Raw genomic sequence first — 141,583 nt, 5'->3', positions numbered from 1 at the left:
GGCATTCAGGAAGCACAGTCCCCAGCTCTCCAGGAGCTTACGGTTCTGACGATATTTTTCACTTAAAGAATCCTTCGAGACCTTCATATTTTTTGCATTTTGGGGGTCCTGAGGCTAAGGAGTTCATGGTATGAACAGCTTTTTGGGAGGCAAAGGAGCCTTGGAATCTTGCATGGAACCTGTTCCACACACCTGAAGAACAGCATTCATTCTAATAATTATGCTGTGTATGCTACAGAGTTTGAAAGCACGCTGAGATTGCAAATAACATGTATTTTTATTATCTAATAAACATGCTTGAAGTGGCTTACATTACAGGTTATATTTTTGTTCATGTCATGCCTGAAGTTTTATTGTCGGAAATTATTTGCCTATCCTAAACCCAAACCATTTTCAAAGTTGCAAATATGTTACTTTTCTTTGTCAGCGTCGAATGTGACAGATCTTTAAAATCTCAGGGGACATTGTGCTTCCTTAATTTAATATTGCAGAACCTCTTCTAACCAGTCGCTTACCTATTTAAACACCCACACACCACAGAACAGCTGATCATGTAACACAGATGGCTGTGAGAGCAGCATTCTCTCTGCCAGATTCAGAACTTGGAAACTGGAAAACAATTGCACGGCAATGAAACGCTTAAGGAGTAGTGGTGCCAGCAGCTCACTCTCATTAATACAAGCTTGCTTTAGTTTCTTCAGCAGTCTTCTTCAGACACCCTTCCCTTAGGAGGTTTCAGCTCAGCAGCTCCTACTCAAGGGAAACAGCACCTACTTTCTGCAACTGTGGCCTCAAGATCTGATTCGTGACACCCGGAGCTGTTTCCATTTCTGCTCTTAAATATGGGAAGTAATCTTGTAGTGTGGTAAGAAAAATACTTTTCAAGTCTGTAGAAAAAAGTTGATTAGTAATGCTACTGATGTGATTTTGTTTTTGAGTGTCTGAAGCCTGTCGAAGAAGTAAACTGTAAAAGTGAATTGTTAAGAAAAACCCACCCTTTTCTCAAGGGTTTTGGTTAATTTCACCAAAAATGTGAATGTACTCCTGAGTTTCATTTCCCTTGTTCTAAAAAGTCAGTTGAGAGACAGCCAACAACAGAAAAAACTTGTGGATTCTCTTGTATTTTGAATCATAGCCATTGGAACTAGTTATTCCAAAGGAGGTGACAGTATTTCCTCGCTGGGACCTCTTGGGTCTTGTGCTATGGTTTTAGGTATGATGTTTTTCTCAGCTGTTGTCATCATTTCAGACAGCACTGGAATTTACTTCGATAGAGGTGAGCTGGTGTTGCAGTTAGTGACTTTAGCTGAAAGAAGATCAGGAAGACAGTTCTTTGGAGCCAGGCAGAGAACTAGGTTTGAATCCCAGCTCCACCATTTATTGGCTTTATGGGCTTGGGTAAGTCATCTTGACCTCTCCGTTCTCAGTTTCCTCGTCAGCAGAATGGGATTTGTTATGAGGATTAGGGATAATACCTGCAAGCTTCTAGCACAGTTCCTGGCACATGGATGTATTAAGGACTCAATAAATGCTAAGACATGGGTGATGCGGGAGTGAAACTACGGATCATTTTGGCTTGTAAGATTTAGAAGTTTGGCGCTGTGATCTGCATGCTTTCATTTGTGCAGATTTGGGCTGAAAAAATTGCAAATGTTTGACTTGGAGCATACCTAAGTCTTGCAGGTACAGTGTGCTTATTGGAACTTTGATTTGTTGCTCTATGGCTGGCTGAACTTGGTGGAGACAATAAAACTTAGCTCCAAATTCTACAGTGTTACCCACAGGCTGTGCTTGTTTTAAGCCTATTCAGAGCTTATGTGGTGAAAGGGGTGTTTTAGTACATTAACATATCTCAATGAGTTCTGTGTCCAGAGATGAATCACGTGCAAAGCCTTGTATAAATTTTCATGGTTAATGCAATCCGTAAAGTGCTTGGTAGAATCAGTGAAGACATCAGATGCTTATTTTAGTTAATCTGTTTGTTTACATAGCAGTTATTTTTGATTTTTAAAAACTCTGGTGAACGTTTTCTCTTCAAGAATTCCCATTGCTCCTCTGAGGTTAGATCATAAACTGTTACTAGGGCTATAGGTTTGAGTGCCTTAGACATTTTCGCTTTGGTAGGTAAAGGAGAGAAAAATAAGGTCCCTTTACCTGTCAGATTTTATCGACTCTCCACTTTAGACCTATGCTTATGGATTGTGTGTGTAGTTCCTAGCCTTGTTTTTAGCCAAAAAGGCAGTTTTAAGGTAAAATATGACATTATCTACTTCCTTTTTAAACAGAGTTTAAGAGATCGATTTCTTTGAAAAGTAGATTCAAGGGCATGAATATAGTTTTATTCAGTGCATAGAGTTTTTAAAGTAGGATTTCTTGAGTTCTATAGAATTAAACTCTTCTGTCATTTTTGCAGGATATCGCTGTGATAAGTCTGTGAACCCACTAGAGTTACCTAGAGACTTTTCAGATAAGGGAGACACATGAGTAATGCACTGGGGTTTACTTCAAGGGAATCTGCTAATCCTTATTTTCTTTTATTATTGAGCCACCTACGGGCTTGCCCATCATTGGAATCAGTCGCTAGTATTGGGTTGCTGATAAAGAGGGATTGGCAAATAATGTTCTTAGACTCGCCTTAGATTTCTGCAGGACTCTTGAAAAAACGTAATCTTGGCCAGAATATAGAATAATAGCAGCACTTATTCTATGTGGACCCAGGCTGACTAAACAAAACTTAGATGATTGAGTTATCTGTTTTTTTCTTGACTATAGTACATTTTGCTAAGTAAACTTTTTCTTGATGGGGGGGGTGAGTGCTATTTTTTTTTAACTATTATTTTTTCTGATTAAATGGTCTAGCAGATAGCTAGTTGCTTCTGTCAGTTTCTTGATAACCCAGTCAGTGCGTGGTCAGAAGGGATCATTGGAAGAGAACAGAAATGGAAATGATGCGGAGAACGGCTCCCGAGTCTGATTTCTTGTCTTTACTGTGCATGTGGCACCACGGGGTTATGACTCTTAGCTGGGTTTCCCAAAGATGCATGGCGTTTGCACGGCATTGGGTGATTCCTTTCATCTTTGATGCTAGTGGGGAGTATAGTCTGTAACACATTTATGCTTTTCAGCTTTGGAATTTTGATTGAGTTTGGGATGCGATGGAACGTAACTTCCTAATTAGACCGTGTGACCTACAAAATGAGATTGATAACTAGACCCTTAGGAACTGTTTTGAATGTATCATTTTAGTATATCTGAAGTAATATTAGTGGCCTATGAGTATTGAAACACATGGTAAAGTGTTTCTGTTTGTTTTTTTTTAAGGGGGTGGCAACGAGTGTTTGAGCTCAATTTTGTGGATAAATCTGTATTTTTTCCCAATTCCTCTTAAGACTGTGACTCAGATGCCCAGGGATCTTTCCTGTGTTGGTACACTACCAGAGCTGGGGTTTGACATTACTGTGCCTGAGGGAGCCTCCTGGGAGAGAGCCCTACAGTTTTCTTTTTAGGATAGATTCATTTAAGTTAACTCAGCAAAACCTAAATGTGCATCAATGTAGAAGTGGTTAAATAAATTAGAGTATATTCATACAATAGAATACATTTTATATAGGTACAAAAAGAATGAGGGAAACTCTTGATGGATTGCTATGGAAACTCTCTAAGCGACATGTACGTGGAATACAGTATATACTCATTCGTGTGTGCTTCCTTAGCTCAAAACTATAAGATTCACCCATCTTGTTGGTGTAACAATAATTACTTTTATTCTCATATAATATTCCATTATATGCGTATGTCATACTTTATTTTTCATTCTACCATTGATGGACATTTAGGTTGTTTCTGGCTTGGGCTATTGTGAGTAATGCTGCTCTAGTCACTATGTTCTCTTCCGTACTTAACATTTTTGATCCATGTGAATGTATACCTATTAAATAATTTTTTTTAATTTGAAAAGTATCCCCTAGCTGATCTATAGGAAAATTATAGTGTCCTATTCTAAAGAAAATATTGAAATATTTAGTGGGGCAAAATAACTTCAAACCTTTTTTTAGTACATTCTCAAAGATCTAGCTGGAATTTTCACAGTATTAAGAGAATTCCCCAGTCAACCTAAGAGCAAACTCCATATTCTTTTATCCTTCGATTAAAGAGGGGTTAAAAATGATGGAAAATGTGTTAAAAATAATTACAACTCTTGAAAGATTTGTTTTTGTAACTGCTGAGTATTTCTTTTACTGACTCATTTCGTAAGATTGAAATCACAATCCTTCTTGCATTGCTAATTATTAAAAATTTTTATTTAATGTACTTTTTATAATGGCTGTATATTCAAACTTTTTGAAACCCAAAGTTTTAAACAAATAGCAACATGAAGAACTTACTTAAATATAGTGAACCTTGTTTTGCGTACTTTGAAATTTGTTAGACTTGTCAACCGGTTGGTTGGTGGTACGTAATTGTGTGTACCCCTGCACTTTAACAACTGCTAAGGCATTGTCGTTTCTATTAAAAACTGCATTTGATCACATCTTTTGCTTTAATTGCAGTAATGTCATTTCCCCCCTCTTTTTGCCCAAACATGGAAATAATGACTAAAGTATAAACCTGTAAAGCAGTGGTTCTCAACCACGGGTGATTTTGCCTCCAGGGGACATTAGGCAATGTCTGGAGATATCTTTAATTGTCACGAGTGGGGCCAGGGTGTGCTGCTGGCATCTAGTGGGTAGAGCCCAGGATGCTGCTAAACATCCTCCAGTGCACAGAACTGTGCCCCACAGTGAGAAGTATCTGGTCTAAAATGCCAGCTGTGCTGAGGCTGAGAGCCCCTGCTATAAAGCAGCTTGCCTAAACTGATGCTACTGGACAGGTAGCAATTTTAGCGTTGACTTAGTTAGATTTAGCACATGAAACTCAGTTTATCTAGTCTGGAGAAGAAATAAGCTACGTAATTTTCTAAATAGTAGTGGATTTTAAATATGAAGACTGATTTTGGTATAGTTTTAGTGGAGGAGTCATCTTTTTAAAAATAGGCTATTTATAGTCTCCTAGTGAGTAAAGCCAGATTATCTTGGAATATAACTCTTATCTAAAAGGCTATTCACAAAGAGAAAGTCTTTATATATATTATCAAAGCAAAGACTTTTAGGGGTGTAGTTTTTTCAAAAGCAGATACATTTTTACTTTTATGATCCTAATGTGTATCTTACTCTGCTCTAAAGGAAAATATTTGGTTGTTTGACATAAAATATGTCTAAATCTTGTATAATATGGTAAGTTAAAAAAACCCTTAATATTGCTAAGTGAGAAAATATTTAAATTAAATTTGGAAAATATATGCATAGTAGAAAAACTATTTTCTAATTTCAAAAGGCTAGTTTCTTCCTTCCAGGTAGTAGTAAAGAAGGTATGGTCTTCTGCATCTATTCCAACTTGTCAGATATCACAGCAGTATTCAACAGAGAGTTTGTTCTGCCTTCCAGCCTCTCCTCAACCTTTTGGTCACCTCAAATGGAAAGTCAGATTTTTCTTTTCCTTTAGAGATGACTTACGTCTCTGAAGTCAGGTGGTGCGGCGAGCAGTACGAGACGTGTCCACAGAGGCCAGCTGTTGCAGGGTCAGACTGTTCTAGCTCGAGCCCTGTTGTTTATTTAATTCCCCACAGCACTGTTTCTCAGACTTTCTGACCATGATCCACAGTAAGAAGCAGTGTGTGTGTGCCCGAGGGTGTCACTCACGTTCATACCCCCACCCCCACCCGAAACACAAGCTTCGTGAGGCAGTACTGACCCTTACTATCTGTGAGGCAGTCTCTTATTTTTCATTCTTCTGTTTCATTTTTAAAGATTGGACTGGGACAGGCAGTTTGAAAATCACTGCCTTATATAGTGCTTAACAAAAAACGTTTTCTTGAAGTAGGTGCTAAGCAAATGCTTACTGGGTTAAATGGGGGTGGGGGAAGTGATAAAATTAAAAGCTATGCTTAGAGGTATGAGTTTGAGGTAGAGAGCAAAGAAATGTGGCATGAAGGAAATCAATATATATATGACCTTACTTGCTCCATATAGACGGGTAAGTCTTAACTACCCGAACCTCTGGAAGGATTGAGGTTGGATCCTCCTTCTGCCCAGCATTTAAGCTATGGTCTTCTAATAGGTGGTACACCTACTATTGCTTCATAAACATACACATGCACGCACGCATACACTGTCTACCTGTTTATTCATTAAGTTAGGTAGAACTGAGAGGATTAATGAATATATAGACAGACTTTTCTATAGTCTAACCTTCTTTAACACAGAGCCTGGTTTAAACAATAATTTACTTGTGTAGAGTGGTTACAGAATAAAAATACAGCAAGGACTCTGTAGTGAATGTAGTTTACCCCTGTGTGAAAATCAGACTCTGGGCTGGGCTGTATTTCAGAGACAGCTCTATCAGGAAAGCAGTCTCCAGAGACGAACTTTAGAAGTTATTTGATTGGAGGTGTCTTTCGTTTCTATACCCAAAGTTAGATATAGTGTATATGTCTATTTGTTTATTAACAAACCCTTACATAGCATTTACCATTTAATCCTCATATAACCCTTTGAAGTAGGTATTATTACCCCATTTTACCAACAGGGAAATAGAGACAAAGTAAGGTTATGTAACCTGCCAAGTTGAATGTATTCTTTTCTTGGCATTGGGATTTTGTAAGAAAAGACCCATTAGATCATTTTATTTTGCTAATTGAAAATTAATTTTAAAAAATAGAATTTAAAAATTCATAAATATTTCTGGGTTTAGAAACCAGAGACTAAGTCAGTTTTAATTTTTTTTTTCCTCCCCAAAGCCCCAGTACATAGTTGTATATCCTAGTTGTAAGTGATTCTAGTTCTTCTATGTGGGATGCCACCACAGCATGGCTTGATGAGTGGTGTGTAGGTCTGTGCCCAGGATCTGAACTGATGAACCCGGGCTGCTGAAGCACAGCGCACAAACTTAACCACTCGGTCAAGGGGCTGGCCCCCATTTGTTTTAATTTTAAAATTAACGTTCAGTAAAACTGACGTTTTCGTGTGTGTACATTTCTAAGAATATGAGTACATGTATAGATTCATGTAACCACCACCACAATCAGGATACAGAACAGTTCCATCACCCCAGAACACTCCCTCTTACCATCCCTTTGCATTCATACCCTTCCCCATCCTCTGCCCTGGCAACCGTTCATCTGTTGTCCATTACTCCAGTATTGTCTTTGGAGAAAGTTATATAAGAGGGATCATAAAGTATGTAACCTTTTGAGACTGGCTTTTTTCACTGGGTATAATGCCTTTGAGATTCATGCAAGTTTTTGTGTGTATCAACAGTTGTTCCTTTTTATTTCCAAGTAATATTCCATCGTGTGCATGTATCACAGATTATCACCAGTTGGAGGACATTTGGATTGTTTCCAGGTTTTGATGATTAGGAACAGAAGCCACTATAAACATTCATGGACAGGTTTTTGGGTGAATATAAGTTTTCTTTTCTCTAGAGTAAATACCTAGGAGTGGGGTTGCTGGGTCATGCGGCGTGTATATTTAACTTTAGAGGAAACTGCCAAACTGTTTTCCAGAGTGACTCTGCTCTTTTGCACCCCCACCAGAAACATATGAAAGTTCCAGTAGTTGTTCTGCATCTTTGTCAGCACTTGATATTGTCAATATTTTTTATTTTAGCCATTCTCATAGGTATGTAGAAATAATTTATTTTGAGACTTATGACCAGAATCTGGTGCTAGACCCAGTTCTGCCATCAGCTAACTGTTGACCTTAGAGAAGCCATTTAACTTTTCTGAGCCTCTTGTTTTCTCATCTCTCATATAATAGACAATATTGAATGCATTATAAGTTCTCTTACAGCTCCCGAGTTCTTTGGTAGGGAAAGAGACACCCTTGGCAAGAGGACAGATTAGTGTTTGTGCAAAAAAATCTATTGACTCATCTGGTCAGCTAAAGTGCAAACATTGTAAGCAGTATACATATTTATAAACAGAATCCATATGAAATAACTAGATATTTATAACTATAATTTATCCTTTGGAGCTAAACATAATAATACTGTGATGGTGTGTATCATGTCTATGTGCTAAAATTGTGTAGCTAACGTTGCAGTTAACATCGACAACCTAGAGTCTTTTTGGCTAATGTCTGATGTTTTTACCTTTCTAGGGTTATAGTTTACAGTAAGTTTAATAACTATTTTGCCATTTTCTGTCATAATAGGGGTCAATTTTTTTTTTTTTGATTGCACATTTAGGTACTTCTCCTTAGTGTCTCATTTGAGTGAGAAACAAATTGTTTCTATATAGCATTAAAAAGAATAGCTTTATTATTTTTCTAAAAATTTACATGCTTATTTAAAACTATTTAAAGATTACAGAAAAATATAAAGAAAAAAATAGCAGTGTCTCCTTCCCCACCCTGAGCCCTGTTCTGAGATAGCTCTCAACATGCATGTACATGTGCATATACGTGCAAGCATGGCTTTACCTAATGAGATTGCGTGATCTCCTTCCCACATGTTCTTTAGTCTTTTTGTTTCATCTGGACATATTTCTGTGTCAGTTAATATAAACCTGTATCATGATTTGGATGGCTACATGGTATGCCAGTAAGTCTGTGTGTTATTTATGTTTCCAGTTTTTTGTTATATTAAATAGTGCTGTAATCAATGCCCTTGTATACATATCTTTTTATGTTTCTGCTAATATGTTCTAATGCTGAATTCTTGATAACGAGATCCAAAAATGTGTACATTTCACACTTAGGAAAATAGTACTGAACTGCTCCAAGGAAGGTTATTCCATATTCACATAGCATTACAAGCTCTAGTTGGCCATGCCAGTTAGTGTCAGAAGTCAGTTAGCTTATCTTGGCATTAGCCAGTTGGGGATTTAAGCCAGAAAACATATCTACACATGTTTGTATGTGGATCCTGCTGAAAAAACCCAGCCCATTTGCTAATTGATAGTCCTTACCACGTAAACCTGAGAAAACTTCAAAGCTTAAAAAAAGTCAGTTTAAAAACAATGCCTTGAGAAAAATAAACTGATAAAGCAACTTTTTAAATTCAAATAAAATGTTTTGATTAAAGTGGTTATAACTTAATTTGTGTTATCCCAGTAGGTTCTCTTCTTAAAAAATTTCAAATTTTAAATTTTGGAATAGTTTTAGATTTACAAAAAAGTTGCAAAGAGAATACGTGTATACCCCTCATCCAGTTCCCCTTATTGTAAAGTCTTATGTAAACTAAGAGACTAACACTGGTATATTACCAATATATTACAACATTGCTATATCAGCTTAACCCCAAATTTAACTCAGATTTCAGTAGTTTTTCAACTAATATCCTTTTCCTGTTTGGAAATGTCCTAAATCAATGTTTTATTTATTTATTTATTTGTTTGTTTGTTTATTCATTCATTCATTCATTCATTTTTGCTAAGGAAGATTTGCCCTGAGCTAACATCTGTTGCCAGTCCTCCTATATTTTGCATGTGAGCTGCTGCCACAGCGTGGCCACTGATGGAGCAGTGGTGCAGGTCCATGCCCTGGTGCAGGTCCGTATCTGGGAACCAAACCTTGGCTGCTGAAGCAGAGTGCACTAAACTCAACTGCCAGACCACCAGGGCTGGCCCCTAAATCAGGCTTTTAAATTCTGTACTTAAATAAGACTGAATATCTGTTCATAGATAAATTTTAGTCATGCATTGTACATATGTATATACTGTTTATAATATATCAAGATCTCTGTATTTGTTTAAACAAATTTAAGTTACCTTTGAAAGTTATCTTTTGACATTCACAGACAGTTCTGCCCAAGGCCCTTTTGGGGTAGGGTTGAAGATCTTTTTCCCCACCCTTCTTGTGCTCTGTGCAAAAGCATTTATAACATTGATGAGTGTAGCTCTTCGCCAGTGGTACCCTTTTCAGCACAGTTACGAATCCCTGTCTCCAGGAGCATGTGGAAAATAGCCACCTTTTGTTTACTAGGGAATGAACTGGACTGTTAATCTTAAGTAATGGTCACGAGTCTAGTATGCCGATGGTTTCTCTGTCCATAATTTCTTGCTCTGAGGGACTTTAAGTATTATATGGTTCTTGAAGGAGGAAGATTCTGGCCTTGAGGCAGAATACTGTTAAGGATAGAGTCGTACGTGGGTATTTTTCACTCAACACTCGCTACTGTAAAGAACCCCTCCTGGGGCAAACGATGGCATCCAAACCCACTATGTGCATTTGAATCATTCCTTGAAACAGTTTAGTTTATGGAAGAGGAGGAAGAAATTGGCAACATCAAGTAGGTATGGATTTTTAAAAATCACTTTCCTCCCAGCCTAAATGGAATTCTTAAGTATTCCTTCCATTAGCATACCATACTTTTTAAAAAGAAAAGAAATCCTTAAGCATTCTAGGAAACAAAAATGGTGATCAAGAAACGCTTCAAGAAGAAGGTGCGTTTGAGCTGGCTCTTGAAAGATGTCTAGGACTTTATAATTGTGTCTGCGGGGTTGGAGGGGGTGTTCCAGGTAGAAGGAACGAATGGCATAGTCAAAGATTTAGAGGTAGAAAAAGCCAAGGATGTGCGGTGGGAGAGGAGGACGTGGGAGCCACGTCAGTTGGCTGTTGAAGAAGTCAGTTGGGCTCAGATGGGGGGGCGTTTTTGAATGCTTTGCTAATAAGGAGTTGTACTTTATTCCAAGGCTCCAGAGACCAATAAAGGTTTTGTAGCTAGAGAGTTACGTGATCCAGATTCTTTAGGAAAATGTAGTTCAGAAGATCACTGTGTAAAGTGGTTTGAAAGAGGGAGTCAGAAAGGTTAGAATCTGTGTATAAGGTGATGAGCGCCTGGTATTGGGAGGTTACGTTAGCAGTTGGAACAGGGAGGGCGGGGCAGTTTTTGAAAACAGGGCTTGGTTCATCAGATACTGGGGTAAGGTAGAGGGAACAGCCAGAAGTGAACGTGAGATTCGGTGCCTCAGTCAGAGGCTGTAGCTGCTTTCTTTGGATCTTCCACAGACTTGGCCATAAAATAAGAACTTCAAATCAATACCATCCTAGAACTGAGGAGAAGAATGTAGCATTCTTGTTTTAGAAAAAAACGTGCAGTTTAGAATTGAGGATACATGATATTTGCTGACTCAGGATGGAGGGAACAAACCAGGGAAGGAGGAAGATGGTTTTCGTTTAACGGTGAGAGCTGTGGTTGTGGCCTGTGCGTGCGTCTGAGTTTTATTCAGTGAAATGCCTCAGACCATTGTGCTTACGGTAACACCACCACCACAACGCTGGCTGAGGAGGAAGAGAGACCTGGGTACTCCATGGTACAGCAAATTCAGAAAACCATCTAAAATGGTCTTCGGCTCACTCTGAACTCTCTCTCTCTCTAAACATATTCTTTGGATAATGGTCTCTTAGTTGGACCTGTGTATATGAGGGTGGTGGAACGTGATGTGTAGTATTTTAGCTGGAGAGCACATAGAAAGCAGCTTTTATACCAGAGCCTACTGAAACATTAGCTATGCGCTCGAGCAATACAGATCTAACACCTTACCTGTAGCCAGATCTACATAGTGAGTTCCACATGAAAACCAAAGAAGTTTTGGTTTGGTTTTATTGTTCCATCCTTGAAAAATTAAAGGTTGAATTTGTGTCTGGGATACAGTAGTGGCTACTGTCCAGAAGGTTGGACTCTAATCTTGACTGAGTGATGGTCTTACTAGGCAAATTGTTTTACTTCTAACATGTTTAATTTTTCTTTTATACTTTTGATCATTATGTGATAGCATAATTGGGATTAAAGTTTTATTAAATCATAAGTATACCATATTGCTTACATTATAGTTTTAGAGATATGAAATGTAAGCTGCATAAAGAGAAAATTAAATATAGTCATAATACGGAAGGATTTTTCACTGTTTTACTTTGTCTGTAATTCCTTAGTCATATCAAAAAGTTAACTTAGATTTAGTTGTAGTTGTTATAAAATACTTTTTCTCTTCATTGTTATCAGGTTATAATGTCCTGTATGTTTCTAAACTATGATATTATTTCTGATCTTTCCAAAGAGGTAATACTGCTTTTGAAAAAAATCTTTTTATATTATAGAAATACTCAAATACAAAAAAAAAGAAAGTATGATGAACCTAGTATACTCGTCTCCCAGCTTCAACAATTATCAATACGTGGCCAATCTTGTTTCCTATATATCCATCCTCACTACACTCCCCTCCTTCCAATTACTTTGAAGCAATTAGACATCATATTATATATACATATATACATATATATTTTTATAAATATAAGAATTCTTTTTTAAAAAGACAACAATGCCATTGTTACTCTAAAAGTCTTACCGAATGTCATTAAGTATTCATCTGGTGTTTATGTTTCCCAGCTGACTCATAATTGTTTTTTGTTTGTTTTTTTAACATTCAGACATATGCTAGAAGGTTGAATTAGGATCCAAAGAAGGGTAGTTGGTGAATGTGTTTGTTAAGTCTCTTTAAATCCATGGGTTCTCCTTCCTTTCCTCTCTTTTTTTTTTTTTCCTTGCAGTTTTTGTTGACGAATCCAGATTACTTGTTGTATAGTTTCCCATGGTCTGGATTTTGCTAATTGCATCCATGTGGTGTCATTTAATATGTTCCTCAACCCCTTTTATTTCCTGTAAATTGGGCTTTAGATCTACTGATTTGATCAGATTAAGGTTCAGTTTTTCTTGTGGGTGTAGGGTAGAACTATTTAATAGGTGGTGGCATGTAATTCCACCAGGAGACATACAGTGCTGGTGGTTTCTTTTTTGGTACTGTTATCAGCCATTAATGATCTTTGCCTATGTCTGTTAATTCATTCGGGCTTTCAAAATGATGTCTAATACTGTAATTTCTTCTTCAGTTATTACCTGGAATGCTTACTACAGAAAGAAATTTCCCCTCAACAAGTATTTTCCTTAAGGTACAGAACTGATAGGAATGGCAGACCAAATGCTTGATTCTTGCCCTGCACTTAGCAGTTTTCGAGAGACTGAGTTGGTTCTCTTAGCGTCCTCTAAAAATGACCAGGGGATTTAAGTGTATTTGATGTGTTTCATTCCACCACTGTTACTAATCCTTGTTGATACTCAGTTGTCCTACCTTTGTCCATTAGGAGCTTATCAGGCTGGCTTCTGAGTCTCTTTGACACAACCCTGGTAGTCTTTGATGGCTTCCTTGCTTTCCATTGTGACAAGATGTTCCAGATTCACCTCGTACATTTCCTTTTGGTGGGAAAATATCTGGAAACCACAATATGTTCTCAGTACTGAGCTAGACACAGGCTAGAATGTTAAAGTACTATTTTAGAAAAAGCTGCCTGCCCTCAAAGGGCTTGTATTCTTTAAGGTTTTTACTTTTTACTTATTTGATTTATTTCTGCATTGTGATGTGCTAAAATCAGGTTTTGGGGGCTGGCCCCGGGGCTGAGTGGTTAAGTTCGTGCTCTCTGCTTTGGCGGCCCAGGGTTTCGCCAGTTCGGATCCTGGGCATGGACATGGCACCGTTCATCAGATCTCAGGTCGTGCTGAGGTGGCATCCCACATTGCACAACCAGAAGAACCTACAACTAGAATATACAACTACATACTGGGGGGCTTTGGGGAGAAGAAGAAGAAGAAGAAAACAAGATTGGAAACAGATGTTAGCTCAGGTGCCAATCTTCAAAAAAAAATCAGATTTTGATTTCCTCTTATTTGATTAAGGCAGATCTTTCATTTCATTGTATAAAAGGTATATATCAAAGTGAGATGGGGGCCGGCCCCATGGCCAAGTGGTGAAGTTCGAGTGCTGCACTTCGGCGGCCCAGGGTTTTGCTGGTTCAGATCCTGGGCGCGGACTTGGCACTGGTCATCAGGCCACGCTGAGGCGGCGTCCCACATAGCACAACTGGAAGGACCCACAACTAAAAATACACAACTATGTACCGGGGGGCTTTGGGGAGAAAAAGGAAAAATAAAATCTTAAAAAAAGAAAGTGAGATGAATGTCTAAAATGAGTTGTTTTTAATAATTTAAGAAAATTTAATGTGTAATAAGAATAAAATGAATAAAGAAAGGAATACATTTACAGACATGTAGCCCCGTAGGAACAGTAGTTTGTTTGTTTTCACCTAAATAGGTAACCATATAATTTATTGTCCAGACTGGGAGACGCGTGGTAGGGACATTATTAGTAACTGCTCTGGGAGAAACAGGTATAAACCAGGACTTTGCCTAGCAAAGTAGGACATATGGTCACCCTATTTATAAACTACTTTGCAGTATTGTAAGCCTCCTGAGACCAGGGATCGTATCTGTCATGTTCACAGTTATGTCTGTGGCACCCCACACATAGTAGGTGTTCAATAAATATTTGTTGAATGTTACCAAAAGTCTGCTGATATTTTGAGGCTTGGTGTAGACTTTAAGTGTTTTTTATGCTTACATTATGCTTGTACTTTTTTTTCAACTTTTTTTCATCAACACTTGCATCTAAATGATCTTTTTACGTTGAAAATGAATTTGATGAGTTCATTTATTCTTTACGTTTAGGACTGGTTGTTTTGCTTATTACAGAAATAACACATGTTCATTGTAAAAACATTAGAATATCTAGATACTACCACCAACCTTCACCTCCACTTCCAAAAAAAGTCGCCTATCCTCTGGTCGGATTTCATTTTACAGGAGAAAAGAGCACAGCAGTTATATACCCAGCTAGTTCTTGCTCTCTCAGAGTCCCTCTGACTCACATTTTAACTAGTGGGCCGTAGTTTTGTCCATTTATAAAAGACTACTACTTATTTGACAGAACTTTGGGATTCTTAGGTAAATTTGTTTTTTTAGTGGGGAGGAGCTGAGGGAGGAGGGAGAAACTACTTGAACAACGTTTCTGTGATCAGAACTATCTTTGGTTGCCGTAGCCGTGTTTCTTAAAGATATTGCTGAAAGTGGTGATAGAAAATTTGCATTGATGTAAACTAGTGTGAAAATTCTTTGGTTTTGGTAAAGGAAGTATATTTAAAGATATGACATAAAAATCCACGTTACTAATTAAAATCTTTTCTTCAGCATAAATGGGTGAAGGGACTTAGACTTAGTCATGTGTCCCCAGGCTTCTGACTGGGCCACCTGCTGGGTCATGTTGGCTTGATTATCTTGGCTACTCATTGGATTTGGGTTATGTCAAAAGTTATTGAAAACAAAACAGAAAGCAAGCAAGCAAACAAGTATTTATTCAGGTTTTTGACCTGTTGCATCTGTTTATAGCACATACATTGTGAAGAGCTGTGGTTTTCTTTAGATTAAGAAAAGCATTGTATAAAAATCATCCTCCCCACATAAATGTTTCCTCCACCTACTCATCTGTCTACAAGCCAAGGAGTCTGTTCACTTCTTCTTGGGCTCAGTGCCCTTGCTGTTCATAGGTTCGTTTTTTAAACATTCCAGTGCCGTTAAAATATACGTCTAAAGTGTGTATTGTTACTAATTAATTTATTTTATACCCTAAAAGTAACTTCTCTGGAGTTTATGGGGAGATAACGTCTTGAAACAGGTTGTTCATTCAGAAAGTGCATGTTTGGGATTTTTGTCTTACTGAAATATGCGGTCACTCAATTCAATATAGAGAACCATATTTTGGGAGAAGGTAATTTAGAATTCTATGTGGAAAAAACCTTTATATGTTTGAACATCTTCCATCAGCTTTCCCTGCTAGGGTTACTACTGACCAGTTGTCAGGCCAGGGAGCAAATAGAAATAATTTTGTGTGATTCTAAGGGGTTTTTCCTTCTCACAAGCAGATTGTTAAATTGCCGTATGTTCCATAGTTTAGCCTTGAGTTAAAATTTTAGTGTTATGTCACCAATAACTAACAGAGGCTTGTCGGTATGATACATCTATGTGTGTGTGTGTGTGTGTGTGTGTGTGTGTGTGTGCGCGCGCGCGCGTGTGTGTTGTTCATAAGGACCGTGGTTTTCTTCCTTTAATCTGAAGAGTTGAGCTGTGTTGTAGCATGAAGATGTATTGATTTCTTTTCCCCCCTCTGCTTTACCTGTTATCTGGCGTTTAATGAAAAAATCTTTCTCGAAAGTTGCAGATCCCTTGAGGGCAACAAACACTACACTCAAAATGAAACTAGGTTACTGTTTCTGCAGCCTAAAGTGGTTTGTATCAAAAGCTGTTTTGGTCTTAACTTTGAAATTATCCCTTCTTCTTTGAAGTGGTCGTATTTTAATTTGGAGTGGTTTTAAGTTTTAGAATTTCCTGAAGTGAACATAAAAATGTTTTAATATTTTCTTATGTGGTTCTTGTACCCAAGTTTATAGAGAGCTTATCTCCAGACAACATATTTCTTCAATAAGACCAAAGGGAAAAAATACTTCAGATTTGAGAAAGTATTGAAGACTGAAAGGACGTGTTTTAGGAGGATGTTCCAAATGGTTTTAGGTAGCTGTGTTATAGATTTCCTTTTAAAATATCTGGGCTTTTGTGGCTTAGCGCTTTGAATCTGTGTTGTAGTATTGGTATCATCTTTATAGTATAGACGAGAAAATTAGGCACTTTTCATTTACCGTTTGCTATTACTACATGTTGTAATGTATCATCTTTTTTCTTTTGGTTGATAATGTTCTGAAATGAGGTGGAGCTTAAGATTGTGGCTTTATCATACTTTTCTTCTGTATATAATTTTTAAAAGCTTAATGAACTAACCTCCTAGTACAATGAATTCCAGAATGTTTTCTTGTGATGGAGTTCTTTGTGGTAAGAGGTGTTCCCTCCCATCAGCAGTTAAACATGACTCAAGTCTCTCCCATCTTTAAAAACCAAACTCAGACCTTTTCTCTATTTCGAGTGCCATTCCAGCTTGTGTTCCTCAGCCTCCATTCCCTCCCCTTCACACTACGGCTGGCTGGTTGCGTAGGCCCCGCAGCTAGTGAGTGGGAGCTCCAGAACTCAGCCCAGGTCGGAGCCCTTAGCCATTATACTAACTCAAGACCCATGTTTTTCCAGGAAGGAGGCTGCTGGAAGGACAAGGGGGGCTTCCTGTCAAGGAATTACTCAGTCACTAAATTCAGTGGTCACATTTCTCTGTCTTACTCAGTGTTTTAGCAGCATTTGATACAGGTGACCAGTTCTTTCTTGAAAAGTGTTTAGTTTCTTGGCTTCTGTGCACTGCAGTTTAGTGCTTCCCTTACCTTACTGTCAGTTTCGTCTCTCTTCTTTGTTGGATCTTCCTTCTCTGCCCTTAGAGTACCCTAAAGCTTTCTTCTCTCTATTGATCCTGTCTTCCCAGGCCCCAAATTTAAATTCTTTCTATATGCTGATGTCTCCCAAATATGTAGCTTCGGTCCTCCCCTGATCTCCACATTCTTCTATCCAGTTGACTACTTGACATCTCTACTTACATGTCTAATTTGCATCTCAAACATGACAGTATAAATTAGGATGCTTTGAGCTTCAAATGATAGCCGTCTAATTTAAAATAATTTGAAAATAAGGAAAATGTATCATTACAAGTAACAAGATGCCTCAGTCCAGGATTGGTTTAAATCTGTGGTTTAGCGACACCATCAAGGACCCCTGTTCTTTCCACCTGTCTGTTCCGCCATCTTGGACATGTCTGCTTTATCCTTTGGTCAGTTCTCATCATGGATGCAAGATGGGTACCACAGTTCCAGGCATCGTATCCAGACAAGATGACATCCAGCAGAAGGTGGTGGTTATTGTTTTCTTATGCTTTTTAAGAGTGGAAATCTTTCTCAGAAGACTTCCAGCAGACTTGCACTTCAATTTCACTGTCCAGAACTTAGTCATGGGCCCACCTCCAAACCCATCACTGGCAATGGGAATGTGAACATAAAGCAGTTTTTATACAAAATAGAATGAAATAAGTATAATAGAGGTAGGAGTAGAGCAGAAATACACACAGGAGAAGTGAAAGAGGCTGGGGAATTTCAGAAAGAGGCAACTGGTGTTTGAACTGAATATTGAAAGATTAGTGAGATTCAGTTGTTCAGGAGGGAGATGAGGGCATTCTCTGCTAAAATGGCAGAATACACTAATGACTCGCATAGAGAAATTATATGGCGTGCCCAGGGAACATTGAGTAGACCCTAAAGCTGGTGCATAGGGTTTGTGGAGGGAAATGAGGTTAGAAAGATAAGGTGAGGAGTCTAATCTTGAAGGAGGTTTAGATTTAAGGTTTTGGCAGTAGTTGTCATTGTAAAGAAGTTTTAGCAATATTTAGCCAAAACCTTATCTAGTCACTGTGCAAAAGATAGAATTAGATACTATCTTTGAATTTGAGGCTGATTATCTTAACAGTAATAAAAAATATGTTCCTTCTCATCTCTCCCACCTGTGTTTTCTTAGTAGATACAGGAACGGAAATTCAGATTGTCTAAATCATCTTTGATCCTTTTCTTTGTCCTTCACATCTAATGAACAAATTCTGTTGATTTCCCCTTTTTTTTGGCTCTCTCTGCCACCTTCAGTGCTGCTCATATTTCTTAGCCCTCCAATCAAACCCCTCCATTTTCTGTCCGTATTCTGTGTTTATAGCCTTATCACCTACTAATCCCAGTAAGATTCCTTTGGTTAGGCCTGCGTCTTCATCCCCTCCTGGGTATACTGTGCTTATTCATGATGATGGCTTTACTCACATAGCCTTCTCCTCAACATGTCTTTTAACTTCCTCTCTGTCTTTTCAGATCCCTCCCATTCTTCGGGACCTAGCTCAGATCTCATGCTCTTCACAGGGGCTTCCGTAGCCTATCCATTCTACATCTTTCTTGCCCTTTTAAATAATTATATGGCACCTTTTTAAAAAAGATGCCATGTGTTTTATTTGGCAATTGTTACATTTTTTTGTAGAGTTCTTGCTCCCCAAACAAATTTTTAAGTTTGTGAAGGTTAGAGCCAATACAATAATTATTTGAAGGAATGAATAAGTAAGTATCTTCTCCTTACATTAGACTCTTGGTACTTTATATGTAGGTGCTAGTCAAAGCTTGTGAATGAAGAGTAGAGTATAGGAATTGGACCGAAGTGCTTAGTATATAAACCCTTTTGACCTATAGACTTCACCTTTATGGACAGAAAAAATTAAAAAGGTGTTTGGAGGGAAAAAGGAGATCTGGGCATTCACAAATAAACTCCACGTTTGAGTACAGCAGTTTCAGTAAACAGAGTCCCATCACTTCCAAGACTAGGGTATACTGGATGTCTCACGAAGATTCATTAACCGTAACTCAGTGTGGTTAACAGCTTGAGTAACAACCCAAACTCCAGTAACCAACCTCTTCTCTATAGAGTTCACCTGTGCTTCCCAAAAGGGAGGGAGGATGCACTGGGTCAGTTTGCCAGCATCCAAGGTAGCACGTCTCTGCTGAGTAAAGTTGTGCTCTATGCAACAACTTTAAGATTAGGTGGGCACTTCTGCCTTTCATGTTGACACAGTTGTGGCGTTGTTACCTGGTATTGTTTCACTTAGCCTACACTTATGTTTTAAAAGAAAGGACCATTAAAAAAAGTAAGATAGCAATAGATATGGCAGGTATCTGAGGCTTCCTGGATTTCTTCTACGTCCCACTTGGCGTATTGCCTTGAATGCTTTCTCTGCTTATGCCAGAAGATTGAATAGATTCATTCAAGGAATGGTGTTAAGTGTAGTTGTGTCTCTCTCCGCCCTGAGAAAGTATGGTGGACCCGGCGTTGTTTTTGGAAAAACTTACCTATATCATGGTTAAAGTTGTGGGCTCAATCCCTTATTTCAAAACTGTAGATAATATGTTCCGTTAACCCAGGTGTCCCCAACCTGAGATTTATAAGCTAATTTTAGTGTTCAAAAAGTCAAATAGAAATTATGGTAAAGCTGGACAGTCTAACCAAAAAAGTTATGATAGCCTGTTTTTTATATTTGGTTAGTAAAAATTAAAAAATATGACCTAAATGCAAATTCTTACAGTTTTTTAAAGACGGTGCTCCATGGGAACATGGCAGGGGATTGGACAGGAGGAGAGGGGAGTATATGATAGCCCTTCATGTCGGACAGTTTGGGAGTTACTGTGTGGCGGGAGGTGACCAGATGAATTAGGCAAGAGAGTGGAAACAATCACCACACACAGCAAACATCAGTGGTGTTAAGTGTGTGGTTGAGAAAATAGAGGAAAAGAAGCATGGAAGAGCCCCAAAGAGAGCCCGTCCAGATCCTCGGACTCCCAGCACTGCAGGTGTTTCTACTTTCCACCCAGGCTCATGGCATCCCTGCTGTTAGAGCCCCGTTCGCGGTTCATGTCCTAGCCAGTGAATCAATAATGCCATTTTGTATAAAATATCATAATTCTCAGATAATCTTATTGCTTCAGACCACCTTTGGACTATTATGTCCAGAGAGCCTGTTTCATTTTATTATTTTTGTTTTAAGATATAATTCATCTACCATATAATTCACGATTTTAAAGGGTACAGGTCAGTGGTTTTTAGTATATTCACCAGTATCTAATTCCAAAACATTTTCATCACCCCGAAAAGAAACATGGAATCCAGTAGCAGTCACTCCCTGCTCGTTCCTACCCCCAGCTCCTGTCAGTCACTAATTTACTTTCTATCTCCATGCATTTGCTTATTCTGACCATTTCGTGTAAATAGGATCATGCAATTGTAGCCTTTTGTGTCTGACTTCTTTCACTTAGCATAGTGTTTTCAGGATTCATCCGTGTTGTGCCACATATCAGTACTTCATCCCTTTTTTCAACCGATAATCTTCCATTGTATAGATATACATTTTATTTATGTACTCATCAGTTGATGTATATTTGCATTCTTTCCACTTTTTGGCTATTATGAATAATGCTGCTCTGAACATTTATGTACAAGTTTTTGTATGAGCTTATATTTTCAGTTCTCCTGAGTGTATACCCAGGAGTGGAATTGCTGGGTCTTATGGTAACTCTATGCTTGACTTTTTGAGGAACTGCCAAGCTATTTGCCGAAGTGGCTGTACCAGTTTATCTTCCCACCGGTAATGTATGAGGCTACCAATTTCTCCCCATCCTGGCCAACACTTACTGTTTTCCAATTTTTGATGATAGCCATCCTAGCAGGTGTGAAGTGGTATCTTACTGTGGCTTTGATTTACATTTCTCTAGTGACTAAAGAGATTGGGCGTCTTTTCCTGTCCATATTGGCCATTTGTATATCTTGCTTGGAGAAGTGTTGTCTGTTCAATTGCTTTGTGCGTTTTAAAATTGGGTTATTTGTCTTTCTTTGTTCTTAGTGTTTGGATACTAGGCGCTTCATGAGGTCTATGATTTGCAAACATTTTTCCCATTCTGTGGGTTGTCTTTTCACTTTCTTGATAGTGTCCTTTGATGCACAGAAGTTTTTAATTTCGATAAAGTTCAATTTATATTCTTTCTTTGGTTGCTTATAGCCTATTTCACTTTTTTTTTTTTAATGTTTTTAAAGATTTTATTTTTCTCCTTTTTCTCCCCAAAGCCCCCCGGTACATAGTTGTATATTTCGTTGTGGGTCCTTCTAGTTGTGGCATGTGGGACGCCGCCTCAGCGTGGTCTGATGAGCAGTGCCATGTCCGCGTCCAGGATTCGAACCAACGAAACACTGGGCCGCCTGCAGCGGAGCGCGCGAACTTAACCACTCGGCCACGGGGCCAGCCCCCTATTTCACTTTTTAAACGTACATTCCATTCCCAATCTTTTCCTTTCCCTCATCTTCATTACCTCCTGTTCACTACAGAAAAATGTGTGCAACAAACTCTAAAATTACATAAATCTCTGCTCTCCCACCCATAATTTATAACTTCTTTAAGAAAGAGTTTCTCAAATAGATAGGAGAAAGGAGCTAGCACTGGAAGCCCCTTATGTGCTGGGAACGTTGCCTGCGTTATCAGATGAAATCAGTGTAGGTGCTGCCGTTCTGGTTGCACAGGGGGTGCATCAAGGTTGGGGGAGAGTCACTGGCTTGTCCAAGATCATACACCTGGTGAAGTAGCATATTGGGATTCATACTTAGATCTTTTATTTGACATTTAATAGTGTTACTCATCGCTGTTCTTCCATTCAGCTGTCATTTCACTTATGACCATAGATATGCCGGAGAGATTGAGAGAAAAGCATAGGGAGAGGAAGGAGGGAGGGAGAGAAAAATTTAATTTAGGAGCCTAATCTAAAGGTACATTAGGAATCAGGAGAAGTACAATCTGCCCTCCCACAGGAGCTCTTCGCCTGGGGTTTGGACCCCTACGGGATGCATGGATGGATTTCTGGAAAAGGGCAGACCCCTTGAAATTGCATGTAAACTTTTGTGTGTTCATTTTTCTGGGAGAGAAGATCTGTAGTTTTCCAAAAATTCTCAAAAGTTTAAGAATTGCTGCTAAGAAGAGGCATATACAGACTTCTGGGAGGGAACAGGCAGGGGGTGTGTTGGCATTTTTTCTTCTTCCACTGGCCGTGTTTTGGGTGTGTTATGGTTTGGGTTAAATCTGCCCATCTGGTCTCAAGTCTTTTTGTTTTAGACGATTTTTTTTTATACCTGTTGGTTTAAGACTAGTTCAGTTAAACTTTTTTCCCCCAATTGTTAATTTTTGAAGTATCCAAATTTTTTTTGTTAATGAGAAAACAATAAATCCTGTCTTTTGGTAGATCAAATAGATAAACTAAATTCCAGCATTCCCTGATACCGTTCATACATCTAAAGCATTTGTGATTTTTATTTTTGTAAAATATAGGAATGTAATGAGGGCATTTCTCAATTATTTTCATTTTCTAAATGGGTTTTTAATTCAAGGTCACAATGATCTAGTCAAATTGACACAGGCCTCTTGTATGGTTTACATTATGGGTAGCCACAGCGTGAATGTCCGTACCCGCTAAGTATTTCCAAGTTCTAACCTAAGGTGTTACTTTTAGGAGATTAGGAAAGGGAACATTCAGAAACCCTTTTAAGTCGCTTTTTTTTTTTGATAAAGCTAATTGGCAGGATATCAATTAATAATGACATTCTGAAAGTGAACTAACACATTAAATAATTGGATTCCATAAAACCGCCTTTGGTCCAGGCTGGACAGACCTTCCAAGATGATGTACCTTGTAGATATCTTCTAGTTGTTTTTATAAGGCACTCAATTTTATTTAAGCATTCATGAAGCCTAGACTTTAACTGTCAGATTTCAGCGGAAAAGATAACTAATTCAAAACTCTTACCCTTCTTTTAAAATTAACTACTTTAGGGGGTCGGCCCCGTGGCCGAGTGGTTAAGTTCGCGCGCTCTGCTTTGGCGGTCCAGGGTTTGGCCGATTTGAATCCTGGGCGCGGACATGGCACCGCTCATCAAACCACGCTGAGGCGGCGTCCCACATGCCACAACTAGAAGGACCCACAGCTAAAAATACACAACTATGTACCGGGGGGCTTTGGGGAGAAAAAGTGAAAATAAAATCTTTAAAATTAACTACTTTAAATTATTTTCTCCCGTCTGTAGATGATTTTGGTGAATTGCATTGAATAATAGAAAGATGTTTTGAATGTACATTGTGATCATCCAGGTCCTACAGTGTAGCCTACTTAGTATTCGATTTCTTCTTTGGCCCCAGGAGATTATTGGTGAAAGTTAAGCTTGCTTAAGCCAACTGTGTGATGAGTAATGCACGTTAGTTTTTATTGTCTTATGTGGAAATGTGGAGACTGCTGATGCTTGAAGGTAATTAGGTAGTACTAGGAGGAGGACCTCTCCTTTGTCCTCTTCTACTAGCTTCACTTGCATGTTATTGAAGAAACACAATGACAGTCTCATTTAAATGCATGTGTAAAAAACTACAGTGAAATTTTATTTTTATAAAAGCTTTGTCTAAAACTGAAGGTGACAGGCATTTCTCACAGATAATAGATTAGATGGACTGCTTAAAGAAGAATTGTTTGACATATTAACTTTTATTAGATGATAGTGTGTTAAATCTCATGTTTTTTCAACTATATACAATATAGGCCTCTGAGAACACTTTATAATGTTTATCTAAAATATGGCCCAGCGGTATATGTCATTTGAGGCTTTGTTTGTTGAAAAGGTGACTTTTACATGTTGTTTTTGGTAGCTTTTCTAGTGCGTCCCCGGTGGATTTTGGGAGCACCTTTGGCACTGAAGGATATTTCTAAGTATGTTGCTGATCCTGGGATGTAGAACGTTTTTCACTGTAAATTTTCTATCTATAGCTTCCATATTACACACCAAGTTTAAAGTCCACAAATTTATTTAGATTTCATCCACTGGAAAGTTAACAGTTTTGTTGCAAGAAAATGAACTAAAAGATAAACTAAAACAATTAAAATTTTTAGTCTTTAGTGTGTCAGAAGTGGTTACTGTGAAAGGCAAACTTCAGGTGGATCAAATTGAAGATTGAAATATATCTATTTGAATCAATCTGACATTCAGGGCATCTTGAAGGGAGATGTGGATTTCACTAGCTAAGGATAAAACTTAGACCCTTGAATACTAACTAGTCTGGAATTTTATTTTTTTACTTTGTATCATATAGGTATTCTTTGTTCAAGGCCTAAGTGCCTCTTTTGAGATAATTGTTGTTTACCATTTAGCTCAATCAGAGACAGTGGGTAAACTGGGACTAGGAGTGAGAAAACCAGAATTCTAGCTCTTGCTCCATCACCGTCACCCAGCAATGACAATGGGAAAGGGGAAAGGTTTTCTTTTTTTCCTTTGTTTATTCCTCTCCAAAGCCCCATTGCATAGTTGCACATCCTAGTTTTAAGCTGTTCTGGTTCTTCTATGTGGGATGCCGCCTCAGCGTGACTTGATGAGCAGTGCACAGGTACGCGCTCGGGATCTGAACTGGTGAACCCCGGGCCGCGGAAGCGGAGCGCGCGAGCTTAACCACTCGGCAACAGGGCTGCCCCTGGGAAAGTTTTTAAACTGAGCCTCAGCTGTGAAATGGGAGCTACAGTCCGAGTCATTGTAGGGCAGTGATGCTTAAATAAGATAAACAAAACCTATGTGATTTCATTCCTGTCTTTTTTATATAGTGTTTCTCGTATGCAACTTGCCTACCTCCCTTCTCTGTGTCTCTCTGACTTCTGCTTATCCTTCAAGACCAGCTCCAGTTTTATCTCATCTCTGAAAGCTCCTCTGACATGGTCACCACCTTTTATCCCATTTAGTCTTCTCCTTTTCCACATGGCCTCTGTCCATGATATGTTTAGGTATGTTTATTTAAGAAACACTTATAGTGCTTACTGTTGCTAAGTACTCTTGAAAGCATTTACACATACTAACTCATTTAATCCCAGTAACAATCCCATGGGGTAGATAGTATTATCTCCATTTTACAGATACAGAAAATGAGACATAGCAAGGTTAATTTGCTCTAGGCCAGCCAGCTAGGATGTGTCAGAGCCAGATTTTTAATGCAGGTACTCTGACTTTAGAATTTGTGCTCTTAAGCACTGTGCTATGCTGTCTTTTGCAATTGTCCTTATTACACTGTATTGTGATTACTGGTTTTCCTGTCTGCCTCCCCAGTTAGATCTTTGAACACCTTGATGGCTTCCTACAGTGCCTAACACAATAGGCACTTAATGAGTGTTTAACAAATGTATGATAAATGTGCTTTATGTAAACTATAAAGCATCATATAAATGCAAGTTACTATTACCTCTACCATATGCATTTTGTAGATCAGAGAGTAGAATTTATCAAGCTTTCCAGTTTTGTGGTTTGTTTTCTTGGCTCCCACTTTTCAGGTTGACAGATGGAGGTATAGATTGGTCAAGTTTAAGTATTGACAGTACCAGAACTTAGGTTAAAAATGAACCCTAGTTATTGGTTCCATCATTAAGCCTGTTTGGTCGAACACTCTTTGCCATAATAATATGGTTTGTTTTATGTAAAAGGACAAGATCAGAGGGGGCTAAGTGATTCTTATTACACTTGTTAAAATTACACAGCAGTTGAGCGTGGGAGGTAATTTGGACCTCTGGTGTACACCATAAGGTATACTGAAAGGTTTTGTACTTAGAGGTTATTTTTAAGGAAATGACAGGACATGGTGAGATTTCAGTCATTTCAGGCAAGTGGAACCTACTGTATTAAGAAAAAAATAAAGCTTTTAGTGTGGACATGAGTTTTAAACTCAATTGCTAGGTAGAGAAATTAAGTAATTATGTCATAAGGAGCACATTCCTGTAAAAAATGTTTTAAAAATTACAATTTGGATATTTTAAATTTTATTTTAGTCAGTACTGATACAGGATTTAGTATATAATGGTATGTGCTTTTATTTTGTTTTTGTCGCAATTCCTGGTATTATCTTACTTTCCTACTTCTTTTTTGATGAGGAAGATTCGCCCTGAGCTAACATCTGTTGCCAATCCTCCTCTTTTTTTTTTTTTTTGCTTGAGGAAGATTAGCATTGAGCTAACATCTGTGCCAGTCTTCCTCTATCTTTTTTGTATGCGGGATGCCCCCATAGCATAGCTGATGAGTTGAGTAGGTCCGTGCCCAGGATCTGAACCTGTGAACCCAGGCCACTAAAGCAGAGCACATGAAACTTTAACCACTCGGCCGTGGGGCTGGCCTACTACTTTTATTTTTTTCTACTTCAATTTCTTATTTTATTTTACTGTATTTTACTTTATTCTATCATGCTTAATTGTATGTTTATTATATATGTTTCAAAGATATACTTAAATATAGGCCTACAATTGTTTGCCGTCATATAATTTGACCCCTAAAACACAACTCTAGTCATATTCTTTCCTTAAAAACCTTTGATGCTCTATCTTGTCTTTCTTTTTTTTTTTTTTTTTTGAGAAAGATTAGCCCTGAGGTAACATGTGCTGCCAGCCGCCTCTTTTTGCTGAGGAAGACTGGCCCTGAGCTCACATCCGTGCCCATCTTCCTCTACTTTATATGTGGAACGCCTGCCACAGCATGGCTTGCCAAGCACTACCATGTCCGCACCTGGATCCAAACCGGTAAACCCTGGGCCACCAAAGCGGAACGGGCGCACTTAACCGCTACGCCACCGGGCCGGCCCCTATCTTGTCATTCTTATTAACTACAAACTCTTCAGCCGAGCCTTCAAAGTTGACCACAGTATGGCAGTAATTCAGCTATCTTGCCATCTCGCCCTTCCACAAGCCCTATGTTCCAGCAAAACTAAACAACATAAACTGTTTCTTGTTCAGAAATACACCCCACTGTTACCCACTTCTGATTTTCCTTCACTTGAAGTGACTTTTTCTGCCTTCATTTCTGCCAGTCTAAAACCTACCTGTCCTTCAAGCTTTTCTGAAATCTTCTGTCCTTCACAAAACAGTCCTGATTTCCCCAACTAGACGTGATTTCTCTCTCTTCTAAACTTTCGGATTTCTGCTCTTTGTGGACTCATAGTAAGCGTTATAGTAGTTGGTAAATAATTATTTGACCATCCACAGACTTTGAGATTAGCTGTTATTTGGCAAATGTGTCACAAACATAGCTTCCTGATGAGAAAGAAGTGAGTAGCCTCCTGCAGAAGCCGCAAAGCTTTGAATCAAGTATCAGACCGTTACTATCACAGACCCAAATGTCATCCTGGCCATTCTTCCTAGAGGATCATTTTTTTTTTTTTTTTTAATAATGTTATGATAGATTACAACCTTGTGAGATTTCAATTGTACATTTTTGTTAGTCATGTTGTGGGTACACCACTTCCCCCTCCGTACCCTCCCCCCACCCCCCCTTTTCCCTGGTAACCACCAATCAGATCTCCTTCTCAATATACTAATTTCCACCTATGAGTGGAGTCATGTAGAGTTCGTCTTTCTCTGACTGACTTATTTCGCTTAACATAATACCCTCGAGGTCCATCCACATTGTTGTGAATGGGCCAATTTCGTCTTTTTTTATGGCTGAGTAGTATTCCATTGTGTATATATACCACATCTTCTTTATCCAATCATTAGTTTCTGGGCATGTAGGCTGGTTCCACGTCTTGGCTATTGTAAATAATGCTGCAATGAACATAGGGGTGCAACGGACTCTTGAGATATCTGATATCAGGTTCTTAGGATAGATACCCAGTAATGGGATGGCTGGGTCATAGGGTATTTCTATTTTTAACTTTTTGAGAAATCTCCATACTGTTTTCCATAGTGGCTGTACCAGTTTGCATTCCCACCAACAGTGTATGAGGGTTCCTCTTTCTCCACAACCTCTCCAACATTTGTCGTTCTTGGTTTTGGATGTTTTTGCCAGTCTAACGGGGGTAAGGTGATATCTTAGTGTAGTTTTGATTTGCATTTCCCTGATGATTAGCGATGATGAACATCTTTTCATGTGTCTATTGGCCATATTCATATCTTCTTTTGAGAAATGTCTGTTCATGTCCTCTGCCCATGTTTTGATCGGGTTGTTTGTTTTTTTGTTGTTAAGCAGTGTGAGTTCTTTGTATATTATGGAGATTAACCCTTTGTCGGATAAGTGGCTTGTAAATATTTTTTCCCAATTAGTGAGCTGTTTTTTTGTTTCAATCCTGTTTTCCCTTGCCTTGAAGAAGCTCTTTAGTCTGATGAAGTCCCATTTGTTTATTCTTTCTATTGTTTCCCTCAACTGAGGAGTTGCAGTGTCCGAAAAGATTCTTTTGAAACTGATGTCAAAGAGTGTACTGCCTATATTCTCTTCCAAAAGACTTATTGTCTCAGGCCTAATCTTTAGGTCTTTGATCCATTTTGAGTTTATTTTGGTGTGTGGTGAAAAAGAATGGTCAATTTTCAATCTTTTGCATGTGGCTGTCCAGTTTTCCCAGCACCATTTGTTGAAGAGACTTTCTTTTCTCCATTGTAGGCCCTCTGCTCCTTTGTCGAAGATTAGCTGTCCATAGATGTGTGGTTTTATCTCTGGGCTTTCAATTCTGTTCCATTGATCTGTGGACCTGTTTTTGTACCAGTACCATGCTGTTTTGATCACTGTAGCTTTGTAGTATGTTTTGAAATCGGGGATTGTGATTCCGCCGGCTTTGTTTTTCTTGCTCAGGATTGCTTTAGCAATTCGCGGTCTTTTGTTGCCCCATATGAATTTTAGGATTGTTTGTTCAATTTCTGTGAAAAATGTTCTTGGGATTCTGATTGGGATAGCACTGAATCTGTATATTGCTTTAGGTAGTATGGACATTTTAACTATGTTTATTCTTCCAATCCATGTGCAAGGGATGTCTTTCCATCTCTTTATGTCATCGCCTATTTCTTTCAAGAAAGTCTTGTAGTTTTCATTGTATAGATCCTTCACTTCCTTGGTTAAGTTTATCCCAAGGTATTTTATTCTTTTCGTTGCGATTGTGAATGGGATAGAGTTCTTGAGTTCTTTTTCTGTTAGTTTATTGTTAGTGTATAGAAATGCTACTGATTTATGCACGTTAATTTTATACCCTGCTACTTTGCTGTAGTTGTTGATTATTTCTAATAGTTTTTCTGTGGATTCTTTGGGGTTTTCTATGTATAAGATCATGTCGTCTGCAAACAACGAGAGTTTTACTTCTTCGTTACCTATTTGGATTCCTTTTATTTCTTTTTCCTGCCGAATTGCTCTGGCCAGCACCTCCAGAACTATGTTGAATAGGAGTGGTGAAAGCGGGCACCCTTGTCTTGTTCCTGTCCTCAGAGGGATGGCTTTCAGCTTTTGTCCATTGAGTATGATGTTGGCTGTGGGTCTATCATATATGGCCTTTATTATGTTGAGGTACTTTCCTTCTATACCCATTTTACTGAGGGTTTTTATCATAAATGGGTGTTGGATCTTGTCGAATGCTTTCTCTGCATCTATTGAGATGATCATGTGGTTTTTGGTTTTCATTTTGTTAATGTAGTGTATCACGTTGATTGACTTGCGGATGTTGAACCATCCCTGTGTCCCTGGTATAAATCCCACTTGATCATGGTGTATAATCTTTTTGATGTATTGCTGTAATCGGTTTGCCAAAATTTTGTTGAGGATTTTTGCATCTATGTTCATCAGTGATATCGGCCTGTAGTTCTCCTTCTTTGTGTTGTCCTTGTCAGGTTTGGGGATCAGAGTGATGTTGGCTTCATAGAATGTGTTAGGGAGTTCTCCATCTTTCTCAATTTTCTGGAACAGTTTGAGGAGAATAGGTATTAAGTCTTCTTTGAATGTTTGGTAGAATTCTCCAGAGAAGCCGTCTGGTCCTGGACTCTTGTTTTTGGGGAGGTTTTTGATTACCGTTTCTATTTCCTTACTTGTGATTGGTCTATTCAGATTCTCCATTTCTTCCTGATTCAGTTTGGGGAGATTGTAGGAGTCTAGGAATTTGTCCATTTCTTCCAGGTTGTTCAATTTGTTGGCATATAGTTTTTCATAGTATTCTCTTATGATCTCTTGTATTTCATTGGTATCTGTTGTGATTTCTCCTCTGTCATTCCTGATTTTATTAATTTGCGATTTCTCTCTTCTTTTCTTGGTGAGTCTGGCTAGGGGTTTGTCAATTTTGTTAATTCTTTCGAAGAACCAACTCTTTGTTTCATTGATCCTTTCTATTGTCTTTTTTGTTTCAATATCGTTTATTTCTGCTCTTATTTTTATTATTTCCCTCCTTCTACTGACTCTGGGCCTTGTTTGTTCTTCTTTTTCTAGTTCTGTTAGGTGTCGTTTGAGGTTGCTTACGTGAGCTTTTTCTTGTTTAGTGAGGTGAGCCTGTATTGCGATGAATTTCCCTCTTAGGACTGCTTTTGCTGCATCCCAAATGATTTGGTATGTCGTGTTCTCATTTTCATTTGTCTCCAGATAATATTTGATTTCTTCTTTAATTTCTTCAATGATCCATTGTTTGTTGAGAAGCGTGTTGTTTAGTCTCCACATTTTTGCACCTTTCTCTGCTTTTTTCTTGTAGTTGATTTCTAGTTTAATAGCGTTATGATCAGAAAAGATGCTTGATATTATTTCAACTCTCTTGTATTTATTGATGTTTGCTTTGGTTCCCAAAATATGGTCAATCCTTGAGAATGTTCCATGTGCACTTGAGAAGAATGTGTAACCTGCTGTTTTTGGATGAAGTGTTCTATATATATCTATTAAGTCCATCTGGTCTAATTTTTCATTTAATTCTATTATTTCCTTGTTGATTTTCTGTCTGGATGTTCTGTCCATTGGTGTTAATGGTGTGTTGAGGTCCCCTACTATTATTGTATTGTTGTTGATGTCTTCTTTTAGTTCTATTAAGAGTTGCTTTACAAATTTTGGTGCTCCTGTGTTGGGTGCGTATATATTTATAAGTGTTATGTCTTCTTGGTGGAGAGTCCCTTTTATCATTATATACTGTCCCTAGAGGATCATTTTTTTTGGAAGAACTTTGCTGATCTGCATTTATCTTTCCCTCCTTGTTCCTTTCCATTCCTTGGCATTTTGAGTTTTGCCCTGATCCTCATAGATGGTTGTATGCCTTAGAAAACGCTCCATGCAGCAGGACCAGGGTCTGGCGGTGCATGTGTAGTTTGAGCTCTGGAAACGGGTCAGTGGAAGTGGTTCTGAAGGACGTGGACTAAGCAGATGGACCTGCCTTACAAGGCCGCCCTTTCTACTTGAAGAGACTCATCCCAAATGGAATCTTTTTAACGTATGAGGAGGATGCATAGGTGCTTATTTTAATAGAAAAAGAAAACCTGTTGATTTTATCAAAAATTAACTATTAAAACTTTTCAGGGAAGAAAATTAATTGTTTTACTGTTAAAACTAAATAAACACTCTTGAAAACTGTGTAAACTTACTTTCTAGTTCGCTTGGAAAAAATGGCTTTGAAAGCACATTCTGGAAGCAGTATTTTACTCTCTTTGTATGTGCTGTCATATTTTCTCTAGTTCATTTCTTAAAATTGTGTTTTCTTCCCAGTAGCTGGTTAAGCTTTTAGAGTGCCAGGACTGGTTGCCCCTCAATTTGTATACCCCCTAACATACACACTCCATTTTTTCCTAAGTTGTGTGCATTAGTTATAGCAAGACACTAAGGAATGACCCACTTTATTTTGGAATTTGTTTTATGAAACAGTAAAAGATGATCTCTAAAAACAAATGAACTTGGGTTGTTTTAATGTCATGAGAGATGAATTTAAACAGCTTTATATCAACGAGGGTTATTTCTTATTTGACTCTTCTGTTTTCAGGTTCTTAGAGCTCAATGTATTCGCTTAGAGAGTCTTTGAAAAAGCTAAGTTACGATGATTTATACTAAGTAAGTTAGAACTGGGGGTACACATTAAGAGTTGGAAAATGGAGCATGCGAGGTTGTACTTTCCGTACCGTGTTTTTGGTTTTTTAAAGGTTACTCTTTTGTGCCCTTAGGAAGTATTTTAAGTTCTTTGGAAAGAGGATAAAGGAAGATTATCACCAAAACTCATATGGGAAAAGGTGCCAAAATCAAATGAAGGAAGTAAAATGTGGGCGGAAAGCCCAAGAGTGCTTCAGAGTGAACAGTTAGACTGCGTCTTCTATTGTGACCATGTGACTTACTGGTGTTTCTATGAATTTTCCTGATTTTAATCGTGGTGAGATGTCACTTTTAGGTTCATATGGGAATGCATATATGTGCACATGATGTAAAATAGAATAAAGCACTTTAATTCTAATTTTTTAAAAGAACAAATAGTCTTATTTTCTAATTTATTAAGTAAAGAATTACCCTGTGAATTCAGCCCTTTGTCTTTCTGATTTTATAACTTTTCACTTAGTAACTGACATATGTAATATGTGTACATATACATGTTCATAAAGGACTGCATTAGCTGCTTATGCTGCAGTGACAAACCACCCCCTAGTCTAGGTGGCCTAAAACAGTGAAGGATTTCTTTTTTACTATGTGGCCGTGATAGATCAGCAGGGGAGCTCTGCTTGTGTCACTCAGTGATCCAGGCTGATGGAATAACCGCTCTTCTTGTACAGTATGATCACCATGCTGAGAGGTAGAAGAGGTCCAGAGGGTCTCTCATTAGCATTAAATTCCATGGCTCAGAAAGAAGTGACTCATACTGCTTATTTCACAACATCCTGGCCAGAACTAGTCACAAAATCTCAAGTAACTACGGGAGGTCAGGACACACAGCATTGCCTGTACCAGGGAGACAGAGAGCTGAAAATACTTGATAAACAGCACCTGTTTTGGTCATCAGATAGTCAGTCTACTCTCTCACAGGCAAAATGCACTCACTTCCTCCCCAAGGTAGGGAACTCCAAGGTCCTATCTGATCATGACATCAAGGTCCAAGTCCAGGATCTCTGGGGGATGCAAAGGTGATGGTTGGTGGTCTCTTCATGAGATGATGCATAGTAGACTCTGCACCGGGTGCACATGTTGCTCTTCTTGATCCAGAGACCTATGAAAGAAATTGGCAGATGATCTGTTGGCCCCACGTACACCGTACAATCGTGCGTAGTGACAGGATAATAAACCTAAACATCCCCATTTGAAGGGAGGACGAATAGGAGACGTATGACAGTCAATGGACCGCAACAGGTTTTGAAATCCCTCTGAGCGCTCCTTGAGACGGCCACAAGAATGGTCTCGAATAGATCCTGACTGGGCTTCTTAGAGATTAACTCCCTGTCTGTTTTTTCTTTGCTCCCGAGCTTCATCCTCTTGGACCTTCTCCTCCTTTTTTGTCCTGTTATGTTCCTTGGCTGTATCTGAAGTGGACAATGAGGAATATGCCTCTTTAGGGGGGTAAACAGCTTCCTTAGCCCACTTCTTGCCATAGATGCTTGGGCACCCAAAGGCCATTTTAAGTCTTGAATGGTCACAGCCTCTGTAGCCCAGGCTGGTGGTTCTCTTGGCAGTACAACTCTCAAAATCTTAGTTGGTTTTCTATTTATTTGTTTCCAGTCAGCTCCATGTGCCCTAACCACATCCACAGTTCTTCTCTAAACGTACGTCTTAGATTTGCTGTATAGCTCTGTCTTATTCGTCCCATACTTCTTCCTTGACTTAATTTTGAGTACAGGTATTTCTGCTATAATGTCGTGTATGCTTTCCTGAATTCTGCAGAATTGTACACTAAAGTAAACAGGCTTATGGGAAAAATGGGGTTGGGACAGACCACTTAAAATCTGTGTAACGCTGTAACCAGTGCACCGATAAAAACAACAATAATTATAATAAAAATAGCATATTAAGCCTCCACCTGCATATGCACCCAGCATCAGTCCGTTGAACCTCTGCAGACATAATCCCCTGGGTGGTGGTTTCCTGCTCTGAGATTGGGGTCTTGAAGACATTTGCTTACAGTACAGACCAGTTTCATTACAATAAAAAATTTGATGTATGGTACGATGTGGGCCTCAGCGATTAAAAGCTTTCATTTTTAAACACAGGAAGGGAAACATATACCCTCAGCTTCACCAGACAGAAAGTGGAAAGTGTGCGTAATGGCTCATGAAGCAGCTGAGCCGGCCACTACTTGCATTGAAGGAAGGTACGGAAGTAGGCTGTTCAGCTTTTTTCTTAAGGTCTTCATATATTGCTAAGCTTTTGTTTTTAATTGTGAGAAAGCCTTCTCCTGGTCACTTCAAACATTACCTTGCAGGGGAGAATCTCGTACAAACCAACATGTTTTTGTTTTGCATACAGATGTCGTTTCCCTGTTTACTACCAGCATTTGAACTAATTCACGTGAGAGAAATACACTTTGTAGCAAAGTAGACTGAGACACCGCTCTGGTAAGAGAGCCTCATTTTAGTCCAGCTTTTTTATTGGCACCACCTTAATCAATTGGGAGGTTTTATCAATGGTTGTGAAGGCCAAATCTTTGACGTGATCCTTGCCTCAAGACTGAATTCTGATCAGCATTTGTAGCTCAAAGACCTTCTTAGTTTCATGTTAGGTACGTGCTTCTTCTACCCCTACAAATTGCTGACTTTTCTGGACTCCCTTTATTCCTGATTGTAAACTGATCAATTCTTTTCTGAAGTCATCTATTTCATGTAATAATTTGTCTAATACAGCCAACAGTAGCCAACACCCTCTCTTAATAGCCCATTTTCCCACTAGAGCTGTAAGTTCTCGTGGCATATTATCTACCTTCTGAGATAAGTAGCTGATAGTTTCACCAGTAATTTCACCACTGCATAGTATAAGTTGCTGTCCTTTTAGCCTCCGATAACTGTTTCCTTCCTCCTTCCACCCAGCTCCTAAGCCTTTGTCATATATTTTAGGTTTTTTGATGAGGCAGCACCCCACTTCTGGACTCTACCTGTATCAGCTAGGATAGGCCAGATTATGCTGCAGTAGCAAGCAACACAAGATCTCAGTGGCTTTAAAAACACACTCTGTAGAATTAATAGAAGAGAATTTTTTTTAAAAAAAATCCACTGCGCTGTTGATATCCTGTAGGTCATTTTAGTCACCCAGGGATAGCAGTGATAGCAGCCATCACCTCGAAGATTGCTGGTCCCTGTGGCAGAGGGAAAAGAGATCTGGGGGGGTCTCGTATGGGTTAGAAAATGCCCTGGCCTTCTGCTTCTACTCATGATGCACAGGCCAGAAGTAGTCACGTGGCCCCACCCAGCTGTCGGGGAGGGGACAGGGTTAGAAAGTGCAGTCCCACTGCATGCCCAGAAGGCCAAGGGCCAGAAGCAGCTGGAAGGAGCCTGTAGTGACTGCCACAGAGGATTGCCCTTCATTTATTTTTCTCGTCTTCCTGATTTTTAATTCCCAGCTTTTGCTGGTTAATTGAATTTTACTGTCTCTCTTCCCTTGCTTAATTTGAGATAATTAATGTGAGTAAGTTTATTTAATGGTACCTGTAGTAGTTTACATTATTGCCATGGGTCAGAAGTTTTGGCACATGCAAAATAAAGTTACTAGGATTTCCCTACTTAAAATATGAGGTATGAGACTATTTGATGAAAAAAGATGTGTAGTACCAGGAGTAATTGAGTTTAAATGATTTTGGAGTGTCATTTGTCACAGCAGAAATAGAAAGATCATGAGCATTGGAGTCAGGCAGACCCGGGGTCAGACATAGATATATGGTCTCAGACAAATTATTTCACCTCTTAGAGGCATAATTTTCTCATTTATAAATCCAAAAAAGTATAAATGTATCTATTCAGATGTCAAGTAAAACATGGGGGCATTTATCACCACTCCTCTCTGAAATCCCACTGAAATAAAAGCAAAATAGTTTTTTTAAAAGAATAAATACATAAGGACAAAGAAAATGGAAGAGAAAACAGTGGCAAGGGAATGATAGAAATAGTTGGGAACTACAAATTACAGTCATAATTAAGCAATAAATACAGCAAAAAGTTGTGAAACAACTATATTGGGAGAATGAAGGGGGAGTTGGGAACAATAAGGTGAGAAAACTATAGTGGGAGACAAGTGGTGATATCTAAAATTGAAAAAAAAGAAACATCACATTATTTAGAAATATGCAAATACTGGGGGAAGGGGACGGGGGACAGCTAAAATAGTTGAATGTTTTTGTCTCTGGCGTGGGACTTAGGTGGGATGGAGCAGGCAGAAGTTTGTTATAAACCTGCCAGTACATTTGACTTGAAAACTGCGTATGCTTTTTTTCCCCCCCAAGTAATCACTTTGATAAAAAATTTAAAATGAGTTTAAAAATCAACCCCAAAGTTTTGCGGAGGGTTTTAAATAGAAATAATAGATAAAAAGCACTTTTGCAGGGCCTGTGCACATAACAGGCCTTCGGTAAGTGCTCGTCTCATTCCCTTGTCAGCTAGGCCCCGTGTGTGCTCGCTTCAATATTTGTATGACTCAGAGATTAGGTGGTTGACTAAGCAGCAGTGTGAGCTATGTCACAGAGCAAATTATGTGCCCTTCTAATCTTTCTTTCTAATGGATGGTTTTATTTTTCTTGGAACCATATCAACCTGATGGTTTCTGTTTCTTAGAATTTAGACTTCTGTGCAACTGACACATGAAAAATCACCCGGTTATTGAGTGGATCTAGTGAGCTATGCATAGAACAAATTTTAAAATACTTGGCAACTTTGAAATTAGTTTAGTAAACCTGAAAACAATAAGATCTATAATAATATCGTCTAAATTATTTAAGGCTAGGGACATTTTCTCTCTTTTCTGTAGTTGTGTCAATTAGCAGCTTTGTTTTCCTAGTTCACAGTGCCTAGCTCCCTACCCTTTGTTCTGTGAGCTCTCACTGTGGTGGATGGTGGTGACTGATGTTGAAAAGAAAGCCAGCCAGCATAAAGCTCTTGAGTGTGTCGCGGACAACACATGTTCTACAACTAGTCTGTAAACTCCTCGTGGATAAAGAGCGTATATTCTGCCATATCAGTATGTCCCATAGCATCTAGGATAATGAATGCTACGCAGTAGTAGATATTTGTATAGTCATCACATACATACCAAACACCTCTAAGTGCTAGGCACTGTGCTGAGCTCTATGGGCTATCTCAGTGAACTGGACAGATGATGACTCCTGCTGTTTTAGAGTTTACATTCTAACAAATGTTCGTTGAATTCATGTAACTCAGTAACATAATGGCCCACTGAACCATTTAAAGAATTGCATATATGAAGAGTTTAATCACGTTAAGCTATGTTTGTTGTATGATGTAAGTGCATGCTGTAAGAAGGAAACAGTGATATCTGATCTTTCGTCCTCTTTGTTTTTCTTTGTAGGTAAGATGCTCCAAGTCACTTGCAGCTTTCTTCAAAAGAAAAATCACTAGTGCTCTGCTCTTGCCGTAATACCAAACCTTTTGACTTATGCTTTGGTGCTGCAACACTGGAAGAATTGCACACAGCTTCCAGGAATACCTTTTTTTCATTTGAGTGATTTTTTGTGGATGGAAAAATATTTGAGTCTTAATAATTACCCTGTTTTAAAGCTATTTCTCTAGAGCCTGCACCGCTTAATAAATTGGGCCACTTACCAATGAGCCACACAGCCAGCTCTTGTCAGGAGCTGGTTGAAAACTGTGCTGCGCATGTAGCAGGGATGGCACAAGAAGATAGCCGTCGTGGTCAAGTGCCATCTACCTTTTATCATGGTGCCAACCAGGAACTTGACCTGTCCACCAAAGTGTACAAAAGGGAATCGGGAAGTCCTTATTCTGTGTTAGTGGACAGCAAGATGAGCAAACCGCATCTCCACGAGACAGAGGAACAGCCGTATTTCAGGGAGACAAGGGCAGTGTCTGAGGTGCATGCTGTTAAAGGCGACCGGGAGAACTCTGATGACACAGAAGAGGAGGACGACGAAGAGGTCTCTTACAAAAGGGAGCAGATCATAGTGGAGGTAAACCTTAATAATCAAACGTTAAATGTGTCTAAAGGGGAAAAGGGTGTCTCTTCTCAGTCCAAAGAGACTCCTGTTCTTAAGACAAGCAGTGAGGAGGAAGAGGAAGAGAGTGAGGAAGAGGCCACAGATGACAGCAATGACTATGGAGAGAACGAAAGGCAGAAGAAAAAGGAGAAGATAGTGGAGAAAGTCAGCGTTACACAAAGGAGGACGAGGAGAGCTGCCTCTGTTGCTGCAGCTGCCGCTTCCCCTACTCCCAGAACTACCAGAGGTCGTAGGAAGAGTGTAGAGCCACCTAAGCGTAAGAAGCGGGCCACAAAGGAGCCCAAAGCACCAGTCCAGAAAGCTAAGTGTGAAGAGAAAGAGACTCTGACCTGTGAGAAGTGCCCCAGGGTGTTTAATACTCGCTGGTACCTGGAGAAGCACATGAACGTTACTCATAGGCGCATGCAGATTTGTGATAAGTGTGGCAAGAAGTTTGTCCTGGAAAGTGAGCTGTCCCTTCACCAGCAAACAGACTGTGAAAAAAATATTCAGGTAGGTTTCATCACCAAGAGGGCAAACTTCCCAGGATAGAACCTGGCTGTTCCGACTCACCTGGTATCTGCCCAAGAAAATAAATACGATAGAGGCTGAAGGGACAGATTTCACCAATTTATCTCTCTAAGAGCTCCTCCTTTGGTCTTTTCAAAACCCAGGCTTAACATTCTATTTCAAAGCATTAAATTTAACTGACGCTGGACTAGCGGGAACCCAGGCACGTTAGAAGGGGGATCTGTTATAGGTGATTGCCCAGGAGGTAAAGTCAACACCGACTTTGCACTGAGATTCACTGTTGTAGGACATGTAATATAATTCATTCTGGCATCTTCTCTGGCAAAGCGGGAGATAGTGAGCAAAGGTCAGGAGTAGAGAGAGGTCCCTTTCTAGGTTTAAAAGGATGCCAGATTCTAGTGCAGCTGATGGGGACAAAAACCGTAATGACTCAGACCGGAGGAAATGGAAGATCTCCAGGAGTGAGTTTGCTTTTACCAGTGGAGAGATGACAACACTAAATTTGTCAAGAGGCTGAGCCCATGGGAATATGCAAACTTTAAACAGAGGCTGAGCTGGTTGAAAATGTTGCCCACCTGGCAGGAGGGTTCCATAATGCTCTGTACCATATTGTTAAGGTAACAGAACATGATATTCAAATCAGGCCGGTGTCTTGGAAGGACTATGTTGTGATAGGTTAAGAGGTGTGCTAATTATATTATATTGAGTGAGTTATGTTGAGCTGCATTTGCTTGCACATGTGAATGCATATTAATGAGTATTCATAAAAGGTAAGTCTATTAATATCTCTATAAAATGTGTACGATAGAAATATTTTGTACCATATTTGAGCTATACTTCTTTTAAAAGATGGAACTGTTTTGATTTGCTTTGTTTCTTGGCGTGCTCCTAATTTGGAGTGCTCCTTATTTGTCGCTTTTCCTCTTGCTTTTAATCAACAACTGAGATCGTTGCTTTACTTTAAAGTGACTTTTAAAAATATATAAATTGCATTGGCTAAAACTTCACTGCTTTTTGATTTGTCAGTTGTGACTTGATCTGGCACACACTGGGTAAATGAAAGACGACTGAGTCGTGGCGCCATCCCCTCCAGTCACTGCCAGTGCTCTGCTGGGTTGTGAATTGGTTGCAACAGGTCAGGCCAAAGGGGGTGTGATGTGGTGCTGCCCCCTAGGGGTGGAACCTGGGTGCTCTAATGAGTCTGCTGAAAAGGTGGATCTTGATCTTTCTATGGTTATTCGGTTTCTATAGTTATACAGTTTTTTTTTTTTTAAGTCACAGGAAAGAAAACATTTAATAAATCCTTTTTTTGTGACTTTCCTCACCAAAATGTGTTTAAACTTGTGTTTAGGTTTTGTGGATTCTGCTAAATGATCTCTCTCTACATTCCTAAAGAACACTGCTTTGTTCTTCTGTATAGATCCTAATAATCCTGGTGACCTAGGAGCAAGTAAAAATTAAAATCCTTCCCTAAAAAAATGGCTTATGGGAGTAGTCTTCCCTTTCCTTGAGCAACATCCAACCAGAGGTCTGTCTTTTTAACTCTTCTCTGAGTCCGTTTCCTGAAGTGACAGTGATGTTCAGTGATCTTTATTTATGGTGAATACCAACTTGTTCCCTTAAGTATCCCAGAGTCTGCTGATTACCTAGAACTTTCTAGTACTGTTTTACTTTAATCAGAAGTATTTTGTTTTGATATACTTTATGCCTGATATTCTAGACTGTTAACGAGTCGTAATACGAGGAACGAGCAGTGTTGCGTGTGTTTCCTATAGATGCTTGTGGGGGAGACCTGGCGCTGGGCTGTAAGGGAAAAGGGAGAAGGAAGTGAACAGTGTAGGGGTTATATTAAATTCTGCCGGGGGAAGGAGATTCGGGAAAATGTAATAAAACCTCAGTAGTGTGTGTTGGTGAAGGTTCCAAATGCATTCTCTAAGGTACAGAAACGTTGTTGTACTTCTACAGATTTATAACCATTTAATAAGTCCCTTGTTTTATCTTGTTTTTATTTATGCCAATTTAACATTAGTTTGTATTCTCTGGTAAACATCTGCTGATTGCGTTGTGACTCATGTGTGGGAGGCAGCCACTCTTGGTTATCTGTATATTAAAAAAAGCCGGAAGATTCTTTTCATAGATAGAATACTACCTTGATAAGAGCGGACAGTTCTTTGATACTAGTGGAACTTTTCAGTTCTTTTTGTCTTACTTTTTGCCATTGTTTTCATACTCCCAAAGTGCCTCTAAAATACACCCCTTGGAAAATAGCACACACAGACGCTGGTGTTGGAATCAGGACTCCATGGAGGAATAGCGTTTGTTCGGGTTCTGGCCTTGTGCCGCGAATCTAAAGCACGTCCGTCTCATCTGCCAGCAGGCAGGTATGGCTTTCTGCAAGCGCCTATAAACAAAGAGTGTTTCTATTTATCCTGCTCAGTGTGTTTCCTGTAACAAATCATTCAAGAAACTCTGGTCCCTTCATGAACACATCAAGATCGTCCACGGATATGCAGAAAAGAAGTTTTCCTGTGAAATTTGTGAGAAGAAGTTCTATACCATGGCTCATGTGCGGAAACACATGGTTGGTAAGTGTTTGCCGCTGCTTTCCTCTCACACCTGTAATCCCCCTTGTTCTTGGGTGTGTTTGATGCTCTGGATTGGGCAGGAGGTGAGGAACTGCCTGACTTCCGTCGGTTTTGACTCGTCGAAACTAAATGCCGCATGTCTTCAGTGAGCAGCGCCAGACTGGATGGTGTGGCCTTCCACACCCAGGATTCTTTTCTACGTTGTTATTTATTTTTCTCTTCAGAACATTTCTATTAAAGCCTACAAATTAGAGTGTAGGAAATTAAGATGGCATAATTACCCTACTGTAGGACACCTGTCTCTTTCAGTTTGAGCTCTTTGGCGGACTTAGAGTGTAAGTGTGTTCTCTGTTGCAGCACACACGAAAGACATGCCATTTACATGTGAGACCTGTGGAAAATCGTTCAAACGCAGTATGTCACTCAAGGTGCACTCCTTGCAGCATTCCGGAGAGAAGCCCTTCAGATGCGAGGTAAGGACTGTGCTGCCAGTGGGCTCAGGCCTCGGGGCCAGCTCTCGTGTCCTTGGGGAAGCAGTGAGGGAGGTGTGCTGCGGTCCAAGGCGCAGCTGCCCGTCCCCAGAACCGTCAGGCGTGTGCTCTGAGTGGTGTGTTACCGCCCTGCTGGGTGGAGAAATGTCATTGTTAACACACTGTTAACTTTCTTAGATTAGGTTAAACTTGGAAATAACACAGGATGAGTTATTTTGCTTTTCTCAGTAATTCAGATAAGTTGGGTATACTTCAGTGATAACTGTATGGGGAAACTTCCCTTTTTTTAACAACTCAACTGCAGAAGTATAGCAGAGCCAAATAGTTGGCACCAACAGCTTCTATTTTGAGTTTGGAAAATAACCCTAGCCCAGAGACTATGGAGGGCGGGCTCAAGTAAAGCTGCTCGCTCGGTGTTCACACGTCTCTGCCGTGTCCACTGCAGAACTGCGACGAAAGGTTCCAGTACAAGTACCAGCTGCGCTCCCACATGAGCATCCACATTGGGCACAAGCAGTTCATGTGCCAGTGGTGCGGCAAGGATTTCAACATGAAGCAGTACTTCGACGAACACATGAAAACACACACTGGTAAGACTTCCCTGGGGAAGGTACGGATGGGTCTCAAGCACTCGTCGATGATCACCTGCGAGTCTGTTTGTGTAAAAATCGGAACCACAAATTTGCATTCTAAGTGCAAATTACACTTTAAGTAAACCTGATGTATAAAAGCACATATTTATAATACTGAAGAATTAGGCTTTCGTAACTCTGTTTATTTTTTTTATTTTTTTATTTTTTTAAGATTTTATTTTTTCCCCTTTTTCTCCCCCAAGCCCCCCGGTACATAGTTGTATATTCTTTGTTGTGGGTCCTTCTAGTTGTGGCATGTGGGACGCTGCCTCAGCGTGGTCTGATGAGCAGTGCCATGTCCGCGCCCAGGATTCGAACCAACGAAACACTGGGCCGCCTGCAGCGGAGCGCGCGAACTTAACCACTCGGCCACGGGGCCAGCCCCTGTTTATTTTTAAAAGGATTATTTGTTAGTGCCTTTTGACTGCAGGTTCCTTTAAGACAATGGACTTTTTACTTGGGGCACAAGATCTCCTGAAATTATATAAAAATTGTTTTGTGTATGTGCATATGTTATTTTTCTAAGGAAGGGATTCTGGACCTTTAAAAAAATGGAAGACACTGACTGCTTCAAGTAGAATACCTCTCCAATGTTCTGAAAACTTGATTGGACTCGGTTTGCCAAAATTCACTACTTTTCAGGAACACATCCATCAAATGAGGTTAAATAATATTTGAACCACTTTGTGTTTTCAGGGGTGTGTGCTTCCTTGCATGGATTTGAATCTTGTAGGCATTTGACTATCCTGCTTCCAGGGAGCTGGCTAAAAATAGTAGCTCCCCCTGGAAACACCGTATCATTCAGCTCCGTCGCATTGTCCTGGGATTAGCTGTCTTTGCACACATTGAACAGTATGAAACATTTTTCAGGTTTCTAAATAAAATCTAATCATAGGATTCTTGGTTCTTTTAGTCTACAGAGTAGCAGAGCTAGAAAGAACCACGGGAGATTATCTCGCTTAGCCCGCTGTTCTTTTTGCTTGACTAATGGTGAGGAAATTCTGTCCATGGCTGGATCTCTTTAGTTCCATTTCTCTGTTGAAGTCCAAAGAAAAATGCCTTTGTGGTGGGCTGCTTTCCCGGTCAGATTTTAAGGATTAGGCTGAATGAAGAGTCATGAGAGAAGTTTCATTAGGTAAATTACACCTTAAAAGGTAATGATAACTTTGAGGCTTAAGTGAACACATAGCAGGATGTGGCAGAGTATTTGACAAAGTCTCCTCTTGGATAGGCTCTTAGTTCTAGCTGAGTCCCTTTTTGGATTCAGTTTTTTGTTATTCAGCAGGAGACTATGGAAGTACAGAAAATAAGTGTTTTGAAGGCAGCTGTATCACATTTACACATGCGCTTGGCACGCAGTGGTGCCAGCAAATGCTTGTCACACGATTGGAAGGAACCGCCAGCCACTGAAGCCTCTGCCCTCACCTTCTCTTCTCTGTGTCCTCCTGCGCATCTTTCTCCCTGCTCCTTCCTCTCTCCTTCTCCTTCCCTTTCTCTTCCTTCCTTCTTGTCTTTCTTTCTTCAGACCCTTAAATGTCCGTAATATAAAACTAAAGTGTATATTTCATGATTAACGTATTTGCTGAATAAAATAAGTCTTCTTCATTTTACCAATTAGGCAAGCTGAACATTTCCTAGATCTTCTAAAGGAATACTGCCACCTAAATTCACTTAAATTTTTATCCTTCTCGTTAAAAGACTAGTACATACTTAAAAAGTATATTAGAAAATTGAAAACAAAATAAAAATGGTCCATAATCTTATCACTGAGAGATCACTATTAACAGTTTGGCATACATTTCTTTAAAAACTTTAGTTTCTTAATACACATATAGGTAGATACTATGCATGAGTATTTATGAGCTCATGTATATAGTATTAAAACAAAAATTGGGTCTTTATACTCTATTGTAACCTTTGTATTTTACTGTATTATATCATTAACAGCAATATCACTTTAATGGTTGTATAATATTCCTTCTTATAAATTTGCTGTGATAAAAGCCATCACTTATTGTGCACACGTGTGCCCGGCACTGTCAGGTGTTTCACATACATTATCTCATTTCATCAATGTTACCTGTACATCAGTGCCCTGTTGGACACTGAGATTATTTCTGTTTCCAGTTTTTCTACTGTTATAAATAATATTGTCATAAACAACTTTGTGGCCAACACATCCATGGTTATTTACCTAAGATAAATCCCTGGAAATGGGATTATTAGGGCAAAGGAATGTGCGCATTTTTAAGACGTGCTGGTGTGTGTCACAAAACTGCTGTCCACAGACACTCTTACCAGCTGCGCAGGACAATACCCATTTCCCCAACCCCTTCCAGGCCTAAATATTAAAGTCCTCGCTGATTTGGTAGGTGAAAAATGGTTTCTTACTGTGTTAATTTGCACTTAATTAATTGCTAAATAAGTTTGAACTTTTTTTTATATGCTTGTTGGGTGTCAATATATTTTCTTTTCCAAATTGCTTGTGCCTTTTCTGTTTTCATCTTTCTCCATTTCAGTGTTTGACTGTTTCTTATTGTTTATAATAGCTCTTTATATATATTTATGTATACTCACCTTGTTTAACACTGATATTAAAATACTTTCCCCTGATTTGTCACCTGCCTTTTAATATTGTTTATAATACTCAAATTGGGAAATCAGCTGGATGATGGAGCTGGACAGACCTGGCTCTACCACCCACTAGCAGTGTGACCTTAAGTGAATTATGCAACTTCTCTAGGCCTCTGCTTGGTTTCTCGGTATTAAATAAGGATGACAGCAGTACCTGAGAAGATACAAGGAGAAGGGTTAGCTTTAAAGAAGAAAAGGGATAGCTCTTTGCAGACTGGATGAAACCACATTTAGAGTGTGTTTTGGTGGGGATTAAGGCCATTGCAGAAACTGAGATTGATTGGGCTGTTTCTTTGCAGTTAAAGAGAAGTGAGGCAGATCTTATCTAGGGAAGCTGACCAGCCCTCAGGCAGGGTTTCCTAGGATGGTGTGGACATGGGGTGAGTTCAACACAGAATAATGGCTGATTCTCCTTGTACCAGGCACAGTGCTAGTGTACCAGGCTAAGGGTTTTGCCCTCAAGGAGGTTAAAGTCCAATGATAGTGATGGTCGTTAATAATAATAATAATAATAATAGCACTAAAATGCATTGAGTGTCTGCTATGTGCCAGATACTGTTCTAAGCACTTTCTTTGTCTTTTCAACTTATCACAATAACCTGTTATTATCTTCATTTTTCAGATGAGGAAACTGAAGCTCAGAGGTTAAGTAACTTGTCCAAGGCAGTTTGACTCCAGAACCACAGACTTAATGATTCTGATGTAAATTTAATGTAGCAAGTAATAAAATGGAGGGATGCACAGGACATCATGAGGGCAAAAAGCAGCATCCCAGAATGTCGCTCTCAGCTTCCAGAATTTGTCATTGTACGCAAGCAGATCAGGATCAGAGAGATTGATTTGTGCTAAATAGTCTTAATGATACAGAAATAAAATTGCTAATTTATCAATTTACAGTGAAAAGGCTGAGTGGCAAGTGGTTCTGAACGCATATGTTCTTCGGTCAGCATATTCTTTGCCTAAAGAAAAATCTGTATTAGAAGCTAAATTATAATCAGAAAATTGTCAGGGACAGGGAATTATAGCAAAGGAAGTAACTGAATGACCTTAATGAATACCATACTTCACTGAATCCAAGAAGCCAGCAGTTGTAAGACAAACTTAATTTATATACGTCTAAGGAAATACTGCAAATTAAACAATGATGTGCCATTCATAGTAAGGTATTTGTCAGTTTCAGAGATGTTAATATGTAGGGGGAAATGCATGTCTTAGAATTAACAAATATTAATTTTTGAATATTAATTAGTAATCTACTAAATGGAGCCACTGTAGTTAACAAGACTGAAATGGTCCCTAGGTTCACACAGTTTATAGTCAGGTTGGGGTGATAGACAAGCAAGGCATAGCAGTGGTTTGGGGATGTGAGCGTAGTAAGCATGTGGAACTAAATGAAGTTGGCCAGAGTTTGATGGATTGGGGGCTGGGGTGGGCAGGGGTGTGATAAGGCGAGATACTGGAGAGCAGAAAGCTGGTACCACATCACACACAAAAAACAGAAGCCACGTAAAAACGTTTGGATTTTATTCTAAGGACAGTGGGAAGTTCTTGAAAGGTTTTAAGCACAGTGCAACACAACTATCTGAAAGTTCACTCTGGCTACAGTGTGGATTGGAGGGTGGGGAGCAAGAATAGAGATGGTGAAACTAGTCAGGTGGATATTGCAGTAATCCAGGTGAATGATTGTGATGATATGGACTATGATAACGGCAGTGGATGAATTACAGTGATAGACAAGGTAGAGTCAATGAACTTGGTGATGGATTGGATATCAGTGGTGTGGGAGGGAAGAATCAAGGGTTAGTCCCAGATTTGGGGCTTGTATACCATTTATCAAGATAGAGAATAGTGGAGGGAGTAGCAGGTTTGCCAGGAAGGATAATGAATTTAATTTTGCACTTGTTAGTTTTGAGATATCTATGGGACATTCAAGTGGAAATATCCAGTAGTTGGTTTGAGAGATTTAGGCTGGATATATAGATATATGGACTTCTGATGCTGCTCAGGGAGATTCGTCCTGAGCAGACTGGAATGCTTGTGTTCATTGGCCAGATTGCTTTTTCCCTTGAACAGTGCAAAAGACAACTAACTAGCCAAATCCTCGCTCTTTTCTATCTTCCCTGCAGATTCTCTGTCTTCATTTATAACGGTCTTTCTTCAGGCTCATTACAATACAGTTTCTTACAATCAGGTTAGCCTTATCTATATGTAGCAGGTCATATCTTCAAATGTATCGATAGACGCCCTTTTCTAGTTAGCTTGGTGGAGTTAGCTGTTAGTATATCTCTCAGCCACCCATTTATCTGCTCTTCCTTAAAGTGGGCCATTGTACAGGTGGTTGATTTCAAATGTTACATTTTGATTTTTCCTTATTATAGCCTCATTGTAATCTTACCTTGAAGTTTCAGGGAAATTTTAACATTAATTATTAGCACAATTAGGAGATGGGACCTAATGAATAATGAGAGTTAGAGGTAGGTGAGATTGTGGTTTTACATCTGGCAGAACAAATGTGGAAAATTTAGTAAGACATCAAGAAATGAGTAAAAGATTATTAAGCAGTGACAAGGATCCATTTTAATTTGAATCCATAGGTTTTTGGTAGGCCAGTTAGAGTTTTTGGTCCTTTTATGGCAAATCATTATAGCCTAGAAGGCTACAAATGAGAGATGATTAGAGAGATCTGAGCACATAACAGAAAGTTAAATGTCCATACACTCAGTAAACTTTCAACGAACACATGCCGTTTGCAGATAAAGCGTCTAGTGCACCTAAGAAGTGACTAGTGAATCAGCTGTAGAGTGTTGGCTCACGTTAGACTAATAATTCAAAGATTAGGTTCTTTGGCGCTGTCTCCTAGGGCTGTTGGGAGTGAAGAATACTAATTCTGGAAAGTCAAAGTGGGAGGGGTCCAGGGAGTGGATAGGTTGTCAAGCAGGTGTGCTTTGAAAACGTTTCATTGTACTGTAAGTCATGTTTATTTTAGAAAAACAGAAAGTACATATAAGCATAAACAATAAAGTAAAACATCTCTCATAATACCGTTACCTAGAGATAATCACTGGTAACATTTGTTATATTTCTTTCCATATTTTTTCTCTCTATATTTTTCATTAAAAGTGGATAATTCCCTGCGTACATTTCCATAGCTTGCTTGTTTACTTAATAGACTGTAATCTTAATAGATTATAGATTTTCATGTTGTTACATTTCTATACTTATTATAAAAGTATAATAATCTTATAAAAGTGTAAAAATATTATAAATTTTTAATGGCACTTTCCGTTAGATAGGTATGCCATAATTGATTTAGTCAACTCCATTTAACGTAGTTTGAAGTTTTTAAGGTAATTGGAGGAAACTGATTAAAAGGAAGGAAAACAGCTGGGCACAGAACTTATCTAGAAGGATGAGTATGAATCACAGCGAAGATCCTCGCAGCGGCAGTTACTGAATAATGAAAAGCAGAGAGAGAACAGAAATATGATAGAAAATAGTCCTGGTGATTTTGGAGAAAACGGATCCCTCCTGACTGTTAATCCAGTCTCTCAGGGAAGCGTGGGAAATTCTGGCTTCCATGGAAGGAGGGCAACAAGAGATGTCGGTTTGCAAAGGCAGAGAGAGGAAATAACGACTAGGTACAGGTAAACAGGTGTTTGCTGCTAGTATAAGAACGGGTCCCAAAGTGGAGGAAAACAGTAAGGAAATAACATCCCTTTGTGTATGCAGGAATGTACAGGGCATTGAGGCGGGAAGCGCTATGGTTTCCATGTCAAAGCGCAGACTCTGGAGCCAGACTGCAGAGTGTTCAATCCTGGCTCTCCACGCCCTGTAGAACCTTGGGCAAGTTTCTTAATTTCTTTATCAGTAAAATAGGGATAATAACATACCTGCCTTATGCTGTCTGTGGTCTGTGGCTTGTCGCCGTGAGGATCACCGAAGGTTCCTAGATGTAAGTGATTAGAACAGTGCCGAGCGCACAGTGAGACTCAGTACACAGTAGGTCTGTTATCCAGAGTAGAATAAGGACATCTGTTAGACAGACGGGGGGCAGTAAGTGAAGTGAGAGCAAAGTCTCTTGTAGCAGGAGCCACAGTAAAGACACAAGCTCTGCACGCTGAGAACGGAGGAAGGGGTGGATAAGTACAAGCGTGTGGCCACTGAGGCACACGTGCGTGGTACTCCACACCTCACCACAGCAGTCCATGTGAAGTGATTAATGGACAAGTACGTTCAAAAATCATTTTGTTTCCCCCCTATAGCCTGGGTATAGAACCAGACAGACATAGCATGGAACTAAGTGATAAGTCTGAAGGAAAGTTAGGAGGCTGAAAGATTAAGCCCTTAAAGGGAGGTGGGAGGAGGGCAGAAGGCATAAATGGGGAGACCTTTGTCTGGTGGCAGATGGAAACTAGACTTCTGGTGGTGAATATGATATAGTGTATACAGAGGTCGAAATATAGTGATGTACACCTGAAATTAATATAGTGTTATAAACCAGTGTTACCTCAAAAAAAAATCGAACCTTTAGAACCCAAAGCTAGTTTCCTCCCTAAGTTACCCTTAGAACTGTGGGATTTCTGTCTCCTTTTTGACTCATTGGCCCAGTGGTTCTCAACCCAGAAGAGTAGCCCTCCCCCAACCCTCCCCACACGCATGGACATTTGGAAATGGTGTGGGGACGTTTTTGGTTGTCAGAGTCTTTCGGGGACATTTAGTAGGCTGGCACCAGGAGTGCTGAGTGCTCTTCAAATGTGCCAAATAGTCCCACATAATGAAGAATTGTCTGCAGAAATGCCAGCAGCACTCCCGTGGAGAAACACTGCAGTGTGAAATTTGTGTTGTGGGGTGAGTCAGCCCAGTATTTTCCAAGTCTAGTACCAAAGAGCGAGCCACATGCTAAGGATTATGTGTGAGTGGACATGAAGAGACTTATTTGTTCCACAGGACATTTTCAGCAAAGTCTTACTTTTGGTTGAAATGTCAGAAATTGCTTACAGATTAACTTTGCCTAAATGTAGAGGCAGAGATTCATCTGTGGTTTTAGTTCCCTTGAGCACAGGAAAGCCATTGGAACAGTTCTTCATGTAGGACAGGAAGGATCATTCCTGAAGGGGCCTTCCTTTTTTTTTAACCAAGCCCAAATGGTAGGTTGTATGTAAGTTTGACTTGTGTCCGCTCTTATTTAAGTCCCAGCTTTGGGAGATACTTTTATGACTCTTAGAGTATAAGATATCATAAGGGAAAGGAGTGGTAATCTCCGTTTTTAATACGGAGAGTAACATGAGCACATAATTACCGCCCAGTATGTTAATCATTTTTTTGTGTCTGTGTTCATCTCAGGAGAGAAACCCTTTATCTGTGAAATCTGTGGCAAAAGCTTCACCAGCCGCCCCAACATGAAGAGGCACCGCAGAACTCACACAGGCGAGAAGCCCTATCCATGCGATGTGTGTGGCCAGCGGTTCCGCTTCTCCAACATGCTTAAGGCCCACAAGGAGAAGTGCTTTCGGGTGACCAGCCCCGTAAATGTGCCGCCTGCTGTCCAGATCCCACTTACAACTTCCCCAGCCACCCCAGTTCCTTCTGTGGTGAACACACCCACAACCCCAACTCCTCCAATCAATATGAATCCTATAAGCACTCTTCCCCCTCGGCCCATCCCCCACTCCTTCTCTCACCTCCACATCCACCCACACCCTCACCACCCGCACCACCTTCCTATCCCTCCGGTCCCACACCTCCCCCCACCTCCAGCGCTCTTTAAGAGCGAGCCTTTAAATCACAGAGGCCAGGGTGAGGACAACTTTCTTCGGCACCTGGCAGAGAAGAACAGTTCAGCACAGCATCATTAACATCCGTCTCCTTCAGTGTGTTCTCCACGTGTCGTGTGCCCATATGTGAGCTTGCAGAGAGGGAGTTGGTGAGCCTTTCTGCAGCTGTCGGACTCTTCTCGGCCTCCACCAACAGCTTTGTCATTGTCTTGGGGAATCAACGCATCCAAGGGAATGAACAAGAAGACCACCTTGAGCTCACAGAGGGGCTGCCGTCCAAACCAGGGGAACCACCGAACTAAAGCCCAATGTGCTTGCATTTTCTGGTGACTTTTATAAATTTCAGATACTCAGACTTGTGGAATTTTATAATTTCATATCAGCTGATGAGGTATGCTTGCTTTTATATCCTGGACTTCTCCTCAAAGAGGGGACAGGCCCGGTTTCCTTTGTACTAATCGGGAAGGCTGTGAGATTAATCCAGAGCATTAATTGTATCACTGTGTATCGTAATGAATTCTTTTCAGCTTTTGGTGCTGGCTTCAGAGTTGAGCTAGCCACATTTCACAGTATATCAAGCATTATAGAGAAAGACAGAAATTTTCTTCTTTGTGTAGCTCTCCTAACGCACTCTTTATTTTACTACAGAAATTATTTTAGAGTTTTTGTATAGACTTCTTTAGTAGTCTGTTTCTAAAATGAAATGTATTTCAATAAGCGGTGTAATTTTTTCAGTGTAGCTGGACCTATGTTGTAAAATAGAAAAAATTTTTATAATCATCAAAATGTGATTCTTAAAGATGCATATAACTTCTGTAGTTCAAAGTTATTCTTACATCCGTACAACTCAAAGGTGCTTCAGAGACTAGATGTATCTGGGAGGGTCTCCAGACCAGGTTACTGCAAAAATGAGGTTTTGCTTTCAGAACTTGGCATAAGTCCTTGGTAGTTTTTTAATCTCTACTTAACACTCAAGTGTCTGTTAGGCTCACTGACATGCTTCTGTCCTCCATGTTTCATTGGTTCAGTTGGTCCATTCAGTGGAATCATTTGCAGAGGGTTGGGCCTTTTCCAGGGCAGTCACCTAAAGCTTGCATGTTTTGAAAATCTGGGGAAAGCCAGTCGCTGTCAAGAGGAGGAAGTGATGGAGATTGTTTCATCTCCGTCACATCTGACTCTCACTTCCCTCAGAACTGTGTTCGTGTTCAATCTTCATGGGATGACACATCGAAGTCTCATAATACACTGCTCTTTTTGAGATTGCTTTATTTTTCTAGAATTGTTATAAAAAAAATAGCACACTAAAATCACAAACATGATGTTGTGGATGGTGGCTGAGAAATTTGGATGAGAATGCAAATTGGTTATGAGTTTTAAAATGTCTCTGAGATCAGTGGATGTGTCCACCACTCTGCGCTGTTTGCTGTCGGGAGGGAAGGCGAGCTCCTGCATTTTGCTGCCCCGTCCCCTGCAGATAGTTGCATGACAGCAGCATTGCTGGGTGGTGAGAGCAGCATCCCCAGAACCCTTAGGCACGTCATTTTTTCAAGTTTGGGGAACTTCTAAAGAGCACGATAAATCAGGAGCTTATTATAGAAAGGCTGAAGAGAAGGGCTGAAGAGATGGGTTATGTTTAACTGATCAAATTTATCCAGACTCAGCATAGCTAAAAATTTTGTATTTTTTCATCTGAGAGAACTGAGTTCCAAAGCTCGCCTACTTTCTCTCTCCCTCCCTCCCTCTCTATTTTTTTAATCTTGAAGTTTCTTTAGTTTTCTCTCCTCAGGCTCTTAAATCATTGCCTGAATCAGAACCCTGGCTTTTATTTATTTTTTATTTTTTATATTAAATGTGCAGATATACTTCAAGCACTTTTCCAGCTGATGAGCTCTGTGGTAGGAAAAAATGGAACTCTTTCAATTGAGGTTTAGTCCCTATTTTAAAAATATCGCATTCTCTGCTAGCTTTTTGCTTTAATATTTCCAAATTTTTTCCTTTGATTATTGCCTTTGTCTTTTATAATGAGCATAGGAAAATTTTGGAATGAGGCAGAAAAGTATCTCAAGACATATACTTTTCTTCCTGTTTTTGGATGTAATTTCTAAAGAATGTCATTTTAAATATATATATATATATATATATATATACATTCTTTGAACACCCCGGTACCCAAACCAATAAGGAAAGTTAATTCCTTGTTTATGACTGTTATATCTTTAGTGGCTGCTCCCCCTTACTCCCAGTCTCCTGTGCATTCCATGACAAGTTTGTGGATCTACACCTTTATGTAGGCATATTATTATTTCATGGCCAAGCCTGTACTATTAAAATGATTTTTTTAAAGATGTAAATTGCAGCTTAGTTAATTGGTTATACCTTATCTTGTCCTAATTAAATTACAATATCAGGCAGCAATTCTGAATTCTAGACTTGAGACCATTGAATCAACCATTTATGAGGTGTACTATAATTATACACTGGAAAATTCAGGTAGTCATCTTTGATTTTTCATTCAAGTGAATATAGCCATAAGAGAATATCTGCTACATAGGAAAACCAGTATTAAGCAAATAATCACCACCACCCTTAACAGAAGCAAAAAAGAATTATTATCTTTTTTTAAATCAGCGTTGTCATACAATACAGTTCTTAATGAAATGTTCTTGTGGAATAATCTGGAACCTTGCAATTTTTTTTTCCTAGATAAGTATACCTTCCCTGTCTTGGGATCTGTGGTCTCCAGGAAGACTGCTCAGAACATGACTCCTCATCAGTTCATATCACATATGAATAATGAAATGAGTTAAGAATATCCGTGACATTAACACTTCTGAATATGAGAACTGCAGGATTAAGCCTTAAACATTCATGTGCATCAGGTTTAACATGCTTAAGACTCAAACTCAGGGTTGAAAATGTGATTGGGGTCCTTTGCCAAAATGAAAGTTGCATTATGTGGTGTGTTCCCTCCCACATACAGTACAGCACCCCGTGACGTCGTCAGAACTTATTACCTACTTGCTCTCTGCTTATGAAAAAAGAACTCTGGAGGAGTTTTCAGTTTCTCAGCCCTTATCTGTACTCAAACAAGTCTTTTAAAGACAACAAAGGCCACATTTCAGCATTATATACATGTCAGATTGAGGCTGTTTCGCATTCCTTAATTTTACTGTGGTGAAAGGCTTGTATCATTACTAGGGTTAAGACCTACTTAAGGAAAATTCCCAAGGACTTTCTTGAGTTGACATTGCTTTTTTTTGTATTGCATTTTTCTGTTCTTTTCTCGTAGTCTTATCATTCAAATAGAAACTCTTCCTTATCCTTAATGAAAGGCTGCTTGCTGCTTTCTCAGATTGAGTCAGGTAGGCTCCGACTGAGTGAGATTTTTAAATTTGAATGAAGAAAATAAGATGAAGAGTTTAAAGGCATGTGGCTTCATTTCCACGTATGTTTGTGATTTGAGTCTTATTTTTAGCAAGCAAGGAGGTCTCCACATAAAACTTTACAGTAGTTCAAAGAAACCCTTGCAAATCAGTTACACATACATTTACAGTCCACCATTTACATTAACTGTTCTAAACTAACGACTGAGCATGGACGTTACCATAGTCGTACCACCTTTCTAGAAACTGCATTTGTTGGAAGTACCTTTTCATTGTGGTTAGAGTGCTCCCTATAATTTGATTGTCCCTAGTGTACTAACTGAAGGCAAAATACTTTGAAGAGATGCTTGTAAACTTTGAATTTTCTACTTCTTAAAGTTTTTTTCAGTTTTTATGTTTGTTGAATGGATATGTATGTTTAGCTTACTTTTGATTTCACTGGAAGTTTTAAATTTTGAGGAGATCAAGCAGAAATAGAAATCCGTTGTAGGTGTATATATATTTACTCCATCTTGCAGATTTCAGTTAGTGAAACACAGAATGATAGGTGGGGTTTTATTGTTTGAGAAAAAAAAAAGGAAAGGAAAACTAAAGTTAGAGAAACCCTTCTGTTTGAGCTACTGTATAGAAGAGACAACTTTTGTTACATTGCTGGTCCACGTGATGAACATTTCGATGCTGTTTTAGACTGTACGGGAAGTATTTAATGAAAAAGGGGATAAGTGACATTTAAGAGTTTTATCACCTATCCACCATTACAAAAATCTACTCACTTGGAATTCTTCAGGCTATAAAATTGAGCAAACAAATATTGGGTTTTAATTTTCCTTTGCCTGAACCAAGACAGGAAATTTCCCAAAAGATCATTTTTTCAGGCATGAAAGGTCATTAGCCGTTAGAGATAGTGGCATTACGCAATAATGACACCCGAGCTAGCCTGCTTCTGTCACCTGTAGCATTTGTACTAAATGACGATGACCTTCCAACCCTGGACACTACCTCGATAGAGCAAACTAGAGATCCTCTCTACACTTTCTATGGAAGCCATAAAAGTTGCCATCAATATACCCACTCTCATAGTTCTATACTTTTATACTCCAGACTTTTTATAGACTTTGTGACCAGATCTTTTTGTCTTAGAGGATAGGTTTTGCAAGATTCAAAGGAAAATCAAACTCCTTGGTTGTCCCAGCTTTGAAGCTTTAGCTTCAGTAAATTTGTTTGAAGAGCCAGATAATGTACCATTTATCAAATTCTTCATTTAAGTCAAAGCTATTTTGCAGAGTTGCGTGTCTGGAAAACAAACTTCTCTTTCTTGTTCCCCAAGTAGATGCTATATTGTTGTAAGAAACTGCTTATAAAGTGGATTTCTACCTTGTTCCTCGGTGTGTTACTAGGTAATATATGTGTTGTCACAATGTCCCTGGACTTGTTTTTATTTCCTTTGACCGACAAGTGAGTATACACTTCCCTCTAATCCTCTAGTATCTCACTACAGCTTCAGTCTCTCTCACTCTACTCTTGAGTGCCTTCAAAAAGCCAGCATCCTGGAACATTCTTTTCCTGCTCTAAATCCTACCTCTGATTATTTCATTCTCCATGAGTATTGGAATTCACCCTTTTTCCGATTGGGTTGGCTCTACAAACTAGCTAAAACCTTGGCTGAGAATTTTGAACATATTTCTGTTTTGTTCCCCCATGTCATTTTTAGATTACATTTTTAACTTTTATTTATACCTTATTTCTTCACATATTGTATCTTTAGTGATGAAAGATTGTATCCTTATCTTACTCTTCATCTTCTTGTCTTTCACCAGAAGCTAGAAGTTCTTTTAAAATGAAAGGTCAGTGAGTGTCTCTTGTGAGCCTGTGTTTCTCATCTTAGTCTTCCCGAAGGCCCCCTCTTTCTGATTCAGGATCCTGAATGCTGCTGTTGCCATCCCCTGTTCCTATATTGCTTCTCTCGTCCAGAAACGTTTTGCAAGGTTGTACCCATAATTTTATTGTAGTCAAATTAATTTAAAATCTCTCTCTGGGTTTATCAGAAGTCCTTACTGACTTTTCATCTGCCCCCTAGGCTCCCGTCCCTCAGAGACTTCCAGCTACTTTCTTTCCTACTTGTTCTCATCTAATTAATTTAAAAATAAGATTGAGACATAACATATGAAGGATTTAATAAAAAGGGGGTTGCAGTGTGTTCTCCATATGATACGAGCACCTTATTGATGAAACTGTTTTAGCAATTGGCTAATATTTCACAGTCAGAACTGAAGTGTATGCCTCGCACAGGTTGCCTGCTCTCTTTCAGTTCTCTTCCAAAACTGAAGACAGACAGAACTCTTTAAAATTAGGAAATTGGATTGCATTTTTTTAAAGTGAATGAAAGCTATTAAGTTGAGTATTTTGGCCTTAGTCAAAATCTTTCCTTTCTGACTTAAAATGTTGTTCCTCTTTCCTTAAAGTTAATACTACTAATACTCAGGTTTTCAAGACTAGCTAATAACCACATGAAGTGGGAGTCTGAGAAGGCAGCTGTTAATAAATTCATAATCCTGTTGGTCTGGCAAGAGTATGTTATTGGTGAGACGGCAAAATTGTGAGAACTGGCCATGTTTGATAATGAGTAAATTCAAGACATTTGAAGGGCTCACTGGCTGGAACGGGAAGACTAGTTTACAAAATGCAAATGGTAGATTTCTATAGAAATAAGGAACAAGAGTTTCTTGTTGTTTTAAATACTTTTTGCTTTAATTTGCCTTGATAGTCCTCATTATTGACCTAGAAGTTGGCCTCTTTTAGGAAGTAACTGGCTTCCTAATCGTAACCACTTTGAAACCGTGGCTTTTCTCTCCAGAGTCGCAGGCAGCACAACAGTGGAGAGCCGCATGTGCTCACGCGCAGAGGGGCCCCCTGACGCCCACCGTTGGCTCGTTTCATGTCCGGTGATAGGAGACGTTTGGCCCAAGTATCAGAGGGCCCTTGCCCCCGAGCAAGGTCTCCTCCACTTTCTAGCTCCAGGCTCCTTTCACACTATTTGAGCTTCTCTGGTGAGATCAGGGATAAGTTACTTGAGAACGTTTTTGGGGACATGGAGAAAATGAGGATGGGACAAGAAGGGGTAGAAGCTGAATTTTGCTTAACTTCAGAAGGAAATCTGACACTTGCATTGTTGGTCTTGATCAACCAAAGAGCCTGTCTCTGTACTGGATGTGCCAAAGGATCAAGTTGTTTCTGAATATGCAGCTCCTCTGAAGGAACACAGCTTCCTCCCTGCCTGTCTTTTACAGGTGAAAAGGGACCTTGTGATCAGAAGGACAGAGACGCCAACTTACATCCTGCAAAAGACTCAAGGCTGTGTTTAATTGCATTGGAAAGTTGGTGGGAAATATTTTATTCTTTTAGAATCTCTAATCCTCCTACAAATATCTTTTCTATGCTTGATTATTCAACTCATTTGATTTTTTCAAAAGTAAGAAAAGTGTGTGGCATAATTTTGGTGTTTACTTCTGAACTTCCATCCTCAAGGATATATATGCAGCCTCTCAAAATCAGATGAATTCTCAATCTTCTACAGGTTAGAATATATATTTTATTCATTTCTTGACCCAGGCTGTGTGTCTATTCCATCAGCAGTACTGGCTTTGTCCACAAGGGAGCAACAAAGTACTTTAGCTTCTTTATTCTCAACCTTCTAAAGATCCCCCTTTTAAGTCTCTTATAGAGTATCCTCTCTTGGCTCAGTGCTTATTTATAGATCTTGGTTTTTAAGCCATTTTCCCTTATTACTAAGTCCAGTAGTTGCTCAGTCTTCATGATGCAAATGAAGAATGATGTGTGGGTCAGAGGGCTGGGTGAGTCAGGCGTCTTCACTAGCCTTTGAAAATAACGGTGCCCCGAGAGGAAGCCAGGACCTTCCCATGGGGGCTCCACTGTGTGCTAAACGCAGAGCAGGAAGGGACCATCCTTACTTTTTCCAGACCCCACCATGAGCACAGGGCCCTCACATCTCTGAGAAGCTTAAGAGCTGCCTGGGTAAGTCGAGCACGGATGAGGAAACGCTTCTCACCTTCTCTGCTCCAGATGGATGTCTGGCCCAGCAAGTACTGGGCCAGACCCTGTGTCCTGATCCACAGGAGGAGCCCTGCAGCACCACCTCTCCAGGCTAGAACTCAGTTTGTGTTCCCTCTCTGTCAGTTACTTGTCCTGGGCTCCCAACCTTCATCAGCTCTCTGACCTTGAGCTTCGTTGGTGCTCCTTGCAGCGTCGTCTTCACAATAGGCAGGTCAGTAATCAGCTAAGGGGCAATAGCAGACTGCACCTACTGACGCAGGGGGGCCAGGAGGCGTTTGCGCCTGGAGTGGCCTTCTGAACGGATGTCCGCCTGGCTCCTTTTCCTAGCCACGTCTGGCCCCGAGCTATACAGGTAGAGAGAGGTATCCACGTGTAACTTTAACACTCGACAAAAAGCGAAACTGAAGCTGTGACTGGTTTGGGTAGCAGGTGGCTAGGTGTAACGTGTTTGTTTTTACTTTTGTTTTCCCCGACAGTACTGAAATCACTTGCACTTTTCCTCATTTCTTAAAGAAAAGAAAATCCCGTTTGCTTGCCAGGAGTTGTTTAGGATTAGGTTTACAAAGTTTGTTGTTGAATGTTGAACATTTGTCCAAAGGAGTTTGACGAAACAGAAGCTGCTTGGTCCCTGTTCTGCCTGCTAGGTCGTAAGGATTAAGGCCATGTGGCTGGGGTACTTGTGTCAAGTCCAGAAGGGGGCAGTGTCCCTCTCCTACCTCTGCGAAGACGCAACGGAAGGGCAAGTTGGACTGGTGTGTAGGACAGGTACCTGTCACGCTGCAGAGGAGTTTAGAGGAGTCTTTCAGTCAGGGAGGTGGCAGGTAGGTAGGACAGGATCTCCTAAGATGGGAACGATGGTGGGGAGAGGAGAGCTGTGTGGCCCCAGGGAACCGCAGGGAGACGGAACCGAGCTCCCCTCCTCAATCCCCAAACTAGCCTAGCTTCCCTGAGTCACCGTTTCTCCAGCATCCTGTCAGATCCCTCAGTGTACTGATCTCCCCCCTTGTGTTAACTATACCAATATTATTTTTTTAGCAATTGAAATGCACTTTTTTATTTCAACTCAATCATGATTTTAAGTATAAAAAATTTATAGACTGTTAAAACTACTTTTTTGTGTATTTTTAACCACTCGATGTAGCATTGTCTATTTTATTCTTGTGAGACTCTGGTACAAGGTGTGCCACTTCATGCTATTTCCGAGATGCTGGGCCTTTGGATGTGTACGGTAACCACCTTAATGCTAATGTTCGAAGTAAAAAAAAAAAAAAAACGTAGTCATCTCTGTTGTGTGTCTTTCTTCACTTCGTTTCTTCCTTATCCTCAGTTGACAACGTTTTGAGGTCTCCATGCTCAGTGTTACCTTTTTCTCGTAAAATGCACAATCCTGATCTGCTGTTATCGGTTGTCTCTAGTCCTGGTAGAGGCTGCCCAGCCCGCAAACCTGTTTCTGAAGGATAACCTGTTTTCGAGGCTGCTGGCCAGATCAGTGATTCATTCTCTTTATTCAGTGCTGCCTGGCTCAGTGCAGATTGCTTTCAGTAACAGTGCTGCGTCCAGCTGAGCAATAATCTGAGCAGATCCTCGAAAACACTGTTTGAGAAGAGGGTCATGACTGGGTCTGAACCCGTCTGAAGAAAAGTAATAACAGATGGAAATAGCTTACAAAGTACATTCAGTGAGGAGCTGTAATTCTGAAATAGGGCGCTTGGGGTGAGGTTCCTCTTCCTGCCCCCATCCCATCCGTTCAGGCACTCATTTGTTTAGTCCACAGATGTTTATTGAGGGCTTCGTATGTGCTGGGCGCTGCCCTAGCCCCTTGTTCGGCAGTGAACAAGACGGGATCCCTGCTCTCGTGGGGCATGTGTTCCTGTGGAGGAAACTCGACATTAAACAAATAATTATCTGGTAGAACGTCAGCTGGTGAGATCCTGTGGGAGGCTGGCCCTCAGAGCTATTACTGCAGCCAACTGGAAGATGAGCTGTTTTCTGCCACAAGCCTTTCCAGCTCAGGCTCCATCCTGTCCTGTTGTAAGGATTCCAGTGAGGGAGTTAAGTATATAGAAAGGAAATCTTATTGTTCAAAGTTCCATTTGTTTAAAACCTCTTAGAATGGCACTAAACTACCTAGATCATAGAATTACTTTTCTTATTTTCGATTGTCTTGTAACTGACTGGATACTGATATTAACACTCTTTTCCTAGGTATAAAGTAGATATTCCCCTCACCCCAAAATATACTAGGTCAGCGGCTTTCAAACTTTTACTGCGACCCATAGTCAGAAATGTATTTTCCCATTCCTTGGCTATCCGACATATTTTTCTATTCTGTTTTTTTAAATATTGATCATGAACTGCTGAATTAATTTTAAGACCCACTAATAAGTCCTACCTGCAATTGGAAGAATCCTGTTCTAGAGTACTATATATATGTATTATTTTATTCCAACAGCAGCCTGAGTTCAGTTTCGGGCAGAATCTGGTTGTTTTAACTGGATCTTCCAACATCTTAATTCTTACGTGTTTCTGCTGCTCACTGGGTCCAGACTTGGACGCTCCCTGCACAGACTGGCCATCGCTCACTCCAGCGCCCTGCAGTGGAGACAGATCCAGTCCCAGGCACGCGGCAGCCCTTTCTCGAAGGGCCTGTGACCCAGTGCCGCTACCGAGCCCAGAGAACTCCTTCCCTGCAGTTTAAACACAAACTCCCTTTCCAAGGTCTCCATGGTAAATGGTAATAATAATGACCCTCGGTTCCCACCTCGTTGTGTTCACACCCTTTTATAGGGTGTCTTTACCCCTCCTCCTGTTAAGCTCCCAGTAAGGGTGGCCATTCTCATCTCCTTTAATCTGGGCTGGTCTTGTGACTTCTTTGACCAATAAAATGTGGCAAAAATGATGTGCAAGTTCTGGAGCCTATGCCTCAAGATGCTCGCGGCCTCTGCCCTTGTTCTCGGAACATGACTGCCAAGTGAAGAAGTTCGGGCTGGACCACCGAACGGTGAGAGACTGCGTGGAGAGAGAAGCCCCAGTTCTCCCTGCCAAGCCTCCGGACGCGGATGAGGACATCCCAGACCCTTCAGCTCAGCTGGCCCTCATCTACATACATGCTTAGGAGCCCAGGTAAGACCAGCAGAGTAACTGCCCAGCCAACCCAGAGGATCACTAGAAATAAATTATTCTTAGAAGCCACTGAGATTTGTGGTGATTTGTTACACTGTGATAGATAACCCGGAACAGCCTCAGATTTAGGTCTAACGGTTCCTGAGAGCTTCTAGCTTTGCACAGTCCCTTAGGCAAGAATCTTAACCTTTTTGGCCATAACCGAGTAACAGTTTTAGCTCATTTGTTTCTAGGTGCCTGATACCTCTATTTCTAATCTATACTTAGAAACTATGAACTGGACAGGATGGAGGGATTCCTCATGTCCACAGCTGATTTCACCAACAGTGCAACCATTTCAGAATTCCCCTCCACCCCATCTTCTGGCCTGCTCCTCCGTGTTCCCAGGCTTATTCCTGAACTTCCTGAGTTAGGAAGGGTCTGCTTTCAGAGCCCTGTGACTGGTGCATCTCGCCCTCAGTCCCTGTCCTCAAGCGTAGTAGCACCCTATTTGGCCTCAATATTCTGCAACAACTTTGATCGTTCCCCGGATGTTACTGAGGGAGACAGTACACTCAAAGTGTTACAAACACACAGGCTCCTTCACAGACAAACCTGGGCTCAATCTTTTCTCTCCTACACAGTCATTAATGTGGCTGTGAGCAAGTTATTTAACCACTCTGAGCCTGTTTCCACATCTGCAAAAGAGGATATTAATAGCAGCTCCCTTAAGGTCGTGGTGAGGATTAAATAAAGCAATGCAGGGAGAATGCTTAGCCCAGTGTTTGGCAGGTAGCATTTGTGACAGGCAGCTCCGATGATCCTGATGATCCCCGCCTCCTGGGGTTCACACCCCTGTGTAATGCTCTCCCCTTTAACTGGGCTGGATTCAGTGACATGCTCTAAGGAATAGAATATGACAAAAGTGATATGATGTCACTTCCAAGATTAGTTTTAGAAAAGACTCTTGGGCGTGGTCTTTCGCTCTACAGTCACCAGCTGCCATGTCACGAAAACAGTGAGGCAGCCTAAGGAGGACGTGGCCAGGAACAGAAGCCTGCCAGCAGCCACGTGAGTGAGCTTGGAAGTGGCTCTCTAGCCACAGCAGAGTCTTGAAGCGTCTGTGGCCCAAGCCAGTACCTTGATGACAACCTCATGAGAGACCCTGAACCTCTACGCCCAGCTCAGACGCATGGCCAACAGAAAATGGGGGACGATGGCTGTTCTTTGAAGTTGCTAAGTTTGAGAGTAATTTATTATGCAGACAATTAATACAAAATACAAATATTCACTATTGGGAGTTCCAGAAAACAATAATTGTGGCGGATGCTGTGGCGAGCCTCCCAGATTCTCCCCTCTTCATGGGTGAGGCGCTCATTCTCCCAGCCGCTCCAGAGTGTTTGTGCCAACAGCTCTCAGCTGAGTCCCTCTCCAGGAATTGCTCTCAGCTGAAGAGAGTTACCTCCCCCAAAGTCACGCCTCCTCCCCTCCCCAGGGCAGCCCACGTCCAATGACTTGTTAGTGCAGATGTATAAAGATCCGGACCTGTTGTCTCGAGGCCGGGCAATTGTGAAGCGCCACCCTCTCCTGAACTCCCTGTGAGACAAGCTGAGGCCTTTGTCGTGAAGGCCTCACAGTTGAACTCTGTGCCCAGCTTGACCTCTGCCTAATCCTACTTCCTGGAAGACTCTCCAGGTCTTGATGCTCAATACTCGAGTCAGTTCCCAGGGAACCTGATCTAATACGTTGGTGCCAGGATTGGTTCGGGGAAGCAGACTCCAAAATGGGACGTTGGCCCCTTGCTGGGTAGCTGGTAACGAAGACCCCATCACTAGTGGCAGGTGGAACTGACAGCCCTCTCATGCTGAAGTGGTACGATTGTCCAAACTCACTAGTGGTGAACCTATAGAAGTGGGGTGGTGCAACATCACAGGCTTTTGAGAGGTTAGGGGAAGCACTAATTCTAAACACAGTGGACTCTAAAGACGGTTGGTGAGTGCCTTCGATGCGTTAGGGAAAGATAATGAATGGCCGAGGGTGTTTAATCACCAACAGAAGGCAAGTGTCAAAGTCAGCAGGCCTTGTGTTGTTAAAGCCACCACATTTGTGACATTCGTTATGCCGCAATGGAAAACTAAAACAGGTGCAGGTACCTGGAAGTGGGGGTACCATAACAAATACCTAAAGCTGTGGGAATGGCTTTGGAATTGGGCCATGGGTGGAGGCTGGAAGAATTTTGAGGAGCATGATAGAAAAAGCCTAGATTGCCTTGAAGAGGCCTTTAGTAGAAATATATACCTTAAAGACTCTGCCGGTCAGAAGAACGTGAGGAAAATTACAGAGACATCCTCAGCTGCCTGAGAGAAAGCCTCAATCTTGATGAACAGACTGTTAGTAGAAACCTGGACCTTAAGATGCTGATGGTGAGGGCTCAGGAGGAAGGGAGGAATATGTTACTGGAACTGGAGGAAGGGCGCTTCTTATTACGGAGCAGTGGAAAGCTTAGCAGAATCGGGTCTGGCTGTTATGTGGAAAACAGAACTTAGAAGCGGTGAACCTGGATATTTAGCCGAGGTTATTTAGCCGAAGAAAGCCTGGTTTCTTTTTGCCGCTTACAGTAAAATGCAAGAAGAGAGATAGAAATTAAGGGAAGAACTGTTAAACAAAAAGGAACGAGGACTTCATGATATGGGAAATTCTCAGCCTGTCCAGATTCCAAAAGATACTAAAATTCAGAAATGGCTGCCCAAAACGAGCATAGAAAAAAGCCCGGGAATGTGGCAACCTTTGGCTGGAACTTCGGAAAGATCAACAGGCCAGTCACAGAGATAAGGGTTGCGTTAGTTTGCTAGGGCTGCCCCCACGAAGGACCACAAACTCGTGGCTTAAACAACAGACACGTGCCGTCTCACAGTTCCTGAGGCTACACAACCAAGACCAAAGCATCAGAAGGGTTGCTTCCTTCTGAAGACTGAGCATCTGTCCCATGCTTCCCTCCCAGCTTCTGGTGGGTCGCTGACAATCTTTGGCATTCCTTGACTTGTAGGAGCATCACCTCGATTTCTGCCTCCATCTTCACATGACATTCTCCCTGTGTCTAAGTCCAATTTCCCCTTTTTATAAGGAAACCAGTCATTTGGATTAAGGGTCCACCCTATTCCAGGTTGACCTCATCTTAACTAATTACCTCTGCAACAACCCTATTTCCTTATTTGGAGGTAGTGAGGCTTAGGATTTCAACATGTGAATTTTGGGGGAACACCATTCAATATCAAGGGTGTTCTTCATAGATCTCAATCAAACCAGGGAGCCTCCAGGAACCTTAATGGGTATTGCCCCTTAGCCTTCTCAGCAGAAGCAAATATAGAGAAGAAAATTGTCCCAGAAGGATCTGTGGGGGAGACTTTTGTGTAATGGAGTGAGTCCTGGTGCGATCCATGCAAAGCCCACAAGGTTCTTGAGAAATTTATACCTGCAGAAACACCATGAGCTTGGATTGAAAGAGACAGAGAATGAAAGAAGGCTTTTGGGTCCCCCAAATTTTACCGGCAGGGAGAAGGTCAATAAAATTTCTCAGCTGCAAACACGTGCTATCTTTCATGGAAAAGGAAGAGTGACTCAGAGGGTGGATCCAGGAGCCCAGAAGGCAGAGTCAAGAGCCATGAAAGGTTATTCTTAGGCCTTGAAACCTAATAGAGTTTGCTCGAATAGATTCAGAAACTGCTTTGGCTTGGTGATTTCCCCCTTTTTGAACCGGAATATAACTGTTGTCCTATACCTCTCCCACCATTGTTTGTTGGGAGTGTTGGGGGCATATGACTTATTTCTTTAGTTTCCCAAGTCCATCGATGGAGAGGAATTGCACCCAGGAGCTGTACTTAATGGGTTATACTCGGGATTCATGTGCACCTGATTTAGATGATAAAACGTTGGACTTTTGAGCTGATGATATTTAGATGAAATTTTGGACTTTGAATTTCTCATTCAAATTCTCATCCTAGGATGAGACCCTTGAGAACCTTGGGGGGTGGGGGGTGAATGTATTTTGCATTTGGGAAGGATGCATTTTAGGGGTCAGACGGTGGACTGTGGTGGGCAGAATTCTAAAACTGGCCCCCCAAGATTGCACACCCTAACCCTTGGAGCCTGTTCATCTGATGAGAGTCTGCTCCCATGATGATGTTATGTTGTATGGCACAGTTGGCCTGATACCCTGCTCAGACTCCTACCTACAGAATTGCATGATAATAAATGGATGTTGTCTTAAGCAGCTATTTGTGGTAGTTTTTTATGCAGCGATAGAAAACGAACTGCCTTGGCAGCACAAAAGGAGAAATTCTCATCTCCTGCAGCCAGAAAGCAGAAAAGCTGAGGATCAGGCGCAGGACTTCATTATAAGCGTATCAGGGCTCCAGATAAAGTCGAATCCTCATCCACTGCAGGCCTGCTATGATAAGGTTAGGGGCCTGGCTGGGAAGGAGTGGGAGCCTGAGATTTGTAACAGGGAGATCTGTGTCCAGGAAGTCCCAGATCCCCCTGAACCCTCTGGGCCTGCAGAAGTGGCTCACTCCTCCCTGCACGAGGCCAATGTTCCCCTCTCGCTTAAAGAAGACGCAGAGGCCTCTACCTCGCAATACTGCACACCTCTCTGGATCGACCCTACCTCTTCTCCTGTCCACCAGACCAATCACTAGTCAAGTCACAACATAACCTAGCCAGGGAAGTGCTGGCCTCGCTAAAGGAAGAGAAGGACGGTGCCTGTTGTCAATGTCTGCCTCTTAGCTCCAAATATGCCCTCCTTCGCCTGCTCTGTAAGAATGGATCTGAGCCCTTTAAATATTTCTCCTTTGCCAATTGGCACAATGTTACCCTTTGTCACTAGAGGGCCATGGAGAAACTGTGCAAGAGAAAGTTTTCCTTCCAAGTTCTAGTGTGCTACTCTTGGCAGCCTCTTGCAGCTTGTCCACCTCCTGGCTTCTGCAGCACGGGCAGCTTCTCGATTGTCCAGTTCTAGAGCCTGGCAGTGGGCAGCACCCAGAGGTCAGTAGCCTTCCCCAGCACTCCCCTCAGGGAATTTCACAGTGGACTGCTTCCAGCGACACACTTCCTCATGCATGGCTTTCCCAGGTATCCCAGAGGGCAGATTTTGATGAGTTCTGCAGGGCAAATTTCCAGCAAGTCCCACCTGCTCAGCACCACAGTAACTTTCCTGCCATCCAGTGAGCCATGCCTATGTCCTCTCTACGAGATCTGGATCTCAGCCCTGGAGTGGACTTCTCCTTGGGGCTCTATCTCAGCACTAGGGGTAGTGGCTGCTCCCTATATCTGCTATTGCTCTGCTCTCTCTCAAGTTCTCTTTGTTTTTTACTAGCCAATCCTTCATTACTCCAATGCCCTAATATAGTTCATTAGTCTGTGTATTAAACTTTGCCTTTTCAAATTACTGTGTGATCTCTGTCTCTTGATTGGACTTGGATGGATTCAGGCTTTGTATTCTGAAGTTTCAGGACCTAGCCAACATGGACTGACAGAAGCCAAGACAATGTTATAGGACTGGATCAAGGGGTGTAGGGTGGTATAAGGTTGGATAAGTGACAGTTTATTGACATGGGAACATTCTGGTAAAGGACCCTAGCAGAGATCCCAGGAGATGATGCTAATATGATAGTAGGATGGCTGTCAGAAGTTGGGAGAAAGCAATGGTCTATATTAAGAGAAGAAGAAAAGCTGAAACTGCTATGGAAGACAAAGAAATAAAGGCTCAGAGGAGTGGGTGTGCTCTGGTGGATATGCTATGGAGAGTCAGCAAATTGAACAGCTAACTGTATTCCACAGGAGAGCCTGGAGGACACTGGTTTTATCAAAAGGACAAGAAATCTCCGGTGAGGGGGACACCATCATCAACTGAGAAGCTCCATGTGTCTGTCCTCTGTGGGCCAGAGCTGATATTACAGAATTAGACTCCCTAATAGCAATGGGGATGACAGGGTCCTTACATAATAGAGGCTACCCGGTAGCACGTAAACATCAGAAGCAAGGGGGGTTCAATCATCATAATGAGCGGCCATGTCCGTTGAGGGGAGTGAGGTGGCTGATCTGTAGCAAACTGTGGAGCTGATTAACAGAGCGTGGTAGGAGTGGGAGTCTCCAGTGTATCCTCATTAAACTCGCCAGGCTGGCCCCTGCACAACCAGACAGAGCCTAGGGGATTAAAATGGACCACTGCAAACTCAACAAGTAGCAGCCCCACTAAAACTGCTGTGCTGGATGTGGTATCTTTGCTAAAGCTGATTAACATGGCCTCGGGTACATGGTTTATGGCCATTGATGCTATTGAATGCTTTCTTTTCCATCCCCGTCAAAGAGAATCAGAAAAAACTTACATTCCCTTTAGATGGATTAAAAAATATACATACAGTCTTATTCTCCCTCCCTTCCACCTGTGTTATCCCTCTCGCCCTCTGATATAATATACACAGTCCAAGGGGTCCTGACTCTCTGGATATCCTGAAAAGCATTACAATGATCCACTACATTGATAAAATTATGTTAATAAGACTGTATGGGCAAGAAGTAGCAAGTATTTCAGAGGCTTTGCTAAGACATGTGTAGTCTAGATGGTGGAAGGTCCTAAGAAGATTCAAGGGCCTGCCACAACAGTGAAGTGTCTAGAGGTCCAGTGATCTAGGGCACCCAAAATAAAGGACAAATTATTTTATCCTGCACTTCCCACCCCAGAGAAAGAAGTGCAATGCCTTGTAGGCCTCTACAGGTTCTGGAGGCATTTTTCCATACTTAGTAATGCTGCTTCAACTCATAGAACTGATGGCACAAAAGGATGCCAACTTTGAGTGGGGTTCAGGGTAAGAAAGGGTTCTTTGGCAGGTCCAGGCCATGGTCAAGCAGGCCTACCACCTGGCAGATAAGGGCCATACGACCATGGCATTAGAGGTATCTGTGAGGAAATTATGTGGAGTTTATGGCAAGCCTCAATAGGAGAATTATGTAGACACATAGGGTCTGGAGCAGGTCCACACCATCTGCATAAGATCATTACAAACCTTTTGCAAAATCGCTCCTGGAATGCCACTTGCCCCTGGTAAAAACAGAACACCTGCCCATGGCCATCCATGTTCCCATCTCGAGCTCGATTCTGTCAGACTCACCAATTCATAAGGTCAGGTGGGCCCAGCAGTGCTCTAACAGGCAAGGAATATCTCCAGGATTGAACTGGAGCAAAAATAGAGGGCACAAGCAAGAGGTGTGAGTAAGCTACACAAGCATGTGGTCCAGATGCCTGTGTCACCCACACTGTTACACCGGTTCCTCTTCTTTAGCTTACATGTATGGTGGCTACATGGGAGTAGGGGCTAGGTAGGGGTCCTTTATGGTCATTTAAAGGAAGAAGAAAAAAAGCAGAGCTTGGGTCACAGATGAGTTGGTTGGTGGATGCAAGCTGGGAATAGACTACTGCTGTCCTATGGTCCTACTCTGGGTGATCCTGAAAAACAGCAGTGAGGGAGAACCCTCTCAGTGGGCAGAGCTTGGGCAGTGCACCTGGACATTCGCTGTGTGTGGAAAGAGAAGCAGCCTGAGGTAACAATATAACAAAGACATGCACAGTGGTAAGCGGCTTGACTAGCTCTCCAGGGGCTTGAGAAATAAAGTTTGGAAGCTCAGGGGCATGGTAAAGAGACATGCAGAAGGCCCTCCGGGAATGGGCGTGAAATGTGAAATCTTCACATTACACATTAATGCCCATCAGAGAGCCTCCACCCTGGAAGATGCACCACACAGCTAAGTAGACAGACGAACCGGGCCAGTCGACATCAGCCAGCCTCTGTCATTGGTCAACCCAGTGCCCAAATGGAGATCCATGGTGGTAGGGAATGACAACTATAACTGGACCAAATAGCATGGGCTCCCACTCACCAAGAGTCATCTAGCTACCGCCAACCAACCTGCTGGTAAGAGACCAGCGCCATGCCCCTGATATGGCGCCATCATTCCTCAGAGATCAACTAGCCACTTGATGACAAGTTGATTACATTGGATCCCTTCCACTCTGAATGAGGTAACAATTCATCTTGACTGGAATCAACACATATTCTGGGTGTGGGTGTGTCTTTCCTGCCACAGGGCCCGTGACGGTGAGTTCTATGTGACAGCTTGGCTAGGTTATAGTCCGCTTCTTCAATCAAACGGTAATCTAGGTGTTGCTATGATGCTATTTAACATCTACCGTCAATTGACTTTAAGTAAAGGAGGTTATCATTGATAATTTGGGAAGGTCTCATCTAACCAGTTGAAGGGCCTTAAGATCAACACTGAGGTTTCCCTGAAGAAGAAGAAATCCCACTGTGGACTGCAGCATCAGCTCCTGCCCGAGAGCTCCAGCCTGCTGGCCCCACTAATGGATCTCGGACTTGTCTAGCCAGCCCCCCACGATTGTGGAAGCCAGTTCTTTGCAGTAAATCAATCTCTCGCTATAGATATAGATATAGATAAAGAAATCTATGTCTATATATACACACACATACACATCTCCCGCTGTTTCTCTGGCAGAACCCTGACTGATACAGGGCCTGCGCTAGCATCACTATCTGCGGGCTTATAAAAAAAAAAGGGGGGGAATGGGAGTGGGCAGTAAGCCTCCTGCTTCCAAATCACCAATTTATAGGGAACCTGACTTAAGGCCACAGCTAACCTGTCCCAAGCACCTGTTGTGTGGTATCCATTAACATGGACCTGATGTTAAAGACAAGGCTGGGGAAGAAGGAAACCATCAGGCTCTCAACTCTCGGGCTAGTCCTCTGTGCTGCCCACTGATGCCCAGTATGTGTTAATAACCGCAGATGGTGGTAAATCACATTTTGTAATGTTGCCAATGGATGACAGGAATGGTAACCACAGAGTGTGGCCAGCCTGAGTGGGTGGATACAGATTAATCCGAAGAAGACTTTCCCTGACAAGTTTCACTGACATTGGGTAAACGGAGAGGTGTTGATGTTTGGGGTGGGGGTCAGGGGTCCCTGTAGGAAGAATGCAGAAGCACAGCCCCCTACAGTCCCTCATGTGTGAAGTGACCAGGTCAAACCCTGAAAGGGAGAAAGCAGAGAAATGATAGCTTGAGCAGTCAGAGTAATGAGATGCTCCCCTGGAGTCAGGAATGCTGAACTGGAAAATGAGAACAGTTGGTATCCAGTGTATGGAAATTACTTTTCTTGCTTTCTGGTTGTGACTTCGTGAAAATCAGTTTAGGAAACCACTGAGCTTCTTTGACTGATGCAGGGATTTCACAGCTGGGGGGGTTCTCTCTGTCTCACGCTGGGCCCAGGTGAGAGGATGTTCATTACCTGGGGCCAGCACGGTGGCGGATGAAAATCCAGCAAACACATGGGGAACATGCCAGCCCAGTGCAGGCCTGGAGTGGCAGAACTTTCACAGGCCAGGAACAGAGGCAGGCTGAGGTGAATGATGGTGGCTTGGGTTAGCAAATAATACCCCAGACGATCCTGGACCACAGAAGAGTGTTCGTCCTGGAGAGCTACAAAATTAGAACTTTAAACATCAGTTAGCTACAAATTAAGACTTTTTTTTATTTACCTTCCTTGCCCTCAGAGAGCCACATCTTTCCTCCCAGGTCGCTACCACAAGGAGAATGAATAGAATTATGTATTTGGGGATGATGTGACATGTTTGGGTTGGGTCTATTAACACTCACACCCACTGTCCCGAACGAAAGAACAGGGCTCTTTTCAAAGGATTTGGTTTTTTCCACCTCTTTATGATCCAAGTTACTAGACCCCAAGGATGGGTCAGGAGGGAGCTGGGGCTTCGGGAGACCAATGGTGGAGCATCTGAAACCTCCAGCAAACTCGGGGACACACTCTAGTGGATCCCAAGAGCTGCCCTACGAGCTGAAGCACAGTTTGTGAGAATGACAGGAGGGCAGGCTCCATTAAGGCCACCTGACCAGTCGAGAGCCCCTCCTGCCTCCTCTGCTTTCCTCCAGACCAGCCCTCTCACCATCATAAGGCCCCTCTGCCTGTCCCCCACCCTCCCAGTCCTCACTCTCCACGTCCTCACCCAGGCCTGGACCCTGGGCGCACGCTTCTCCTCCTCCACCCTAGCCTCGTTCCTCCACTTGGGCGTTCTAGACTGACGTGCAAGACAATCACCAGGAGACACTCGTTTCCACGTGACAGGGATAAAGTCAGGCAGGTGGGCTTTAGGTTCAAGAATCAGAACTCTCTTGGGCCGGCCCGGTGGCGCAGCAGTTAAGTTCACACATTCCGATTCTCGGCGGCCCGGGGTTTGCCAGTTCGGATCCCGGGTGCGGGCATGGCACCTCTTGGCAAGCCATGCTGTCGTAGGCGTCGCCTACCACATAAAAAGTAGAGGAAGATGGGCATGGATGTTAGCTCAGGGCCAGTCTTCCTCAGCAAAAAGAGGAGGATTGGCAGTAGATGTTAGCTCAAGGCTAATCTTCCTCAAAAAAAAAAAAAAAAAAAGAACCAGAACTCTCTAAGTCAAAACTCCGTGATTCACATTCCCTGGAGTCTCACCTCCCGTTTTTTAGATGAGTAAACTGACTACCAGAGAGGAGTGACCACCCAAGGCCACACTGCAAGTTCACGGCAGAGCTGAGGCTGCATCCCTCAGGAAGTCGGTCCCAGGACCTCCCTGCAAGCACTCCCTTCTCATCCTTTTGCTTGCATATTAGTATTTCTCTTATTCTAGTCTTTCAAAATAATATACAAATTCTAATTCATTCATATTTTAACGGAGGAGAAGCAACATTAAAGGCTGATCCAAAAAAGAGCAATAGGTGCCAACTTCATTTTTAAGGATACTCATTCTATAACGGCATGTTTAATGCAGCAAGTTGCCATTCTGGGTTGAGTTAGTCTTGTGCATACTCTGAGCACCCCATGCCAGATGGAAGGAAGTCTGGGAAGCAGTTTCTTCACTAGTGGATAAGTCACACAAAGAGAATCGGGAATCAAATGCTCAGATTCACCAGGCTGTACTTCTGGTGCCTATGAATGGAGAGAGAAATGGGAACCACCTCTCCTCCCCTTGAGTAAGATAAACGGAACAAATAGCCCCTGGTTTCCCTCCAGGCTATGCCGAGATCTTGAAGGATTCACATCCTCACGGCTGCTGCCCAGCATGGTCTGTCTGCCTGTCTCTCATTGCCTCCCTCTCCTGCCCAGGCAGGGCTGGTCTTGGTGACGGATGCTGAGTCAAGGCTGAGCATAACAATGGCCTTCCCCAGACTGCTGTGCCAGTGGCCCGCTTCAGGCAGCTGGGAATTCAGGCCTCCAGCTTCCCCAGCAAGTCACCTCAGGGTGATAGAAATAGTGACCACGTATGGAAAGAGCATCAGCCTAGAAAACGGGGTTCTAGTCCTAATTCGGCTTCCATCCCAACCCACCTTTCTGGGCCAACTGTTCATCATTCAAAACCCAGCTCAAGCATCGCCTCCTCTGCACATTTGATTCTTCCCCAAGCAGAGCTGGTCCCTCCTCCTCTGTCACTCCTGCACCCTGCACGTAACTGTCGCAGTTCTTATCATGTTGTTTATAATTAGTGGCAGACTTGTCTCCTAGTCCTATTGTGAGCTCCTCGAGTAAAGAGAATTGTCTTGATCATCTCATCTTTCTAGCTATACAATGGCAAGTACTCAATATACAATTATGGAATCACTCCAAAATGAGAGAGTTAGGTTGGGTGATCTTGAAGGTGGCTTCCTTATTTAAGAGTCTGTGATTACTCCAATCTCACTTCCAGGGCCCTGATGCTGAGAGGCAGAGAGAGGTGAAAGACCCAGGATTCTTAAACCTTCAAACCAAGCATGCTTGATCCAAGCGTCCCAACCTAGTTGGTCTCTGAGTTGGACAAAAAGAAATTGCGTGTGTACATCATGTACACAGGTATGATAAGGATTTGGGGGTTAGATGTGACTCTCTTCCTTCCATGAGCGTAGATCAGTCATCTGAAAGCATTTTGAGGTCTGTCATTACAGTGTCCTTAGGAGAGGGTGCTTTTCTAATAGGTGAGAAGATGGAGTGGTCTCCAAGGGAATGGAGGATGGAGGCAAAGGATATCTAGAGGAGTTGAGTGATTTGCTCAACCACACCCAAGTTGAAGGTTGGCCCAGATTCTTGGCTGGCTTTCTCAGTTCCCCCTCTGGGTTATCTTGACCAAAAAAAGTCTTGACCAGGCTAAGGTCTGCAATCTACCACCATTGGTGCAGCTGGCCATTTCCTCTCTGAACTGTTTAGGGGCAGGGCAGGGATCTAGGAAGAGACACTTTTTTTTTTTTTTTTTTTTTTTTTTACTGTAAAATGTTAAGATTTTATTAAGGTGGGTGGTGGATACACGTTCATTATATTAATCTCTGTACTTTGTGGTTCTCTGATTGTGTCTAAGGAGCTTCTCTTCAAGTATTTATTTCATTTATTAGCTTGGTCCCTGCTCTCTGCCTCTGTAGATAGTTGAGACTGGGCTGAACCCGGAGGTGGGAGCAGAGCTGCTCGCTCCCCTTCTGAGTCTCCCTCCCAGGGCTGCTGCGGTGCGCAGTTCCCAGTTCCGGAGAAGCTCCTTGGAGACCCCAGGAGGGGGTTCTGGCGGACAGGGCACCTTTGACCTGCTCCTGGCTACTACAACTATGCAAATGATTTCCAGCCCTTCCTTCCCACCTAGTTCCTAAATTTAGGTCTGTGATCTGCGCCAAGCTCTCCCTCCAATTCCAGGCCCAAACCCTACTTAAAATTGAGCTACATGAGAATATTTGGGGGCCGGCCCCATGGCCGAGTGGTTAAGATCGCGCGCTCCGCTTTGGCGGCTCAGGGTTTGGATCCTGGGCGCGGACATGGCGCCGCTCCTCAGGCCATGCTGAGGTGGTGTCCCACATAGCACAACCAGAGGCACTCACAACCAGAATATACAACTATGTAGCGGGGGCTTTGACGAAGAAGAAGAAAAAAAAAGAAGATTGGCAACAGATTAGGAAGAGACACTTTTGATGTGGGACTTTTAAGCAGAGGGTCCTCCTAGGTGTGGTTTGGATCACTGCCATGGCGTGTTTGGATAGTGGCTAAATTAGTCCTCCAGAAAGACTGGGAACGAAGGATGTCTAAATATAATACGAGACACAGTTTGAGATCTGCCTGTGGGGAGAATGCAAGCACCCTATCTAGAGGTGTAGGATAGAAAAATCAAATCCCCCTCCCACGCCCACCCTCCCAGCTCTGGGCATTGTTTAAAGGCAGAGAAAAAACACAGGAAACAGGAGGTCAAACCAGGTCTCCGGGCATTTCTGCTCCTTCCAGGTACCAGAGAAGAAAATGCCATTGGGGGGGGGGGGGCGGTGGCAGGGAGGGGGGCATGCAGGGAGGCCTGTTGCTGCCAGGCTGCAAATGTCAAACAAGGTTGTGCAGGTGATTTGGGGAGCCAGTAGGTGCGCGCTTATAACACTCTGGGCCCGTGGAGGAAGCTTTTAGTAGAAATTTTCCATTTTTCTGGCATTTCACTAATTTAGCCAAACCACTCCTGGCAAAAACTCTGGCCATCCTTAGCCCCAGAGCAGATTTGATTTAATTTGAGGTAAGGTAGGAGAGTGTTTGGAGCATGGGCCCTGGGCCGGGCGAAGAAAACGTGGGCTTGGGTCAGTCTGGGCCTTAACTTACAGCGGGACCTGACCTCGAAGTTAGGTCTCTGGGCCTCGGTTTGCTCATCAGTAAAATGCACACGGTTGACCCGTAGGCTCTCCACACTCCCTCCGCCACAGGAAGTCATCCTATAGTCGTAGGATTGGCTCAGACAGAGGCAGGGGGAGTGTTACCCAAGTGCGGAGGAAACGCTCTCAGCCCCGACCAGAGGCAGCGGAGGCGGGGACCCAGCTGAAGTTGTTTGAGCACCTTCCCCCTCGTTGACTTTTGGCCCTCAAGTTGCCAACTCAGTTGAGCAAGTGTCCAGGGCTGTAAAGGAGGTCAGTGGAAGACAATGCGCCCTCCCACTGCGACCTGACGCCTGGTGCTCGGGGTAGCGTCATGTCTGGCAGGGAAAGGGCGCGGGCGTGGCGGACTCCCGAATCACGGGCGTGGCAGGCGCACGGTTCCAGGGTCGCAGGCGTGGTGGGGACGGGGCTCCCGGATCACGGGCGTGGCGGGCGCACCGCTCCTGGATCGTGCGCGCGGCAGGGACAGGGCTCCCGGATCACGGGCGTGGCGGGCGCACCGCTCCTGGGTCGTGCGCGCGGCGGGGACGTGGGCTCCCAGGTGGCGGGCGCAGAGCTCCTCGGCCCCGCCCCGCTGCGGCCCGGCGCAGCCCGGGGGAGGGCGTCCCTCCCGGCGACGGTGCCCGGCCCGGGACGTGGCGCCTGCAGGGGCGTGGCCGGGGCTGGGCGGGGGCCGCTGCCTGCCGGACGCCGGGTCCCCGCCGCAGACGAACTCTTCTTTCCTGGACGTGACACGCTCCGCGCTCCCCGACCACAAACCAGGAAGCGAGGGGAACGCCCGGCGGGAGCCGAGGCCCGTGCGAGGCTGGGGGACCCGTGGGGGCGGCGAGCTAAGCGCGGGGCGGGGGGGCGGCCATGGCAACGCGTGTGCGCTGGGAGGGGACGCGTGTGGAGCGCTTCTTTCTCCACATTTCGCTGCTCGGGCCCCCACTCACCGCCCCCGCCGTTTGAATAGCTGTTCTGTCTCGGCGGATCCCCGCGTCGGGGCTGCCGATTGTTTAGCTCCCAGACTGGCTGGCTCTGTTGAATTTCCAGACGCCTCTTTGGGACAGGTCCTGGGGGACGGGGGTGAACTCTGTTTTCAGGAAAAGCCAGGCACAAATAACTTTGCCTCTGTGCTCCTCTCTTTTGATCCTCTTATGCCATCTTGGCCTGCGATGTGGCTGGGACAATGACCCCATTTGACAGATGGCAAAACTAATGGGTGAAGTGACTTGGCCAAAAGCACATCGCGAGATACAACACATAGAAACGAGAGAATTCCTATCGCTCCGCTGTCGGTCCCTGGAGTGAAGCTCTGGGAGGCCCTCCGTTGGTGGGCTCAGAATGCGACAGGCCAATCTCCCTCTTTTTCTGCCTGCGTCCTCTGGTGAGGGAATGGCAGGCTTCAAGCATCTCCAAGCCATGAGGGAGGGAGGACCAAAGTCCTGGGTCCTGCTCTGGGCTCCCCAGCTTCCTTTCGCAGAGGACTCCACCTTTCCCCTCTTGTCTTCTCCTCACCTCCACCTTTCGCTGCATCACTTCATTAAGATCAGAGGCTAAGGACCAATAGTTCTATTGTCTCGTTAATAAATCTGGATAAAGACCAATTCAGTGTTCTAATTTGGGCAAACCCCTTTCCCATTCTGGGCCTCAGTTTCCTCATCCATATTATTTGAACCCTTAAGAAGCCTTCCAGCACTGATCTTCCAGGATTCTAATTCAGATACTTTCTCTACAGGCAACAGCCTGCCATAAACAGGTACATTTCTTCCTTTTCTCTGTATTATAATTATACTTACCTCCCCAGAACCTGTACACATAGAACTCAATAACGGTTTATTTAATAAGTATAAAGATACGCCTTTGCCTGTCCCCTCTCTCCTAACAAATTCATAATGATAACCAAAAGCAAGAAGAGAAAAATGAATGTGTTTATCAACCTTTTCTAAGTACCCCTGCAATGCCCTGGGTGAGGCTGGCGAGGCAGCAGAAATAGTTCAGTTCACAAGCTGGGTTGGAATTTGATCTCTGCCGTGTCCTTACTGCTCCTGGCCATGTCACCTCTTTGACCTGTGCATCCTTAAGTGTTCCCTGGTCCATGGATATATCAGAAACAATGACTCCCATTTTACAGATGACAAAACCAAAGAAGTGAAGTGACTTGGCCAAGAGCGCACGACAAAATGTGAGATGGTAGACGCAAGACCATTTCCTTGTTTGTTTGATAAAGATAATAGTACTGTTTTCCAGGATCGTAGGAAGCTCGGCTGGAGTAGAAGGGGAGGCTATCTGTACGCTGTGAACTGCAGTAGCAGCAGTAACACTGGAGTCTAGCATCAAGCTAGGAGAAGCCTTTCTCTCCTCAGGTGTTTGCATCCGATCCATAAACAGGGCTGGGCATAGGCACCGGACATACAGGATGAACGAGACATGGTGTTTGCCGTGGAGGAATGGGCACTGCAGGTAGGGGAGAGCCGAGTACCCAGCTTAGCACAACACCTCAAGGCGGTTTTCATAGCGTACACAGCCATGCTGCCTGAGCTCAGGTGGAGAGGCGGCACACTGCCCGTCTGGTGTAGTGGGTTGGTTGGTTTGGTTGGTTTTAACATCTCTGCCATCATTGGCGTCTCCCTTAAGGGAAACATGCGCAGCTCAGGACCTGCCACCCTTCACCCAGCTTGGGTGCTGCACCTAAGGGAGAAGTCAGCCGAGCAATTCCCCTGTCCCTTTCTTTTGGGGTCTCTGGGTCACCCTGCGTGACTTTTTGCAAAGGCCTTAGGAACAAGTTGGCTGGCTTTCCGTGGCTCAGCTTCACTGGAAACACAGCAAGTGGTCATATTCGGAGTGTTTGGTTTTTTACCTTGTACTTGAGTAATACTCTAAATGTTTTCAATTTATTTTCAATTAAATTTACATTTATTTATACATGTATATGGTTCAAATACACGTGCATGTGGTACAAAATTCAAAAGGTACAAAAGAGAAGACAGTGAAAAGTAAGGACTCCCCTCCTCTGCCCTCACGCCTCCCAATCCCCGTCCCCAGAGGTAACCATTTGTTTTCATTTTTTATATATCTTCCCAGAAAACAAATATTCTCTTTCAGGAATTTTTAAAAAGCCATGTTTGTCAAGACGTGGTCTACAGACCACTGCAGTCAGAACCCAGAGGCCGGTGCCCAGCTCTCAAACATTAAAGCCGGAGAACATTGCTTTGAAGAATTTGACAGCTATCATCCTGTGGTTGGAAAGATATTTCTGTATGTGCCTATTTCTAGAAGAGGAGATGGAGGCCAAACCTGATCAAATTCATGCCAGATCTAGAACCAGAGTTTGCAACACTTTCAGCTACACTAACGTTTTGCAGACTGTGTGCACGAGTGTGTGTGCCCTTAGCAGCACATCCTTTTTTGAAGTGAAATCACACCTGGGAACACACATGTGAAATAAATCAAAGCAGAGTTCCTCCTCCTATTGGGGTGGGGGTGGGGTGGGGGCACTCACCAAGCCTCCCCTGCCTTATGACGGCCCCTGTGGCACCTCCTTAGAACCCAGGGGTTGAAAGACCACAGCCTCATCTTAGGTGACATCCTGGAGGTGACAGGAATTTGGTATTTGGATGGTCAAATCTAAGGTGGGAGGAAGGAATCGGAAGTTCCAGCTCAGCTGTCCCTGTGTCAACCCTGGATACCCCCAGAGCCTGGTAAACTCCGGTCCTCGTGACCCTCAAACCCATGGAGGGCTCTTGTACCCATGGAGAAGGCTGCTTGGAGCCCACATGTCTCTAAGAAGAGAGGTGGCCGACCTGCTTTGAGCATCCACATCCTCATCAATTCAAGCATAATTCTTGGAGCCCTCCAACACGTCCAGCGCAATCAACGCCAAGCAGTTTAAAACTAGTCCCCACCCTCCCTTTGCTCTCAGTATAGATGGAGAGAGAAGACATAAAAAGAATGATAAGGACATTGGGCAGCTGTGTGCCGGGTGAGGGCTAAAGGCAGGTGGGCAGGCAGGTAAGTGGTTTCTGGATGGGGGTGGTGAGAGAAGGCCTGGGGTGGAGGCGGGAGAAAGGCTGGGGCTGGGCAGAAAGGATCTTCAGGAGACACTGCCTTCCAGGGGAAGCTGGGCCGCTCACTGGAGACTCGGTCAGAGTCAAAGAAGCCCCAGATCGGGACCTGAACCCTTAACCCCCGTTAATTTAACTACCTTAAGGGACTTGGGTTAGAGTTTAGGTCTTCGCAGCAAGAAGTTCCATCCTTCAGACTTGCTTCTCCATGAATAACAACTCGGTCCTTCCACTGGCCCCCCTGGCTCGCTGGACTCCATCCACACACTGGCCTCCTGCTGCTTGTTCCCTCTGCCGGAAGGCTCTTCCCTCAGGTGTCTGCACAGCTGGATCTTTCTGCCCCACACCTGACCCGCGAGGCTTTCTCCAACTGTCCTTGGAGAAATAACACCCCTGGCCCGACTCTCAGTGCCTGCTTTATGTTCTCCATAGCGTATACCACCGCCTGGCATTCTATATATTTGCTTGTTGGTTTCCTCTCCCATTAGATGTGAGCTTCATGAGGGCAATCATGGTCTGTGCCCCTGGTGCCTAGAATAGCACCAGACACGTGGTAGGTACGCAATAAACATTTGTTGAATGAATGAAAGCATGAGTGACTCCCTCTTAATGATTCTCTGCAGAATCCTCCCTAGGGTGGAGAGGGGTGCTCACATTGGCCCAGAGCTTTGATTTTGTGGACGGCTACGTCCTGGTGCAATTTCACCGTGTCATGAGCATCATAACAGCACAATTATAAATCTCACTAGAAGGTACAGGTGTCAAGTCGAACCGGCTCCTCAGGGTGGATGATGAGGATCCTAGAGGGGGAGGGGAAGACCCTTCCCCCCCCAGGAGGGGAGGTCCCTTGGAGAGGGAGCACCACAGGGCTTGGGAGGAGGAGGTGGAAGACATGGTTCCCTGCATGGTGCTGAGTCACCACAGACACTGGGCTGGGGATTGAGAGAGAGGAGGCAATCATGCATGATGGGAGTGGCGGTGAGGCTGCCAGCCAGGTGTCCCTTCCTGTCCCCAGACTCAGTGCCCTTAACCTGCCCTTGGCTTCCCAGATGAATCAGCAAGTTCCAGTGTCTGGGGTTCATTGCAACACTTCCCCCGGGCCGACTAGAGGATCTTGCGCGACATTAAGTAACGCACCTGGGAGTACAGGAGGCTCAGAAAGCCAGCAGCAGCCTTGGGACAAGGGTCATCGAGGGCCAAGCCTGTGTCTCTGTGTGGAGACCGCCCCAGCCCAGTCCCCAGCTAGCGCTGGGAACTTGGGGATGGGGGTGCTTCCCAGACTTGGCTGAAAATCAGCACTTCGGGTACAAGCAGTTGAAGAAATACAGTTTCAAGGCAGCAAATCCTCATAGAAAATGGACGCAGGTGTGCCCCGTTTTAAGCCACCACTTACAGGAAGAGTGAAGAGCCACCAAGGAGAAACGATGGGGTTATTCCTCATTCTAGAGAAGGCTGCTCCTCGGGGACGTTGCGCATATGTGAACTGGAAATCATTGCCTTTGTAAATACTCAGCTTCCACATAACAACCATTTGCAATGTGGCACTCCCTGATTTATAGTCTGCCTTCAAAGACACAAATACTTTCTCCCATATATACTCTCCTCAGATTCTCAGAGGACCCTGTGAGGTACCTATAATGATCGCCGTGTTACAGATGAGAAACCAGAGGCCTGGAGTGGGTAAGTCACACAGTTCAGCCGGGCCTACGGACCTGAAGCTCTTCCCAGCACATCACGCTGTCCCCGCATGATTCCTACAACGGCTCTGGGAGGCTGATCCAGGGCCAGAGCTATGATCCAGGTAGCAGATGAGAAACCGAGACCCAGGGAGGTGAAGGCTCCAGACAGATCCCGACTCTGAGCCCAGCCTTTGGAGTCAGACAGACGTGGGCTCGTGACCTGGGTTCACCCCTCACTAGCTCTACTTGGCACGTACTTGACCCCTGTGGGCCTCGGTTTCCTCATCTACACAATGGGGATAATAATACCTCCATGCTGGGGAGCTGCAGGGTGAACCAAGTGATGGATGTTATTGCTCAGAGCAGCGCCTGACACGTCACTGCTATTATTATGCCTGTCATTCTCGTTATTTTTACAGTATCTCACACTTCTTATGTGAAATGTCCACAGAGACGTGTGACAGAGAGTCTCCTCCAGGGACAGGCAAGATGTCACCCCCTCCCTCAGCTCAGCCTCTCCCTCCCCTCCGCACCCTCACCCCATCCAGAAGGTCACACGGGGCTGCTTCTCTCCCAACCCCTAGGAGCCTCCCTGCCACCTCCTGGCCCGCCTCTCAGCTGACCAATGCCTTGGCTGCGGATGAATGGCATCCCCCGTTGCCCGCCCGCTGCGTGTGGTCACCCTGCCTCCGCCTGCGGCAGGGCCTGGAGCCGGGACGAGCCTGGCAGGCTGCCAGTGCTTCCTTGGTAGGATGCCCCGGCCCTCCCTCTGGGCCCCTCTATTCTGGGAGCTGTAATTTAGACAGGCTTCCCTACCCGAACTGCTATCTGTGGCAGCAGTCACTGTTCCCAGGGGCCCTGCCTACCCCCCGCTAGACTGCCTTTTTGTAAACAGCTCCCAGGCTGCCCTGTTATCTTGGGTGCTGTGGCTCTGGGGAGGAGGCCCTGCCACCCTGGAGATATAAATGACCCCTCAGTGCTGGGGGAAGCTGGCCCGATGTGGGCAGAGGCAGGATGGAACCCATGGGAGCCCAATATAGCAGCCCTCAGGACCTGCCCCTGAAGTTGGCCAGGGCAGGTAGGGTGCAGAGAAGAGGAGAGCCTGTCATTATCCCCCCAACACCCTGGGGACTGGGTCTGCCTGGGTTGTGGTCTCCCCAAAGGCCCCTGCTCAGCCACAGGGCCATGAAAAGAGGGGCAGTCAATAACAGCAACGAAAGTGATCTTTCTAAAACACAAGTGTGACTGTGTGACTCCTGAGCTCCAAACCTTCAGTGGTTCCCCAGGGCCCTTAGGGATGAAACTCACAAGACTCTCCACCCTCTGCCTTTTCTACCACCTCTCTCACCTCAGGACCTTTGCACAAGCCCTCCCCACTGCCTGGACACAGTTCTCCTCTTCATCGAACCCCTACTCATCCTGCAGGTCTCAGCTTAGAAGTCACTTCTCATGGAACCTTCCCCCAACATCACCACATACACTCATGCCTCCCTGGTCCTCTCCTTGGACTGGGAGGGGTGTCCTTCCCCTGCTCGCTGGAACCACAAGGCCCTTGCCTATGCACCTGTCTATGTCCCTAGCTGACTATAAGCCCTCCCACGGGAGGAACTCTGTCTGCTTATGTTGTTTGCCCAGCACCTCGCCCAGTCCTGGCACAGCAGGTGTTCAGGAAAAATTTGTTGAAAGAATGTATGAATGAATAAATGAATGGCTCCTCTGCCCCTCCAGGATGAGGGGGTCTCTTGAGGGGGGTTGCTACCTCGTGCCCTTCATTTTCCCAGAAAGCCTCATGTTCAGAGTTCTGTCCCTTTGTTCTCTAAGCGTAACTTCAGGCTTGCTGCACTGGTCTGTCCATCCTCATCTGAAAAATAGGGTCGCCAGGGCCAGAGGCCTGCTGGGAGGGAGTCCTGAGGGGCTCTGGGATGCTCTGTAGGATAAGGCAGGCCTCCTTGGGTTGAGAGAGAGGAGAGCACAGAAAGAGAGAGTCCTCAGGCCATGGGTCACTTACAAGCAACAAATCTGTGACTGGGGGGCAAGGCGGGTATGCATGGCACACAGCAGGGCAAGTGCTTATTCTGGCACTTTCTGCTGTGATACGGAGACATGCTTTGTATTTTGCTGGCTCCAAAGAGGGAAATCTAGAAGAATAATCTACAACTACAGCAACGAGGCTGGCGGCAGATGAGTCCCCGTTATCCCCATAAATTACTGGAGGGCCGCTGAAGTTTGACTATTCCTGCATCCAAATTGCCTTTCCTCCATCATTTCTCTCGTCCTGAAACTTCACCTGAATTTGTGCCAGATCATCTGCCCCAGATGGAGGGTAGGAAATATGGTCACTGCTGCCCCTTCCACCTCCTGCGAGCATGTGACTCACGCCCAGGAATACAGCCATGGAGCCAAGGGCTAGGGCCCAGGGCTTTTAGGGAGAGAACAAGAGAGCAGTGGGGGCTCAGCACGCCACCTCCCTGCTCCTGGAGGCCACATGACGAGGTGGCCAAAGAAAGCCAGGCCTGGTGAGGACAATCAATCTAGCAGTAAGATACACCAAGTGCGCATTCTGGGTGGATCACATGATCCAGACATGCTCTCATCTCTAGCCCTTCGCACTTGCTCTTCCCTCCGCCTGATGCTCTTCCCCTTAGATTTCTACAGGGCTTGAACTTCAGGTCCTTTTTCTTTTCTTTTTGGTGAGGAAGGTTGGCTCTGAGCTAACATCTGTGCCATGGGACACTGCCACAGCATGGCTTGATGAGCAGTGTGTAGGTCTGCGCTGGGATCAGAACCCGTGAACCCCAGGCTGCCAAAGCAGAGCGTTTGAACTTAAACACCACGCCACCGGGCTGACCCTCTCAGGTCTTTCTTTAACTGGCCCCTTCTCAGTCAGACCTCCCCTGGTCGCCCTATTTAAACTGAACCTCCCTCACTCCCATCCCACTTCCTTCTTTATTTTTCTCAAGAGCACTCACTGCTATCTGACATACTGGGTCCTTTCCCTTTCTCCCTCCCTTCCTCCCTCCCTTCCTTCTTCTCTGTCTCCTTTCTATAGAGTGTAATGTTGATTGTGTTTACAGATGTATCTCTGGTTTAGTCCTCTACTGCTGTATAACAGATGACCTTAAACATTTAGCAGCTTAAGACTATCGTTATATTATCTCCCGCAGTTTCTGGGAGCCAGGAATCCTGACGAGGTTCCACTCATCTCCAGGCCTGAATGGGGCAGGAGGGTCTGCATCCAAGCTCACTCACGTGGTTGGTGCCAGGCCTCAGGTCTGCCCTGGCTGCTGGCTGCAGACCTCTGTTCCTTGCCTCTGGGCCTCCCTACAGGGCACACAACATGGCAGCTTGCTTCCCCTGCAGCAAGTGATCCGAAAAAGATGGGGAGGGAGAGAGCCCCCAAGACAGAAGCCACAGTCTTTTTATAACCTATATTAGAAGAGATGTCCCTTTGCTTCTGCCCAATGCCAGTGATCACTCAGACCAACCCTGATACAGTGTGGGAGGGGACTGCAGGAGGGTGTGGACGCCAGGATGCAGGCATCATCGAGGCCATCTTGGAGGCTGGCTACCACAATTCCCAATACATATTCAGCACATAGAAGACACTCAAGAAATAGTTGTAGAATGAATGAACGAGGGCAGGAAAGACTTCAGCAGAATGCGTGGTCTGGGCCTCAGTTCTCATGGGGAGCTAACAGCCCTGCCCACTGCCCCATCCCTGCAGGATGCCAAACACGGTCGGCTTTCCTCACACCCCTCCCGGCCTCCACAGCGCCCTCTTACAATTAAACTCCACCTCTTCCCAGCCGTGGGACCTTGGGCAAGTTTCCCAACTCACAGGCCTGTTGTGGGTGTGAAAAGAGAGGAGCATGGAAGCACCACAGTGTCTGACACACACAAGCCCTCAGTGAATGCCCGTCATGGGCAGTACTGTGTGCTAGTACCGTGTACTCATACGGGAGGGAAAAACCAAAGTTCCTCCGTGGCGTCAGGAGCAGTTTGAGAGGTGTGTGAGGGTGTGTTTGTGTGTTTCTATATAGGTTTGCTCTTCTGAGAGCAGCGGCTCAGAGGAGCTGTCCCACGTTGGCAGTGCCTTGGATGGATCATGTGGTCCAGATACCAGGTTTATCACTTGAGCCACAGACGGTCACGTGCTGGGGCCTTAGTCATCCAAACAGGCAGGACAGACTGGCAGACAGGCAGGACTGATGAGCACACGACTGCTGTCTATTTACACTGAGTAGCATGCGTCATACCAGTGGATCTTAATCTTTTTGCAGGGAGGGGTGGGGAGGTGGTGTCACAACCTTTTGAAAGTTGACGTGAAACATAAACATTTGGACATAAACACGAAAAAGTATATATAATCAGGCCATTCACAGATGGACCATAGACTGCGGCCTCCTTGAAGGCGATGACTGGAGCGTGTGTTCTGAACAAATGAATGAATGCATGCATGAATGAATGAAGAAAAAAGAGTCAACTGCCCAAAAGGCCAGAATCTTGGCATCTTTGCTGGTTTGCTACCCACATCTTCTCCCCTTGTGTCATTGCCTCAGGGGAACTGGTGGCTTCCAGAGACCTGCATTCAAGTTTTGCCTTCACCACCTTTCCAACTGTGTGACCTTGGACTTGTCACCTAACTTCTCTCAGCCTCATTTTCCTCATCAGGAAAATAATGTGAATTACAGAGAGTGTTCTGTAAGCTACAATGCCTACTGAAAACAGGAGGCACTCTTATTTTGGTAGGATTCTTATTCTGGCGGACGCATCTAGATTTAGGTAAAAGGAACTAAATGTTCATATCAACCAGCTCCCGTCAGCACAGACTGGCCTTGGGGATGGGGAGATTCCTGGGTGGGGTGGTTTGCTCAGAGAAAGGTGTGAAAGCACCCTGAGCTGCCAGCCCTGTCTGTTGTTAGCATATCCACAGTCCGATAGCCAGGTTCAGCACAACTGAGGCTGGGACAGCTTCCTTTGGTCTCATTCCAGGCCTGAGGCCACGCCCTGCACAAAGAGACGAGATTGAGAATCATGGGATCCTTCAGGCAACACATACTTCTTGAGCAGCTACTCTAGATCAATGCGTGTGCTAGGAGCGTGGGAGCAAACCCACTGTGGGCCCCGCCCTCTTGGAGCTGACGGTCTGATGGGATGTGGATATTAATCCGTCACCAGGAGCAGTACAGGGTGCCGTGGAGATGTTTAACAGGAGGTCCTGATCTCAGGGTGGGAGGGGGGTTGTGGGCAAGGCAAGTGTCCTTTCAGAAGTGACATATGAGCTGAGCCCTGAACTCAGTGAGGGGCCGTGGATGGGGTGGGAAGTACTCTGGGCAGAGGCCACAGCAAGTGCAAGGGGCCTGTGGTAGCTCATTTGAAAGTCTGAAAGAAAGCTGGTGTGGTTGGAGCACACAGAGTGAGGGCGATAGGGACATGAGATGCAGTTAGAGAAGCAACCAGGGACACAAGGCAGGGGAGACTAAATCGTCTTGTTCTCTTCAACGTGACATTTGCAAAGACAAAGGAACTGGAGTGGCAGAGTTCAAGTCTCTGAAAGCTCTTACACAGAAGAAGCGTGCCTCAGAAGCCAAATGAGAGGAAAAACCCCAGCAAGTGGAATTTGAATCAGATGGCAAGGACTTCCTGGCCCAGAGAGGGCTCTGGGGCATTGCTGTCTCTACGTCACCTGTTGTGTCAGTCAGGTAGCAGAAAAGGGGTTCGTCCGTTTGTTCACTCCCTGCTCTGTCCTGTTCCCTCTGCCACATTACTCCCCATCCTTGCTGGGGCTCGTGGAGGACAGTGGCCAGCTCCGTCCGTCAGGGAGAGCCATGTAGAGAGGGCCTGGGAGCGGTGGGCGGGGAGTGGGGAGAGGGGAGAAGGCAGCACCATACGGCGTCTCTGGGCTGTTTCGGGGGAGGCGGAGAGGAGAGGGGCCGGGCAGGCAGCAGCAACCAAGAACAGGAGTCGGGGTGGGACAGGAAAGGAGGGTGGGCAGGATGGGGCATCTCCGGGGGGACCCCGCCCCTGGATTATGAGTCTCCTCTTTATCCTGGAGGCACCTCAGGTCCCAGCTGCCTTCCTGCTGAGGGACGAGACAGAATTGCCCTGGCGGTCACAGGTCAGGCAGATCTGCCAGTTGCTCTCTGACGCTCTTTTGGGAAGACCTGTTTGCATGGCTGGGTCTAGACTGTGAGCTCCCTGAGGGCAGGATCTGTGTCTTGTTCAGTATCACATGTCCCGATGCCTGAGGCAGTTAACATTTGTTGAATGGAAGACGCCACAAACAAATGAATACTGCACTGCAGTGATGGCGCAGAGAGCAGGAGACTGTCCCCAGCTACCGCTGGAGCCAGCTCTGAAGATCTGAGCCTTGATCTGTGTCACTGTCACATTCTTCCCAGGACCAAGGTAGGGGTGGGGCAGCCTATTCAGATCCAATAAAGGGCAACTCAGAACTGAGAAATTTTAAAGGCAGGCCATGTGATGTTCTGGTTAAGAATGTAGCTCTGCAGACAACTGCCTGCGTTCAAGTCTTGCTTCTGCCACCTCCTAGCTGTGTGAGCTTGGACAAACGACATACCACTCTGTGCCTCATTTTTCTCATCGGTAAAGTGGGGGAATTCATAGATTATAGGGTTGATGTGAGAATGAAGAGCGGAGCCTTTTAAAACACTGTTTGCACACAGCAGGTGCTCCATCCATGTGAGTGACCAGGAAAGAGATTTGTTCAGCCCTGGTCGCTAAGTCCCAGCACAAGGCCTCAGACCCAAAGGCCCTACAACAGATCTTGCAGGATTGTCTGAACGGGGACACTCCTGGTGGTCTCCACTAAGCCCACCTGCAACTGTCACCAGATCCCTGAGGGACCTTTGCCTTCTTCAGACAGAGAAGTGCAGACCTGGACATCTGGGGCTGACTGCCACTTGCTACACAGCATTCTTGGGCAAGCCACTTTCTTAATGTCCCCAAGCTTCTCCTTTTTCACTTGTAAAAATGAGAAGAGTAAAACCTTATCTGCCAGGGTTATTGTGGGGATTACACACCCAGTCGGTTGGTGCTCTGAACACAATCCTTCCCCAGGTGGAGTGTAGGGACCAACTGTGCAATCTGCCCCCTGACCACCCCTGCCCCTCCCTCTCACCCCTGCCCCTCCCACCACCAGGTCACATTCCTGGACTCACTGGCTCTAACCTGAAAACCTTGGGCAAGAGTCACACCCTCTTTGTGAAGACCAGCTGGAGCGCTCCATCCCTGGGTGCCTGAGTCAGGGTTCAGCAGAGACTCCTGTCCCTGTCACCTCAGATGACTTCTGTCCCCACTAGCTCTCTGCCAGAATGACAGAACTGAGTGTGAAGGTGAACCCCAGGGGAGGAGAGGAAATCTGTGTGCTGGGCAGAGGCCTCAACCTGCTGGGCTAGGATGCGGGTGGGGTGGAGGTGGGAGGTGGGGTTCCCCTTCTTTCTGTCCCCATCTTTAGGCACATGGCTGATCACCCAACTTGCTTACTCACTGGCACGATGAGAGGAGAAAGTTTAAAGAGAGATAGGCTTGTGTCCTGGAAATCTTAGTGTAGGGGAAATGAGGAGTTTCTCCATTTGTCGCACAATGGCGCTCCTGTGTGCCTTGGTGTTCCCATCACTGGAAGGCAGAGCTGGGCGGTAAGAACTCGCTGTAGGCAGCGACGACATCGTCTGCCCACCCCTCCCCCACCCCCACCACTGAATTTGGAAACAAGGTTGAAAGGGTCACTAATTGCATCAAAGGGTAAGGATTTGAATATAGTGCCTCCTGGAGGCGTGGGGCCCTGGGCAAGTCTTTGATCTCTCTGAGTCTCAATTTCCCTGTTGTAAAATGGGCATAATACTGGAGTGACCCAGGCAGTGTGAAGGTTAAAGGAGGGAACACAAATGCAGCACAAAGGTGGAGCTGAACCCAGCAGGGGACTTGTTTCATTCAACAGAAAACATCTAAGGCCTACTGTGTGTCAGGGTCTATATGCTAGAGACTAAGGGGACATTAATAAATAAGATCACCATGGTCTCCGCCTTCAAGTTGCTTACAGGAGAGGAGGGGTGGCAGACACCGAATGAGAGGGACGGTGTAGGGTAATGGTTAAGGCGAGCAGGTTGGAAGCCCAGCTCTACCATTTACCAGCTGGGTGACCCTGGGCTAGCTCAACTCTTTGTGCCTTGATTTCCTGACGGTAAAATGAGCCATGCCCACTGCAGAGGGTGGTGAGGATTACATGAATTGACACCTGGAAAAGTATTTACAGCAACTACTGATGTGGATTAAGGCTGCCCCGGGTAGAGAAGCCCAAGGTGACCTGGCCGACATGCCCAACTATATGACCTGGTGGATTTTTATGGTATGAATTAGGGCTGCTCCAGGGAGAGAAGCCCAGGGCATCCTCGCCTACATGCCGATCTATATGACCAGATTCGTGTCTAAAGTTATATGACTGCACAATAACCACACTCCATCTGCACTGAAATCATTTAATGACTTTTTACATCATCTTTTCTTTTTCCAGTAAAAATAAGTCACGTACCCGTGCCTTATAAATTTAGCCCTAACCCTCAACTCAGGGCAGCAGCAGGAGCTCTGACTGCCCATGGGTCCTGTCCCCATGCAGCAACTCTTTACTGCCCATGGGTCCTGTCCCCATGCTACTCCATGCTATTCTCTAAATAAAAGAGCACCACTGCCAGACCTTGAGAGTCCAAGAAATCTTTCTTTCGACTCTTTGGCTCGCCGACCCTGCATCACTACTGTGTGCTCTGGCAGCACGCATGTGATCAGTGTAATAAAAGGAGCTTGCAGATATGTAACAGGGCAAGAGATGATGTGGGGGCTGAGCTTGCCCAGCAAATGGGGCGGGCACGTTCCTGAGGAGGGAGCTCCGGAGCAGAGAGCAGGGTGTGCTGGAGAGCGGGAAGAAAGGGTGAGGAGTGAAGGCAGGGCTGTGGGATGAAGGGGGGCAGCGAGCCCGTTTCAGGAGCTGGGGCGCTGGGAGTTACTTGTCAACAAGGGTTCTAAGGAGCAGGTTTGCAGCTTTAAAGCGTTGGTTCCCCTGTGCACATGTGGAAACACGGCACACATTTGTCTTGTCTATTAATGCCCTCCTAGCCCCCAGCACAGAGATGAGGGTAGTTCCTTGCTGACCCTGGCTCCCTCTCTGGTTTCCAGCCCCATCGGCTTCCAGATCACTCAGGGCCTTGAAATTCGCCGGCTATCTTCGAGGAGTGGAGCACGGGGAGACCAAGGGAGGACCGAAGTTCGACCCAGGCCTGGGGGCACCTCCGTTCTCCCCACCCACACAGCCCCTTTGTGACCCCATGAGTCCAGTGTGCCTTTCTTTCTCCTCCCCACCAGGCTGGGAGGGCAGAAAGGGAGGAGGGGAGTGTGGCTGGGAACGGACTCCTAGGAAGCAGAGGAGAAAGTGGGTTTTTTATTTACAACCCCACTTGCAAAGGGGCAAACTGTTGGGCGGTCGCCCAACCCTGTGGACAGAGTAGGGGAATGGGAGAGTCCCTTTCCCGGCCGGCAGTCCTCTGTAACCTGTAACGGGCGGGGGTGGGGGTGGGGGGCCGGGGAGTGTCCCAAGGGCAGGGCGGGGCGGGGCGCTGTGGCTCCGCCTGGAGGGCAGAGGGCACACAGGGGAGAGAAACAGAGGAACTGCCCTTCCTGGGCTGGGTCAACCGGTGCTTACCACCTGGCTCAGGAGCCAAGAACGGAACGAGGGGCTGGAGGTGGGGGTGCATTTCTGCAAATCTCAGAGATCAGAGCCCTGAAGGCGGCGGTTGAGAAAGTCCACAGCCCTGGCACTGCCAGGTGTATGGGCGGGGACTTCTGGAGAGCCCCGCAGCCGCCCTAAGGCAGGTGCCCCCACCACGCTCCTCTGAAGGGGTGCGCCCCCTCTCCGCCCTCCTACCCTCTCCCCTTGCGTCCCATCCCACCTTCGCGGGCGCTCCGGGAGTCTCCGGGGCAGCCGGGAGGCGTGGCCCGCGGGCGGCCCGCCCCTTTGATGTGCGCCGGCGCCGCAGTGATTGGACAGTCGCTTGTGACGTGCGGGGACTGCGGAGGGCCCGGGTGCTGCGGCTGCCGCAGCGCTAGCCGCGGCTCCGGCTCCGGCTCCGGCTCCCGGGCATTTAAAGGGGACGCGGCGGCGGCCCGGGGGGATGGGGGGCAGGCGGAGAGGACGGCCCAGACGCACATCATCCACGGCCCCTTGGGACTGGAGGGACTCGTGAGCCGGAGCCCAGAAATACGGGGGTGGCTAAGACACCGCGTCCCCCCCAATTCCCGTAAGCACCCCTAGCTCCATCCTGCGTCCAAATACCTCAGCTAGCCCCTTTTCCCACTCTTTGCAATCCAAACTCAGCCGGGGCAGACCTCGGCCGCCGCCGCTCCCCACGTGAGTCCTGGGCTCTCCGAGGTAGGGGAGGGCTGGGGTCCCAGTGTGGGGTGGGGGCTGTGTGGAGTTTGAGGGCGCTCCTTCACGCGTGTGTCAGCGGGGGCGTCCCTGGAGCGGAGGAATGAGTCCCCCTTCTTTCCCCTATCCAGGAAGGTGGTGCCCGGGTATCTCTCCCTCCCCGTACTCGGACAAAGCGAAGGAATCTGTGCCTCCTTGCTCCCTGCCACCCACGAGTTCCCTGGGCTCCCCTCGGCTCCCTAAGCTGCGCACCCCCCGCCCCGCATTGGAGCGAAGCTCCCGCCAGCTGGGGGTGTGCCAGAGAGCCTGCTTTCCAGCCACCTCTAAAAATATCTCTCCCCCAACTCCACCGGCAGCTGCCACCTCCCTGCCCAGTGAGGATCCCCTCCCGGCTTGTTCACCCAGGCAGGGCGAGCCCCGAGGTGACTCCTGGTCCCAGCTTCCTCGCTGGCCCCATAACTGCGGGTCATCGCCACCAGCTAGTCAGGACAGCAAGCTCACAGCCTAAGGGAGTCTCCAGGGCAATAGAGGAAGCTCTGGCTGCGATTTTCCCAAGAGGCACCAGAGACCCCTGAGTTCTAAATATGATTCTGATGCTGTGTGACCCCCAGGATATTAGCTTGACCTCTCTGGGCCTCTGTTTTTCCTATCTGCTGCTGGCAGTCGTGAGCAGGGAAGAGACCACGGTGAAGTTTGGGAGTGCTATCTGAGGGAGGGAGAGAATTCCAGCTTAGTGGCTGAATGTGATTTCTAGTGATTGATACAAGGAGACTTGGTCTTGGGCAGACAGCTTGTTCCTGTGGTATCTCTGGGGTCCTCTCCCCCATCCCCATCCTGCACATTTCCGGTGGAAAACTGTTTCCAAACCGTCTCAAGGGCTCCATCCATTAAGAGGGGAATTTCAAACTTAGGGCTGATGCCAAAGAGAGGCCCGTTTCCCTCCCCCATCCCCAGGGGACCCTCCCAGCCCATTCCCATAGATGTCATCTAGGAGCTTTTGTGTAAAAGCCAGGAGGAAGCAGGGAGGAATTCGTGATCCTGTGTGGGGTCAGGGAGGCAGGCGCCACTTTTAGATGGGACTGGACTAGAATAGGGACTGCCTGCCGCCCCTAAGCAACCCGCTCTCCCCTCTGCTCTAGCCTGTGCGAGAAGCTCGGAGATCCTGTCCCCCTTTTCTCTGAGGGACTCTTTCTGGTGACCACAAAAGGATTTGATCACTCAGGACAAAGCTGCCAGAGGTGAGTAACCTTTCTGAATGTCACAGGGGCCAGATTCCCACGGGACCCCGGGTCCCTCTGACTATTTTGTAAGGGTGGGGTGTCACAGCATGGCCTTCTCAGGTTCCAGGGGAAGAAACTCACTCAGGATGCCTGGCTCTCTGCTCTGGGGACTGAAAGAAACAAGGGCGACTCACCAAACAATAAATGTTTAACCAATTTCCCTAAATACTATTGTTAGATGAAAAAAACATAACTTATGTGTTTTGCTATGAGAAATGGGAAGTTTTGAGCATGATATTGCAATAGAATATTCCACCAAATAAAAGAAAGACAAAGAAACAAGGGCAAAACAAGGAAGCTTGCTCTCCGGGTGGCGCCAGAGGCCCTGTGCATCTTTGCATCTGACCCTCGCTGTGCCCCGTGCCCGGCACGTGTCCGTCCTGTTTGCTTTTACAGCGGGAGGGGCATCCCCTGACCTTTCTCCTCAGACTCACCTGGCCCAGGGCGGACGTGTGATATTAGCCAGGACTCTGGAAGGCTGGAACTGCCTCCAGATGGGGCCTGGGGATAGCCCTCCCACCCTCCAAAACATGCCATTCCCGCGTCCCATGCCTCGCTCCCCTTCGCTCCCACCTTCTCCTGGACGTGTCTCTCCTCTCCCTTTTTGCCCACTGCCCCGTTCAGCTTTGGCCACCTCCCCCAATTCCTAGATGAAAAATTCTTAGCGCAAAGGCTGAGACCCACATCCCATCCTTACCACAGGGTTTAATGCACGAGTGGTCTGAGTGGGCAGGGAGGGGGTAATTCGAGATGGAAGGTGAGAGAGGCCCTCCCACAGGCCCTCCGACCTGTGCCCTGCTCCTGGGATGTCCCAGTCTCTGTCTTGGGGACAGTAGCTTCCCCCTGCTGTCCTGGGATGGTCTGGGGAGAGTGTCACCTTGAGAAAGTCAGAAGGGTTTCCAGTGTCACCTGCTGTCACCACCAGAGGGCAGCAGCCAGCCAGACCTTTGCTCCTTTCCCTGGTCTAGTCTCCTGGCTCTTTCCAGACCTGTCCCAGCTGCCTCAGGTCTCTGTGTCACCCCAGGGTGGAGGGTGGGGTGTGCGTAGGGAGGCACTAGGGGCTGTAGGTGTGTCCTTTGTAGTTGGTGAAGGCCCACAAAGCCAAACCTGTCCCCAAAGCCACACAGCAAAGTTGGGCAGAAATTTCACCCTGACTCTCCTGTCTGACTCCTGGGCCCCGGAAAGCACCAGGGAGGCCAGTCCCGGATCACCTGTGGTGCCCAGGGGTCCTGGCCCCCCAGCTGGGGTACAGTGAGCCTGGTCATCTGCCTCTTCCCTTTTGAGGGCAGAGGGCAGGCAAGGCTGTGGCCAGGTGTTCGTGAACCCGGCTCTGCCTCCCTGAGCCCTTCTCATCTGCTGCATTCATGGGACTGTGACGGGCACTGAGAGAATATGAAAGAAGGTGATCTGTAAACTGTGAGGTACCGCATACAAGAAAGGGGAAGTGGTCATACTGGAGAAAAAAGCTCTGGTCTCAGACTCTGAGATCTGGTTTTGAGATCTGTCTCTGCCACTTACAGTGGGTGACCTTTGAGCAAGTCGGTGTCCCTCTCTGGGTCTCCATCAATATCATCCCTAACCTCTCCAGCATTGTAGGGGGTTGTAAGAGGATGCCTAGCAAGGGCTTTGTGGTCTGTAAGTGCTATGCCTGTTTGAGGGGTTGTTTTTACGGAGCCCCTGGGAGTGGCTCCTGGGGCTCAGCAGAGGGGATGGGGCCAGGTGGGCATTAGTAGTGGAAACAGAGCCAGATGACTGGGCACCCTCACACGGACCTTGTGTGGTTGTCAGGAGCTCTGGACGACGCCTGGAGGCCAACGGAGTCCCTACAGGTGCTGCTCAGGGTGATGCACCGACAATGAGTGGGTGTTTTCCAGTTGCTGGCCTCCGATGCCTGTCTAGGGTAAGTGGGGCCCTCCAGGGGTCTCTTAGGATGAGGCCTCAGCCCCTACATTCCCATCCCGGAGTGGGAAGAGCCCTGCTGAGCCCCTTTTAGGCTTTCCCTCCCCTCTACTGGGCCTCCACTAATCCCTGGAAGCTTCCTTCCCAGGCGTGGGGTCCTGATACTTTACATCCTCAACTCCAGTGGTGCTGGGCCACTGAGACACCCAGATGGACGTTGGTGAGAGCAGAGAGCGTCTCTAGGGTTGAGGTCAAAGGGATGGTTCTATTAGCGAGGCAGATAGCCAGGTTCAAATCCCAGCTCTGAAATGAGGAGCTTGGACTTCTGTCTCACAAGATGTGCTCGGCCATAAACATCACAGGGATATTAGAGAGGGAGTTAGGAAGAAAGCAGAAAGAAGAGTGGTTCCATCTCAGATCATTGGGGTGGGAGGCTGGGAGGGAGAAAGGCAGTGTGATGGATATGCTGAAGGTGGACCTGATCTGCTCACTCTGCCCCTCTGTCCCCTACAGCTGCTGTCAGGCAAAGGTGGGAGGGACAGGCTGCCGAGGGATTCTGCTGTCTCCATTTGCTTGCCTTTCTTCGTGCCCTCACACTTGCCCTGTTGTCCCCCGTCCTCTCCCATGGCCCCCATCAACATGACTCTGGCCCAAGATCTCCACTTCCTGGAGTCCCCACCCCCACTCCGTCTTCCTGTCCAGTCTGTCTCTGCGCTCCCCTAGCATGACTTCCCCCTAGCCCCCTCCTTCCCCACTGCTGCCTCATGTCTGCATGTCTACACTACCTTCTCCCTCCTCCCCTGCCTTTTCAGCCACCGCTGCTCTCTTTCCTCTTTCTTACCTGTCTCCCAGGTATGTCGCCGCCTGGTGCGGGAGGCTCCTACCTTCCCAAGCCCCACTGCTTCTCCTGCTGCCCGCCTGCTTCGGACTCTGGCAGAAACCCCACCCGCTGACACAGGGAATTGGCAAGTGACTAGTGATGACCTGTCAGCACAGGGTCCTAAAACTCCCCAGAGAAGCTGTATCCCATCCCTAGACCCCTGCCCAGTGCCATCTGGCTAGAAGCAGCTCCCAGAGAGCCTTCCTGAGTCTTGTGTGGTCAAATCACTTACCTGGTTATTCCAAGAGCTAAAATCCAGTTGTCTGGCCAGGACAGACACCCAGGCACCTAACTCTCCAGGCCCAGCCCTTAGCTCCTATCCAGGCCTGAGGACCCAGCACTCATCGTCCACATGTCTTGGACGGTGCCAACAAGACTTCCCTGGAGCCTGGCTTCTTATTGTCCACCACAGTCCCACCTGCCATCAGCTCGGCCTGGTCCAGAGGGGAATGAGGAGGCTGCTCCGGTTGGGTGAATGGGTGGTTCCCTTGACTATGTTAGGGAAGAAGGGAGTGGAGAGCTCCCTCCACCCTCCCGGTAGCTACACCAACAACAGGAGTCACTAGAAGTCTCTAGCACAGTCTAGTCCAGAAACCTCCCCGAAGGGGTGACCCCTTGGAAGCTGCTTTTCCCCATTTTTAAGCTGACCCTTGTTAAGCCCCAATGGCCCCAGATGAGAGTAGCAGAAACAGGTGCCAAGGATGCCCTTCTGAGTTCGGAAGGAGGATGGTCCTCTGAGGATAAACTCCAACGCAGTTAACTAAGAGGTGCCGAGAAGGGAGGTCAGGGAGGGGGATCGGGGGCAGGGGCGGCAGGGAAGGCTGGGCGGGGGGCGGCGGCGGCCGTGGCTACTCCGCCTAGGTTAACCAGCTTTGGGTCCTCCTCAGGTCTTGGACGTGCCAGCGCCTCTGGCCGTGGCCCGCTAACCAGCCTCTCCCGGGCCGGCTCCCGCCGCGCCCCCTCTCGCTTGCTCTCTCCTCCTCCTCCTGCTCTTCTCCTCCCTGCTCCCAGGACGGCGGGATGGCCGCGCAGGGCGCGCCGCGCTTCCTCCTGACCTTCGACTTCGACGAGACTATCGTGGACGAAAACAGCGACGACTCGATCGTGCGCGCCGCGCCGGGCCAGCGGCTGCCGGAGAGCCTGCGTGCCACCTACCGCGAGGGCTTCTACAACGAGTACATGCAGCGCGTCTTCAAGTACCTGGGCGAGCAGGGCGTGCGGCCGCGGGACCTGCGTGCCATCTACGAGGCCATCCCCCTGTCGCCAGGCATGGGCGACCTGCTGCAGTTTGTGGCCAAGCAGGGCGCCAGCTTCGAGGTTATTCTCATCTCCGATGCCAACACCTTCGGCGTGGAGAGCGCGCTACGCGCCGCCGGCCACCACGGCCTGTTCCGCCGCATCTTCAGCAACCCGGCGGGGCCCGACGCGCGGGGGCTACTGGCGCTGCGGCCCTTCCACACGCACAGCTGCGCGCGCTGCCCCGCCAACATGTGCAAGCACAAGGTGCTCAGCGACTACCTGCGCGAGCGGGCCCACGACGGCGTGCACTTCGAGCGCCTTTTCTACGTGGGCGACGGCGCCAATGACTTCTGCCCCACGGGGCTGCTGGCGGGCGGCGACGTGGCCTTCCCGCGCCGCGGGTACCCCATGCACCGCCTTATCCAGGAGGCGCAGAAGGCCGAGCCCAGCTCTTTCCGCGCCACTGTGGTGCCCTGGGAAACGGCCGCCGACGTGCGCGTGCATCTGCAGCAGGTGCTGAAGACGTCCTGAGGACGGCGGCCTGCGGGGGGCGCCCGGGCGGGGAAGGGGCGAGGAGGGGGGAGATCGGGAAAGACAAACCTAGTTTTTTTAATTCCCTTTTCCCTTTCGCTTCGGTGTGTCCCTCTGGGAATTTCTGGAATTCCGGGCTTGTCCATTTGGGGGCTGGGGGCGGGAGTTCGGACAGCCCCTATCTATGCAGTTAACCCAGTTCGGCTGCCCCGCCCAGTTCCTCTGCAAAACAATTATTCTGGAGTCTGGCCCCACCGGGGAGGTGCGCATACCGGGGAAGGCAGCAGTGTTTCTAAAAACCTTGTCCTCCAAACTGGGAGGACTGGGTTCCCTGGGAGGGGAGAGAAGAAACGTGTCCCGCTGCTTTAACCGCTGCCTCGGGCCGTGTAACCTCCCCTCTTCCAGATCCCGAAATCCTCCCGGCTGCACCCGGCTCCCCGCCCAAGTCCCCAGGCCTAGATCCTGCTTCACCTACCGCGACCCCACCTTCTATCCCTTTTCTTCTTGCCTCTCTTCCCCCACCCACCCCGCCAGCATCCCCAAAGGAAAAAAAGCCAGAGGGAACAGTCGCCTCCTGGTGGTGGAACGAGGTAGCACACTGTCCGGCCAGCAAGGGACCTCGCAGCGTGCGACAGTGTCTCCTCGCACCCCAGCCTCGTCTATGCAGCAAGAGACCAGGGATTTTACCAAAGTCGCCTCGCGGGCTGGGCCCTCTGCGCCCCCCACCTCCGCGGTGGGTCAGAAGGCCTTGATATTTTAAAGCAGAGCCAGCAAAACCCAAGCCCCTCCTCCCTCTTTGATGTTTTAGAGCTATAAAGGAGGTGAAGGGGGAAGAGGTGACTGAGATCTCTCGCGCCGCAGTCTAAGGGGTGAGGGTGAGGTGGTCTCTGCTCTCAGAGAGCCCCACTTAAGTGAGGGAGTTAGTCCCCACTCTTGGAGAGTGCCCGGCTTCAGGAACCAACACTGAACACATAACACACAGCAGGCAACAGGCAAAAGAACAAGGTGCAGTCAGTCATTGCTGAGGGGCATCAGAGGTCTAGTGCAGAGGGCACCTAATGAGGACCGAAGAGATGGGAGAGACACTGCTGCTAGCGGCAGGCAGAGGGTGGCTCCGTAATTAGCAGGAGCCTTAGAACTGGGATGCCTTTCAATCCCTCCTCTCTGCCCCCTAGCCCTGCAGGGCAATTATCAAGAGGGTCAGAGTTTTATTCAAAGCTGGCACTTGCAGCTGGAGACCCCGCCCTGCACAGAGTAGGGGTCCTCTGTGGACAAGGTCACCAAACTCCTTGTCTTTCAGTTCTTTCCTGTCTGGAGCAGGCCTCTGGGTATCTCCTCTCTCTCCCCAGGACCCCTTCCCACCGCAGTAGGGGGAAGGAGCGGACACAGCTCACAGCCCAAGAGGCGGGCAGACCTAGTCCAGCCTTGATCTTGGAGCTGGCTTTGGCCCGGGGCTCCAGAGGCTGCTCAGGGCAGAGCCTGGGTTAGCAGCCCAGAGAGTCCCAGGCTGTCAGCAGCTGGGCTCCACATAGTTCCCCGGGAAGAATCCAGTCCCCTCTGAGCTGACACCCTCACACCAGCCATCGGAGTAGCGGCGGGTGACGCAGATGATGGTTCCCTCAGAGAAGGAGAGCTCGTTGTCCTTCTGGCGGGTGTATGGGTACAGTGTCACCACTGCAGGACAGGAGGAGAGGCTGCTGTGAGATGTTCGTCCTGCCCCATCGTGGGGATGCAGGGGCCCACATACTGGACTCTAGCGAGCATCTAGGGGAGAAGGCTGCAGGGAGTGGGGCAGGCGGTCCTTCTCCCAAGCCCTGGGACCCCTCCCCAATTCACTTAATATCTACCAGGCCAGTGGCTCTCAACTTGCTCATTTCATGAGAAAATATGTGCGGGGGTGGGGGGCTGAATGCCTCTAGGGTAGAAGAGTAGGGAGAACCCTGGTGCCCTTCATTCCCAGGAGTCAGGTACCTTTCTCCAAGTATGTAGCAGGGACCCAGCTGGGCTCTTCCCGTTCAAAGCCTGGTGGGGGTGGAGGCAGCAGCCCCAACTCATCTACATCCAGAGGTGGAGGAGGGGGCAGGTCCAGGGGCAGGGGCAGCTCTGGGGCTGGGAGGGAAGCAGAGGGGCTGTGAGTGGGACACAGGGAACCCCTCCACCAGCCCCAGGAAACTTGACTGTTCAAGAGCAGGGCCCCAGGCTCTCCCCATGTTATGTAATCTTCCTCCAGCCCTGCCCATCCTGGTCCTCCCACAATGCCTCTGACAAGTAGCAGGTGTTCAGTAAACACTAAAACGTTGAACAGTGTAAGTCAGACACTGCCACTTAGCTGGGTGACCCTTGGGCAAGTCACTGAATTTAACCTCTCAGCCTTAGCTTCCTCCTCTGTTAAATGGGAATGTGAAGATCCTCTTAGGGTGTTAAGTTTAAGTGAGAAAACGGATGAGAAGCTTCAAATCCAGGGCCTGGTATAAAGCAGGTGCCAAGTTATGTTAGTTCCTCTGCCCGCTTCCTCTCCTTTCTCTCCCATGACCTCTCCCGTGGACAAGCCTTTCATAGACGTGGGTCCGATTAGATCCAAGAGGGGTGGGGTGGGGAGGAGTATGGGGAGGTAAGAAAGGCTGAGCTAGGAGGAGAGGGCGGAGCTCCTTACCTGGCGGGGGCAGGGACAGTTCCTCCAGCGGAGGGGGCAGCAGGAAGAGGTCAGAGGCAGCTGGTGGAGGAGGTGGGGCCGTGGAGCTGGGGAGAGGTGGGGGTGGGGGTGCTGCCTGCCCCTTGGTCGTGGAGACCCCACCGACACCTTCGGCGCTGCTGAAGACCAGAGAAAGCGGGGCTCGTCTAGGTTGGAGGACAACTTCCCTAATTCAGCATCCCCCAACCGGCCCCGCCCCTGTGATCCGGAGTCCCCTCAACCCTAGTAGTCACCATGACAATTGGCAGGAGGACCCTCTCAACCCCTCCCCTCGCCACCCCGCACTTGGACTTGGGCTCACCCGGCCGAGGCCAGAGAAGAAGCAGATGAGGCGGCTGAGAGTTTGCCATCGGGCAACACCGGGAGCTGCACGGGCTCCGGAACCCGCGGCGGTCTCCTGGGGGGCGGGGGGGTGGGGTGCGGGGTGTCGTCAGGCAGGAGGAAGGCTTCTGGGCAGCAGGGGTCGGGTGCGGGGAGGGGGCAGCTGGTGTAAGAGGAAGTTTGGGGCCCGCGTTGAGGGGGGTGGGGGAGTCGAGTTTCGGGACGGAGTAGGGCTGCTTTGGATCGAGGTGGGGTCTCACCCCAGGGTGGCAGAGGCGGGTGTGGCAGGCGCCTTGATGCTCTTTCGAGACAGGGTCCCAGTCCGCGACAGCTGCGTGCTCAGATCCTGCGGGGGAGCAGAGGCGGGGCTGACATCTATGGGGGCCCCCCCAATAGCCCCCCTCATCCCAGAGAGGAAATGGGGGAGGGGCGGACAAGAACTGGGAGGGGGAGGGCGGGCACAGCAAGTTCCCACTTCCACTTCCCAGCCCCCTCTCCCACCCCACCCCACCTCACCCCACTCCACCCCACCCCCTCTTGCCGCGCCTGGGCCCTGGGGCCTGGGCCTCAAATCTGCCCGGAAACCTCGGAGCACAGACACGGTCTGCAGGCCACTTCCTCTGCAAGGCCTCAGCGGCTGAGTGGGCTCAGCATCCCCACCCCGCTTCTCAAGCTTCTCAGTGCCCAGCTCGGTGGTCACTAATCTGATTAGACCCCCAACCCCAGCGCAGGCTGAGGAGGGAGTTGGGGAAAGGAGAGGACCGCGGTGCTTAGAAATGTCCCACCTGTCCTTGCAGGCCTGTGGAACTGACTCTGGGAGTTCAGGACAGAGAGGAGCAGAACATTTAGAGTAGAGTGTAGAAATGACCAGGTGCAAACCCCCAGGCGGGACAGCACCTCTGTCACTGATGGGGTTGCCCAAGAGTGGGTTCAGGGGGAATGGTGTTCCCTGTTCGCTATACTTCACTAGGGACAAGCGGGACCTGAGCTGAAGCATAAAGAATTTAAGTTGGACAATAGGAAGAACTTACTGGTGGGGAGGCCTGGTGACTGAAGGAGGGAGTGTAGTGCCCCCTTTTTGGGGAGATGGTATGCTGAAGATATCAGAGGGTCATTCAGATACAGGAGAGCTTCAGTCTAATCTGAAATGTTGCAGTGTGAGGACAGGAATTGACAAAATGGGATCCAGTGTGTGTGTCTCTGTGTGTGTGCATCTTCTCTCACCTCTCAGAGGGAGGTGGGCTGAGGATAGAATGCCAGAGTTATGCTCCCCTCTCTTCGCTATGTCCCCCTTGGGTGGCTGCATCCCCGCCCCTTCCCACCCAACAGGGGCTCTGGGGTGACTGTTCAGTGCTGTGACCTCAAACCTCCAGACAGAGGAAGTCGCTGTTCTCATGTGGCTGGGGAGCCATTCTCATGCACACCCCCACATCCTCCCTTCCCTCTCTTCCCCTCACACTCACGCCTAGCACCCGCAGGGCGGGGGTGTTCAAATGTCACTCAGCAGATTGTCTGAGTACAGGGTAAAGGCCAGTTATTAGGGTGGGGGAGAGGGTCATGAGGACTTTTAAGGAGGAGGGGCTCCTCCCATAAGGAGGACCTGGAGAGTAAGGGAGGCTTAGGGTGATGGCCTCAGGGAGTGAGGAAAGAAAGGGGCTGCAGGTTAGGACAAGAAAATGGATGTGGAAGAGAAGTGGGGAGCTGGAGAGAAGGGAGCCGTGAGGCAGAAGAGGGCGCGTTGTGGAGAAGGGAGGGGCTCATCTCTGTACCTTGATCCCATGGCCAATGTCATCCAGGCAGCCGAAGTTGAGGGGTCTCCTGTAGTAGGGCGTGAGGGGAGGTAGGCTCTCAGGGGGGATGACTTTCTGGCCGGGGGGCAGCCGCTGGACAGCGGCTAAGGTGCCGATCTCCCTTCGGGCCACCTTCTCCATATGCATGTTCACCATCTGGATGACAGGGTTTGGGGTAACAGTGGGGCAGCCTCTGTACAGCACCCTTCCCCTTAAGGGAGGAAGAGGACAGAGACTTTGGGGTGGGGACAGGGACCCTGGGAGGCAGTGAGGTCTAGACAAAGAGTGAGTTCTGTCCCCAAGGCCACACACGGCACTTGGGAAAAGAACTGCCAGGAGAGGATGGAACTACTTGGAGCAACTTCCTGGTGGAAGAAAATGAAGGTTATTATTAGCCGAGCAGGAACCAGAGGAAAAGAGAAAACACAGCATCCCGGGGGGGCTGGGAAGAGACTCAACCACTTGGCTGGCTCAGAACAGAGCGGGTGACAGGGAGGTGGCTGGGATTCGTGGCTGGATCAGCTCTCTCTTTTGGGGGACAAATAAGTGAATTAACTTCCTCTTGTGATGTTCTGTGGAGAAACGTACAGCCTGGAGCGGGTGGGAACGCTGGCCTGCTGGGGCCAGCGGAAAAGACACACCCCACATTGAACACGTGGATGATGTGCGGGCCAGGCCCATGTGTAACTGGATCTGTGCATGTGGTTCATGGGGCGATTCCTCGGCCAAGGATCCAGGAAGGAAGGAGGAGGGTGTGTATGCTAAATGGGTGGGGGGCACTGTATGGTGATGGCAGTGCTTCCGGGGCTGAAGAGGACCTTGCCAAGCAAGCACTCTGGGTCTAGGGCATTTATGAAGTTACCGCCTGTGTTTAGCTGGGAACAGGATCCATGTGCCTCTTTCCTCTACTCTGCAGCCACAGTGATTGGTAGAACCTGCTTTCTGCCATGCTGGGTGGGATTCAGAGAAAGAAAAAGCTCTGCCTTCAGGGAGCTCCTAATCTGGTGGGGCAGCAAGGCCCAACACTGAGACATGGCCGCTGAGATACGAAGGCTCAAAATGCTTGGGAAGTGCCAAGCCTCTGTGTTGCACTCAGGCATCTGGAGAAAGGCGGGAAAGCACTTTTGCTAGAGAAAATATCCGAAGATATTTTCAGCTGGGGCTGAAGAGCTGGGAGCCGATGCAAGAAGCCTTCCCATGCCCCTTACCTGGCCCAGGGTGCTCACGCGGGCTTCCACCTGCCGCAGGCAGGCCGCCTGCAGGTCCAACATGCGCAGTGTGTGCCCGGCCAGGTTGCCCACCTGGTAGGCCACGCTTGCCAGGGCCTGGGTGGTAAAGGCCATCGTCTCCTCCAGTGCCTTCCGCTTGTCTGTGGCCTGAAATACACACAGCCCTGGTCTGAGGGCAGCATCTTCCACTGGGTCCCTGATTCGGTGGGTGGGATGGGAGAGGGTATAGGGAAAGTGGGGGCTGAACTGGCAGAAACAGCAACCCCTAGATGTTTGAGCTGGTTTCCATAGGAATGAGACTGTGGTAAGAAGGACTCCAGGGACATCAGGAAAGTGAATCTGCAGCCCTGGGAAATGGGTGCAAGGGGGGAAAGATACTCATCCTCGAGTAGTCAAGCTGAGGATTGACCCCAGCCCCCTCCTGAGGACCTTTTGGGGGCTAACAGGTGAAGAGTGGAAAGGAAAGAGGAAGGCAGTTCTGGTTGGAGGAGATATTCTCAAGCTTAAAAACCAACCAACTAACAGCAGGCCCCCATCTCAGAGCTTCTAACCAGGATTCCCTGGGAGTGAGCCCGGTGGATCTGTGCCTTTAAAAGCAACCCAGGTGACTCTGGTCCTCCTTGTTTAGCTCCAGTCTGCAGGTTGGTGGTGGGAACCAATGATCTGCTCCATTTTATAGATAAGGAAACTGAGGCCCAGCAGAGAGTGACTTCATTCACTCATTCCCTCCAGTAGCTTCCCAATACACTGAGAATGAGACACAAACTTCTAACCACGTCCGATATAGAGCCTCACAGGCTGGCTCTTGCTTTCGTCTTCACTTGAATCCCTTACCACGCCCCCTCTCACTCACTGCCCTCCAGCCACATTAGCCATTGGGTTTCCTTTCCCGATCAAGCTAAGACTGTTTCTACCTCAGGGCCTTTGCACTTGCTGTACTTCTTTCTAGAATCTTTCTTCTTATTAAGTCTCTGCTCCTCAGAGACACCTTCCCTTACCACCCTAAGATTCCTCCCAGCTTACTTCTGGATTGACTCTCTATCATGTTTAACTTGTTCTCTTTTCTTCATAGCACTTAGCACTATCAGAAATTATTTATCTATTTACTTTATTATCTATTCCCCCCTCCCCACACACATACACTAAAATGTGAGTGCTGTGAGGGCAGGGAGCGGGTCTGTTTTATTCTATACCCTATCCTGGAATAGTGCCCAACACACAGACGATACTTAATAAATATGCATTTGGGAGTTAATTAACGGATTGAATGCGAACCCAAACACTTGCTGGGCATCTTCTTATTGTGTGCCAGGCACTGTGCCAGGTGCTGGCCAGAGTCACATTGCTGGTCAGTGGGGGAGGGGTGGGCAGGGAGTGGCTGAAGACTGAAGAGGTTCTTTTCAGTCCTGGATCAGCCTGTGGAGGCTGGGGCAGAACTCCTCTGGTCATTTGGTCCCTGGGGCAGCTTCCTCATCTCAGGTCAGGTCATGGAGTTGCTGCCCTCCAGCCTGTACCTTTCCAGGGGGGCAAGGGTGAGTCCAGGGCAAGTCTGGGCAAGGCCGGTGGACTGACCCGCAAGGCTGCCCCTTGGGGTCTGCTCGCTAAGGGCCCTTGGGTGCTCCTCAGGGCCTGTCAGAGGAGAGCAGTCCTAGAGCCTATCAGAGCAGGCTGCTGAGAGACCTGGGGGCTCCAGTGTGGCCCGAGCCAGGCTGGAGCCCAAGGGCAGGCCCAGAACCTTCTAAGCAGCCCTTCCTGTATTTCTCTCCTCGGGTGCACCTCCTGCCCGTCTGTTCCAACTGCGAGAGACAGACAGAGAGAGAGAGAGAGAGAGAGAGAGAGCGAGAGGGAGAGAGGGAGAGAGGGAGAGAGATGTTCATTTGCATGCAATTCACATTTCATCAGCAGAAAGCAACCCAGGGTGTTAAAACCAGAAAGGACAGCAGGTCTCCTTCAAGTTCAGCGTTCAAGACCGTCCTTTCATAGATGAGGAAACAAAGGCCCAACATGGAGCAGCGACTACTCCTCGGGTCTCTACCCAGATTTCTTAGCTGGCCTCTCCTGTACTGTCCCCTCCCTGGACTGGCATGTGGAATTGTCAGCCCAAACAGGAAAACTGTCTGCTTGGGTCCAGCTCTGGGAGGCTAGAGCCTGGAAGCCTACTGACCCCAGCTTTGGTCTTGGCCCAAAGTTACATCTGGGGGGACAAGGGTCTGGTATCCGTTTGCAGGCTGCCTGCTTATTCATCATGCAAATTACCCCGTCTGTAAACTCGACGGACCCTGACCAAGAACTCTGCAGTTGACCCGGCCTGCCCTCCCCTTTTCCCCATGGGTTTCCTGACACCTGGTTGAGGTGGAGGGGGCTTGAGTGGGGGGACAGAGGACGTGGGAACAAGGCCTTGTCTAAGAGCAGTTCTGAGAACTCATGCAAACCCCTCCTAGCCATTTGCTTCCCAGACAAAGATCCTCAGAGAAGCCCGGAGAGGTCCCTGGTTGTGTGGTCTAGCGGTTAGCATTCTGCATGAAGGAAGCAGGGGTCCAGGGATTCCAGTGTGGGTCAGGGCTTCCAATGCCCTGGGTGTTTCTGCTGGGGCTGCTTCGCCTTGCTAGAACTGACTTTTATTATCCATGTGTCTTTCATCCTTCTGATGAATGATGATGACAATAATGATAATAATGGTACCAGCTGCCATTTATCCTGCCCTTCTTAAGGGGCAGGCACTGGGCTAAATGCTTTAATACATTATCACATTTAACCCATGTGACCCCCTTGGAGGAAGGGATAAGAATCAGAGAGGAAACTTGCCGCCGATTGGATAGTTGGTCGGTGGCAGAGTTGGAGATTGGGCTCAGGTCTTTGTGACCCCAAATCCTGTGTGCACACTGTGTGTGCAAATGAGGACCCATCCGGGCGGGAGTCCTTTGAGATGTGCAGAGGTCACTGAGGGAGAGAGAAGGACTGTTTCTGTCCTTGTCGACAGGAGGAGCATACCTTCCAGTGCCACAGGAGCGGGGCTGGTTTACCGTCCACCTTCCCTCTCATCTACAAGCTGGCTGCTCACATCTACCCAGACGGAAATTCTACCCAGGGCAGCACTTTCATCTAGAGGTGAAGGGGTGGGCTCTGGATTTAGAGTTACAGGTTCAAATCCAAGTTCTGCCACAAGACCTTTGGGAAGTGAACAAATGTTCCAGAACCTCAGCCTCCTGGTCCTCACCTCCCTGGACTGGCGTGCGGACTGGAGGAGGCAATGCGGGCGCCAGGCCTGCCCAGAGGAAGGCTGCAGAGCGTTCTCACTGTTCTTAGCACTGACTCTTTAATCTGCCGTGCTCCCATGAGCACTTGCTCCTTTTCTTCTTAGTTTTTTCAACACTCTCACTGAGCTGGGAGGTCCCTGTACCTCTTCTCACAGTTTGGTTAGAAGACGTTAGACAAATGAAGTTTTGCCCGAGGGATCCCAGGGTTAGCCTGTACAGGCTCTTAAGGGGCAGAGGAAACTGAGGACAGAGTGTGCAGATAAACTGTTTTCAAGTCATACAGCATGTGAGGGAGGCGGAAAGGTGGAGAAGAGAGAGCTCGGCTTCAGAGTCTGGGCTGATGCCCGGCTCTACCGTTTCCAAGCTGTGTGACCATAGATGAGCCACTTCACCTCCCTGTGCTGCTGTCTCCTCATCTATGAAACAGGAATAATAATACTTGTCTCACACGGTGGTCATGAGGATTAATGAAATAACAGAGGTGCCCGATCGTTGTAAGTTTCTATCACCCCTCTTCCCTTGACCCAGGAATCTACATTTGCAGTCCAGGGACAACCACACAATTTAGAAAACTGGTCTAAAATGCCAGTAGCCATCTTTTGCTGGTAGGCGGCTCCCAGCAGTCGTGTTGTCCATCCTGGTGCCTCCGTGTCAGAAGCCGTCTCTTTACCGAGCCTGTTCTGACGTCTCTCCGCTCTCCCTCAAGGATCAGGGAAAGAACCCTCCCCTTGTCCATCTCAAGTTCGCTGTAGTGTTTGAAAGGTTCTTCTGAAGTCGCACCTAGAGCCAGCCTGAAAATGGAATGATGGCACCAGTGCTTGTGTGTGAGGACAAGTTTTGGGGCCTCTGGATTTGAGTGGGAGGCCAGGAGGGAGACGAACCTGGGGTGAGGCCTGATGACAGGACGGGGTGGAGCTGCCCATCTGGACATCTCTGAGGCCCTGGGAGAGAGAAGGTACACAGCAGGGGTTTGGGCAATGTGGGGTCAGGGTCAAGTCTGGGGGAACGGGGATGAAGCCAAGGCCTAGAGTGGGAGGCTTTCTCAGCCAAGGCCCAGGACAAGCACCTGTCAGGATGGCTCCCACGGCCCTGCCCTGGGGAAGGGCTCCGGGCCCCTCCAGGGGCTGGGGTGTGGGGGCCTGTGCCCGCTCTGCCTACCTGCACGTAGTTGTTCTCACAGTAGTCCGCGACTCGCAGCAGGGCGCTGTGGTTGCCCCGCAGGGCCTCCCGGCCTGTGGGGATCTCAAACTCTTGCAGCTGCTGCAGCTCCGCCATGGCCCGGCCTCTGCCCAGCTCCCCGGGGAGCCCGCTGGTTTCGCGCCTCACCCTGCCCTTGATTGGTCGCTCTGCCTTCCCTCCCTCTTGCCACTTTTGGTTTCCTCTGCGTGACAGACCCAAACCCCCTTGCAAAGGGCAGGCATGCTCGTTCTGGGACAAGAGGAAGTCAGTCCCTGCTCCCTGAGCCTGTGCCTCTCTGTGCCCTGCCCAGAGGAGGGGGAAGCCAGGGCCCCTTTGGGGGCCAGCTCCCCAACCCCTCCCAGCAGAGGAAACCAGGGTCGGGGCAGCTGTGATTGCTCCCTGGGCCCGGAGAGGAAACTGTTGGGAGGGTTGGGAGGGGAGACTGAGGAGGAAGGGGGCTGGCCTGCTCTGGGGGGCGGAGATGGATTTTCCACTCATGAAGGGGAGGAAAAGGCAGAGGGTGGGGGCTTCCTTGGGAAGCTCAGGGATGAGTCACCAAGGGACAGGGCAGTGGAGGGCGGAGAGGATATGGAGACCAGTCATGCTGGGGGGCTATAGGGTGTCGGCCCAGCAATAATGGGAAACAGTCGACATAGCGGCGAGAGGACTCAAGTTGGACACCAGAAAGATACAACCAGACATCCCCTGGGAAGTGTTACCAAGTCACTGGAGGGTTACGTGCCATGAAGATCTGGTGTACACGCCTGTGCCTGATGGAGGCAGGACAAGATGAAATTGACCAAGTGTAGCGTGAGAGACTCAGATTAGACAACAGGAAGGACTTGGCTTTGAGAGTCACCACGTTCAAGTTCCGGATTAATTGGCTGGTGTTAGGAAGCAGCGGTGGAGAGAGCACTGAGCTGGCCCCAGGAGGTATGTGCTCTCTTTCCTGCATTAACAGGGGACTTGGGCTTGGTGACCTCTGGGGTCCTGCCCTGATATTAAGTTCTTAGGGCTCGCAGCTGCAAGTGGGACTTGGATCCTGGAGCAGGAGGAGTTGGGATGGACTCTGAGCTCCTCTCTGCCCCTCCCACTGCCCAGTCAGTTATCCTAGAGGCAGGAGAAAAAGATTCCTCGCTGACCATATTGGCCCCTAACATCTGCTCCTCAGGAGGGTCCCCTTGTCATTGGATAGGCATCAGCCTGAAAAGGAGCTCAGTATCTGTTGAACAGCACAGCCCTTGGGTGGTCCTGGGAGGAGACCAAGAGAAAGCTCTGGATGTGGGCCCTGTGCTCAGGGGCTGCTGAGGAAGACCCGTGCCCAGGGGTCAGAGGGAGGCATGGAGGCAAAGAAGCATGGACACGGGCATTGGGGGTGGCCATGGCCCCAAGTGCTGACTGGCCCAGCATCCTAAGTGAGAACAATTTTATTGAATGCGTGAATCAAGACTGAGCTGGGAGAACCTTGTAAGGTGAAATTGTGGGGCTCCAACGAGGACACAGGCTTCTTGGGTGCGGGAAGTTAGAAGCTGGTCTAGGACTTGCCTCATTGGGGAGACCAGCCTCAGAGCAGGCTCAGATGTAGGGGAGGGGCAGCTTGGGAGAGAAGGCAGAGGCAGGGGAGCAGGTAGGGCTGGAGGGTGAGAAGTGGGGAAATAAGCTGTAAGCCAGGGGGTCCCTACAAGAGAGGGGCTGAGGCAGGGGGCAGGGTGTCTGGTCTGCAGGCAGTGAGGGCTTGGAGCCTCCGGCTGGTGGATGGGCTTAGACCCTTGAGCCTATGATCAGCTTAGGCCTCAGAGATTTGCGCTTCCAGACCATCTGCTTTATCCAAAGACTTTCAGCTGATGAGTAGCTGGGAGGCTCAAACAACGTCTTGTCTGAGTCGGAGAGAAGTGACTTGAAGTGCACGCTCTTTCTTGGCAGGTGAGAGGGGCTGAGGTTGCACTGGGCTGGCATCTAGTCTTGGGATTATTGAGGTTAGGCACCGGCAGGCCTTCCTGATAACCCTGCAGCGATGATGATGATGAAGATGATGATAAATGTATTAAGTGTTCATTATGTGCCAGGCAGGGTATTAAAATATTTTATATGCATTTTCTTAGTACTTACAATAATCGTATGAGGTGAGCACTAGTATTACACCCATTTTGCAGATGGGGAAACTAAGACTCAAGGCCACACAGTGTGGAGGCAGCAGAGCCGGGGTCAGAACTGGAGGCTGGCAGGCTCCAGAGCCCTTCTCTTAACCGCAAGGATACACTCTCCCCTGATAGGTCCTGGAGTTTCCTGAAAACTTCTACCTGTCCATCATGTGCAACAATAACTTTGCTTCCCAAGTCTTCCTCACTGAAAGAGACTCCTTTTCTCTCCCTTCTGCATGGGCTGACTCCCGTTTCCTCTGTAGACAGATCCTTATCCAGGGGCAAAGACTATGCCTCGCCCATCAGCCTAGACTCCTGAAGCGGGGGGTGCAGTGAATATATGGTGAACGGTGAGGGGCCTGAACTGCGGGACGTGGTGGGGAAGAGGGTAGAAGTTGAGGTGTGGAGGGTGCAGAGGAGGGAACTGGGGGAGCCCAGGGGATTTGCAATCCCAGCCATGGAATCCTTTCCAGGACCAGGTGTCTCCAGGGCAGGATGGCCCAGGACCTCAGTGAGAAGGAGCTGTTGAAGATGGAGGTGGAGCAGCTGAAGAAGGAAGTGAAGAACACTAGACTTCCGGTGAGCCTCCTCTCCCCTTCCCTGGCCCTCTTCTCTATCCCTTCCTGTTCCTCACGGAGCCAGGACACGAGGAAGGAACAGATGGACAATGGCGTGGTAGGACCTCTCCAGGACAGTAGAAGGAGCAGGAGGTGTCTCTGGGATGGGGTAGGATGTGGGAAGAGGCCAGGGTCTGACCCCACTGAGGTGCACGGGAGAGAACCCGGGAGCTGGAGGGCTCCGTGTGTCCAGCCCTGTCTCCAGGAGGGGCCTGGCCAAGCGGCCCTTGGAGGTAAGAGTTGGGCCATGTGGTTCTGGTCGAGGAACTGACATCCTTCTCCCACTTGCCTGTCCCTTTCATCTTTCTCCTCTCTGCCCCAAAGCCTGTTTTCTTGGGACTGACCAAGGCATGGATCCTGAGCAACAAACAAGAGCTAGAAGCATACTTTGCTTTCTCGCAGATTTCCAAGACAGGAAAGGAAATCAAGGAATATGTGGAGGCTGAAGCAGGAAATGACCCACTTCTCAAAGGCGTCCCTGAGGACAAGAATCCCTTCAAGGAGAAGGGCTCTTGTGTGATCAGCTGATGGTGCCGGTGGCCCTCACCTCAACGTCTGTCCCTCCTCAGCCCCAGTCCTCACCCGGCACCAACTGTCCCGGGACACCCAGCGAACCCAGGAATTTTCACCCTCTCTTAGTCACAGAATGAGTAAAGATACCTGACTGCGTTCATTGTGAATCCGTTCCCCAATCCCGCTTTCAACTCTTTTCTCCCATTGTCTCCTCCGCCTGCTGGGTCCGTGCTGACCACACTTGGAAACACTCTGAGCTTCCCCAGCTTAGCAGTTGGCCCCTGCTGTCGCGGGATCTGAGGTGCCTGCAATATTCTGAGACCCCAGAGGGCAGTCCTTAGGCAACATTCACCCCTCCTTACAACCCCGCCCATCCTTCCCCTCCACTCTCTTCCTAGGAACAAGCATTGCCATCAGAGTACTTTGGGTTGGGAGCCGGAGTTGGGGAATCCTTGCTCCCGTCTCATGTCCCACCCTGTGGTCCTCCTTCTAGTCATTTAGATCACCCCTGATGGCCTGATGACAAAAAGAGTTTGTAAAGACATGATGTCATGATTTATTTACTATTATTGAGGGTCTATTATGTGCTGGGCACTAAAGATTAAAGAGTGAGCAAGACTAACGTGGCTCCTGTTTTCATGGAATTTAGCAGAGAAGACATGGAACAAAGAGTTTACGATTAGATCAGTGAGTGCTGCTATGGGGAAAGGAAAGTCAGGGGTGGTATAGGAGCACACAGCAGACAGACATTGAGGGCCATGCCCAAGGTCAGTGGGAACGGCTGCAGACCAGTGGGGGCAGGGGCAGAACGGGGCGTGGTAAGACATGGGGCTGGAGAGGGAGATAGGGTCAAGTCTTAAAGGACCTTCTGTGAGCTCAGTTAAGAACTTTCCTTTTCACCCTCAGGGCAGTAAGCTTCAGCCTGTGAATGTATTTAAGTAGCCGAGGGACAGGCTTTGATTAGCAGAAGAGAGGCTGGATCCTGGTCGGAGCCGGGAGTACAACGAAGATGGGAAGTGAGGGGCCGGCCTGGTGGTGCAGTGGTTAAGTTCGCACGTTCTGTTTTGGCGGCCCGGGGTTCCCCGGTTCGGATCCCGGGTGAGGACATGGCACCGCTTGGCATGCCATGCTGTGGTAGGCGTCCCACATATAAAGTAGAGGAAGATGGGCACGGATGTTAGCTCAGGGCCAGTCTTCTTCAGCAAAAAGAGGAGGATTTGCAGCAGATGTTAGCTCAGGACTTATCTTCCTGAAAAAAAAAAGAAGAAGAAGGGAACTGATTCCTGGGCCTTGATAGCAAGGTGATTACTATCTAAAGGAGCCACAGACAGACACTTGTGATACAATGTGTTCAGTGCAACCTCAGAGAGGTCTGTGTGGGGTATGATGGGGACCTGTGGAAGGGCTACCAAATCCAGCTGAATGAGTGCATAGCCTCCTGGAAGAGCGGACAGGAAAGGTCTCTAGAAGGAGGTGATGTCCTGAACTGAGTCCTAAAGGGTTAAGTTGTAAATGGGTGGATGGATGGCAAATCTGATTGAAGGCACAGTCTAAACAGAGGCATAGATATGAGAAAAGGAAAGAACCAGAGTTTCAATGCAAACACCAGTCAGGCTGGAGTTGTTGGAATGGCAAGAGACAGGCCTCGGTCCCTAGGATACTCTGGAAAGGTGGAGGTGGAGGTGACCAGAGGGGTCTTGTTTGCTGTACTAAACAACCTCATCGTCTGGGAGTGAGTCGGTAATGTTTGTACTTAGAAAGAAATTGGCTTTTGGTAAGATTGGAACGGGGAAAGAATAAAGGCAGAGAGACAATTAAGGAGGCGATCGTTAGCTCAGGGGAGAGGTGAATTAGGGCAGTGGCTATAAGTCTCTAGAGGGAGAGGTGGGCTGGTGAGACCTGGGGAATAAGGTTTTCAGATCTTGACATCTCATCGAGTGATGGGTGAGGGACAGGAAGTGTCACGGATGACGTCCAAGTTTCTGGTTTGGGGCATTGCTAGAAAGGACTGAAAGCAAGGCTCTAACAACAAAGCTCACGTAATACAGTGACCTGACATAGAGGAGCAGACTCGCTGAGCACCCCTCTCCAGTGCGCCACAGCTGTGCTGTGAGCACGTCCTGCTCCCACTGGTGAGGTCTTGGGCCACTGGTCAGAATCCAGGATCTCCTGGGGAGTGTCCACTCCTTTCCCAATTCCATCCTGACCCCACTTTGCTATTCTGCAACCTAGAAAAAATTCAGACACTCTCAATATACTCCACTCAAAGGAAGGCAAAGAAGAGGAATGAGAAAGAGAAAATATTTAAATATAACAATTCCTTTTTTTTTTTTTGAGGAAGTTTGGCCCTGAGCTAACTACTGCCAATCCTCCTGTTTTTGCTGAGGAAGACTGGCCCTGAGCTAACATCCATGCCCATCTTCCTCTACTTTATATGTGGGATGCCTACCACAGCATGGCTTTTGCCAAGCGGTGCCATGTCCACACCCGGGATCCAAACCAGCAAACCCTGGTCCACCGAAGCAAAACGTGCGAACTTAACCGCTGCGCCACCGGGCCAACCTCAAATACAACAATTCTTATTTTTTTAAATGGGGAAGGGTGAATATTCCATGTGGCTCCAGCCGTAAAAAAGGAAAAACAGATGGGGTCACAGTCATATGGCTATAGGCCATGTGGCTATGGCTTCTTTCCTCCACCTACCGAGAGCTGTTCTCCTACCTTCAGGCAGAATCTCATGGTTGGAGTTCTTGGTCCAGAGGGTTGACTCCGACCTTTATTCCTAAGGATTTTGAACCCTTAGTGGGACTCTGAGTAGAGCAGTAGTTTCTTCTGTACCCCTTTACTCAGGCCATGATGCCCCAGGTGTTCTCTCAGCTCCACCCATACTCTTCCTGGCCACCCCGAGGTGTGGTGACAATCCTAGGACCCCTGAGCCTCAAGATCAGTCATTGGCCCAACACCCTCCCCCCCTTTCCTGTCTGTTTTCCTAGTGCCAGAAGGAGCCTCAAATGGCTGAGGGTGATCTCAGCTTCCACTTCAAAGGAATTATTATTCTGCGCCCGGTGGCAGCATTCCCTCCTTGCGGCCCGAATCTTCACCTCAGCAAGGTCAGAGGATGAGAATGATCGTTCTGAGAGTGAGTGACTGATGTAAGCGGAGCCATCCATCCCCGCGTCTATCTCATAGATCTTTGAATTGTTTAGCCATGAAAGCATAGCACTGTCTGTCGTTACTGGTTCGGTTCAGGGCACACCCAGCAGCCTTCGGACAGCACCTCATCTTTGCAACGTGGTGTCTCCCAGCTGGCACCAAAGCGGGCCAGTCCTTCATTCTCTAAAGCCACCAGCTTCCACATGATGGACACATGATGACAGCAAATCTTATGGACATTAGCCTCTTGTCTTACTTCTTTTTTTTAATTCAGTAGTTTCATTTTGAAATAATTTTAGATTTACGGAAGAGTTGCCAAGATAGTACAGAAAGTTCCCACATGCACTTCACCCAGCTTCCCCTAATGTTAACATCTTACATAAACATGGTACTTTTACTAAAACTGAGAAATTAACGTCTGCACAATACTATTAATTAAACTCCAGACTCTGTTTAGATTTCCCTGGCTTTTCCACCAATGTTGTCCTTCTGTTCGAGGGTCTGCCTTACACTTTGTGTCTTTCTTCTTTTTGCTTCTTGGTTGGAGATAGCATGGTCTGGGATACCACGGCCAGCTGGAAGACATCCCATAAGCGCATAGATGGGAGCGTTGGCAGAGTCATGGCAGGCAAGGAACAGAAATCCACTTCCTAAATAAGTGCCTATTCCAGTGAGGACAACTCTCTGTCCCCTCCGTTGACCTGCCACCAGAGAACTGGCTGGCTGCCTTGAGGTCAGGTGCTGTATGAGGGGCTCAGGGTCGGCACTGTTGCTGGCTCATTGGGCAGTGGTGGAGCTGCGCTGGGCCGGATGAAGGGCAGCCCATGCTCTCCCACATGCATAACCTCTATTCCTGCCTTGTTTCATGAGCCCTAGTCAGCCCAGTGGTCATCCCATCTACGGGGTTCTAAAGAACCTCTTCTGCAGGGGCTGGCCTTCTGGTAAACCTGCTCGTGACACTTGAATATTTTCAGTCTCTGGCTCATCCTAAGGAGACCAGCCACAGAGCCCTCCCCAGACCTTCTTGTCGTCAGTCCCTCAATTGTACTCTAAGACCTCGATCATCTGACCAGAACCTTAATTGCTTCCCAGGAGTCAGAGAGGAAGGACTTCCTTTCCCCCTGACTTTCGGGGCCATGCTGAGAAGGGCTGTTCGCAGAGAGAGGGGAATCACGGGGCTCCAGGCACTCAGGGAGATTAGGGACTGAACTGGGGAAGTGGAGGAAGAAGGGAGAGGAGGTGACGAATTCGAGGGATAATTAGGAAGTAAAATTTTCAGGGCTTAGAGATTGATCGAAGGTTGGCAGAAAGGCAAGGAAACGATCAAGGACGACCTCACGTTTCTATCTCGGATGACTGAGTGAACGGTGGTGTCACCAGCTGGAAAGCCCTCCCCAGTAGCAGATTCTAGATAATTCCCCCAGGCTCCCCCTCTGTCCCCTTGTGCCCTGCGGAGAATCACTGCTTGGTGGTAGCTGGTACTACAAAAGCAGGTGAGACTGCTTAAGACAGCTGCAAGGATCAAGACGAGAGGAGGCCAAAAATTGAACTTGGAGGGCCAGCCCTGTGGCCGAGTGGTTAAGTTCACGCACTCTGCTTCAGCAGCCCAGGGTTTTGCCCTTTCAGACCCTGGGTGCGGACCTAACACCTCTCATCGGGCCATGCTGAGGTGGTGTCCCATATGCCACAACTAGAAGGACCCACAACTAAAATATACAGCTATGTATTGGGGGGATTTGGGGAGAAGAAGGAAAAATTTTTAAAAAATAAAAAAAGAATTTGAGGGGCTGGCCCCATGGCTGAGTGGTTAAGTTTGTGTGCTCTGCTTCGGTGGCCCAGGGTTTCACCGGTTCGGATCCTGGGCGGGGACATGGCACCGCTCATCAGGCCACGCTGAGGCAGCATCCCATATGCCACAGCTACAAGGACCCACAACTAAAATATACAACTATATACTGGGGGGATTCGGGGAGAAAAAAGCAGAAAGAAAAAAAAAGAAGAAAAAATGTATTACTAAAAAAAAAAAATTGAACTTGGAGAACATCAGCATCTCTGGCTGGGGTAGAAGAAAAGAGCCGTGAAAAGAACTGAGAAGGGAGGGTCAGAAGTGTGAAGATGCCAAGCAAAGACTGGATAATTGAAATTCTGACGGTGCTGAGCAGTAAAACGAGGGCAAGGCAGGAAGAGAGGGGCAGTGCTCTCAACTCCTGATTTCACGGTCAGCTAACATCAAGCTGAGTCATTTTCAAGTTTCAATTCTGTATCACCTTCCTTCCACACTCCACATTCACCAGACACTCCCAGGATGGGATTCCCAGGAGGGCAACGGCTGACCGGTTGATCGGGCCTCAGCTCCTGGGGCTGGCAGCAGCTCGAAACCCTCCTAGTGGATCAGGCAGCCCAGCGCCCGGACCCCTGTGCCTTCTGGATCTCACGCCTGCAGCCTGGAGGGAGTGGAATGGGGATGGAGTCTTGTCTGCTTGGCATCTTGGTGCCTTAGGCAGAGGACAATTACCCAACCGTGACCTCTGGGCCTCTAGGAAAGTTAGAGCCCTCTGCCACCCCCCACCAATTCCCTACCTGAGCTTGAGGCCTGGGGACAAGACCAGCTTCACGGGTGTGTTGGACCCGTGCTGTCACACACAGCCTCCTGCTTAGAAGGGCCCTGTGCTTAGTTTAACACTCTGCTATCGCTGTCTTGAAATTCTTAACTTTTCAACAAGGGCTCTCATTCTCATTTTGCCCTGGGCCTACATGTGTCCGGTCCTGAGAAGGGAGACAGAGGCCCGGGCCTGGTGAGGGAGGCAGGATGCTCATCCAGGAGCAGGGTTTCACGTGCGGTTCAAACTAGCACCCACAGCATCCTGGCCCCTGTCCTCCTCCACCATTTCTGAGGGTTAGAGGCTGGGGGAGAGGGGCAACTCGGGGTAGTTTCCCAAGTCCGCTTGGTTCCTCTGACTTTCCCATTCTCTACCAGACCACGGAAATGAGTGACGTGGGTGACTCATCGTCTGCAGCATCAGAGCGGAGGAAACAGAAACCAGGGAGGCCAGGAGAGGAGAGAGGCAAGCAAAGAAGAGCGGGAAGCTGCCTCTCCCCCGCCCACTTCCCCCATCGCGTCTAATCAGATGCGAATTCCTACAGATTCTGCCTTCTCCATCTCTCACGCCCTCATCTGTTTGTCCCTCTGCTCCCTCTGCCATGCGCTTAGTTAGGGACTCACCACCTCTCACTCCGGGATTCAACAGCCTCCCACAGAACTTCCCATCTACCTGGCCCCATCCAGCCGCCCCTCACTGCTAGTGTCTTCTCTGTGGCTCCCTTGCTTAAAACTCTTCTTGACTCTCTGCCCCCTGGAAGACCAAGTCATGACTTCTGGGTTTAGCACCAAGGCCCTTCCTACACCGTAAGGGGCCCTGCTGACCTCAGGGGACCTCAGCTCTCCCACTGCTCACACCCCTGCCCCCAGGGCTCCAGTCAGCTTCTCTTAACTCCTCCCTGGGTTCCTGCCATGCTTGAGACATCTTATCATGCTACCCCTGCTATCCTACAGTCACAACCAGGTTTAAGCATCTCGTAAGCTTTCCCCGACTCTCTCCTTGGTGACTGAAGGAACAAGCCATTCAGAATGAGGTGGATCAGAACTCAAGTGGTGTGAAGGGAGCGGGGGAACAGTCCTCTCTCCTTTTCTCCCCCTAATTTCCTCTCTGGAGAAACCAATGTCACCTGGTTCTCATGGCACCTTTCAGAGGTGTTTTAGGCATATACAAGCCAACAATACACACAAACCTCCCTTTTTTACACAAATAGTAGCATGTACGTGTTGTTCTGTGCTTGGGTCTTAATTTCTTTTTTTTCCACGTTCCCCAGGTGGATTTCACTTACCTTTGTGTCCGAGTATACGCCTGAGCCCAGTACTTTTCATTTTACATTCTATTTCAGTCTTTGATTGATCAGTCAAGATTTCAAGCTTCTTGGGGCCTGCCCCGTGGCTGAGTGGTTAAGTTCGCGCGCTCCGGGGCAGCGGCCCAGGGTTCGGATCCTGGGCGCGGAGATAGCACCGCTCGTCAGGCCACGTTGAGGCAGCGTCCCATTTGCCACAACTAGAAGGACCTGCAACTGTACCAGGGGGGATTTGGGGAGATAAAAAAGCAGGGAGAAAAAAAAAAGATTAGCCACAGTTGTTAGCTCAGGCGCAAATCTTTTAAAAAAAAAAAAAATGATTTCAAGCTCCTTGAGGGAGAGGTCAAGTGTTTTATTTTTGTATCTCTAGCACCTAGAACCCAGTAAGTGCTCAACAAATGGGTGTTAAATGATGGTGTGTGTTCTCTAATTTACAGGCTTCCTACATGCCAGGCATTGTGATAAGTGTTGCACGTACGTTGCCTCGTGTACAAATGAATCAGCAAGGAAGATAATGAACGGACAACCCTGGGAATCTAGCGCAAGGGAGAGACCAGGCTAGGCACAGACCTGGCTTCCCTGGTGGTCTTGGCGCTCTGCCCTCTGCTGGTGACTCTGGTTAGGGACAACATACAGCAGGTGCTAGCTTCTGGAAAATGCCCTCCTCTGGGGGCCCTTCATGGGAATAAAACTATTGGAAAGGGCTCCTCAGACTGTTGGTGAGGAGGAGAGAGACGTTCTCCCCTGAGCTACTGGGGATGGAAAGAGAAGGAAATGTGGAGGGGGTCTCAGAGAAGCTGGAGCTAGGAGAGGAAGCACGGGGGGATGGTAGTGAGCTCATAAGTGTTTTACTAACTGTGGGTGAGAACCATTCATGAGTTATGGAATCAATTTAATAGATTGTGACCAACTTTTACTTTATTTATTTTTTTTTTTGAGGAATATTAGCCCTGAGCTAACATCTGCTGCCAATCCTCCTCTTTTTTGCTGGGGAAGACTGGCCCTGAGCTAACATCCATGCCCATCTTCCTTTACTTTATATGTGGGACACCTGCCACAGCATGGCTTGGTAAACAGTGTGTAGATTTGTACCCAGGATCCGAACAGTCGAATGCCGGGCAGCTAAAGCGGAACGTGTGAACTTAACCACTGTGCCACTGGGCTGGCCCCTGAGACCAACTTTTAAAAAATACAGAATATCAGAGTGTACTTTTACATGTGGTGTCAATGCAAATAATCCATAATCAATCTATAAATCAAAATTGGGGTGAGTTTATTAAGAAGTAGGTTTGAGGACTATAGCCCTGGGCCTTCCTTCTCCAAGGAAAGAAGGGCGCCAAAGAAGTGGGGTGTACAGAGTAGTTAAGTACCATCTTGGAACAAAGAGTGTACATCGCATATGATAGGAATGTCCCTTTTCACAATTGTCACAAGATGCTTAGCTGGCACAGCAGGTTGGTGGTCAGCAGGTCAATGGTCACAAGGTGAGCACAGCAGGTCGGTAATTAATCCTTAGTTCCCAGGAAGAGATGCTTATTAAGGAAATGCCGATGGGCGGAGGTGCGGGGAAGGGAGAGTTACATCCCTATCTTTAAGGGCATCATTTTTGTCTGTGGGACATAGTAAACGTTTAAAGCACAGGTACAATGCCTGCTCAACGGGCCACATCAGGCCCTTTTGGAAAAACAAGGTCAAGCCAAATTAGTTTTAAACCAAATGGCTTCTTCATATACTCCAGTATATCCTATTGCTTTTCACTTATTTTTCAGCAGTAAAGGTGAATACTGTTTCTTAAACGTTTGTTTCAGTTTTGCATATATGTGTACTGGTTTGTGATGTAAAACAGACATCTTACTGAGAGTCTTGGTGCAAACGAACAAACAGAAACAAAAAACGATGAAAGCCGTTGAAGAAATGGTGAGAAAGGTCCTGGTGAGTATAGGTCCTGAGTGAGCTCGAGGATTTACAGCAGAATCAAACCTCAGAGCAGAAGGCAAGGCAACTTTTCTATTACAGAGCCCAATCTCCACCTCAGTGTGGAAATCTTCCTACAGTCCCAAGTGACAAAGACCTTTAACTCCCCCCTCCCCCAGGAGACCTCCACGCATCAGAAGCTCAGAATTTCTCAAGCCTGTTCTGTTGACGGACAACTCAAATAGAAAGTTCTTCCTATTTTCCCCTCTAACTTCCAGCCACAAGTTCTCATTCTCTGCCTCTGTTGCAACCCTGTGAGTTTTGTGTTCCTCCCCATGTAAACATGTTCTGGGGCTGGCCCAGTGGCACAGGGGTTAAGTGCACACGTTCCGCTTCGGTGGCCTGGGGTTAGCCGGTTCGGATCCCGGGTGCACACTGGGCACCACTTGGCACACCATGCTGTGGTAGGCGTCCCACATATAAAGTAGAGGAAGATGGGCATGGATGTTAGCTCAGGGCCAGTCTTGCTCAGCAAAAAGAGGAAGATTGGCAGCAGTTAGCTCAGGGCTAATCGTCCTCCAAAAAAATAAATAAATAAACTTGTGTTCTTTCCTCAAGAATCTGAGCTTCCGTAATCTTCGCTATTCTGATTGTCTGTCTAGCAGTTACCATTATTGAGCCTGTCGTGGATCAGATGCAAAGAAAAGGACTTTTTGCTTGTTATATTACTAATTCTCACAACACTGCCATGCAAAAGACATCATTGTTGTCCTTTTACAGATAAGGCTCAGAATATTTTTAATTTTTCCAGCTTTATTGAGATACAATTGACTATAACATTGTATAAGTTTAAGGTGTACAACATAGTGATTTGATATACAGTATATATTTTGAAATGGTTACAGTAAGTTTAGTTAACACATCCATCATCTCACATTATTACAATTTCAGAACATTTAAATGCTTATGCATCCAGCCAGTTAGTAGCAGAATGAAATTTTTGGATGTCTTTGTGTGATGCCTAGAATTGAATCTGATCCTCCAAATGTGGTTCGGCTGACTCAGAGTAAAGGATCTTCATCCTGACTCCCTCTCTTTGGACAAACTTTTTTTTTTTTGGTGAAGAAAATTGGCCCTGAGCTAACATCTGTTGCCAATCTTCCTCTTTTTGCTTGAGAAAGATTGCTGCTGAGCGTGGCTTGAGGAGCAGTGTGCGTGTCTGCACCCAGAATTCGAACCTGAGAACCCTGTGCTGTGGAACTGTAGCATAAACCCAACCACTGCACCACCGGGTGGCCCCTGGACAAACTTTTGATCTCAAATTCCTCACTTTTTCAGTTGAGAAAATATACATTCAGAATAGTAAATACGTCATAATATGGTTTTTTAAAATTGCAGTAACATTGGTTTGTAAATTTCAGGCGTACCTCATTATATTTTGATTCCTGTGTAGATTACATCCTCTTCACCACTCAAAGACCAATTACCATCCATCACCACACACATGTGCCTAATCACCCCTTTTGCCCTCCTCCCTCCGCTTCCCCTCTGGTAACCACCAATCCAATCTCCATCTCTATGTGATTGTTGTTATTTTTATCTTCTCCTTATGAGTGAGATCATATAGTATTTGACTTTCTCCCTCTGACTTATTTCGCTTAACATAATACTCTCAAGGCGCATCCACGTTGTCACAAATGGCCGGATTTCATCATTTCTTATGGCTAAATAGTATTTCATTGTGTATATATACCACATCTTCTTTATCCACTCATCCCTTCTTGGGCACTTACGTTGTTTCCAAGTCTTGGCTACTGTGAATAATGCTGTAATGAACATAGGGGTGCAAGTATCTTTACGCATTCGTGTTTTCATCTTCTTTGGATAAATACCCAGCAGTGGAATAGCTGGATTGTATGGTAGATCTATTCTTAATTTTTTGAGGAATCTCCATACTGTTTCCCATAGTGGCTGCACTAGTTTGCACTCCCACCAGCAGCCTGTGAGAGTTCCCTTCTCTCCACATCCTCCCCAACACTTGCTGTTTCCTGTCTAGTTAATTATAGCCATTCTGACTGGAGTGAGGTGATAGCTCATTGTGGTTTTGATTTGCATTTCCCTGATAGTTAATGATGTTGAACATCCTTTCATGTGCCTGTTGGCCATCTGTATATCTTCTTTGGAGAAATGTCTGTTCAGATCTTTTTTTTTTTAGATTGGCACCTGAGCTAACAACATTGCCAATCTTTTTTTTTTTTTCTGCTTTTTCTCCCAAATCGCCCCAGTATATAGTTGTATATTTTATTTAGTTGTGGGTCCTTCTAGTTGTGGCATGTGGGACGCTGCCTCCACATGACCTGATGAGTGATGCCATGTCTGCGCCCAGGATTCGAACTGGCAAAACCCTGGGCTGCCGAAGCAGAGCGTGCAAACTTAACCACTTGGCCATGGGCTGGCCCCTGTTCAGATCTTTTGCCCATTTTTTAATTGGGTTTTTTTTCCTTTTTCTCCCAAAGCCCCCCCAGTACATTGTTGTGTACTTTTTTAGTTGTGGGTCCTTCTAGTTGTGGTATGTGGGACGCTGCCTCAGCCTGGCTTGATGAGCAGTGCCATGTCCACATCCAGGATTCAAACTGGCAAAACCCTGGGCCGCTGAAGCAGAGTGTGTGAACTTAACCACTTGGCCATGGGGCCAGTCCCATAATTGGGTTGTTGGTTTTTTTTGTTGCTGAGATATATGAGTTCTTTATGTATCTTGGATATTAACCCCTTATTGGATATGTGGTTTGCAAATATCTTCTCCCAATTGTTAGGTTGTCTTTTCATTTTGTTGATGGTTTCCTTTGCTGTGCAGAAGCTTTTTAGTTTGATGTAGTCCCATTTGTTTATTTTTTCTATTGTTTCCCTTGCCCTGTCAGACATGGTACTTGAAGATATGCTGCTAAGACCAAGTCAAAGAGCATACTGCCTGCGTTTTCCTCTAGAAGTTTCATGGTTTCAGGTCTTACATTCAGATCTTTAATCCATTTTGAGTTAATTTTTGTGCATGGTGTGAGATAAAATGGTCTATTTTCATTCTTTTGCATGTGGCTGTCCAGTTTTCCCGACAGCATTTGTTGAAGAGACTTTCCTTTCTCCATTGAATATTCTTGGCTCCCTTGTCGACTATTAGCTGTCCATAGATGTGTGGGTTTATTTCTGGGCTCTCGATTCTGTTCCATTGATCTGTGTGTCCATTTTTGTGCCAGTACCATGCTGTTTTGGTTACTATAGCTTTGCAGTATATTTTGAAATCAGGGAGCATGATACCCCCAGCTTTGTTCTTTTTATCATGGTTCCTTTGGCTATTCAGGGTCTTTTGTTGTTCCATATAAATTTTAGGATTCTTTGTTCTGTTTCTGTGAAAATGTTGTTGGAACTTTGATAGGGATTGCATTGAATCTGTAAATTGCTTTAGGAAGTATAGACATTTAACTATGTTAATTCTTCCAATTCAAGAGTACAGAATATCTTTCCATTTCTTTGTGTGTTCTTCAATTTCTTCCAACAATGTTTTATAGTTTTCAGTGTACAGATCTTTCACCTCTTTGGTTAAGTTTATTCCTAGGTATTTTATTCTTTTTGTCGCAATTGTAAATGAGATTGTATTCTTTTTATTTATTTATTTTTTTTTAGGAAGATTAGCCCTGAGCTAACTGCTGCCAATCCTCCTCTTTTTGCTGAGGAAGACTGGCCCTGAGCTAACATCCATGCCCATCTTCCTCTACTTTATATGTGGGACACCTGCCACAGCATGGTGTGCCAAGCAGTGCCATGTCCGCACCCGGGATCCTAACCAGTGAACCCCAGGCCACCAAAGCAGAACATGTGCACTTAACTGCTGTGCCACTGGGCCGGCCCCTGGGATTGTATTCTTAATTTCTCTTTCTGCGACTTCATTGTTAGTATATAGAAATGCAACTGATTTTTGTATGTTGATTTTGTATCCTGCAACTTTACAGTATTCATTTATTATTTCTAAAAGTTTTTTGGTGGATTCTTTAGGGTTTTCTATATATAAAATCATGTCTCTGCAAAAAGTGCCAGTTTCACTTCTTCCTTTTCAATTTGGATCCTTTTATTTCTTTTTCTTGCCTGATTGCTCTGGCTAGGACTTCCAATACTATGTTAAATAAGAGTGGTAAAAGTGGGCATCCTTGTCTAGTTCCTGTTCTTAGAGGGATAGCTTTCAGTTTTTCTCCATTGAGAATGATATTAGCTGTGGGTTTGTCACATATGGCATTTATTATGTTGAGGTATTTTCCTTCTATACCCATTTTTTCAGAGTTTTATCATAAATGGATGCTGTATCTTGTCAAATGCTTTCTGTGCATCTATTGAGATGATCATCTGGTTTTTATTCTTCAATTTGTTAATGTGGTGTATCACGTTGACTGATTTGCGGGTGGTGAACCATCCCTGCATTCCTGGAATAAATCCCACTTGATCATATTGTATGATCTTCTTAATGTATTGTATTTAATTTACTAGCATTTTGTTGAGGACTTTTGCATCGAAGTTCATCAGTGATATTGGCCTGTAATTTTCTTTTTCTGTGTTGTCCTTGTCTGGTTTTGGTAGCAAGGTAATGTTGGCTTCATAGAATGGGTTAGGAAGCTTCTCCTCCTCTTCAGTTTTTTGGAAAAGTTTGAGAAAAACAGGTATTAAGTCTTCTTTGAATGTTTGGTAGAATTCACCAGGGAAGCTGTCTGGTCCTGGACTTTTATTTTTTGGGGGGTTTTTGATTCCTGTTTCGATCTCCTTGATGGGGATCGGTCTATTCAAATTCTCTATTTCTTCTTGATTCAATTTTGGAAGGTAGTATGATTTTAAGAATTTATCCATTTCTTCTAGGTTATCCAGTTTGTTGGCATATAGCTTTTTGTAGTATTCTCTTATAATCTTGTATTTCTGAGGTGTCTGTTGTAATTTTTCCTCTTTCATTTCTGATTTTATTCATTTGAGCCTTCTCTGTTTTTCTTGGTGAGTCTAGCTTAAGGTTTGTCAATTTTGTCTATCTTTTGAAAGAACCAGCTCTTGGTTTCATTGATTTTTTCTATTGTTTTTAAATCTCTGTTTCATTTATTTCTACTCTGATTTTTATTATTTCTGTCCTTCTACTGATTTTGGCTCTATTTATTTTTCTTTTCTAGTTCCTTTAGGTGCACTGTTAGTTTGTTTATTTGATATTTTTCTTGTTTGTTGAGGTAGGCCTGTATTGCTATAAACTTCCCTCTTAGAACCACTGTTGCTCTATCCCATAAGTTTTGGCACATTGTATTTTCATTTTTATTTGTCTCCAGTTATTTTTTTATTTCTCCTTTGATTTCTTCATTGACCCAATCATTGTTCAATAGCATTTTGTTTAATCTCCACGTATTCATGGCTTTTCTGATTTTCTTCCTGTAGTTGATTTATAATTTCATACCTTTGTGGTCAGAAAAGATGCCTGGTATTAGTTCAATCTTCTTAAATTTATTGAGACTTGTTTTGTGGCCCAATATGTGATCAATCCTGAAGAATCTTCCATGTGCATTTGAAAAAGAATGTGTATTCTATGGTGTTTGGGTGGAATGTGCTGTATATATCTACTAAGTCCATCTGGTGTAATATGCTATTTAAGACCAATGTTTCCTTACTGATCTTCTGTTTGGATGATCTATCTATTGGTGAAAGTGGAGTGTTAAAGTCCCCTACTATTATTGTGTTACTATCTATTTCTCCTTTTATGTCTGTTAATAATTGCTTTATATATTTAGGTGCTCCTACGTTGGGTGCATAGATATTTACAAGTGTTGTATCCTCTTGTTGGATTGTTCCCTTTATCATTATGTAGTGCCCTTCTTTATCTCTTGTTAGAGTTTTTGTTTTAAAGTCTATTTTGTCTGATATAAGTATTGTTCCCCCAGCTTTCTTTTTATTGCCATTTGCATGGAATATCTTTGTTTTTTAAAGGTTTTTTTTTTACTTTTTCCTTTTTCTCCCTAAAGCCCCCTGATACATAGTTGTATATTCTTCATTGTGGGTCCTTCTAGTTGTGGCATGTGGGACGCTGCCTCAGTGTGGCTGGATGAGCAGTGCCATCTCCGCGCCCAGGATCCAAACCAACGAAACACTGGGCTGCCTGTAGCAGAGCGCACAAACTTAACCACTCAGCCACGGGGCCAGCCCCTGGAGTATCTTATTCCATCCCTTCACTTTCAGTTTGTGAGTGTCTTTAGGACTGAAGGGTGTCTCTTGTATGCAGCATATATATGGGTCTTGATTTTTTTATCCAATCAGTTACATTCTGCCTATTGATTTGAGCATTTAGTTCATTGAGATTTAAAGTAGCTATTGATAAGTATGTACTTATTGCCATTTTGTTACTTTTTTCCTGGTGTTTTAGTAGTCTTCTCTGTTCCTTTCTTCTTCTCTTGCTCTCTTCCCTAGTGGTTTGATGGCTTCCTTTAGTATTATGTTTGAGTTCCTTTCTCTTAATTTTTTTGTGTATTTATTATAGGTTTCTGGTTTGTGATTACCATGAGGTTCATATATAATAAACTACATTTATAGCAACCTATATTAAGTTGATGGTCTCTTTAGTTTGACCTCTGCCTAAAAGCTCTACTCCTTTACTCACCTCCTCCCACATTCTATGTTTTTTTTTCCCACATTCTATGTTTTTGATATCATATCTAATCTCTTTGTGTGTGTGTGTGTATCTGTTACCCTCCTATCATGGAAATAGGTAATTTTAATACTTTTGTCTTTTGACCTTCGTATTATCTTCAGAGTTGGTTGATCTGCTACCTTTACTATATTTTTGCCTTCACTAGTGATTTTATTGCCTTTTTTCTTTTTTGATAATTTTCTTATTCCTATTTGTGGTCTTCTCTTTCCCACATAAATAAGTCCCTTTAGCATTTCTTGTAAAACTGGTTTCTTGGTGATAAACTCCTTTAATTTTTGCTTGTCTGGGAAACTATCTCTGCTTCCATTCTGAATGATAATCTTGCCTGGTAGAATATTCTTGGTCGTAGGTATCATAATGTACATTTTAACAAATTTTTACAAAGTGAACAATCTCTGTAACCTCCACCCAGGACATGACATAGAATATTACCAGTATCCCCAGGAGACTGCTGTGGGCCCTTCCAATCATGGCCTTCTCTCTCCACCAAAGGTATTCAGTGTCCTCACTTACACATGAATTATTTCCTTGTTTAGTATGATAGATTTGCCACCTAAGTTTGCAGCTCTAAATACTATATGGTACTGTAGTTAGTTCTGCCTGTTTAGGAACTCTATGTAAATAGAATCGTGTGTTATTTATTCTTTTGTGTCTGCCTTCTTTTGCTCAATACTTTTTTTTTAAGACTCATCCATTTTGTGCATGTAGTTGTGCATTTGTTTTGTTGCTGCATAATATTCTATTTTATGGCCTTACCCCAAATTATTTATCCATTCTACTGTTGGACATTTGAGTTGCTTCTGATTTGGGGCTATTATTTTGCCAAAAAACACTCTTATACATGTCTCTAAGTGCACATATGCCCACATTTCTGTGGGTATATATATACAAAAGTGAAATTGCTAGATCATAGGATATGAGTATCTTCAATGTTAGTAGTTAATGTCTAACTGTTTTCCACCAATTTACACTCCTGTGAGAGTTCACATTGTTTTATATTCCTTTTTTTTTTTTTTTTTTAGGAAGAGTTGCCCTGAGCTAACATCTGTTGCCAATCTTCCTCTTTTTTCTTTGCTTGAGGAGGGTTCTCCCTGAGCTTACATCTGTACCAGTCTTCCTCCATTTTGTATGTGGGTTGCCACCACAGCATGGCCACCTACAAGTTGTGTAGGTCCACACCTGGGAACCGAACCTGGGCTGCTGAAGCAGAGTGCACTGAACTTAACCACTAGGGCACCAGGCTGGCCCTCCATATTCTTGATAACATCCAGCATTGTCATTCTGGTGAGTGTTTAGTGGTACCTTACTGAGCTTTTAATTTGCATTTTCCTGATGACTAATGATGCTTTGCATCTTTTCATCTGTATATCAGTTATTTTGGATTTTCTTTTTTTGTGAAGTGCCAGTTTAAGTCTTTTCCTATTTTTCTACTATGTTGTTTGTCTTTATTCTTATTGAATTTTAGAAGTTCTTTATATAATCTCGATACAAATTCTTTGTCAGTTATGCATTACAAGTGTCTTTTCTTATTCTGTGGCTTAACTTTTCACTTTCTTACTGGGGTCTTTCGATAAGAAGAACATGGAATACCATATTAATATGGTGACATATGTCAAGCTTTTGGAACCTTTTGTGTTTTGTTTAAGAAGACCTTCCCTACCCTGAGATCATGAAAATATTCTCCTATGTTGTCTTCCCAAAGCTTTACTGCTTTTCTTTTCACATTAAGGTCTGCAATTCACAAGGAATGTATTGCTGTGTGTAGTGTAAGTTGGGAGGAATCTGATTTCGTATTTTTCCATCTGGGCACCTAATTATCTCGGAATCACTTATTGAAAAGTAGGTCCTTTTCCCATTGCTCTTTGTCATAAATCATTCGTCCACTTACAATTGGGGCTGTATCAGGGCTCTCTATTCTGTTCCACTGGTATGTTTGTCTGTCCTTGCACCAGTAACACACTATCTTAATTCCTACAGTTTATCGATGACAATACTGTAAGCTTTAATATACGGTAGAGCAAGTCCTCCCCCCTCTCATGCCTGGGTATTTTTGAGGCTGTGATTGCTCATACACACAAATCCACTCAAACGTTTAAGGAGTGTGTGGGGTGGGGTGGGGTGGGGAGGAGAAGCGCTCAGGGGAGAGGTAGGGAGAGCAGGATCCTCTCTGTTTCCATGGCACCCTCCCAAGGGGAGGGAACGTATAACCACAGTGCCAATCACCCTATAGGGAGATCCCAAATGCGTCAGTGGGCTCCCTCGTCACGTCACGTATCCCAGAGGAGCAGACAGCTCTCAAAACCCAAATACCAATCCGAAGAAGACGACACTCCATGCGCGTCTCTTCCCGCTCTCCCAGAGAGACATCGTTTCCTGCAAATCGCCTGCGCCTGGTCAGCACCTAAAACACCGATCCTGCACAGATTCGTCAATAGAGACATGCTCAACTCTCTTGGTGAACCCCACAGAGATTCCCATCCTCCGCTCGGGAGAAACACCCCGTGGATGCGGTGAGAACCCGCCGGCAGAGATACCCTGGCCGGCTGAGACGGACTGAAGAATGGATACCTTGACTAAGGGATTTTTTTTTCTCACTGAAAGACACGGACAACCTCACTGTCTACTGCCTGAGTACCGCACAACCAAGACAGACACACTTCATATCTGACCGACTCACAGGCAGACTGACCCCCAAACACACCCGTTCCTCCCCGACCTGTTACTCCTCCTCATGCCCCCGGGCGCGGTCGGGCCGTGTCGTTCCTGGCTCACGGAGCAGAAGCGTTTCGCTCCCTGCACATTAGCCTACAGGAAGAAGGATTCCCGGCAGCTTTCGCGGGGGCGGGTCTGCTAGACCCGAAGACGCGGTTGTTCCCGCCCCAAGCAGGCTCCTCCGGATGCCTCGGGCGTCTTCGGCTGTCCCCTCCAGAGTAAAGTCGAGTTCCATCACTCACCAACATTTTTACTTTTCCGCCCCGATTCTCGCGCATGCGCCCTGCCACCGGTAGGCCGGCCCCGAAATGAAAGCTTTCTCGAGAGAGGGGGAGGGACCCTAAACCACGGTCCCGTAGGTCACAGGGGCACAGGCACAGCCCGCGGTGGCTGCTGCCGCCAGCGGTCTCCAAAACGTAAATTGTGGAATCAAAAGGCTTGGTGAGGTCCCACCGAGATTTGAACTCGGATCGCTGGATTCAAAGTCCAGAGTGCTAACCATTACACCATGGGACCTGCTGGCTGCTTTAGGCGGCCGGGAGCCTTCTCAAGCCGCATAGCCCGCCGGCTGCCTTTGGAAAGTGGCGGCCGATGCCCGGTTCGCCCGGCGTAGGCCCTGGGCTCTGGGCCCGAGACCTCACCAGCGGGCGGAAGAGGAGAAGCGAGGGCCTCCGTGTCCCCCGCGTCCCAGACGTTCCTGGTCCCAGGGAGTCATCTTTTGCCGCCGCTTTCTCTGCTGTTCCCCGGGGTCCTAACCCAGGAAGCCAGGAGGGCGGCGGGCTGGCGGGGGCGCAGCCCGCGATGCTGGGCCGGGCTGGGGGCCGGAGAGAGCTAGCTCCCGGGGCAGGCGGCTCGGCGCGTGCATCCCGGGCTTCGGATGTGTTTATTTATTTATTTATTTACGTAGGGCGCACTCTACGGAGGACACCTTGGCCGAGCAGGGAGGGAAGCGGACTGGGACGTTGGGGGACAGCGGTTCAAAGCCAAGGCCCCGTGTGATTCCGGGCGTCCCAGGTGGCTAGAGGCAGCTATGCTGGAAGGTTTTGCTTCCACTTCCATGTCCCGCTGTAAAAGCTACTTGATAAGATTACTAACTTGATGGGCTGTTCCCTTAACATGTAAGTTACAATCAGATCTGTGAAAGAAACAGCTAATTCTGGACTTTCTCATAAGTTTCAGTGAGAGTGTCAATGGTTAATGTTTTCTCAGGTCAGTCCGGCCAGAGGTAAAATTTTATATGCCGGTCGACTCAGCAATTTCACTTTTGGAACTTTATCCTAAGGGACTACTAGGGTAAGTACCAAGCGTTCAGGATGTTCTAGCTGTGTGGTTGTAAAGAATAGAAAATAAACGTACTTCAGCATTTCTATACTCCAATAACGAACTAACAGAAAAAGAACTCAAGAACACAATACCATTCACAATCGCAACAAAAAGAATAAAATACCTTGGGGTACATTTAACTAAGGAAGTGAAGGACCTATATAATGATAATTACAAGGCCTTTCTGAGAGAATTGGATGACGACATAAGGAGATGGAAAGACATTCCATGTACATGGACTGGAAGAATAAACATAGTTAAAATGTCCATTCTACCTAAAGCAATCTACAGATTCAACGCCATCCAAATAAGAATCCCAATGACATTCTTTACAGAATTAGAACAAAGAATCCTAAAATTCATATGGGGCAACAAAAGACCCCGAATTTCTAAAGCAATCCTGAGAAAAAAGAACAAAACGGGAGGCATCACAATCCCTGATTTCAAAACATACTACAAAGCTACAGTAATCAAAACAGCATGGTACTGGTACAAAAACAGGTGCACAGATCAATGGAACAGAATTGAAAGCCCAGAAATAAAACCACACATCTATGGACAGCTTATCTTCGACAAAGGAGCTGAGGGCCTACAATGGAGAAAAGAAAGTCTTTTCAACAAATGGTGCTGGGAAAACTGGAAAGCCACATGTAAAAGAATGAAAATTGACCATTCTTTTTCACCATTCACCAAAATAAACTCAAAATGGATCGAAGACCTAAAGGTGAGACCTGAAACCATAAGGCTTCTGGAAGAAAATGTACGTAGGCAGTACACTCTTTGACATCAGTATTAAAAGGATCTTTTCGGACACCATGTCTTCTCAGAGAAGGGAAACAATAGAGAGAATAAACAAATGGGACTTCATCAGATTAAAGAGCTTCTTCAAGGCAAATGAAAACAGGATTGAAACAAAAAAACAACCCACTAACTGGGAAAAAAATATTTGCAAGTCATATATCTGACAAAGGCTTAATATCCATAATATATAAAGAACTCTCGCAACTCAACAACAAAACATCAAACAACCCAATCAAAAAATGGGCTGGAGACATGAACAGACATTTCTCCAGAGAAGATATACGGATGGCCAATAGGCACATGAAAAGATGCTCATCATCACTGATCATCAGGGAAATGCAAGTCAAAACTACACTAAGATATCACCTTACACCCATGAGAATGACAAAAATATCTAAAACTAATAGTAACAAATGTTGGAGAGGTTGTGGAGAAAAAGGAACCCTCATACACTGCTAGTGGGAATGCAAACTGGTGCAGCCACTATGGAAAACAGTATGGAGATTCCTCAAAAAATTAAAAATAGAACTGCCATACGACCCAGCCATCCCACTACTGGGTATTTAACCAAAGAGCTTGAAGTCAGCAATCCCAAAAGTCCTATGCACCCCACTGTTCATTGCAGCATTATTTACAATAGCCAAGACGTGGAAGCAACCTAAGTGCCCATCAACAGACGAATGGATAAAGAAGATGTGGTACATATATACAATGGAATACTACTCAGCTGCAAAACAGAACAAAATCATTCCATTTGCAATAACATGGATGGACCTTGAGGGAATTATGTTAAGTGAAATAAGCCAGCTAGAGAAGGATAATCTGTGTATGACTCCACTCATATGAGGAATTTAAAATTATGGACTAAGAACAGTTTAGTGGATACCAGGGGAAAGGTGGGGTGGGGGGTGGGCATAAAGGGTGAAGTGGTGCACCTACAACACGACTGACAAACATTAATGTACAACTGAAATTTCACAAGATTGTAACCTATCAATAACTCAATAAAAAAAAAAGAAAAGAAATGTACTTCAAGTGAAAATTGACTAAATAAATATTGACAGTACATATACAATAAATACTGTGTAGGAATTTCGGGGATAAGTTACTGTATTGACATGAAAGATATACAGGCCTAAACAAAACAAAACCAAAAAATGACTCACCAATTAGTATGCATCATAAAAGCCCACTTATATACAAAAAGAAATGCTGTATACATATGTAATAAACATTTGTCATTTATTTGCGCTGTGACATCTGACTGGCTCCCTTTCCTGAGGGATCCAGCATTGTGTGGGTCTGGGTAACAGCAGGGCTGTGCCCTAAGATAGACGTCTGGCAGCTGGAGTGGAAGTGTGGGTCCTGAGCTTGGCCGGTTGGACCTAGAATCCAGAAGCAGAGACTATCTGCTTAAGGAACCCAGAGTCGGGTTCTGTTGCCTACAGTCGAGAACCTGCTGAGCCCAAATCAGAAAATGTCTGTGGATGACAGCTACCTCTGGGGAGTAAATTCCTGAGGGCCTGTTTTTCTGTGTTGCTTGAAAAAATTTTTCTAACTCTTGTATACTGTCAGAAGAAACATTAACAATTTTCCATTTTGAGCAATGAACCAAATCCACTTGAGTTCCTATGTTGAGATGAGGGTGTCCCTCTGTTAAGGCTGGAGTGACGTACTGTCAAATGACTTCAGCATCTCTGGACCTCAGCTTTCCCATCTATTTCCTTCTTACAGGGCTCTGTACCAGCAAGAGTGTATTAAAATTTTTTTTCAAAAGCTACTGAAGGAATCCTAAAGGATGATGATTATATCCTTTGAAAGTGTATGGGACACGGTTCCTTCTGTCCTGTATGAAGGTAAAGGACCGGCTCCCTCCTACCCCTGCTTCTCCTGACTCCCATTCCCTGCTTCTTCCTTTCCTGTTCCCTCCACAGCTTGAAGAAAATCCCCCTCTTGTGGAATCCCCCACTCATGCATTCCTCAAGGGGCATAAAAGGATCACCTCCCTTATAGCTTTTGTCATTACTCACTGGAATTATGGGAAATTGTGTTCTGTGGCTCAGTCTCTCCCATCTTTCCCCCTTCCTTCCCTTGATTGGGCTGTGAATTCCTTTGGGGATAGGGCCCAGGACTTCCTTACCTTTGAATGTGGCTAGTGCCTCACCAAACACGTTCATTGAACCCCCTTAGAGGGCACAGGGGAACTTAGAAGAAACAACAGTCCAGTTTTGTGTTGAGACCCTTTAATTCATTAATTTTTTTTATAATAACAGAAAACGGAGACAATATGTAATCTCCCTGCCCCAGTATAACTAAGTTCTTTTAACACATGTCCACGGTACACGACATCCCAAAGATGGCATCCCATGACGTCTTTGAGAACACACTCTAAGCTTCCACAAGGTGGCTCCTAAAGCGAGGGGGAATCCAGGGCTCTGCCAGAGGTGGGGTTAGTGTGACTTCAGCTGTGGCACCCGAGACAGAACTGAGCTGCAGTAGAATGTACCCCCGAAAGTACAATGAGGCCAGGGGTTAAGAAAAGAGGACAAAAGTCAAGGATTAAGGCCTTTTAAGATATTCTCCCAAGCCTGCAAATGGATAGCGAATGGAATAGTAGGGACAATGATGCTTAGAGCAATCGAAGTGGAAAGTATTCGTATTCACTCTCCCGGAGATGTTCAGTCGGTTTCCTTTGTCCATGCTAGGCTGCCCACAGTCAGCTGGGACAGAGCCAGTCTTGCTCTGTGTTCTCGCCGCCCCGGAGAGGTGATATCTGCCACGAAGCCCCTACTTTGCCTTGGGAGCCCCGACTGTGCCAGGCAAGGCGTCAGCGCATCCTTGTGCAGGGTGACAAGTGATGCCCTGAGTCTCCGAGCTCACCTCCCACAAGCCCTATGCCCAGCCCTCTGCTCTGGGCCTGGCATTCTCAAGGCTCTGATGGAGAAATCTGGCCACTTATTTTTTTGAACAAAGCAACATCCACTTTTATCCTTATCTTGAATATTTTCACTTTCTCTTTTTAAAAGTAATTATTTTCTTTTCAGATTATACAGGTAAAATGTTTACTGTGGAAACTGTAGAAAATGCAGTAAAGTAGAGGAAATATTTAAAAATCACCACAATTCCAACAGCACTCTTAACATTTGATGTATTTCTTTTCCTTTTTTAAAACGCATTTTTACCTAGTCAGCCTCACTGTATATACAATTTTATGTCCCGATTTCGCATTTAACCTAATAACAAAATATCAGTTGAAAACCATTTTGTTTTTTCTCTCCTTAAAAATGCTACAAATATTTAAATGTGTAATACATGAGCATACTGCAAAATTCAAAAGGTATGAAAGGAAATACTCAGAAAAATCCAACTTCCTGACTGTCACTTTCTGTCCTCAGAGGCCACTTCTGATACTCTCCTTCTAGAAATTTTATTCTTAGACAAATATACATGTGTATGCATACTCCTGTCCTTGAAAACATTCAAAACACTGTTCTGCACCTTGTTTTATTTACTTAGCACCATATCTTGAAGACTGCTCCATAACAGTACCTATGAAATAGACCTCATTATTTTTAATGGTATTTTATTGAGATATTATTTACCTTGAGTAAAATGCACAAATCTTGACTGAAGAAATCAATTACTTCTTACAAAGATATACACCTGTGTGACCACCACTTAGATCAAGACGTAGAGTATTTCCATCACTCCAGAAAGTTCCCTGGGGCCCTTTTCCAGTCATTACCTACCCTGCTCCCTTGAAATCACTCCTCTGGTTTCTATCACCCTAAATTAGTTTTGCCTATTCTTTAGGTATATATCTCTGTGGTATATTCATACGATGGGATACTATTCGGCAATAAAAAATATGCTACTGATACATAAAGCAACATAGATGAATCTCAAAAACATTGTGTTGAGCAAAAGAAGCCAGACACAAAAGATACCACGAAACAGTATCTTTTGCTCAAGATAATGTTTTCAAAATTCAGCCGTGTCACTTTATAACTCAGTAGCATGTTTTTCTCGCTGAGCAGTAAACCGCTGTATGAATATACCACAATTTGTTGGTCCATTCTCCAATTGAAGGACATTCGGGTGGTTTCCAGTTTGGGGCTAACATAAGTAAAGCTACTATGACCATTCTTGTGCAAACCTTTTTTTGTCTTAGGCATTTACTTGGCAATGGAATTGCTGGATCATAGAGTAAGTGTCCGCTTAGGTTTATTAAGAGCTGCCAAACAGCGTTCCAGAGTGGTCGTACTATTTGACGCCCTCACCGGCAGTGTCTGAGAGAGTCCAGTTGCTTCGCATCTTAGCTGTTACGTGGTATTGTTGGCCGTTTAAATTTAGCTATTCTATCGAGTGTATAATGAGCTCTCCTTGTGGTTTTAATTTGCATTTCACTGATGGTTAATGATGTCAAACATCTTTTTTACATGCTCACTAGCCATTTGATATCTTCTTCTCTAAATACTTCTTCAAGTATTTTGCCCATTTTTTAAAGAAAAAAATTGCCTTTTTCTTATTGCTTTATAGAAATTCTTTGTATATCTAGGATATGAATCCTTTGCCAAATATCTGTATTGCGTATATTTTCTTCCAGTCTGTGGCTTGTCTTTTCATTTTCTTAATAGTGTCTTTTGATTAGCAGAAGGTTTTCATTTCAATGAAGTCAAATTTCTCCTTTTCTCTTCCTTTTATAATTAATGCCTTCTGTGTCCTTGCATGTGGAGAGCTGGGATGTTTCCAAGTTCATGGGATAAAAGAGGGACGTGCGGTTATACAAATTACTCACTCACATAGTGAAAACTTTGATAATCTCTTGGTAAAATTTCTTTTTTTAAGTTTTATTTTTCCTTTTTATCCCCAAAGCCCCCTGGTACATAGTTGTGTATTTTTAGTTGCGGGTACTTCTAGTTGTGGCATGTGGGATGCCAACTCAGCATGGCTTGATGAGTAGTGCCGTGTCCGTGCCCAGGATCCGAACCTGTGAAACCCTGGGCTGCCATAGCAGAGCGCACGAACTTAACCACTCGGCCGTGGGGCCGGCCCCTGGTAAAAAAAAGTTTTTTTTAGATTTTTTTTAAGATTTTTTGCTTTTGGGGGCCGGCCCCGTGGCCGAGTGGTTAAGTTCGCGCGCTCCGCTGCAGGCGGCCCAGTGTTTCTTTGGTTCGAATCCTGGGCGTGGACATGGCACTGCTCATCAAACCACGCTGAGGCGGCATTCCACATGCCACAACTAGAAGGACCCACAACAAAGAATATACAACTATGTACCGGGGGGCTTTGGGGAGAAAAAGGAAAAAATAAAATCTTAAAAATAAATAAATAAGTAAATAAAAATTTTTTACTTTTCCTTTTTCTCCCCAAAGCCCCCCGGTACATAGTTGTATATTTTAGTTGTGGGTCCTTCTAGTTGTGGCATGTGGGACGCCACCTCAGCATGGCTTGATAGCAGTGCCATGTCCGTGCCCAGGATCCGAACCAGAGAAACCCTGGGCCACCATAGCAAAGCACACGAACTTAACCACTTGGCCATGGGGCCAGCCCCTTGGTAAAATTTAAAGTGGGATGAGAGATGTAGATTTTATATGGGAGACTTGTTTGAAGCAGAGTAAAGATGCCGAAAGGCATAAAGGTGGCTTGAGCATTTAGGCAAAGGATTAAGAAAACGAAGAGCCGCATATAGATTTGAATCCTCTGTGAAGGTCATTAGATGGAGGGCTGAACAGAAGAGATGGGATAGACAGCAATGACCTCCTGAGAGGCTGATGATTCTGAAACTGATTCTGGTGTCTGGAACACAAGATTGTGGTCCATCAAGACAGTAGACTATCAAGAATGAGAAATGGTGGGGAAAAGTCAGGATGTTGGCATGTGTTGGTGACTTCATGCCATCCTTAGGATGGCCCTATAAGAGAGACAAGTTTTCGGTTGAAGGCGCCCTATTTTAAAGCCGGTCATATGGTTGCAAAAGAGTGGCTTGCAATCCAAGTTTACCAAAAGTCCTATAATTCAGAGGCTTGCGGGGCTGGAAAAGCTGAATTCTCTGCCCCAAGAGAAAGCACAAGCAGGGATGGGAAACATAACAGGGGACCATTCTGAGCGAAAGACCAGCCTACTCCACTGCGATGCTTTAAATACTTTCCACCCATGAGGAGGAAAGCCCTAGGGGCAAAGAACCGATTATAGATGGTCTCTCTGTACCTTAGCCCGCTATTCTGAATAGCCTCAAGGCAGATGCCATTTCACTGAGTGCCAGAGGATAGGCAAAGTGTAGAAGTCTGTGGTTGCCAGAATGGATTTCCCAGTCTCAAAGACTGTGTCTAGACAAGATGTCTGGAACTGACTGGAAATGACAGAAAACCTGTAAGTTTTAGGGATCTCATTGGCAATTCAGTTTCCTTTAAAATCTGACTGATAACAGCTAGTGAATTTTAACTCCTACGGCCTGCCCTGGGCTGGGGAACAGCACTAACAGGAAGTGGGCAGTTAAAGTTGTGTAGGCCTCAGAAAGGTCAGCCTGCCCAATGCTTGCTCAAATGAGGACCTAGAAGATAATAGACAAGGGACTCCCCCTAGAGAGGAGAAGCTGGAGCTGCCGGGTGGGCTAACCAAGGCGCCCTGTCCACTGCCAGGGAGGCCAAGCCTGTTGGAATAAATATTCCTGGGCATCGTAGGACCCCTGCCATGTGCCCCGCCTCTGGGCTTGGCTATATGAGATAGTTTAAGACAGTTTGGGTCAAGCTTCCGGTACTTACAAGCAAAAACACTCTAATAGGTACACTTTGTGTAGTGGCTTATGCAAATTTTTGGTCTATCAAAAATCAAAAACAGTTGGGGAGCGGCCTTCCTAAGGGTGGAAGAGAGAATACCCGGAAGGAAGCAGACCCCGGTCCCATTTCCACTTCAGCCACATGAGACACCCCCAGGCATGCCAGTAAAAGGCCACTTGACCAGTAGCCAATAAGATTCCTCTTTTCTGAAAGTCATGGTATCAGTTGTCCTCTGCTGAGCAGGGGGTGAGGAATAAGCGAGGGGAAACAGAGAGAGGAGGCCTGAGCTCCCCCTAGAGGCTCACACAATTATTTGCACCAACCTGTCCTGGACTTGAGGGTTCTGTAGGAAGTACCAAGGAACCATCACTGTCCTGGAAGGATACCTTTGTCATTGGTTTGGTCCAGGCTGCTTGGTTGTGTCTGAAATTCAAGGCTGGAGAGAGGCCTGTGTGGCCGTTACTGTCTGTGACCTGATTTTTGCTTCCAAACCACCCAAGGAGAAAACCTTTTATTTATGCCTTTCTGTTTTGAAAACACCCAGACCCACAGAGTGCTTGCATTATTTAGGACACTTTGGTTCTAAGTCACATGAACCAACTCAAATTAGGTTAAGTAAAAAGGGAAAATTATAAGGGTATACCGTTTCACAAAACCCCAGGGCAGGACTGTAGCCAGACCCCAGGAAAGAACCAGAAGGCTGTCAGGAGTCTCTCATTTCAGCTCCTCTTGGTGCACATGTTGAATTCTTTTGTAGCTGCAGACTGACCTTCTCTGCTCTTTAGCATAACATAAAGGGGCAGCTCTGCTCCTGTGTGATGTCTGAGGTCCCACCGTGCACAGAGCCTGCCTCGATGTTTTTCAGCCCCAATTCAAACCCCGAGACAGACGATCTGATGGGCCGTTGGCTCAGGAGCCTGCCTCTCTTGGTCTAATACATTTTGACCAGGGAGAGGCACACATACTTTCAGGGTAATTGACGAATTTCTGGAGAATTCCTGGAGAATTGGCTCACAGTTTAGGCAAACACCCTAGAAAAGCTCCATTTTAACTACTCCTTCCTATTGGAGGAGAAGGCTCCAGATCCTGGGACAGGGAAGGGGATGTGTCTGGAACAGACTGACGATAACTACAGCAGGTCAGATGGTCCCTGCCGGGGGATGTTGCAGAACGCTGTAATTGCCGTGAAAGGGCCCAGCTCTAACCCCCTAGATGCAGGATGCAAGGAATTAATCAGAAAGGCAGACATTTTTGTGGAACCTGGCCAGGGACAAACATACAAAAGTATCTGTCCAGATATTTAATTTGTTTTAATTATTTTTTACTTTTTTTTTTTTTGAGGAAGATTAGCTCTGAGATAACATCTGCCGCCAATCTCCTCTTTTTGCTGAGGAAGACTGGCCCTGAGCTAACATCCATGCCCATCTTCCTCTACTTTATATGTGGGACGCTGCCTCAGCATGGCTTGCCAAGCAGTGCCATGTTCACACCCAGGATCCGAACCAGCGAACCCCGGGCCACCAAAGCAAAATGTGTGAACTTAACTGCCGCACTACCAGATTCACCCTGTTTTAATTATTTTTAAATATTTAAAAGCTATGATAACTGAAGCTAGCAAACTGTCAAAATAAATGTTCTATCCTCTTACCTTGAAAAGGCAAAATCGAAAATATCCTAAAGCTTGGTTTTGGTATGACTAAAAGTAGGCAACGTACCAAAGCAAAGGAATTTAATAATTATTGTGCGTGTCTGGTTGATTAGTTGATGCGTTGGTGATGTTTAGATAAGAACAAAGATATATAAATTCATAATTTATCATCCATCTATTCCACACAGTTTGATTTTCTTGCTTTTGTTTCAGCAAAATCACTAATTATGTTTTTATAATTGATATTTTTCATATAATTTGTAGCCAATGACAGTATTAATCTGTCAACAAACTACAGCCCGGAGACCAAATGCAACCTGTGACTTGGGTTTCGAATGGCCCCACAAGCTCAGAATGGTTTTTACATTTTTAAAGGGTTATTTAAAAAAAGAGAAAGAATATCTGACAGAGACCTTAAGTGGCCCACAAAGCCTAAAATATTTACTATCTGGTCCCTTACAAAAATGTTTGCTGACTCCTGATCTAACGTATTGCTACTCCAAGCATCCTCTGAGGTCCGGTCCAGTCCATGAACTCTTTGTTTCCAGTCTTCAGCGAGACAAGGAGCCGCGCCAAAATCAAACTCACCTCCGCCCCTCAGCGCACTGTTGTAGCCGAGCGGGCGTGCTTTCACGGCAAGCCTTCCTCAATGAAGGAAGCAGAAGCTGATTACACTGGGACGCATGCTCCTTACCTCTTTGTGCACCAGCACACTGAGTAGTCATAATCTAAAGAATCAATGAATAAAGTGTGATTGTGTTCACAGTGTACAAAATTTACCTCCAAGGGTAAATTGAAGCAAGTGTAAGATTTGCCAAAAATTATAAAAATTAAAATTATTTTTCATGTCTTCAGAAGTTATTTTTCTTTCAAAATAGCTAAACTTATCTACGAAGATTAAAAGACAAAATGAAAGTTATAATGAAGAAAAATCACATTTAAAAATCAAATGTTTAGTTGTTTTAAATTTAACTTTTGAAAATTTGTCATTAAATATTTTTATAAAAATACAATGACTGCAATCTTAGCTTTCACTAACTACCTAATTGCCAAGGTAAAGAATCCGCATCACACTTCAAGCCTGATACAGCTACAACGACATACAGAAATACTAAAAAGTAATACAAATTGTTACCATTTTTAAGTGTTCTTAAGCCTGTGAACACCACACTAAATGTCTAGTACTTCCAGAACCATGAGTTGAAAGGCAGGAAAACAGACACTAGGTAACAGGCAAGACACTACCGCTATTTACGTGATCTGAGAGGAAGCGTTTAATAAATGAAAAGTTTCGTCTTTTTCTTTTACCTAAGCACTCTGCAGCGCAAATCTCACCTGTACTCCGAAGTATTGTCCACAAACTTTCAGTGCATTTGGACGTGGCTGTCTTTTGTTTTGAAGACATAAGGCAAGAGGTGTGGAGAAGTGTTTCCCTGGGGCCTGAACAGTGTTAGTCCCCAGAGTAGATATTTAGGGTCACAGGTTATGCTGTGCCAGCGCTGAGCCCTGGATCCTGACTGACAGAGATGTTCAGATGCTCATCGTAAGCAAACGTGTTTGTGATATTCAGGGTTCTCTGAAGCTCTTCTGAAGCC

The 141,583-nt window shown here is 45.6% G+C and overlaps 4 protein-coding genes, 2 long non-coding RNA genes and 1 other non-coding gene across 27 annotated transcripts in view; 4 read left to right on the top strand and 3 right to left on the bottom strand.

Annotated features, from left to right (window-relative positions):
- The window catches only part of ZNF652 (zinc finger protein 652), a 54,563-nt gene extending 2,765 nt beyond the window's left edge, over positions 1-51,798 (top strand). For 2 of the 4 annotated variants that reach the window (XM_070560634.1, XM_008520368.2), the window contains exons 2-6: positions 37,720-38,878; positions 41,334-41,481; positions 41,839-41,954; positions 42,418-42,562; positions 50,582-51,798. In XM_070560634.1, the coding sequence (XP_070416735.1) occupies positions 37,976-38,878; positions 41,334-41,481; positions 41,839-41,954; positions 42,418-42,562; positions 50,582-51,093 (1,824 nt within the window). In that variant the 5' untranslated portion in view covers positions 37,720-37,975 and the 3' untranslated portion in view covers positions 51,094-51,798. Of the gene's footprint in view, positions 1-529; positions 866-34,421; positions 34,523-37,719; positions 38,879-41,333; positions 41,482-41,838; positions 41,955-42,417; positions 42,563-50,581 lie in introns of those variants that run through there. The other 2 variants (XM_070560637.1, XM_070560636.1) reach the window with 2 other exon arrangements.
- Positions 51,799-76,204: 24,406 nt separating this feature from the next.
- LOC139073909 (uncharacterized) lies at positions 76,205-80,063 on the top strand. The gene is made up of 3 exons (XR_011523075.1): positions 76,205-77,056; positions 77,664-77,760; positions 78,403-80,063. It is a non-coding gene; the product is annotated as an uncharacterized lncRNA (long non-coding RNA).
- A 10,814-nt stretch (positions 80,064-90,877) lies between these two features.
- Positions 90,878-98,137, top strand: PHOSPHO1 (phosphoethanolamine/phosphocholine phosphatase 1). Of its 11 annotated transcripts, none has more exons than XM_070560616.1 (6): positions 91,096-91,347; positions 92,615-92,713; positions 94,544-94,655; positions 95,507-95,619; positions 96,422-97,286; positions 97,839-98,137. In XM_070560616.1, exons 3-6 carry the CDS (start codon positions 94,611-94,613, stop codon positions 97,896-97,898), a joined length of 1,083 nt encoding a protein of 360 aa, XP_070416717.1. In that variant the 5' UTR covers positions 91,096-91,347; positions 92,615-92,713; positions 94,544-94,610; the 3' UTR covers positions 97,899-98,137. The 11 variants fall into 11 exon arrangements, with proteins under 11 accessions (XP_070416728.1, XP_070416717.1, XP_070416720.1 ...); XM_070560619.1 differs by having other exon boundaries at positions 91,096-91,457; XM_070560617.1 differs by having other exon boundaries at positions 91,131-91,478.
- Positions 98,138-98,298: 161 nt separating this feature from the next.
- ABI3 (ABI family member 3) lies at positions 98,299-108,211 on the bottom strand. 2 transcript variants are annotated; one of them, XM_070560614.1, is made up of 8 exons: positions 107,752-108,211; positions 103,316-103,483; positions 102,087-102,263; positions 100,578-100,663; positions 100,298-100,393; positions 99,958-100,115; positions 99,276-99,413; positions 98,299-98,978 (listed from the first exon to the last, which is right to left on the bottom strand). In XM_070560614.1, the coding sequence occupies exons 1-8, from the start codon at positions 107,866-107,868 to the stop codon at positions 98,815-98,817; spliced, it is 1,104 nt and encodes a 367-aa protein (XP_070416715.1). In that variant the 5' UTR covers positions 107,869-108,211; the 3' UTR covers positions 98,299-98,814. The 2 variants fall into 2 exon arrangements, with proteins under 2 accessions (XP_070416715.1, XP_070416716.1); XM_070560615.1 differs by having other exon boundaries at positions 99,958-100,112; positions 107,752-108,205.
- Positions 108,212-108,336: 125 nt separating this feature from the next.
- Positions 108,337-111,665, top strand: GNGT2 (G protein subunit gamma transducin 2). 7 transcript variants are annotated; one of them, XM_070560630.1, is made up of 5 exons: positions 108,337-108,705; positions 109,606-109,695; positions 110,177-110,263; positions 110,387-110,492; positions 110,933-111,665. In XM_070560630.1, exons 4-5 carry the CDS (start codon positions 110,409-110,411, stop codon positions 111,056-111,058), a joined length of 210 nt encoding a protein of 69 aa, XP_070416731.1. In that variant the 5' UTR covers positions 108,337-108,705; positions 109,606-109,695; positions 110,177-110,263; positions 110,387-110,408; the 3' UTR covers positions 111,059-111,665. The 7 variants fall into 7 exon arrangements, with proteins under 7 accessions (XP_070416731.1, XP_008518592.1, XP_070416732.1 ...); XM_070560631.1 differs by having other exon boundaries at positions 108,570-108,705; positions 109,586-109,695; XM_008520370.2 differs by lacking the exon at positions 110,177-110,263.
- LOC139073908 (uncharacterized) lies at positions 111,576-118,315 on the bottom strand. Its single transcript, XR_011523074.1, has 2 exons — positions 118,082-118,315; positions 111,576-112,292 (listed from the first exon to the last, which is right to left on the bottom strand). It is a non-coding gene; the product is annotated as an uncharacterized lncRNA (long non-coding RNA).
- Positions 118,316-129,881: 11,566 nt separating this feature from the next.
- On the bottom strand, positions 129,882-129,953 carry TRNAQ-UUG (transfer RNA glutamine (anticodon UUG)). The gene has a single exon. It is a non-coding gene; the product is annotated as a tRNA-Gln (tRNA).
- Positions 129,954-141,583: the final 11,630 nt, after the last annotated feature.

Source organism: Equus przewalskii, chromosome 10 (assembly GCF_037783145.1).
Source record: "Equus przewalskii isolate Varuska chromosome 10, EquPr2, whole genome shotgun sequence".
NCBI classification, from domain to species: Eukaryota; Metazoa; Chordata; class Mammalia; order Perissodactyla; family Equidae; genus Equus; species Equus przewalskii.
This window is presented reverse-complemented; position numbering and strand designations above follow the sequence as displayed.

What these genes read in the sequence shown, in the direction of transcription:
- PHOSPHO1 (XM_070560616.1), top strand. Translation starts at nt 94,611, where the DNA reads ATGAGTGGGTGTTTTCCAGTTGCTGGCCTCCGATGCCTGTCTAGG. An exon ending in CCCGCTGACACAGGGAATTG is followed by an intron (nt 95,620 to 96,421) that starts GCAAGTGACTAG and finishes GGTCCTCCTCAG; the next exon opens with GTCTTGGACGTGCCAGCGCC. An exon ending in TGCGCGTGCATCTGCAGCAG is followed by an intron (nt 97,287 to 97,838) that starts GTGCTGAAGACG and finishes CCACCCCGCCAG; the next exon opens with CATCCCCAAAGGAAAAAAAG.
- ABI3 (XM_070560614.1), bottom strand. Translation starts at nt 107,868, where the DNA reads ATGGCGGAGCTGCAGCAGCTGCAAGAGTTTGAGATCCCCACAGGCCGG. An exon ending in TCTTCTCTGGCCTCGGCCGG is followed by an intron (nt 100,116 to 100,297) that starts GTGAGCCCAAGT and finishes TCTGGTCTTCAG; the next exon opens with CAGCGCCGAAGGTGTCGGTG. An exon ending in ACTGTCCCTGCCCCCGCCAG is followed by an intron (nt 99,414 to 99,957) that starts GTAAGGAGCTCC and finishes CTTCCCTCCCAG; the next exon opens with CCCCAGAGCTGCCCCTGCCC.
- GNGT2 (XM_008520370.2), top strand. Translation starts at nt 110,409, where the DNA reads ATGGCCCAGGACCTCAGTGAGAAGGAGCTGTTGAAGATGGAGGTGGAG. An exon ending in TGAAGAACACTAGACTTCCG is followed by an intron (nt 110,493 to 110,932) that starts GTGAGCCTCCTC and finishes GCTTTCTCGCAG; the next exon opens with ATTTCCAAGACAGGAAAGGA.